This window comes from Panicum virgatum, chromosome 5N (genome assembly GCF_016808335.1).
Source record: "Panicum virgatum strain AP13 chromosome 5N, P.virgatum_v5, whole genome shotgun sequence".
Lineage (NCBI taxonomy): Eukaryota > Viridiplantae > Streptophyta > Magnoliopsida > Poales > Poaceae > Panicum > Panicum virgatum.
In genome coordinates this window covers 60,253,712-60,371,569 of record NC_053149.1, presented here as the reverse complement: position 1 = coordinate 60,371,569, position 117,858 = coordinate 60,253,712, and the positions used below count along the sequence as shown (strand labels likewise).

At 48.2% G+C, this 117,858-nt stretch overlaps 7 protein-coding genes, 1 non-coding gene and 3 pseudogenes across 8 annotated transcripts; 5 read left to right on the top strand and 6 right to left on the bottom strand.

Annotated features, from left to right (window-relative positions):
* Positions 1–1,464: 1,464 nt before the first annotated feature.
* On the bottom strand, positions 1,465–4,165 carry LOC120675154. Its single transcript, XM_039956236.1, has 5 exons — positions 3,429–4,165; positions 3,279–3,336; positions 3,099–3,182; positions 2,854–2,989; positions 1,465–2,012 (listed from the first exon to the last, which is right to left on the bottom strand). Exons 1-5 carry the CDS (start codon positions 4,006–4,008, stop codon positions 1,740–1,742), a joined length of 1,131 nt encoding a protein of 376 aa, XP_039812170.1. The 5' UTR covers positions 4,009–4,165; the 3' UTR covers positions 1,465–1,739.
* An 8,674-nt stretch (positions 4,166–12,839) lies between these two features.
* On the bottom strand, positions 12,840–16,826 carry LOC120673544 (disease resistance protein SUMM2-like). Its single transcript, XM_039954425.1, has 3 exons — positions 15,820–16,826; positions 15,440–15,495; positions 12,840–14,639 (listed from the first exon to the last, which is right to left on the bottom strand). The coding sequence occupies exons 1-3, from the start codon at positions 16,053–16,055 to the stop codon at positions 13,237–13,239; spliced, it is 1,695 nt and encodes a 564-aa protein (XP_039810359.1). The 5' UTR covers positions 16,056–16,826; the 3' UTR covers positions 12,840–13,236.
* A 37,293-nt stretch (positions 16,827–54,119) lies between these two features.
* LOC120673105 lies at positions 54,120–57,168 on the top strand (annotated as a pseudogene).
* LOC120673106 lies at positions 56,916–58,505 on the bottom strand (annotated as a pseudogene).
* Positions 58,506–58,683: 178 nt separating this feature from the next.
* LOC120673107 lies at positions 58,684–66,830 on the top strand. Its single transcript, XM_039953796.1, has 5 exons — positions 58,684–59,195; positions 59,286–59,339; position 62,798; positions 64,714–65,715; positions 65,939–66,830. The coding sequence occupies exons 1-5, from the start codon at positions 58,827–58,829 to the stop codon at positions 66,580–66,582; spliced, it is 2,070 nt and encodes a 689-aa protein (XP_039809730.1). The 5' UTR covers positions 58,684–58,826; the 3' UTR covers positions 66,583–66,830.
* On the bottom strand, positions 63,783–63,921 carry LOC120677088. Its single transcript, XR_005676153.1, has one exon. It is a non-coding gene; the product is annotated as a small nucleolar RNA Z247 (small nucleolar RNA).
* Positions 66,831–68,326: 1,496 nt separating the features above from the next.
* LOC120675016 lies at positions 68,327–68,970 on the top strand (annotated as a pseudogene).
* A 2,796-nt stretch (positions 68,971–71,766) lies between these two features.
* Positions 71,767–73,065, bottom strand: LOC120675533. The gene has a single exon (XM_039956731.1). It carries the CDS (start codon positions 72,657–72,659, stop codon positions 72,021–72,023), a length of 639 nt encoding a protein of 212 aa, XP_039812665.1. The 5' UTR covers positions 72,660–73,065; the 3' UTR covers positions 71,767–72,020.
* A 133-nt stretch (positions 73,066–73,198) lies between these two features.
* LOC120675532 (protein CHLOROPLAST ENHANCING STRESS TOLERANCE, chloroplastic-like) lies at positions 73,199–75,653 on the bottom strand. Its single transcript, XM_039956730.1, has 6 exons — positions 75,211–75,653; positions 75,071–75,115; positions 74,753–74,866; positions 74,049–74,129; positions 73,623–73,796; positions 73,199–73,468 (listed from the first exon to the last, which is right to left on the bottom strand). Exons 1-6 carry the CDS (start codon positions 75,571–75,573, stop codon positions 73,379–73,381), a joined length of 867 nt encoding a protein of 288 aa, XP_039812664.1. The 5' UTR covers positions 75,574–75,653; the 3' UTR covers positions 73,199–73,378.
* Positions 75,654–93,089: 17,436 nt separating this feature from the next.
* LOC120676873 lies at positions 93,090–95,140 on the top strand. The gene is made up of 2 exons (XM_039958206.1): positions 93,090–94,729; positions 94,809–95,140. Exons 1-2 carry the CDS (start codon positions 93,162–93,164, stop codon positions 94,996–94,998), a joined length of 1,758 nt encoding a protein of 585 aa, XP_039814140.1. The 5' UTR covers positions 93,090–93,161; the 3' UTR covers positions 94,999–95,140.
* Positions 95,141–97,543: 2,403 nt separating this feature from the next.
* LOC120676874 (subtilisin-like protease SBT3.7) lies at positions 97,544–101,170 on the top strand. Its single transcript, XM_039958207.1, has 9 exons — positions 97,544–97,640; positions 97,760–97,851; positions 98,013–98,110; positions 98,244–99,016; positions 99,102–99,172; positions 99,281–99,535; positions 99,657–99,774; positions 99,868–100,039; positions 100,472–101,170. Exons 1-9 carry the CDS (start codon positions 97,545–97,547, stop codon positions 101,014–101,016), a joined length of 2,220 nt encoding a protein of 739 aa, XP_039814141.1. The 5' UTR covers position 97,544; the 3' UTR covers positions 101,017–101,170.
* Positions 101,171–117,858: the final 16,688 nt, after the last annotated feature.

Below are 117,858 nucleotides of genomic sequence, written 5' to 3'. Positions count from 1 at the left end.
AAGCCGAAAAGCGCTGGAGAAGAAGCGCACAAACTTAACAAAGCCACAACTGGATATGGATGAGGGCGGCAGGCACGCGAGAAAGAACCAAGGCAGCGAGCGATCGAGGGAGAGGGAAAGACGCCGCGGCGCCCGCGCACATGCGAAGATTCCCGCGGAGATGTGGAGCGCGGAACCAAACGGCTCCGAGTAAGATCGCTCGTCGACTCCACCACGAAGAAAAGAAGACGGCGGACCTTCCATCAACCGACCAAGCAGGAGGGAGGGGAGGGGAGACATGTCGCAACAGGAAGGAAGCATCGCACATTCGCACCAGACGAGAGAGAGCACGTACAGATACAGGCCCAGCCTTGTTTGTAGGATCGTAGCTAGCAGCACTGTGTTGTCTGCTTGTTCATCGCTGTCAGCCTGCCGATACAGTGGAGAGCAGGACGCGCCCACGAAAGTCGTCACACGCATCATGTGCTACGGATTTGGGTGCGAAATGGTAGGTGCATCATCATCAGGACGTCACCACTTTTCAAAGGACTGTTTAGTTACCGCCTCATAAATTCCATAAACACAAAAAAAATATCACATCGAATATTTTGATATATACATGGAGTACTAAATGAAGTCTATTTACAAAACTTTTTGCATTAATGGGCTGTAAATCGCGAGACGAATCTAATGAGCCTATTTAATCCTTGATTTGCAACAGTGATGCTGCAGTAACCATCCACTAATTATTAATTAATCATAAATTAATTAGCATCATTAGCTTCGTCTCGCGATTTACAATCCATCTGTGCAAAAAAATTTTATAAATAGACTTTTAGTACTTCAAATTAGGAAGATTCCACGGCCAAAGTGCCATTTCCTTCCGCCTGCGAGCGGCCGGTCATGGTCACGGTACACGCGACGATCTAGGCAGGAGCTAGTAACAGATGGACGGACGACGGCACGGCGAAGTGCAGTGGCAGCAGCACATCCGGGCGTCCTCCCATTTTGCGCGCAGCAGCACAGCAGACCACGAGGAGGATTGAAGAGTGCGCGAGGCGCAGCCGCGCAGGGTCCGACGGTCCGTCACATGCGCCGGCAAAGCGGGGCCTCCTCGTTCGTCCCCTCACCCCTCCTGGCCTCCTCTCCCTCCGTCTCTCACCTGCACATGCGCTTGCCTGCGCCACCACATGGGCTGCCGTGAGTGCGCTGTTAACTCGCTTTAATCAGGCCAGCCCACATGCCCAGTAGCCCACACGGCCGGGCTTCCCCCTCCCTAATCATCATCCATCCCTATCCGGCTAGCTCGTCGAGACCAGAGGCCGGCGTGCAGCTGCAAAGCGAGCTATAGCCTCTAGTTAGCACGCCACATGCACATGCGAGGAGTACCTACCAATGACTCACCACTACTACAAGCTGCTGTAGCGGTGGTGCTCACGCCATCAGTAGCAGTATCACCAAGTGGTGGTAATTGAGGGGCAACAATTAGTAACAGCAAGCAAGCTCCTTCATTGGCTAATTAGGGTGGAGGCAGCGGTAATTACTAATCTACGCAAGCACACTCATCATCATACACACACTTGCAAACCAGCACACTCTTTTGTATATACTAGTCTCACTACTTGAAGCTATCTTCCTTTTATTTTCTGTTCCTCTCTCATCTCGTCCAGTCGTCCTTGCTCGGAGAAGTCTCGTCGTCCTCATGTCCTGCCGCCTGGCTGGCGGCGGCGGCCGTGGCCCGTGGTGGTCAGAAGTAGGAATCAGTAAGCGCGGCTGGCGGCGGCGGCGGAGCAGGCGCGGTGGCGCGGGCAGGAGACGAGGTGGTCGTTGGTGAGGCCGATGGCCTCCATGAAGGAGTGGATGACGGTGGGGCCGACGAAGCGGAAGCCCCGGCGGACCATGTCCTTGCTGATGGACTCCGACTTGGACGTCTTCACCGGGATCTTCCGGCTGTACTTGTAGCCCGGCGACAGCGGCTTGTTGTTCACGAACGCCCACACGTACCTGTCCAGCGACCCGAAGTCCCTCCGCACCTGCAACCCGGAAAACACCATCACCATCTGCCGTGTAAGCTACTACCATAGTATATGCTAGTATATCAGTATATGCAATTAAATACTGCTAAGTACTTGGCCGATAGATTAGTTGGTGGTAGTTGCTCGGTGGTTAGTGGGAGCCGGCTGACAGTCCCGTTTTGGGAAAATGGAACCTTGTCAGCCACAGATTAGCGTGCAAAGCAGTGTGGATAGTATTGTTTTGTGAGAATGTGAAGCGAGCTTAAACTAAAGGCGTGCCCAACAAGTGCTACGATTAGCATCTTTTCTTTCATTTTCCTGTCACCAGAACGCCCATTGGGAAGGGCGCCCACACTACTCTTTTTGGCTGTGTCCAGCTGCTTTGCGACGACGCACTTGCCCTCTGCATCGGCAAAGACGCAAAGTGGCCACCCCCAAAGAGCGGCGATAGCTAGCTGCTGCTTCACTGAGCTGTCTGCCAATCAGGAGTGCCAAGGATTCTGTTAGGCATCGCTTTCACACGCTAACAGGTTTCGTTTCGTAGGCCTCCTCCATTCATTTGACCGCCGCCTACCGTCTTTTGGTTAAGCTTCGAAAAAAAAAACTTCGGTTGTGAGATAGATGGCGCCGGAACCCGAACTACCACCTTGTCAGGAGGCCCAGCCGATCGAAACGCACTACCGATTAGTGCCAAAACCAACACAAGCTTTGGATTCTGATAGTGAAAAAGATCAGATTTGGGACATTCTAATCTCAAACTCTCTGTCTCGGCAACGTAGATTTCTGACGGCGATTACCGAACAAGAGCACTGGAAAGTGAGAACATGTCGATAAGTTGTGCTGAATTGACTGACGGTACCTCGAGGATCCGGCAGGCGTTGTTGACGGTCCCTCTGACGGTGCCCAGGTCCAGGCCGAAGTCGGCGCTCAGCGACGCCATCTGCTTCTCGGTGTACTTGGCGACGGCGTCCACGTCGAAGCCGGAGAACGCCTCCCTGTTTGCGACAAGGCATTCAGGCAAGCACAGAACGAGATCAGCTCAAATGTTCCAGGAATGTAGCAGCTGCTGCTGCTACTACTGTAGGTGCTGCGGCTGTTCCGAACCTGTAGACGTGTCTCTTCTTCAGGATGGAAGTCCAGTCTGCCCCGACTTGCACGCCGGACAGAGTCAGCATCTCGAACATCAACCTGCCAGACACACAGAATAGCGCCGCGAAAACATGAGGAGACTGTTGCAAAGAGCATGCGAGGAGCAATGCGGCGGAGGAATGGCAGGCAACTCACTCGTCGTCGTGCACGGGCACTCCCCACTCCTCGTCGTGGTACGCCACATACAGGGGGTCTGCACGCCACGGGCACAGAGCAGCCAATGTCAGCGGACGGTGTCGAGCAGGGTCGTGTGGCTTGCTGGGACGAGCTCGCGCAGCTTGTTACCTGAGTAGGGCGTGATGAAGCTGCAGCGCTTCTCGTCGAGCCCGGTGGGGGAGGCCGGGACGGCCGGCTCGGCGGCGGCCGTGGCGGTGGCGCCGACCCTCCCCTCGACACGGGAGAAGGACGCGGTGCGGCCGTAGTGCGCGATCCGCATCTTGCGCTGCGCCTGCGCCAGCGCGGCGTGCTCCCGATGCGCCGCCGCGATGCTCCCCGCGGGCTCGAACGCCTCCAGCGCCGCGAACGCCACCACCGGCAGCACCGCGCCGGGCTTCCTGCCCTTGGCCCTGCTCTTCTCCGCGGCCGCGGCCGCCGCCTTCGTCGCCCTCGCGGTGACCGAGGCCGGCGTCGCGGGAGGCAGCAGCGAAGCGGCGCGGGTCGTGTTCTCGGGCGCGGGGCGCGCGGCCGCGCAGGCGGCGGCGGCGGCATTGTTGTCGAAGGAGGCCGGCATGGAGAGCGACTTGTGCAGGGACTTCTTGAGCGGGCGCGCCCCCTCCGGCGGCGCCACGCGGTTGCCCGCCGGCTGCAGCACCGGGCGGCCGTCGATCTGGGCGACGCCCGCGGACTTGACGTTGGAGTTGCACATCCTGCCTGGACCTGGAGGCGGCGAGCGAGAGTCTTCCTTCCTTGCTTCTCGGCGCCCGGTTGGTTGGCTGGCCGGCCGGTTCTCAAGTGGCTGTCCTTGACAGGTGCGGTGAGCTGTGCGTCCTTCTGGTGAGTGAGGGGTGGGATGACGAAGCGTGGGAGGCGCCAAGCGGTATATATAAGCGAGGCGCCAGAGGCCGGGAGGCCGGGAAAGTGACACGAAGGTGGTGGGTCAGGTAGGCGGGGCCGACAGGTCACAGGTCGAGGAGGCTGGCTAGCTCTGCGCGCTCGCCATTGGAGGCAGTCTCGGAGGTCGGAGCCGAGCTCCTACAGCGAGTGTAACGCGGCGAGGCGGTTGCTCTCTCCCGTTCCCCGTCGGATCGATCGAACGGGCGGGCGGGCAGGCCAGCGAGGGTCGTCGGGTCGGTAGGGGACGGACGCTCGGCTGGGCTGTCAAGGCCATCGGATCGGCCGGGCACGTTAAATGGGGCGGTAGAAAACGCGGCACACGAAGTAACGGACGGACAGCGAGCGCCCGGGTGGAAATGCCGCTCGCTGGTCCCCTAAAAGTGAGCAGTGCGACAAGAAAAAAATGCCCGAGAGGCCGAGTTAGCGCCGTCATCCAAGGACAGCGACTTTCGCCGATGGCAAAGAGTTATCGCGAGGAACAGTGCAGTAGAACTCTGAAGCCACCGGGCGTCCGTGCGTTCTGTCAGTCGTGCGCGAGATGATAGGGGGTGCTTTTCGATCGGTGGTTAGCGCGGTGCTCGCAACTAACTCACCTCAGTCTGTGGGTGTGCATGTACCTGTACCTGTTTGATACTCTAAACAAGCAGCGAAGAGACAATAATCCCGTCATGGCCGGCCAAATTAAGCAGATGCGAGTCCCCTCCATTCAGGACCCAACCTCAGACCGCCGACCACCGGAGATACCTCGCTCGGTTGCTAACGAAATCGAGCCCAAACAATACGAGTTGACGCAACGATGCACCCACCCACGTCCGGCGCGCCCTGGCAAAAAATGCTCTCCCGGCCGGCGGATCCTGTAGCGGCCGGCCTCCGTACCCGGGCTTCTTCACATGGGGAGAGCGCGAACGCGTACGGTGCACCGCCGTGACGTGACAGGAGACGCCCTGCATCCACGCGCGCGCGGGGTCGCGTCGCGCACGGTTGGGCTCGAGGAAGGATCCTACTGGCAGCCAAGAGCCACGCCCCCACGGACACGCGCGTACGTACGCACGTACGTATGAATGTATGATTGCGGCGGCGGTCGGCCCGTGCCGGGTCCGACAAGGAAGCCGTCCACCGGCAGCCGTGGCGCGCGCCTGGCTGTCCAGTAGAGTGGGGGAGAAGGAAAGGACGGCGACCGGCGACGGCGAGGCTGGGCAGGCCAGGCCGGCCGGCCGGCTGCCCACGTTCTCGCGCGCCTCTTTCGAGCTGGCAGCGGCAGGGAATCTTGTGCTCATTCCCTCCCTGCTTTCCAGTCCGTTTCCGTCGAGCTGCTGCTGCCCATCACGCGGGGCCTGCTCGTTAACGCACGGCTCCCCCCTCGCATAATTGAAGCGAGCCCCGTTAATAATCTAATCTGATCTCCCCCGTGCCGTTGCAACTCCGATCACAGCGGTTGTGATGGGGACGGATCATTGAGCGCGAGAAGGTAACCGACGGGCGCATCGCCCGGAAGAATCCGCTCTGCTCTCCTCTCGCCCGTGTAGGGCAGGGCTGGGCGTGGGGGGATCGCCGTGCTTGTCATGACTTGACGCGCACATGCGCCGGATAAAGCCCGTGCCGTCGTCGTCATCGGCTACCTCCTCCTCCTCGTCGGCGCTCGTGTCGCGGCGAGGGAATGGGATGCGTACGGCCAGAATGCCGCGGCGGTTTCCGGATCCCGGGGCGAGCTGGCACGCGATGCGCCAAATCTGGTGGTTGGTTGGAAAACAAAAGCTCTTTTTCTGCACGCTGATGCTGCGCGCTATCCGATCTCGGGTTGCTGCCAATATGTTCGGTTCAGTTCTTCCAATTCCAATGGCCCGATGGCCAATGGCTGGGCATGTTCTAGGCAGGCGGCCAGTCAGGACAGGTGCTCCGGCACTGTTGCAGGACGTTAATGCGTGGCGTGTCAGCGTGCGCGGTGATCTGCAGCGGCAACGGCAGCGCCAGCGCCGTTGGTTTGGTCTTCGGGTGTCGGAGCTCTGCCTGGATCGACGACATGGGCATCCCATCCAACAGGGGGTGCATGCATGGAGCCATGGACATGGACCTTATGGCTCGGCAGGGACGGCATGCGCCGCCTTACCCCTACCGCAATAAGGGAAGGGAGGGCGGCCATCTGAATCTGATGGATGGATGCCGCTGGGTGCATCCGCATCCCTATCTATCTCCCCGGCGTCTGGTCATGGGTCTGCATTGCATTGCATGAACCTGATCCGACCTGGGCTGGGTGTGCAGTTTGGCAAGCATCGCGCCGACTAGTCCCTACAGAGATTCATGCCCTGGTTGTATGATTCAATCGAGCTTTAAAAGACACCCATGGTTCCTGCCTTGGCCACTTGCCAGGGATACGGAGGAGATCGTGCATGCATGCATGCAGCTCGTTCATGGCTGACTGCCCCCGGGGCCGGGGCACTATGCGCGCAGTTGCGAGCGGCCATGCAGTCATGCACCAGGCAGGCAGGCTTAGCAGCAGAAGCGTGCCGATATCGTCAGCGCACCGGTCGCATTCAGAGGCACTGTTCCATGTCCTCTTCGATGGGTTTGCGGTTTTATCATTTAACGCCGGCGGCAACCTGCAAGTGACGAACTGTACTGACAGATGAAAAAACTTGGGCCCTCGCTTTTTGTTTCTCACGCTGCTGTTCGATCCGTCTGTTCCATGTTACCCTGTCGTTTTGCGCGGTGGAACGGGCCTCTGTCTCGCGGCTGGATCGACTGCGTTCGGGCATGTCTGCAGTCAAGTGTTGTCAGAGTTACCACGCATGCAGGAATGGCTGCTGCTCAAACGGCTAGAGCGAGCAGGCCCGAGCAAATCGTACGCGAGCTTTGCGCAACCACCGAATCGCACGGGTCCATCCATCAGCCCATGAGCGGCGCGGGGGACACAGGAACACGAGGGACCGATTGGCCTTTACCAATCATTTTAGCCAGTACCACAAAGCTGAGCTCGGATGCAACGGAGCAGCAATCATGTCTGCCCGGCTGGCCGCACTGAAGTCTGAAGAACGGCCGTGAGCAAGAGCTTTGCCGTGGCTGGGGCCTGGGCTCGCTGGCGCATGCACCGGATCGGAGTAACCCACCGGAGATCGGACGGACCGTCGCCGCCCCGGCGCCCCGTCCTGCGCCGCACTAAAACCCCGCTTGGTTTCTCCACCCGTCCGATCATTATAGATGGCCAACTGGGTCAGGCCCGCCGGGCCGGCCCGAGCACGGCCCGAGAAAGCACGGCCCGGCCCATGGCCTTGCGGGCCGTGCCTGGGCTGCCAAACCGGCCCGTGGCACTAGCACGGGCACGGCCCGGTTAAATGGCCGGCCCGGCTGCGGCACGGGAGGCACGGCCGACCGTTGATCTCCCCCCTCCCGTCGACCGTTGGATCGAGCGGGGGGGGGGGGGGGGGGGGAGTTTAAGGCGCCGGTGCCTTAAACTCCCCCCCGCTCTCGCTTCTCCCGTTCTCCGCCTCCTCTCTCGGCTCTCTCAGTCTCACCTCTGACCTTTCCTCTCCTCGCTCACTCCTCTCGTCTTCTCGGGCTCCGGTGGCCGGCGGCGTCCTTGAGCACACCGGGCCGGCACTCGCGGACGGCACGACCATTTAGACCCATCTTCTCGATCTCGCACAGACGACGTAGCATCGTCGTGTCCGTTTCCTCTTCGTCCTCATCTCCGTCGCCATCCTCCCCGCCGGACTCTGGTGCTCCGGATCTAGCGTAAGTCACCTTTTCTTGCCTCGGTTCATCTCGATCTCTCTCTATCTCTCACTCTGTCACTACACTAACTGCCTCTTTTTCTGCAGATGTAGTCCAGATCCGTGGAGGAACCAGGGCTGGAGGGCTGGATTCGTGCTTCATCCACGTCGCCTGTGTTCCTGGTGCTCCAGCTACAGAGGTAAATCCCTAACCCTAACCCTAGATCTAGTTCTTTCTGATGTAACCCTAACCCTAGTTGTTTTTGTGTTGTATCTGTTGAGGAACCAGGTCACTGGCGAGTGACGATGGCCGGATCTGACGAGGAGACGGTGGAGGTGGGCATGAACGAGGAGCGGCGTCTGTGCGGGATGGCCGGAGATGACGAAGATGAGAACATGGCCGAGGACCTCGACGCTCTGTTTGGTGGCGGTGGCAGCGCTGGTGACGGCACCGCTGCTGATCCCATCGGTGTCGACGGTGACGGTGCTGGTGACGGCTCCGCACCTCTTCCTGATGGCAATAGCGCCAAGCGCCCTCGACCCACTACCTCTCCGGTATGTGCGGACTATGAGAAACTCTTCAAGACAATAAATGGTAAGACGGTCAGGTATGGTGCTAGGTGCCTTCACTGCTCTAAAGTGTACTCTGGCTTGTCTAGTGGTGGCACTGGTCATCTTTCTCGGCATATTCTTGTTTGCGTTAAGAAGTGTGAAAAGTCTAGGATGTCTCAGTCTCAAATCTCTTTTAATCCTGATGGTAGCATGCTCAATTGGGACTACTGTCCACAAGTTGCTCGCACTCAGCTTGTTCGATTGATTGCTAGACTTGATGTTCCTATCTCTCTTGGTGAATCTGAGGCCTTTGAAGAGTATATACCTTTGCTTTACTCTTTTGCATTCATTCTGGATCCTAGGGCTAAAATGAAAGGTTTTACTAGGGTGCTTAGAAGGTTAGGTAGTCTCACCACTACTGATTATTCTGCATATTTAGTTGACACTCGAGCTAGGCTTATTGATGTGTACAATAAGTATGATGAGAAATTTGGTGTTGTTAGGTTGAGGAGGACTGACCCTCCTGTCCTCTTTAGTAAGTCCAAATATGCTTGGGATGAAATATATGATGATGGTGGTGGTGCTGGTTTGGGTTGTGGTATTTTGGCTGGTCTTAACATGTCTAGAGATACATCTGCAACATCTCTGCTGAATGCAGTAAGGTCATCAGCTTCTAATGCTTCTGAACTTGTGTCTTACTTGGACTGTGACAGTCAACCATCTAACTGATGACTTTAATATCTTAGACTGGTGGCATCAGCACAAACTTACATATCCAGTACTCTCAATCATGGCTAAAGATATCTTAACTGTTCCTGTGTCTACCATATCTTCAGAATCCACTTTTATTATGACTGGCAGGATCATCGAGGAGCGGCGAAGGAATCTGAAGCCAGAAATGGTAGAGATGCTCACCAGCATCAAGGATTGGGAGGCTATAGAGTCAAGGCTGCAACAGATGGTGGAAGACAAGGAGCTTGAACAAGTCTTTGAAGAATTTTATCTTGATTCATGAACATTTATGTAATATGACTGTAATATTTTAAACTTTAAACTCTAGAACTTGGTACTGAACTGTGATGTAATGTAATGAATTTATTGGAGCTTGGCTGTACTCTCTTTCCCTCTCTAGGGTTTCTCACAAGGGTGAGTTTTACCTATAGAGGTTTTTAATGAGGCAGCCATTGCACAAACTCCTAATAAAATTCATTTTTTGCTATGTCTTACATGTTCATCTGGTTTTCATCTGTGCATCTTTGTTGGTCTGCTCATCTGGTTTTCATATGTTACTTGTCCTCTGTAGTTTGAAACTGTGAATGATCTAGTTGTAAAGTGTATGAAATTCTGAGTTGAAAGAAGCCCGTTTGGCACTATAGTGCTCGTGCCGGCACTGGCACTGCCGTGCTCCATGGCATGGCACGGCTCGGCTAAGTGCTAGCCATGTTGTGCTCATGCCTGGAGATCGGCACGCCGGCACTACTAGGCACGGCACGACTGGTTTGTCGTGCCGCTTAGTGCCGTGCCTGGCACACGCTTAGTGCCGTGCCCAGCCGTGCCGTGCCAAGTGCGGGCCGCGTCGTGTAGTGCCGTGCCGGCCTGTTTGGCCAACTATGACCCTGTTCTGCTGTTCTGCTCCAGCACCAGTCAACAGTGTTTTCCTCTCATACCACTCCAGCAGCAGCCTCCAGCCACCAACCAGCCAGCAGTGTTTTTCTCTCATACCACTCCAGCAACAGCCTCCAACAACAACATGGCCATACTGATCATTCAATCCATCCGCGACTAACCAACTCGATTCGGGCGGGCGCCGCGCCGGTGGGAGACATGGCATGTGCGGCGGCCGCCCATTATTCGGATGCCAATCTCGCAGGAAAGGAGAGGGAAGGAAGGAAAGCGCCGGGAGGAGCCCCACGGGGCGCGCGCGCCCACCCCAGCCCGTGCTAGGTGCCGCGGCCGCGCGAGAGAGGTCGCGGTCACGGCGGCCGGGCACATGAGGCGTCCAGCCCGGGGCGCATCGATGGCTGGCCCTGCTGGCCGGATGTTGGGTTGGAGAGGGTGCGGAGGTGATGCGGCGTCAATTCGCGCAGGGGTTGGGAAGGACGGGTGGCCCGTCCGGCGCGCCACGCGGGTGGGGGTGGAAATGGATGGACCCGGTGGGTCACGGGCGGGGGCGCCAGGTTGGTGGTGGCACAGCCCCCAGCCCCGAAGAGCGGCAGGTGCGGGGCGACGGCGAGGCAGCAGCGCGCTGTGGCTGTACTACCTAGCCTGGTCCATGTCTCACTCTCATGTCTGCGTTGCTGCTTCATGAAATCATGGTAGATCAGATCATCAGGGGCTCGGTTTTGCACTTTGGATTCACCGCAATGACGTCATTGCGAAGAGTAACTTTGGGAACTGGGGCACCAGGGCCTGGGACGAATGCCAGGTTGCATACTTGCATTGGTGGCTTGCACAACTCCCCGAATAGCCAATGCAGGAAGACGGGCGACCGCAAGGTATCAACATAGTACTGTGTTTATTAGGCTGATGCATGAGAGCAAGGCTAATGATTTAGTCTGCTGCTGGCTGTAAGAATCTTTACAGCTCATCTCTCAGCCTATTTGTATAATGATTTAACTCTCCACCATAAATACATGGTCCACTTGTTTATCTCACAAAATGTTTTGGTTCTTTTGTCGAAGCTAGCTGTAAGCTAACAGTCCACTTCTCCTCTTCTCTCTCCTCCACCTCAGTATTTAGCCTGCTTTTAGCCCACCATAATACTTGCTCTGAGCTTTGTGGCAGATGCGTACAGTTTCCTGCAAAACTGCAGCAGATCGGTTTTTAATTTCCTCAGTGTGTAGATCGAGTTCCCAGAGGTGATGAATTCAGCAAATAAGCTGTCCCTTTAGCATAGATCCACCAGTTCATATTTTCGTTTGTACTGAATGTTACTTTCATTAGCAATCAATAACAGCATCATGATTTTCCTACGAAAGGAACTTTTCAGCACTCGCCAATTCAAGCAGAAGGTGGGCACCAAAAACAACCTCGACAAGTGCTGAAGACCTAAATTCAGTTTCGATGCGCACAACGGAGTCCGACGTAACCTGAGAACCCCTGTCTGCCGCCGCGAAGACGCCGCGTGAACAGAGAGGGCGATGTGCTAGTCCACCACGCATTCAGATCTCAGTTAACTGCAAGACGAAACAAGTGAACAGCCTGATCATGAGGAGAAGTGCGAATCGCGGTGAGCAAAGTGTAGAAGCCGCAATCATTTGCAGAGACGATTCGCTTCCTGTATCTACGATATAAAGCATCCTTTAGGGTACGGAGCAAATACGTAGCAGAAAATTGCTAAACCTTGTTCAGTTACAAGCACGCCGAGCCAAACTCTGTTTGCTTCTTTACAGACTCAATTAAGGTACAACCAGACAGCAGGTTTTCGCAAAATTGCAGAGCCGTGTACCAACCATAACATATAGGAAGGTCAGACCAAAAAACATGCTGGTCTGAGAAACAGTAGATAGAATGACTGACAAATACTTCTGAAACTATTGTTAAAAAAAAGGGTTCATCTTCATCCTTCAGTTGCAAGATGAGGTAGCAAGGGCCCCCAATTTCTGAACAACAACCACCGCTTGATCGTTTCGTCATCCCATAATAAATTGTCCCACCACAGCTGCTCCCCGGTAGTAGTTACAAACGGGCTATTTTCATTCACACCAACAGGAATTTTCCTCAGTTTTGCGCAGCCTCTCACCTTGAGGTTCTTCAGAGATGGCAAGACTCCACCACACACAGAGGTTAGCTCAGGGAGCTCCCACAGTTGCAGCGACTGCAACCTTGGAAGAGTGTCCTCTCCCAAGACCGAGCGGTCAAACACCCTCTCCAAAACGTCGCAAAATCTTATATGCAATGTTTCAAGGTTTGGGAGGCGTAGCGCTGAAGGGAATAGGCATAGTAGTTTTGGACAGCAATCGAGGAGCAAGTGCTTCAGACAACTGAAACTAGTCACATCTTCCACCCCTTTGCATAAGGATGATAAATTGCCTACCGTAGACAATGCCTGCACTGACAGAAGACTCTCCAGGTGGTCACAATTTTCTAGCCGGAGTTCTCTTACTGCTTCCATACTTCTAACAATCAGATCAGAGAATCTGGTGGTCATAACTAATCTCTTTAACAGTATCAACTCAGCATGACACAGAATACCATCAAGATCAGATGGAACCCCAACAGTACCATTTATTTCCAAATATCTCGTGGGATCAGTGGAATGTGTGAAGTGCTTTGCCCTAAAGTACGAATTCTCAAAGATGGAATCTGTATTTCTTACTTGGCCATCAGTATCCATGGTTTCGCTATCCATCGAAGGGGAGATGACTATTTGGAACTTCTGAAAACAGTTATTCCACAGTGGAGAATCTTTTCCCAAGCATTTAAAAAAATAGGTGTTACTGGCATAAACATATGAATTACTATCCCTGTTGGCATCAAGTGATACTTTCATGCCAAACCGATCAGAGAGCTGGAAAGTCAGTCCACAAGGTAACCACAGCATGCCCATCCAAGCTGCCAGATCTTCAATAATGCCAAGCTGCAGGTTCTGTACAGCACCGCCTTTTGACACTCCATAAGGGGACTCAGACCCCAGAATTGGGCAACCCAGTAGATTGGTGTGGCGAAGCTCAATAGATACTGAAATTGAACTCAAGAAAGTGATGGAAGTGGCAGAGAGGTCAAGGACCTTGAGAAACACCATACGGTCAAATGACCCAGACTCCACACTCTTCAGAGAACTACAAACCTGAAGCATCCAGCACCTCCAGCCGTGCCAGTGAAGCTATGTATCGAATTTCTTGCAAATGATCACAACCAATCAGTAACAACATTCTCAGCCTAATCAAATAGGAGATGGAAGGCGGCAACACTTCAATTCGAGTAAATGACATGTCTAGTATCTGTAGTGTTCCTGCCATTTGGTTAAAGAATTCTTCTGACATAGCTTTCAAAAGATAGTTTCCTCTTAAAAGTAACGATGAAATAAGTAAGCAATTTGGACTTCCGCGGAGAAATTCCATTTCAGTGTCCATTAATGAAACTCTATTGCTATACTTTGAAAGATACTCTAATTTGATAATAGGATTGCCGAAACACCAATAATCTTGCTCTTTGTAACCCATATCCTTTCCAAATCTTGACAGAGTCTCCCTAATCACATTATGCATGTGTACGTGATCATTATCATCCAAATATACCATACCATGCTTTATGAGGACATCAAGAATTTCCTTACCAATATGGTTAGCCTCATCAAAACCAATAGCTTCTTGGAGTAGACCATCCATCATCCAGTACCAAATTAACTCTTTGACTGAAATTCCTTGATCATCTGGGAAGATTAAGCAGTAGAGCAAGCAGTGTCGCACATTATCACTAGGAAGCTGATGATACCCAAATTTCACCATCCGCTGCATCGTGTCGAAAACTGATATCTTGGTTGATAGAGTGGCATGCACATTTGCGACCAACTCACTAAATGTCTCTTCCGTAGGTGCATCATACAGTGCCCCAGCCAATAGGATGATTATGAGTGGGATGCCATAGCAATAGCTGATTAAGTCATGCGCGAAACTGATATCTTTTCCAATCTTCTCGCGCAGTAGGTCGTATGACCCCTTATAAGTGAGGGTTCGTGGCATCATCTTTACTATATTTGGCTGCATGACACTAAATAATGCATACAATGCTCTCGTAGTTCTTGTAGTCAGAATGATCTTTGAACCAAGCCTTTGTTGTCCTGGATCAGGAACTCCCAGGTACTCTAAGGTATTTTCTTCAGTGAAATAAGCATTATCAAGAACTAGTAGGAACTTCCGTGGCGTGAGATATTCCTTTATTATAGTCCTAGTGCTTTCTACGGACAAGCCGTCTCTGATCTTACATTTTAAAGATGCTGCAATCTTGTTGAAACACTTTCTCATGCTACAATTTATTGACAATGAAACCCAGATATATTCATCGAAGAGATTTAAGGTCTTTGCCGCTCGGTATAGAGCCTTTGCAGCCCATGTCTTTCCAGAACCACCTATACCTTGGATGGCAACTACTCCAACACCTGGACGACCAAGCAGCCCGAGGATATCTTGATACGAAATAAACTCTGCGTGATCAAATGGCAGCACTGGCAAGTCTGGCATATTTTTTTTTGAAGGGTCAACGGGGGGATCCCCACCTGAATTTCATTTTTGATGGCCCCAACCGGCCCGGGTAATGTGAAAACATTTTACAGCATTTTCGTTTCATCGTGGTTTACATTGAAATGGAAAAAACTTCACACCATCGAGTACCAATCAGGGTTTTAAAATCCGACCGCTAACCGGTAACCGCCGGCCTCCGGTTCCGGTATACCGGTCCGGTTTGGCCGGTTACCGGTCGGAACCGGACAAATTCAAATTTAAATTCAAACTTCCCAATTCAACCGGTTCGTACCAGTATACCGGCCGGTTTGGCCGGTAACCGGCCAAATTCAATTTTTTTCTTTTTTGGTTTAAATTCAAATGCCCGCAAAGTATACTAAATAAATGTTTGTATAACATATTTTAGTCTAAATGAACCCTCCAACCCTCTTTTGTACTACTTTTACATTGTATTTGTATACTTTTGTATGCACATTTTTTTTGTTTAACTTCAAATCCCCGCAAACTATACTAAATGAACGAATTTTTGAGAAAATTTGACACCATTAGATTCGTCGCACCTTGAAGTATTTTTAGGATTTTTTTTGGGAATTTTTCATTTTTTTGAATTTAAATTTAAATTTTGAATTTGGGCCGGTTTGGTACCGGCCCAAACCGGAACCGGACCGGTCCGGTTTGACCGGTAACCAGTCAAACCGGACCGGTTCCCACCGGTTAGGGAAACCCTGGTACCAATGCCCCGGCACTCTTTCGGAGCTCTTGCACCCCAAAGCGTCGCTTCTGTCTTGCAAGTCTGGCATATTCCCTGGTTGCCTTGGCTTTCGGAAGCAACAATAGGATGCCATTCTATCGTTTCTCCTGTATTGTCAACTATAGTTACTGAGTTAGTCTGGTCAAGTTTACCAAGTGCCAATTCATGCGCTTGGATGGAGGACAAAACATGTAACAGAACCGAAAACTATATCTTTAATGTTAATACAAGTTTTTTTTTATTATGGTGTCTCCTTGATTTGGTTAAGTATCTCTAATCGAAGGGTAGAAAACTCAGAAAAGTGATGCGGTAAATTTGAGGGGAAGAGGAAAATTGGTTCCTACAGTAAATGTTTGTGTTAAAAAAAGCACATCACAAATAGTATGGCAGAAATCAGGAACCAAAAACTACTAGAAAAGGGAAGCACTCACCTGCCGTCCTGTGCTGGAGACGGGCGATCCTGGGCCGCGAGCATCCTCTGCAGTATTGCCCTCTCAGTGAGGGGGCAGTCCTGCAGAGGAGTTGCTTCCATGCTGGGATGGATCGCTGGCTGCAGCGAGGCCGGTTTCAGCGCCCCTAGGGCGTGCCAGCAGCCGTGGTGTGTGAGAGACGCAGGAGGAAGGAAAACAATACCCGCTAAATATCTAGGCAAATATCTAAGCCTCATCCGCTGATGCACGGTCGCCGCGTCAACGTATATGCCCAAAAGCGGAAGACCCCTCCGGTCCAGTCGATTCGCATCGCACTGCGTCACCGTGTCATCCGAGTCCTTCAACTGCGCCGGGGTGGCAAAATCACTGAGCTTTGGATGAGATGGGAGTTTTTTTTAGGCCGCCGGCCGCCTAATCCGGCCCAACCCAAGTTACCGTGCTTGAGTCCGCCGCGTAGCTCTGGACATTCGGGTAATTCGGGTATTTCGGATTGGGTAATTCGAGTAATTGAAAGTTCGGGTAATAAAAAATACTACCCGAAATTCATCTCACAAAATGTACCCGAAAATTCGGGTTCAAGTACGGGGTAATCCCGATTACCCGATTTTCCATGAGTTGACAAGAACAACAATCCCAAACACTCGAACACCCGCACAACAGATTGAAGCATTTAACATCAATTTTCAACAATCAAGCAATCTTGTCACAAACTCACAGGGATGGTGCGGCATCTAGACTTTGGGTCATCAGGACCAGGCGGTTGGTGTCAGGCCTGGTAGGTGCTGTGGAGCGTGGGCTGTAGCTTTGGGGTGAGCGGGGCAGCGGGCGGCGAGCAGGCAGCAGGGCAGCGGGGCAGCGGGCGCTGGCGGTGTACTGGGGCAGGTGTGCAGTGCCGACGGGGCGTGCGACGGCGCAGTGCCGCATAGGCAAGTGAAGTCAGCCGCCATGGGGGATGTGGATGCTGGGAGGAGGGAGGGGATCGAATCAGCCATGGGAGAGGGATGGCTAGGTTTAGTTGCGTGGGCTATTGGGCTGCCTGGGCCTGCTGAGTTTTGGGTTTTTAATAGATTTCGGGTAGTTCTGGTAATTCGGGTACGGAGGTGTATACCCAAATTACCTGAAATAAATTCGGATTTCTCAAAGTCGTACCCGAAATAAGAATTGGATATTTCGGGTTCGGGTTTGGATTTCGGGTTCGGGAATTTGTGCCCAGGGCTATCGCCGCGGGCGGGTCTTTTACATTTTTACCATTATAACGAATTGCACTCATCAAATTGTCATCCTTAGAATGCCACCTACATCTATAGCAGCAGTGAGAAGTTTTACTTACATATTTGCCACTTTTGCGCATGTGGCAGCCACGGTGGCATGCCACGTGAGCGCCGAGTCAGCAGACCCCTACACCGTGCTCCCGCCGTTACTGCGCGCTGGGCCCAACCTACCGTGGGCCTACTCATGGCCGTCCGCGCCGCCGTCCACCTCGCGCTCTGGGTCTATGCCGGGTTCCTCCGCCCCGGCGGCGGCGAACTCCCCCTCCCTCTCCTACGGCATGGCCCCTGTCAGACCCGGGGCAGCAGGACTGCTTACAGGCATAGAATATTCTAAAGTAAGGGATAGCTCATGGATGTACATTACCTCTTTTGTAAACTATCCGAATAGGCGTAGAACTAGCTACAGTACAAAGGAAATTATCCGATTGTGTTGTAGTAGGACTCCAACTGTACTCGGCTAGGACTATCCGATTGGATATATAAGGGCGGGCAGGGACCCCCTCCAAACAATCATCAACACCTAAGGCAATACAAACCACACAGGACGTAGGGTATTACGCAAACTCGTGGCCCGAATATGTCTAAATCTTTGTGTTCCTTGTACCATCAAGTTCTAGAGCAGTCGATCCCTACCTACAAACCCTACTGCTAAGGGTATCCCTGAGCAGGCTTGGCGGTAAACACCGACAGCTGGCGCGCTAGGTAGGGGGTTCGGCGAGTTCACTAACGAATTCAATGGCCGGATCAAGCAACACCAACAACGTGCCGAAAGGCACAACCCTCTTTTTTGGTTCCTGGGCAATTGTCACGCCACGGGAGGCTTCTCCAGCCACCTTGTCACGCCCAATTCGCCTAAACCAAGAACCCGCTCCCAACTCGCTGGCATCCGCGAGTCTGCGGATCTCGACGAAAAAAGAGTTCCACCCGAACTCGACTCGGATAACCCAGAAAACGTGCCAACTCCGACCCAAACTCTCGGTTCAGTCAAGTTTGACACAAACTCTGACTCCAAAAAACCTCATCCTTCCAAAACTCTTGGAAAATACTTGACTCATCTCAAGACGATCAAACGCCCCAAGATCAAAAACTCAGAACTACTCGTCGGAGTAGATCAAATTTCACGGGCAATTGAGGGCTGCATAAAACTTGCAGAAACTGCTCTCGGCTCATCTGCGTCGCAGCAGATCCCTGAAGCGTTAAACCCACCACAGAAGAGGTCGGGTGATATGCTCTCAGGGATCGATCGGGTGAATTTGAAGCTTGCCAACTGCATTAAGGTGGCCGAAAGCACTCTGCAAAACAAAGAGCAGAAAGCGGGAGGAGGAATCTGCGGGGGGAGCTGGTGAGACAAACCCCCGGCTTGTTCGGATGGGACCGTCTATCTCCAGGATACCTCAGAGCCCTTCACCGAAACCTGCTCACACTCGGACTCCGAAACCAATCGAGTCAAAGTTCGATCAGGACTTCGATCGTTTCATGAACGGTCTCGAGAACTTTGAACCATTCGACGATCTCGAAGATTGGTCAGACAATGTCGAGCTGTTCATGGATGCTATGGCCAAACCAACCGAGCATGTTGATGCTCTTTGGGAACTGGCCAAGCTTAAAAAGGAAAAAAACCAAAGCTCCAGAACAATCCAGTGATTCAATCTATGACAAACCCTGGACCAAGGTGCATGAGGGGATGACTCCTACTCAATTATGGCTGCACTGGATGAACGAGAACGCATTCCGTGTAGAGATGGGCGTCCCGCTTCTCGCTCACCCAAAGCACACATACTCTAAAATCGGTGGTCTAACTGACTACGAATCTGAGTACTCTTCCGATTCGGAGGACCAGTTGGATGACCTAATCTAGTACAGTAAACAAGTCGAGTCCAACTCGACTAAGAATCTCAAGTCCGGTCAGGACTCCCTCCCTAACTTGGTTATATATGCAACGCCGCAAGGACGGACAGTGCATCTTAGGAAGGCAGAAGATCCCAACGCTTCCGCCTCACAGCCAGCGGATCTGCCCTACCAACAGAGCATTCCTTTAGACCCGTCCTCAGGCAAACAAAACCAAGAAGTTCAAGACCTCTGCCGTGAAATCCTCATGGTTCGTATCTCCGAAGAACCTGAGGGCGATTCCACGAAGCGTCTCAACCTCGACGACTATAATTCTGAGGACTTCGACGAGTACCTTTCCGACAACATGCAAACTACTCCTCCCATAATCATTGAAGCCCAAGCTACTACCAAGGAAGATCTACCCGCTCCTTCCTCTCCAGCGGTGACCATCACCGTCCAACTGGATGAGCAGTATCCAGCAGAAGATCTCTATGAACGTCGTCGCCAGCTCAACCAGAAGAGGGCGTTCAGGCGTCAGCGCCTCGCTAACACCCTACAAGAACAACAAGGCAACAACTACGACTACTCCAACTGTGACCTCCACATCGTGATCAATGTTGGGCACGATGCGCGCAACATCATCATCTCAAGGAGAAAGGAACGGGGAGAAGTCGAGGCGTACAACTTTTCTTCCAACTACCGCATCCCGCCAAAGGCTTCCGCATCGTTCAAGAAGCACAAGCCGGCAACCACCAGTACCCGTCCTCAGGGTAAACCATGCACCCCGCACCAGGGTGAATCGTCTCAGGGTGGCAACAGAATCAACAAAGTACTACTACACAAGTGTTTTATCCACCCAAAGAGCTCTCACACGATCTTCCAGTGTGACTCACTCCGCAAGGCCCTTGGGGCACCTCCCCTGAAGGATACCCTTCCACAAATCTAGTCGACCCCTATACCGACTAGTACCATCTTCGAATAAGTTTAATTCAGTCATATAAACCATTGCTCACGTCCAACGAGCAAGTGGTAGGTCTTAAGAGTCAGAGTCCGTCATTTTACAAATCCAAATAAAGTTGATTTTTCTATATCGACTACTTGGCTCTCGCTCACTCAAACCAATACCCCATCTCGAAAGGTACGCTCAGCATTGGAGCAGCTAGCGAGTAGTTTATGGTTTTTTTTCGAGTGCTTCTTCGACATTTACGTCTTGAGCAACCCGACGGGGTACGTCTTTAGCGAGGCGGAACCCCCGTAGGGGCGGCCCTTCGGGCCTAACTTTGCCTATCTTCTCTTTGTCATCACTTGAACCTAAAAGCCTGAGAATGATCATCTTAACAATCATATAAGTCCAAGTTTTATGTGTGTCATCAATCGCCAAAACAATATATTGAAATATGGCATGAGAGGCCATTTTCGCTACACCAGTCCTTGATTAAAGGGACACCTTACTCGCCTCGCTCGAGTGAGTTCTGGATATCCCTTCGACATTTACGTCTTGGGCAACCCGACGGGTGTAAGGATCGATGGACCAAGAGGGGGGGGGGGTGAATTGGGCCTTTTTCAAATTCTAAAACAAAGTAAAGCAACCTTAACCTATGCAATGCTAGTAGGGCACCAATTCACCAACCGGATAACTAAGCTTCTAACACAAGCTAAGAGAGCTAAAACAAAGTAAAGCCTAGCAAGGTAGAGCTAAGTTATGATCTCTAAGTCAAGCACATGAGTAAATTGCATGAAAGAAAATGCTTGAATAAAAGGAATGGACAAGAGACAACCGGATTTTTTTCCCGTGGTATCGATGTGTAGGCACACACCCCTAATCCACGTTGTGACACTCACAAAGAGTATTGTCACCTCCCAAGTCACCGAGACGAGGGCGCTCACTAAGAGTCTCCGTTCACCATCCCGGCGTGGTGGAGATCAAGCCACGTACAATCTTCTTCTCCGGGCTCCCACAATCCTTGGCAAGCTCCGCGAGAAACACCTCGATCACCAAGATCGCCTAGGTGATGCCAATCACCAAGAGTAACAAGCTAAGGCCTTCACTTGAGCAAGAACCGATCACCAAGAACGGATGCACACTAGCTTCTCTCTACTCAAGTCCTTAATCTTGCTTCTTGATTGATTGAATGCACAAGTATGTGAATGATGAAGCTCAAGGTGGCTCTTGACTATAGTATGAGTGTATGGATGTTGCCTGGTGTCAAGAGTGGGCGAAATGACCCATTGGAGGGGTATATATAGGCAGCTCACACAAATAGAGCCGTTGGAGAAAAGCTGCCAGAAATCTGCGTAGCGCCGGTTAATCCGACGTACCCCCCATTGTCATCGTCGGTTTAACCGGTGAATGTAAACTGCCTCTTCTGAAAACTAGCCGTTACAACTGGGGCAGATTAACCGACGTAGCATCGGTTTAACCGGTGAGTGTAGTTGTCCACTGAACCACTGAAAAATCAAGTCTCTGGACAACTGCACCGACGTTAACTCAAACCTATCGTCGGTTTAACCGGTGAGTACAACTTTTGAATTCCTCTGAAAAAACCATCTCACTGGTCAATTGCACCGACGTCTTGATTCAAACAGCGTCGGTTAATCCGGTGCATAGAACTTGAATTTCCCCGGAAAAACCAACTCTGGACCAATGCACCGACGTTAAATTCAAACACGTCGGTTTAACCGGTGTATTGAATTTGTCCAGACTCTGCTGACTTCGTTTAACCGACGTATGGAAAATTGAGAGCGTCGGTTAAACCGGTGTATAGACTTTTTCTGATTTTGTCTTTTCTGATTTGAGTCTTGAATGAAATCCAAATATTCTTGAGATATAGTTTGAGAACCACTTATTTGAACTTCTAGAAACCTGAGTGACCATAGTGTGCATCCATTTTCAAATGACCATGTCCATGCTCAAGTTACTAAGCCTTAACCCCTCTTAATAGTGCGATCACTACAAAACTATAAAACCTATACTAACCTAAGTGTCCTTCTCAACCTTGTGACACTTAGGACTAGAAAGATCCTTAGCCTTGACATAAAATTGAGTTGAATACCGAGATCGCCTTTTTGAATAATGAAATTTGAGGGGCCTCTTTTGACATATGACCAAATGAGCGATAATGATCTTTTAAACTGCACAAACTCATTAGTCACAATAATGGTTGTCATTAATCACCGAAACAAACCTTGAGGGCCTAGATGCTTACAATCTCCCCCTTTTTGGTGATTGATGACAACACAAACATAAATAACGAGAGAGCGAGAAAGATAAAACAGGATAAACACAAGCAAACTCGAAAGCAGGACCAAAGAGCTCAAAGGCTCAAACGAAATCCATAGATATGTCTCAAAGAACGGCATACTCAAGCGACAAATGTACATATCCATGAATTAACACCAAATGAGATACAAAGAAACAAAGTCCTGATAACTACGAGCTCTCTCTAGCTCTACCCTCCCCCTCACTCTGGTGCTCCCCCTAACACGTCTCCCCCTTTGGCATCAAAGCACCAAAAGGCGAGCTACGGGTCGTGCTGTCGTGGTACGGCGACGAAGCGGTCCGGGTCGTCGTCGTCGGACGGAGAACTCTCACCCTCGGTGACAGACGGAAGCTGCTGGTCTGGGTCTGAGCTCACTGGGGGAGTAACTGTCGTGGAGGCTCTCGTGCTGGCACTACCTGGTAGAGGATCCGTAGAAGTCGTAACCGGGTCAGCAGAAGAAGTATCAATCTCTGAAGAGGTGATTGCTGAGGCTGCCGGCTGCGTCGACTGTGGAAGCAGGGACTCCTCTACTGCTCCTCCCCCTGAAGGTGCTGCCTGAAGTGAGGAGGGGAGGGCGACCGACTGAACCGCTGGCGGTGAGTCCTGAAAGAGTGTGGTCGCCGGCAGTGGTGAAAAGAGCGGACGACGGGCAGACCCAAAGAGTGCTGACATCGAGAACGTGGTCTCCGGTGTCGCTGAGGTAGCTGGAGCTGCAGTAGGAGCTGGAGGAGGAGGAGCTGGTGTGACGGCAAGCTGAGGTGCTCCAACACCCTGAAGGCCTGACTGTCCTGGCTGCTGCGGGGCGAGTCCGGTGTGAGAGTAAAGCTGTGAGATCATCCCGAACATCGCCATCATCCCCTGCTGCATCTGCTGAAACTGAGCGTCTGTCCTCTGTGAAACTCTGTCGATAAGCCCGACAAAACGCTCCTCGGTCGCAGCCCGCTCTCGGGCGGCCTCTCTCTGTATAGCAGCAATCTGGGCCTCATGGGCTCTCCTGGCCTCCTCCTGAGCAAGCCTGTCCTCTCTCTGCTGGGTCACGAGCTGCTGTAGTAGTGAAGTGAGCTCGGACGGCTGAGTCACCTGAGACTCAGAGACTGTAGCAGCTGCTGAAGTCGGAGGTGCTGGCTGTCCTGAACCTCCTGCCTCGTGATCGTGACTGGCTGGGGCAGCTGAAGGAAAGTACTCAACGTCGTCGGAGGAGTCTGACTCAAGCTCAGACCAGTGAATCTCATCATCTCCCCCGGGAAGCTGTGCCTCTGCTGCTAGGAGTGCCTCATCCTCCTCTGCCACTCGTGCCTGAACCTCCGGTGACAGTCGAGCCATCGCTGCTCTATCTGCGTGTCTGCCCCTCCTCCTGTCCTGTGGAGCTGTGGGTCGGTAGACAGGGAACCTGGGAGCCTCGTCGTGACGGTAAGGAGCACTGATGGGTGACTCTGCTGGCACTATCATAGAGCATATGTAACTGATCCAGTGCGCATAGGGAAACTGTCGCACCACACCCATCCCGTCTGTGATCACATCCTCTATCTCAGCCAGAATAAAGTCAACTATGTCAAACGGCTCGTGAGTGAGGATGTGTAGAAGCAGGAGCTGCTGCAGTCCCGTAAACCCCTCTGGGTAGCCACTCCTCGGTAACAGAGTCCTCCGGAGTGCCATGTGAACAGCGTAAGCCTCTGGGGTCAGCAAGCTCGGCACTCTGGCGTAAGAGGCTGGGAACGGCTGGCGGAAACACTGAGTGATCGCCTCGTGAGAAGGAGCAATCCCGCCAACCATCGCCCTGCGGGGTGGATCTGAGTCCCCGTAAACCCTCTCGTGCAGCGAGACGTCGACCAGGTCAACTCCAAGAATACCAGCAATGGTCGCCCTCGACAAACCAAAGTCCTGCCCTCCAAACATGAAGTGTACAGCTCTGCGCTCGGGGGCTATCCAAGCTGTAGCGTAGAACACTCTGACCCAGTCCTCGATATAACGGTTCTGCTCCATCTCTAGCAGTCTAGGCAGACCTCTGAAGTGAGCAAAGTGTGCTCTCACATCTGCTCCCCCTGCGGCTGTCCTCAGTGAGACCCAGTCAAGAACCCTGTGCTGAAAGATCCGGTGGCCCCGCCTCTGGTAGGTCTCGTAGAAACTGGCCTGTAGCAAAGTCCAGAACCTCCTGTCGACTCTGCTGTCTCGGGTCACCGGGAACCAGACCTCCTCGTCAACACTCCACCTGAGTCTCTTGACCTTGGCCGCATTGGCTCGGGTCAAGTTCTGGAGCAGCACACCTGGCTCCAGACGCACAACAGTGTCCATACGGAACACTGCGCGCTCGGCCTCTAGGGCCTCGGCTCTACGAGCTGCTGCTGCTGCAGCTGTGGACCTGCGAGGCTCCTGTGGCTGGTGACCTCCTCGCGTCCTCGGTCCAGTGCGACGCTCGGTCGCTGGTGAAGTCTCTGCTGCTGGGGATGTCTGCCGAGTGCGGCCAGACCGTCGTAGAGTCGGTGACTCCTGTGTGCTCTGCCCCTGAGACTGCTCGGACTGCTCTGCCTCTGAATCTGAATCTGCAGCTGTATCTGACTGATCTGACTCTGCTGCTGCTGCTGTCGCGGCTCTGGTGGCCCTGGCACCTCTTACTCTGCCCATGCCCCTGCCTCTGCCTCTGCCTCTGGGGTCCTCCCTGATCTGGAACGGACGAGCGCGGCCTGATGCCTGCTCCTCGGCGGCCTTGGCCACCATCTCGGCCTTCTCGGCCTCCTTCTCTGCACGAGTCCGCTTGCGAGCGGGCTTCTCGACCACGACCTCCTTTCCCTTTCTCTTCTCGCGACCCATCTCGAACAAGCAAATTGTCGAGCACCTGGTGAGCGCTGATCGGGTGCTGCTGCGGCGTGGAACTGCGGCTGCGGCGTGGGGCTGCGGCTGCGGCGTGGTGCTCCGGCTGCGGCGTGGAAGGCGTGGAGCACGGCGACGCTTGGCGATGGAGGCACGAGCGGCGGTGAGGGCGTGGTGCGGCGGCGGTGGCGGCTACGCGCGCAGGCGGCGGCGCAGGGTGTTTGCGCGGGCGGCGCAGGCGCGCACGGGCGGCGCTGGGCGAGCGCGAGGGCGCGGCGGCGGCGACTCGACGTGCAGGCGAGCGACGGCGCGAGGTTGAGGGCAAGCGGCGGCGCGGAGGGAAGGCGGCGGCGCGAGGGGAACGAGTCGGGCGGCGGCGGCGTGAAGGAGTCGGGCGAAACAGAGGCCGGTCAGCGCGGGCAAGAGACATATATGACAGGTGGGCCTGCGATTTTTCTTAACGCCGGTCGATCCGACGCCTAGGGTTTGAGCGCCGGTTGATTGCGTCGGTGTAGTTCACCCGAGACTCTACCAGATCTGTTTTTGAACGCCGGTTGAACCGATGCTGTCAAAAGTGACCTCGTCGGTTGATTGATCAAAACACCGGTTGATTGCTAGGTCTGATTTGCATTTATGATCACCGGTTGATCCGATGATGTGACTTTTGTATACGCCGGTTGAACGCTTGAAACTTGACTGAGCTGAGACAAATTTTAGTAACGCCGGTTAAACCGATGATGATGCTCCATTGAACGTCGGTTTAACCGGTGAAGCCAAAAACCCCACACTCAGCTCACTCTTCTATGCTAAGTCCAATAAACTTATAAAATTCAAATAAACTCAAGTTAATGGACTTGCATAGGCGACTTTACCCCTCAAAATAAATAGGATAGCACACTTGCTTAAATAAATTACTTTTCAAACACAAGGAAAAACCGCAAGAGAGACAAAACGCCAAATAAAATGTATGAGCCATGTCATAGGAATATTGAAGATAGAAAGCTTCAAACTCATCATGACATTGCTCACTAGGCAATAACGCACCTAACACTTTGCTCTTTTCACTTTTCATGAATTAAGATCTTGTATATGAAAACAAGTCTCATTTTCATCAAGTGATCTCCTTTGTGACCCTTACGCATGCAATGATGATGCAAACTACAACCACATGCGAAAGTAAAGTAAACATGAAGTGCATATCTATATGACAAGAAATGCATAACAAGAATTTAAGATCTACTTGTCAAGTTTGAACCCACGGGAAGCTTCTTCATGATGAGCCTTTCTACAAGCCTAGAGGAAAACAAGTGGACCACCACCTCTAGCTAAACCCTTGCTCATCATTATCTTACCATGGTTAGACAAGTGTCCTATATGTATGCATTTTTCTATATGACATGACAACTTACATGACGTTTGCCGCATCTAACACATTAAGCTCATTCCTTAGCCTAACAAAGGTACTCTCGTCTAAAGGTTTTGTGAATATATCCGCCAATTGCTCCTCGGATCTCACACCTTGAAGGGAAATGTCCCCCTTGGCTTCGTGATCACGCAAGAAGTGATGGCGAATATCAATGTGCTTTGTGCGAGAGTGTTGAACCGGATTCTTGGCAATTTTTACGGCACTTTCATTGTCACAAAGGAGTGGGATCCTATCTAGTTTCACACCAAAGTCCAAAAGGGTTTGCTTCATATATAGGATTTGGGCACAACATGCACCGGCCGCTATATATTCCGCTTCCGCGGTGGACAAAGCCACGGAATTCTGCTTCTTACTCGACCAAGAAACTAGAGAACGCCCAAGCAAGTGGCAACCCCCGGAGGTACTCTTGCGATCCACACGGCTTCCGGCAAAATCCGAATCCGAGTATCCCAAGAGATCTAAACTAGCGCCTTTGGGGTACCACAAGCCTATGCTAGGAGTGTGCTTGAGATACCGAAGGATCCTATTCACAGCCGAAAGGTGTGACTCCTTTGGGTTAGCTTGAAAGCAGGCACACAAGCACACACTAAACATTATATCGGGCCTAGATGCGGTAAGGTAAAGCAAAGACCCTATCATAGAACGATAGAGGGATTGATCAACCGGTTTACCGTCCACATCCAAGTCGAGATGCCCATTGGTTGCCATGGGTGTCTTGATTGGCTTGCACTCATCCATCTTGAACTTCTTCAAGATATCTTTGGTATATTTTTCTTGATGGATGAATGTCCCTTCCTTCATTTGTTTGACTTGAAAACCAAGGAAGAAGGTCAATTCGCCAATCATGGACATCTCGAATTCCCTAGACATCATGGTAGCAAACTCATGGCTTAGTAAATCATTAGTTGAGCCAAAGATAATATCGTCAACATAAATTTGACAAATAAAAAGATCCCCGTTGACGTCTTTAGTGAACAAAGTGGTGTCCACCCTCCCGATCTTGAAGCCTTGCATGATTAGGAAGTCACGAAGCCTCTCATACCAAGCCCTTGGAGCTTGTTTGAGCCCATAGAGTGCCTTGTGCAACCTATAAACATGGTTAGGATTCCTCGGATCTTCAAACCCGGGAGGTTGCTCAACATAAACAAGTTCGTTAATAACGCCATTTAAGAAAGCACTTTTCACATCCATTTGATACAACTTAATGTTATGATGTGAAGAGTAAGCAAGAAGGATACGGATAGCTTCAAGTCTTGCGACCGGAGCAAAAGTTTCACCAAAATCCAAACCTTCGACTTGAGAGAACCCTTTTGCCACAAGTCTTGCTTTGTTGCGTATCACCACCCCATGTTCATCTTGCTTGTTTCGAAAGACCCACTTGGTGCCGATGATGTTCTTGTCTTTCGGTGGAGCTTCGAGGACCCAAACTTCATTGCGGGTGAAGTTGTTCAACTCATCTTGCATGGCCATCACCCAATCCGAGTCCTCAAGCGCTTCCTCTATGCTAGTGGGTTCAATACAAGAAACAAACGAGTGATATTCGCAAAATGAAGCATGTTTAGAGCGAGTTATTACTCCTTTTGATGGACTACCAATGATTTGACCAATTGGATGATCCTTGGAGATGCGACCATGCTTCACTAGCGGTACTTGCGTTGATGCTTGTTGGGGTGGATCATGAGTGACTTGTGCTTGTGGTGGAACACTTTGCTCTTCTTGTTCTTGAACTTGGGGTGTTGGTGTTGGCACATCTTCTTGAGGTTGTGTATCATCTTTTTCTTGATCTTCATCCACTTGGGGCGCCGTGGAGGTGCTTGGTGTAGATGAGGAAGGTCCTCCCCCTTGATCATTGTCTTCATGCACCTCTTCCGGCTTGATATCCCCAATGGACATATTCTTCAAAGCTTCATCAATCTCCTCATCACCTACATTCTCATAGCCAACAACCTCCTCTTGGGAGCCATTAGATTCATCAAACTCCACATCACATGTTTCTTCAACTAACCCGGAGGTTTGATTGAATACTCTATATGCTTTGGAGTTTGATGCATAACCAAGAAAGAAACCTTCATCACATCTACTTTCAAACTTACCGAGCCTTTTCTTCTTATAGATGAAGCATTTACAACCAAAGACTCGAAAGTATGATATATTTGGTTTCTTCCCGGTGATGAGCTCATATGGAGTTTTCTTGAGGAGTCGGTGAGGATATACTCGGTTGGATGCATGACACGCCGTGTTGATTGCTTCCGCCCAAAACTTCTCGGACGTGCCATAATCATCCAACATTGCTCTAGCTAGGGTGATGAGAGTCTTGTTCTTTCTTTCCACCACTCCATTTTGTTGAGGCGTGTAGGTGGCGGAAAACTCATGCTTGATGCCCTCTTCATCGCACCATTCTTCAATTTTCATGTTCTTGAACTCGGTGCCGTTGTCACTCCGGATCTTCACAATTGGGGAGTTGTACTCCCTTTGAGCTCTTCTTGCAAAGGTCTTGAAGATTTCCGGAGTTTCACCCATATCGCCTAGAAACATAACCCAAGTGTAACGTGAAAAATCATCAACAATTACTAGGCAATAGAGGTTACCACCAATGCTCTTGTATGTAGTTGGACCAAAGAGATCCATGTGAAGTAGCTCGAGCGGCTTGGAGGTAGACAACATCGTCTTGATGGGATGATGTGTTGCAACTTGCTTCCCGGCTTGACATGCTTTACATAGCTTGTTCTTGTCAAAGGTGACGTCCTTCAAGCCGGTGATCATCCCTCTCTTGTGGGCTTTCTTGAGGTTGCTCATGCCAATATGAGCAATTCTTCTATGCCAAAGCCACCCAAGAGAAGACTTGGTGAAGAGGCATGTCATGGTACTTGTTTGCTTTGAAGAGAAATCCACCAAGTAAATGTTGCCATGCCTAAACCCCGTGAATACCAATGACTTGTCTTTTTCATGAGTTACTACAACACCATTCTTGTCAAAGGCACACGTTAGTCCAAGATCACACAATTGAGCAATTGAAATAAGATTAAAACTAAGTGCTTCTACAAACAAGACATTAGAAATAGATAAATCTTTAGAGATTGCTATTCTACCCAAACCTAAAACCTTTCCCCTTGAGTTATCACCATAGGTGACATGTTCATGATCGCCGGGGTCTTCAAGGGAGGTGAACATGCTATCATTGCCGGTCATATGTTGAGAGCAACCGCTATCAAGTACCCAATGTTTTCCACCGGCTTTGTAGTTCACCTACACACATGAGAATTCACTTTTGAGTTTTAGGAACCCAAACAAGCTTTGGGCCTTGCACATGTGTGACAAGAGCTTTTTGGACCCAAAGTTGCTTGGGGAGCTTTTTCTTTGACTCCTTAGTGAGTTTGCCAATGAATTTGGCCTTCACCTTGCCCTTCACTTTACTCAAGAGAAAATGGTTATTTTCAAACATTGATGAGTAATTCTTAGGTAAAGTGGGAAGAGGACGTGATGGTAAGGTGCACTCCCTAGTGTGGTGCCCGGTGACTTGACAATGTTGGCAATATGATCCAAGTTCCTTGATGAAGCTAATCTTGATCTCCGGAGAAGGAGTAGTAGCTATGTTTGGCTCCGGAAATGAACCAAGACCTCTCTTGCCATAGTCACGGGCATTGTTGAAGAGAATCTCTTTGTGGATGTATTCTCCTCTTGAGAGCTTCTCCACACTACTCTTGAGGCTTGCAACTTGATCCATCAATTCCTTTTCCCTAGAAGGTGCAAGCTCGGGCAAAGCATTAGTAGCATTTGCATTAATGAGTAGGTCATCACATGAAGTAGAAGAATTGACCTTCTCAATAGTTTCATGAGCAAAGTTCTCAAGACTTGGGTCAATTGCTTCATAGGCAAATTCAAGTTCTTGATACTTGTGAGCCAACTCCCTATGCTCTTGTTTAAGCTTTTTGTGGCTCTCTTCAACTTGCTTAGCAAGTACAAGTGACTCATTGTGCTTTTTGAGCAAGTCATTGTACTTGCCAAGCAAATCGGAGTGGGCAAGCTCTAACTTTGTACGAGTGCTCTCAAGAATCTTGACTTTGCCCTTTTCCCTCTTGATGACGGATGTATACTCATTAATGAGGTTAGCAAACTCATTAGGGTCAAGCTCATCATCACTATCATCTTCACTCTCACATACCTTAGAGTTACCTTTGGCCATGAGGCACATTGGAGGTGGAGGTAGTGATGGTTCTTCATTTGTGAGGGCGATGGTGACTATGTCTTCTTCATCACTTGAATCTTCGCTTGATGAGACATCGGTCACCCATTCTTGTTTTTCCACCAAGAAGCTTCTCTTGGTGTGCCCTTTCTTCTTTGGGAAGAGCTTGGTCTTCTTGTCATGGCTCTTTTTCTTCCCAAGTCTCTTGTTTTTGTTCTTCCTTTCTTCTTCTTCATCATCGCTTGAATCATGGCGATGCTTGCTCTTGTGATCCTTGTTTCTTTTGTCCGGCTTGGGGCAATTTGGACGGATGTGACCTTTTTCTCCACAATTGTAGCAAATTTTGTTCTTGACATCCATTGGCCGGAACATTCCCTTCTTAGAGTCAAAGTTGAACCCCTTCTTGTTGATCTTGTCATTCAAGCGGGTGAACTTTCTCATCATAAGAGCAAGCTCTCCATCATCTTCAACATCGGATGAGCTTTCATGATGATCATCTTCTTCATTGCTTGAGCTTGAATCTTGCTTGATCATCTTGAGCTTGCGGGCTTTGTTTGCCTTGGTCTTTAGAGCAATTGATTTGCTTGAAGTTGGCTCTTCGGACATACCAAGGATACTCATCTCATGTGCGCGAATTTCGCCCACAAGTTCTCCTACTTCCATTGTGTCAAGATTCTCCTTTTGAAGCATAGCATTGATGATGTTATACTTGGGCTTCGGGAGGAGCATGAGAATCTTGCGATTGATGGAGGCACTGTCAATTTTGGATATTTCAAGTGCATTAATGTCCTTGACAATGACATTCAAGCGAGAGTACATATCATTGCAATTTTCATGAGCTAGTATTTTAAAAGAATCATACTTAGCTCTAAACAAGTGATATTTTTGTTCACGGACTTTTGTGGAGCCTTCATGAATTTCAATTAGTTCTTTCCATATATCACTTGCTAAGTCCATGCCATTAACTCTAGCAAAGACTTCCTCACTAATGGCTTCGAAAATTGCATTTCTAGCCTTAGCATTCCATTTTAATTGTTCGGTGGTGGGAGTTCCGGTGAACCCGGTCTTAGTCGCCAACCATACTTCGGGGGCAATCGCATCAAGGTATGCGGCCATGCGAACTTTCCAATAGGCAAAGTTCTTGCCCTCGAAGTGAGGCGGCGAACCACCCATCTTGGCCATAGCTCTAGGCGGTGAAGCCTAATGATCCAAATGAGCAACGAGGCTCTGATACCAATTGTAAGGATCGATGGACCAAGAGGGGGGGGGTGAATTGGGCCTTTTTCAAATTCTAAAACAAAGTAAAGCAACCTTAACCTATGCAATGCTAGTAGGGCACCAATTCACCAACCGGATAACTAAGCTTCTAACACAAGCTAAGAGAGCTAAAACAAAGTAAAGCCTAGCAAGGTAGAGCTAAGTTATGATCTCTAAGTCAAGCACATGAGTAAATTGCATGAAAGAAAATGCTTGAATAAAAGGAATGGACAAGAGACAACCGGATTTTTTTCCCGTGGTATCGATGTGTAGGCACACACCCCTAATCCACGTTGTGACACTCACAAAGAGTATTGTCACCTCCCAAGTCACCGAGACGAGGGCGCTCACTAAGAGTCTCCGTTCACCATCCCGGCGTGGTGGAGATCAAGCCACGTACAATCTTCTTCTCCGGGCTCCCACAATCCTTGGCAAGCTCCGCGAGAAACACCTCGATCACCAAGATCGCCTAGGTGATGCCAATCACCAAGAGTAACAAGCTAAGGCCTTCACTTGAGCAAGAACCGATCACCAAGAACGGATGCACACTAGCTTCTCTCTACTCAAGTCCTTAATCTTGCTTCTTGATTGATTGAATGCACAAGTATGTGAATGATGAAGCTCAAGGTGGCTCTTGACTATAGTATGAGTGTATGGATGTTGCCTGGTGTCAAGAGTGGGCGAAATGACCCATTGGAGGGGTATATATAGGCAGCTCACACAAATAGAGCCGTTGGAGAAAAGCTGCCAGAAATCTGCGTAGCGCCGGTTAATCCGACGTACCCCCCATTGTCATCGTCGGTTTAACCGGTGAATGTAAACTGCCTCTTCTGAAAACTAGCCGTTACAACTGGGGCAGATTAACCGACGTAGCATCGGTTTAACCGGTGAGTGTAGTTGTCCACTGAACCACTGAAAAATCAAGTCTCTGGACAACTGCACCGACGTTAACTCAAACCTATCGTCGGTTTAACCGGTGAGTACAACTTTTGAATTCCTCTGAAAAAACCATCTCACTGGTCAATTGCACCGACGTCTTGATTCAAACAGCGTCGGTTAATCCGGTGCATAGAACTTGAATTTCCCCGGAAAAACCAACTCTGGACCAATGCACCGACGTTAAATTCAAACACGTCGGTTTAACCGGTGTATTGAATTTGTCCAGACTCTGCTGACTTCGTTTAACCGACGTATGGAAAATTGAGAGCGTCGGTTAAACCGGTGTATAGACTTTTTCTGATTTTGTCTTTTCTGATTTGAGTCTTGAATGAAATCCAAATATTCTTGAGATATAGTTTGAGAACCACTTATTTGAACTTCTAGAAACCTGAGTGACCATAGTGTGCATCCATTTTCAAATGACCATGTCCATGCTCAAGTTACTAAGCCTTAACCCCTCTTAATAGTGCGATCACTACAAAACTATAAAACCTATACTAACCTAAGTGTCCTTCTCAACCTTGTGACACTTAGGACTAGAAAGATCCTTAGCCTTGACATAAAATTGAGTTGAATACCGAGATCGCCTTTTTGAATAATGAAATTTGAGGGGCCTCTTTTGACATATGACCAAATGAGCGATAATGATCTTTTAAGCTGCACAAACTCATTAGTCACAATAATGGTTGTCATTAATCACCGAAACAAACCTTGAGGGCCTAGATGCTTACAACGGGGTTCGTACCTAACAGTTCTGTCTTAAGGATTACTCCAGTCCTTGATTAAAGGGACACCTTACTCGCCTCGCTCGAGTAAGTTTTGGATATCTTTCTGACATTTACGTCTTGGGCAACCCGACGGGGTTCGTACCTAACAATTCTGTCTTAAGGATTACTCCATTCCTTGATTAAAGTTACATCTTACTCGCCTCGCTCGAGTGAGTTTTGGATATCCCTTTGACATTTACGTCTTGGGCAACCCGACGGGGTTCATACCTAACAGTTCTGTCTTAAGGATTACTCCAGTCCTTGATTAAAGGGACACCTTACTTGCCTCGCTCGAGTGAGTTTTGGATATCCCTTCGACATTTACGTTTTGGGCAACCCGACGGGGTTCGTACCTAACAGTTCTGTCTTAAGGATTACTCCAGTCCTTGGTTAAAGGACACCCTACTCGCTGGCTCGAGTAGGTCTTGGATACTCTTTCGGCACCTTCGTCTTGGGCAATCCGACGGGGTTAGTACCTAACAGACTTGTCCTAGAGTTACTCCAGTCCTCAGGTAGGATACCTTACTCGCCTTGCTCGAGTAAGTTTGGGATATTTCTAGAATATTCACGTCTTGGTTAACTCGATGGAGTTCAATCCTAACAGTCCTATTGTAGCGAAAATGGCCTCTCATGCCATATTTCAATATAATGTTTTGGCGATTGATGACACACGCAACACTTGAACTAATGTGTTTGCTTAGATGATATACTTAGGCTTTTAGGTTCAAGTGATGACAAAGAGAAGAGAGGCGAAGCTAGGCCCGAAGGGCCGCCCCTACGGGGGTTCCGCTACCCGGTTGAAATCAAGTCACCGGTTGAACCGACGCCAAGCAAATTACACACGTCGGTGCATTGACTTGAGCACGTCTGGGAGTTTTAGTATCACCGGTTAAACCGACGTAAGGCAAAATGTACTCATCGGTGCAATGACAGAGATGGCCTGCGGGCTAGGGTTTGGCACCGGATGAACCGACGATAGCAAGTTTGAATACGTCGGTGCAATGGCAGAAGCAGACCAAGAAAAATGCATACATCGGATGAACCGATGATGCACCGGTTAATGGCATCGGTGCAGTTGTCCAGAGAGTTTGTTTTTCAAGGATCAGAGGACAGTTGCACTCACCGGTTAAACCGACGCTAATATTACATACATCGGTCGATTGCGTCGGTTGATTGCCCGTACACGTAACGGCTAGTTTTTCAGTGGGCAGTTTAGTATCACCGGTTAAACCGACGATGGCAATTTGGGGAGCATCGGATTAACCGGTGTTAAGCACAATTCTGGCAGCTTTTCTCCAACGGCTATATTTGCTTGTGCTGCCTATATATACCCCCAAGGCCGGGTCATTTGAGTGGGCTGGAGTTCAAAGAAGTATACTAGAGCTAAAGATCATCTCCAACCACCATAGAGCTTCATTGTACATCATATAGGCTTAAGCACACTTGTGAGAGTGCTTAGTGCTTGTAATAGGGATTAGTTCTTGCGAGAGCTCCCTTGAGAGAAGTCTTGCTGCGGCAAGCAACTTGTGATCCGTCGTGTGACCCTCCGTCTTGGTGTGGAGTGGCAACGACACTTTGTGCGGGGGAAGAGGAGGCCCCCTCCTTGGTGGAGAAGCTCCGTAGTGGATTTCGGCCGGGTGACCGAGAGAGACGGTGGCGGTGCACGAGACTCGGTGTCTTGTGGGCACTTGCCTTTGCTTGCCGGCATCGCCATTGGTGGCGTAGTGCAAGACGGTGATCGGAAGAGCCTCGGTGTCCCGTGGACGTAGGCGTTTATGCCGAACCACGTTACATGACCGTGTCTACTCGGGAGTTTGCATCCCTCTTGCACTTATCTCTTTACTTACCGCATTACGTTTCCGCACTTACTCTACCTTGCATACCTTTACTTTCCTAGTTAGTTTGATTATGATTAGCTAGGTTGCAAGTCTTTTTAGGGGTTAGTAGAGAGTAGCATAGATAAACCTTAGTCATAACTAGCATGCGTAGGACGTGTTAGGTTTATCTTTTGCAAGTAGTTTGAGCCCTAGGTTAAAAAGCGATTAGCGACCCTATTCACCCCCTCCCCCTCTAGGGTCGGACACCCCGGTGATCCTTACACCTATTCTAGAAACCAATCCAGTCCATGTATATGACATACTACTTGATAAGATCGAGTAGTTTGGGATATTTTCACAACAGTTGTATACTATCTGGGTGACCAAGCAAGGTCCATCCTAACTGGTCAACTAAGGAAAATCCCTCAAGGAACATAAACAAGTTCTTGATACTCTAAAATAAGTTGACACAAGTTTCTCGCTTGCTCAGTCTACTATGGGAATCTTCGTTACGGAATCCTTTTTGCCTCAAGTACTTGACGGGTGTTACTTGCTTGCTTGAGATACAAAAGAAATTCCTTTTTCCCTTAGCATTCTGAGTAGTTGTCAAGAGCTTCTTGTCCTCCTATCTATCAAGGAATATCCTACAATACTCGATAAGAGTTCTCCCCCCGATCGGACAACAAAGTCCATATGAGCCTTGCTCAAATGAAGCATCTCCTTGAAAAAGGAAACCCACACTAAGCTACGGCTTTATATACTCCTTTAATGTTTTTCCCACTTGGTTAATCCTACGGGATTCAATCCTAACCAGTCAGCACTACGGTTTTGTCTCAGAACCACATAAACTCAATTTTATTCAGGAATACTTTGTCTCCCAAGGTACCCACGGATACAATCCATTGTATATACTATTATGACTAAGTGGGCCCGATGCTGCCTACACTCAGGACTTTCGAGTACAACTACTCGACATACCAAAGGATTCCACAATCCAAATACAAAACGTGTACTTAATATTTCACAAATATTTAGTATTTATTCAAAAGTACTCCTGGCCACACGCCAATTCAATTACAATAAAAAGTTCAAGGAGACTCTGCCTTGCTCAAGGACTCTACAATTTGATCGGCCACTCTGGAAGTCTCTGTCAAATACCGACGAAATTTGTCTTCCGTACAATCAGCTTTAGCTCCTTGTCCAAGGGCATCCAGACGAGTGGTTGTCCAATAGGACTTCACCAACCCCAGTACGTGACCCACGTACTGGCGGGTGATGGTGGAAACAAACCTCTCAAAGGCAACGGGAACTTTGCGAAGCCTCCCTGCCTGCGTGAGCGGTTCATCTCCATCCCTAACTGGGATATCCATGGCCTCAGCTACCTCCAGGGCGGCATCCTTGACTTCTCTCAGCTCCACAAGTTCTCGGTGCATCGAGTCTCGTGACTCCGACAAGGTCTTGAGCTGCTGGAGAGTCGACGCTACCTCCCGATCAAAGTCCTCCTTGATCTTCTTGAGCTTCTCTATTTCATCTGCGTTGCAGTACATAAGAATCTTTAGGTCCAGTACCAAGCTTTTCTGAATCTTTAATGATTTTGCACAAGCTGTGTACTCGAAAGAAAGAAAATCTTATAAACACTAAGCAGATCTACTAGTCGAATGCATATCAAATGCTAAAGACTAACCTTTCTTCGACTGGGAGAGCTTCTTCAGCTTTCCCTCAAGAGCAGTCTTCTCAGACGAGAGCGTCTTAACCCTCTCTTTCAGGGCATTCAGCTCTGCCTCGTCCTGGGACTGGCTACCCTTCCGTCCCAGTGCTTCTTGTAAAAACAAAAAGATATGTATACTACTCGATCTACTACAAAAAGTACTCGAAGTATTCGACTACTTACCTCCAGCAGCTTGACAGCAAGTTCCACTTTCTCTCGTGGCAAGACACTTCCCGATGTGACCTGGGAAGTACTCGCCAGCACCTCAGCTACGGCCCTTTTGGGCACATCTTCAGCTCTCCCTGCAGCCTTTCCTGTGGTTTGGGAGTCTAAAGGAAGAACATGCTACATAATCACATTAGGAGCAATAAACAGATGCCTTTCCTACAAGGTGTTACAAGCTTACCTGCATGGGTCTTCTCGGGCTGTTCATCAGTGCCTCCCTCAGATAGCTTTTTGCCTTCTCCCCCTTCTGGAAGTTTGTCGCTTCCGTCACCTTCCGGGATTTCCTCATTGCCCCTCTCCAAGTTCGGCAATGGAGAATTCTGAAGCATGGAGTTGGCCATCGTTTCCGCATCTTGGTCACTCATGTCTAGTGTCACAGAACAGTCCAAATAATATAGATCAAATGCAATAATTAACAACTTAAGCTTAAACCACAGCTTCTGCACTGAACCAGTACACTCAGACTGCCTGCTATAACCAGGATCGATTACACGGGAACTCTCGCCAAAAGACTAGCACAAGTGATTACAAGCAAAAGCAGAGTTCAAATTAATTTACAAATAGAGTTTAACACAAGCTTCAGAAATAAATTACAACAAAGTTTTACAATCCAGGGTATACAATCCAAATCTCAGAGTTCAACACAGCGGAAGTAAAACAGAGTTTAAAACAGAGACCCAAAATACATTACGATAACTGTCATCGACGACAAAAGACGAGCTTCACATCTTGCCCACTGATGTGAGGCCAATCTTCCCGTACTTCATGGAGAAGATGGAACCCACTGATAGTCCAACTCGGAGGAAGAGGCTGACCACTCCAAGACGCGCAGATCTCCTCAAAGTCTTTCGGAACACAGCCTGCTCAGAAGGGGGTACAACCAAACCCTGAGTACTCTAATACTCAGAAAGACTTATCCATCTATGGGTATATTTAACCCATTATCTTGACAAACCCAAAATTTTAGCAGGGCAAAAGTGACATTTCACAAGCATGAGTATTTTTCCTCGGAAGATCTTGATTTTATAAACCTAAAAAACTTAGTTTGAATTTTTCACATTTTTCTACAATTTACTACGCATTTTACAAGATCAGTACACAAAACTGAAACTGGAATTTAACTGGAAACCGGAACCTCCGGGTTCCAAAACCAGAAGTTCCGGTTTTGGGGCAAAAACAGGGGACAGCCATGCCAAGGCCATGGCCGGCGCGTGGCGCGCAAGGGCAGGGGCGGCAGCGCTCTGCGTTCCCCGCCGGCGGCGTGGCCGGCCAGCGGCGGGCGGGGCTGGCCCGCGACCAAGGGAGCCCTGTGGCCCTGGGGCTTGCGGCGTTGGCGGCCGGGCCTACGTAGGAGCAGCCCGCGGCGTGCGCCGGCGGCATAGCTCAGCGGCCATGGCGGCGTTCCAACGCCGACAGCGTTCGGATCGAAGGGGAAAAGGGTCGGGGAGGATGAGGGGCTCGCGGGAAAGCTCACCACGGGCTCGAATCTGTCCGAGGACGGCCGGAGAGGGGTTGTCAGCGTGAGGGGCGGAGCTTCGACGGGGACGGCAATGGTGGGTCTACGGAGGAGAGGCCGATTCGGCCGGGATAGGGCTCGGCCGAGCTCGGGATGGGGCGGTGGAGGTGCGGGGTGAGGTGGAGCGGCTCGGGGAGGGCTCGGGCTTGAAGAACGGCGGCGGGACGGCCGGCGCGACAAGCAGCGGCGAACTGCAGCGAGCGGCGGCTCTGCTCCTCCTACCGGCTTCGCGCGGGCACGGGAAGGGAGAAGAAGGAGAAGCCAAATGGGGTTTCACTCGTGCTGTGGTTGCGCCGCTTAAGCGGTGTTGGCTTCACCGGTGCGGCGACGCGTGGCGTTGCCGGCGGCACAGTCGCCGGTATTGGCGCAGGAGTAGGTGAAACAGAGCAAAACCGGAACTTCTGGTTTCCAAACCCGGAACCTCCGGTTTTTGGGGCAAAACATATTCAATTTTGGAGCACCCAAAACTAAAATTTTCACATAGCAACTTGAAATTTGGCCAAAATAAAAGTTGTAGAGGAAGAAAAGATCTACAACATTGGTATTGAATAAAAGTTGTTTTGATCAACGATTTGAGAGATAAAATTGGGTCAAAAGAAGATCAAAGCTGATTTTAGACTCAACGCAAAGAGGAGTTCAGACAGAGATTGGACTGGATTTTGACTGCTGGTTTGTAATTAGCAAAAATTGCGCAAACATAATTAAACTTGAATGCATGTGATGACATGAATTCAAAATATAATTATGCATGCACAATTACCACTAATGACAAAGCTTAAACTAATGATCATGATTAAGCGATGCTTAGCGGCTAATGTACAAGATTAACACCAGGGGTGTTACAGCCTTCCCCCCTAAAAAGAATCTCGTCCCAAGATTCAAGACGATAGAATTACGGTGGAAAGTTCAAGGGCAAATACCTTGATGCGTGCGCAGAAACTCTGGATACTTGGACTTTAGAAATTCTTCTTTTTCCCATGTAGCTTCCTCTTCGGAATGATGACTCCACTGAACCTTATAAAATTTGATGGTAGTACGACGAGTAATACGGTCTTTGCAATCAAGTATCTTGATTGGACGCTCAACATAAGTGAGATCAGATTCTAACTGAATTGTATCACTATCAATAGATTCAGTTGGAATTCTCAAACATTTCTTCAGTTGTGATACATGAAAAATGTTATGAATTGCCGAAAATTTTGTTGGAAGATTCAACCGGCAAGCCACAGGACCGCATATTTCCACAATTGGATATGGGCCAATATAGCGGGGAGCTAACTTTTCTCTTACCCCAAATCTTTGCACGCCTTTCCAAGGTGATACTTTTAAGTAAACATGGTCACCGACTTCAAAGATGAGTGGATCTCTCCTTCTGTCAGCGTAGCTCTTCTGCCGAGACTGTGAAATTTTCAAATTTTCTTGAATAAGGCAGACTTGTTCTTCAGCTTCTTGAACCATATCGGGTCCAAAGATAGTTCCTTCCCCCGCTTCAGACCAATTCAGAGGTGTACGGCATCGACGACCGTATAATGCTTCAAATGGTGCCATTTTGATGCTTTCTTGATAGCTATTGTTATAAGAAAATTCTGCTAATGGTAAACATTGATCCCATTTCTGTGGATAGGCTAATACACATGCGCGGAGCATATCTTCTAAAATCTGATTAATTCTCTTCGTTTGGCCATCTGTTTGAGGGTGATAGGCTGAGCTGCGGATCAATCGAGTTCCTAAACAAGTATGCAATTATTCCCAAAAGCGAGCAACAAACTGGGTCCCTCGATCTGATATGATAGTCTTTGGCACACCATGTAAACATAGGATGCGATCCATATACAACTTAGCATACTGTTTGGTCAAGTATTTTGTCTTAACTGGAAGGAAATGTGCAGATTTGGTAAGGCGGTCTACAATGACCCAGATCGAATCATAACCCTTCTGAGTTCGAGGTAAACCGACAATGAAATCCATGCTAATATCCTCCCATTTCCATTCAGGAATATTTAAGGGTTGAAGAGTTCCAGCTGGCCTGAGATGACTGGCTTTAACCCTTCGACAAATATCGCATTCGGACACATACTTAGCAATTTTTCTTTTCATCCGAGTCCACTAAAATTGTTGTTTCAGGTCTTAGTACATCTTGTTGCTACCCGGATGGATGGATAATCGAGAAGTATGAGCTTCATCAAGAATTTGCTTTCTAAACTCACAATCTTTAGGCACCACTAGTCGGTTTTTAAACCATAACACATTCTCACTATCTTGGTGGAACAACTTACTTTGGGATCTCCCTCTGATAATCTTCTCTGAATTTCCTTCACCCCTTTATCTTTCTTTTGTGCCGCGATGACGAGATCACGAAGAGTAGGGGTGAGTTCTAGACGGGCCAATGTGCCATGTGGTACAATGCTCAAGTTCAATTTTTCCATTTCAAAGCAAAGAGACTCACTTAAGGGTATAGCAGAGAGGCAATGACAGTGAGCTTTGCGACTTAACGCACTGCAACCACATTTGCTTTTCCTGGGTGGTAGTGTACTTCGAGTTCATAATCCTTAATCAACTCGAGCCATCGTCTTTGACGCATGTTCAGATCTGCTTGGGTGAAAAGATATTTGAGGCTCTTGTGATCTGTATAAATGTTACACTTCGTGCCCAGAAGATAATGTCGCCAAATCTTCAGAGCATGGACTACAGCTGCCAATTCTAGGTCATGTGTAGGATAATTTTCTTCATGACGCTTGAGTGATCGAGAAGCATAAGCAATCACCCGATTCTCTTGCATCAAAACACAGCCAATTCCGATGCCTGAAGCATCACAATAGACATCGAATGGTTTTGTAGTGTCTGGTTGAGCTAGGATTGGTGCTGAAGTAAGTAGAGTTCTTAACTTCCGGAAAGCTTCCTCACATTGGTCACTCCAATGAAATTTGGTACCTTTCTTGAGAAGTTCAGTCTTAAGTTTAGCAATCCGATAGAATTCTGGTATGAATCGACGATAATAACCCGCTAAACCTAAGAAACTTCGGATTTCAGCCACTGAGGTTGAAGCCTTCCAGTTCAGTACATCCTGTACTTTAATGGGATCAATAGAGATACCCTCAGTCGTGATAACATGACCTAGAAATGGAACTTCCTTTCAGCCAAAAGTCACATTTGCTGAATTTGGCATATAGTTGGTGTTCCCTAAGACGTTGGAGCACTGTATGGAGGTGCTGAGCATGTTCTTCCTCCGTCTTGGAATAGATTAGGATATCATCAATGAATACCACGACGAATTTATCCAACTCTGGCATGAATACTGAATTCATGAGGTACATGAAATAAGCTGGAGCATTGGTTAACCCAACGGACATAACCAAATACTCATAGAGACCATAACGAGTGGAAAAAGCTGTTTTTGGTATATCTAATGGCCTGATTTTGATCTGATGATAGCCAGATCGAAGATCTATCTTCGAGAATACCTTATCACCAGCTAATTGATCAAAGAGAATATCAATGCGAGGGAGAGGATATTTGTTTTTGATGGCGACCACATTCAAAGGTCGATAATCCACACACAATCTTAACCCATGATCTTTCTTTTTCATGAACAAGGCTGGACAACCCCATGGTGAAGTGCTTGGTCGAATGAAACCCTTATCTAGTAATTCTTGCAACTGGATTTTCAATTCAGCCAACTCACTAGGAGTCATTCTATATGGTCGTCGAGATATAGGTGCTGTACCAGGCTGTAGTTCAATCACGAACTCAACATCTCGATCGGGAGGCATACCTGGTAATTCTTCTGGAAACACATCATGATACTCACTAACCACAGGAATTTCGGCTAAGCCTTTCCCTTTAAGGTGATAGATTGCATTGATGGGGATATCATGCTTAGAAAGATGAATATCCAATGGACCATATGTGGAAGAATTGATTCAAATGATGCGAGATGAAGTATCAAGGATAACACGATGTTCTTCCATCCAATTCATTTCAAGAATAACGTCGATTCCTTGATTTGGAAGAATAATGAGATCGGTTTGGAAAACTTTCCCACCTAGGTCAAGGGATACACCCTGAACACATTGACTGGCGTGCAACTGTGCACCTGGTGCGTGAATAATATAGGGTCTTCTCATGTGTGTTACTTGTAAGTTGAGCCATGCTACGCAGGCTTCACTGATAAATGTATGAGATGCTCCAGAATTGAACAACACAACAATAGGGCACTGGTTAACGGAAAACGTACCATCATCACTTGAGTACCGTCAGTAACATCTTCCAGTGTGGTGTAGTTCACACGACCAGTTTTGATAGGTGCAGCTTTATTCTTGTGATACTATGTACTGGCAGTTGTAACTAGTGTGGAAGGCTTATAGTTAAACTGCTTGCGTGGTAGACGACAATCACGAGCCAAATGCCCAGGAAGTCCACAATTGAAACAAGGATAGTTACTAGTGCGTGTAACTTGCTGCATTGGAGGCCTCTGCCCTTGTTGTGGCACTGGGAGACGTGATACCCATGGTTGCTGCTGTGGTGGCCTTGCGACCCAACGACCCTGATGTGGAGGGTGGTTTGGAGCCCGCTGATTTCCTGTCTGTACTATCTTGTACCGCTAGGGTGCACTACTGGAAGATCCAACAGGTGCCTTCCTCTTTTTGTCGGCCTTGTGAGCTAAGGTAGCATCGTCTTGAGTAATGGCCTTATTAACCAGTTCTGTAAAGTTGGCACAAGTAGTTAGAGCTAGTTTGTCCTGCAGCTTGGTGTTCAATCCCCTCCGGAAGCAATCCTGCCTCTTCTCATCAGTGTCGACATGGAAACCACCATACTGGGATAACTGATTGAAGGTTTGAGCATACTGGAGCACAATGTTGTTCCCTTGCTTCAGGGCTAGGTCATCTTTCTCCTCATCAAACTCGTAGGAATGTGATGAGCTTTGAAAGCTGCCACGAATTCATTCCAAGTGAGACGTGTACCAGCGGGAAGTAAAGCCTTGTGATTAACCCACCATATCTTTGCAGGTCCTCTCAGCTGTTGCGCTGCAAAGGCAGCTTTGTCCATTTCCGTGCAATTGAGGATGCTAAACTTATCCTCGATGGTGCGAATCCAAGCATCTGCCTCAAGGGGATCATCTGCCTTGTGGAACAGAGGTGGTTGCGTGGCCAGGAAACCGACGTAGTCAGTTTCAGCTGGTGGTGCTTGTCGACCTCTGCCGACATTGTTTTGCACCAATTGCCTCATCAATTCGGTCTGCTCATTGCGGTCAGCGATAAGGGCCGCAATAGCCTGAGCCAAGGATGGAGGTGGCAGTGGTGGTGCTCTGTGATCTCCATTTCCATGGTTAGCAGTGTTGTTATCGCGCATCTGTAAAAGCACCATCCCTTGGTTAGCCATTTCGCTATTAGGAATAATCTATGCAAATAATGAATGTGCATAACTAATATGAACACACAGCATGATCTATTCCCCTCACGATATGGTTCACCAAGAGAGTAAAAAATACTTGTTTCCATTACAACCGCATATATCCAAATTTAAATAGCAGATTGAGTACTCGGCTGGCTACAATCTTGCAGTTAATTTTTTTTTTCAGATCCGGTCCGAAGTAGCTCTAAGGTAAGTGGTACTGAACATTGCTCAACCGAAATGCAGATTCACAGACATCCAAAGCCTCGCTCATAACCGAAATTTTCACACATTAACATGAAGATCATTACAGGAGAAATTTTACATTAAGCAGCCATGTTGCTTAAGCTGATGCAGTTCCTTACAATACCACACCTTACTACAAACACGCTACTAACATTAAGAAAAGGTTCATACACTATTTGAGCAACACACTAACATTAGCGAAGGGGTTATCCTACATGACTCAAAGTCACTGAGTCACAAAAGAATTCCTCTACCCAGGGTTAGCCTAATGCGTCACACTAGCCATCCTACCAAACTGCGCAAAAGTTAGGCTATCACAATGGGAGAAATTTTGTCTTCTGGCTAAGTCCTCACGGTGTCCCAGGTCCAGACTCGACTCCGGACACTCCCTCAATCTCCTCCGGGTCTTTTTCTTCTTCTGCATCCTCCTCCTCGTCTTCCTCGGCCTCCATCGCCTCCATATCTACCACTGCCTGCACATGAACCTGGACATCCTCAATCAACTCATGGGCCTGCTAAAGCTGCCCCTCCAGGTGCTGCACCATCTGAGTCCTGTTCTTCAGCTCCTCATGCAACTCCTGAATCCTTATCTTTCTAGCTCTGGACTTGGCCTTCAGGGTCTTGATCTTGTCCTGAGCACCAATCATGTTTTGCTCATGGATATGAGCCTCTCGAGCCTTGCTTCTCCATATCGCATTCTCCTCGCGAAGCTGCTCGTACATGCTGATCAACGCAGAGGAGTAGCTGAAAGAGAGTGCTGTCCTGACATTGTAGTCGGGCATCATGTAGTTCAGGTTGCGGTTCACTCGATATGCATAAGCCTGAGTGGTCTCATCCTTCAAAGGAATCACACTGTAGGGAGTATCCATAACCTCAGCATTATGCTTCTCAGAGAACTCCTCAATGGCCTTCCTAGCAGTGATCTCCCAGGAGTCTGCCAGCTTCCTATTGTAGACAGTGAGCTGCCACGAGTCCCATTCCAAGTGAGTGGGGCAAGCAGGAATCTTCACTATCATCTGACAGCGCTTGGTGCCCAGCAAGCTAGACTCATGTCCCGAATACTGTGGGGGCTCGGTGTAGTCAAATGCCCTGAGCATCTGCCACAGCAGGCAATGAAAATGGCTGGTGTGAAGGGCACTGGAGTGCGCCCAACCCTTAGTGTCCACGATCACGTGAGTGAAATTAGCCATCTGTAAGAAAACATAGCACCGACGTAATTCTCCAGTTTTGACTAGAAACAGAATATTATTTTAGCAACATAACACAAATAAATTTTTATGAAGCGCAACAATTAACAACAAGGCGATCAACCGACTCGAATATGCCAGATGCATGCACGTTCTATCGTTTCTCACCCAAGTAAGTACCAAATATGGTATACGAAAACGGCTAGTGGCACAATTACGTACTCTCCCTATATAAATACTAGTCGTTCCTATGTTCAAGGATTCATAACGCGCTTAACGTATTTAGTGTTCTTGCAGACAAACCAGGACAACAAGAGATATAAATATCCATTTATGTACCCTTCGTGACAGCACACACGAACGGCCCCATGTGTCCTACGCCACACGGGTAATGCATATGTAGTTTTTCATATATTCACCCATACATTACCGTCCATTATAGAGACGACACCCAAGCATTCGACGCTGAATAGGCAACGCTGCATACGTTACCGAAGCAACGTATTCACTTCCCGTACAAATCGTCTTACGGGACACCCAAGGGTACACGTGCCCCAAGGTACACGGTTATGACCAACTGCATAACGAGTCTTCACCTCATAACATTGCCTTACGAGATGGCCGTGATCACAATCACACGGTAAGAAATCCGCACTCCATATTAGGCGATAGATAGCGACATGCTCGTTTGAATTGAGCCTTATCACCTCCTCGTATGCTCAACATACGGGACCCGCGCACGTATGAAACATGTGAGCTATTCTAAGAACTATCAGAATACTCACCTTGCTTACCTCAGCGTAGGTGCGTCGTTATAGAATAAAAGTTGTGCACAAAAGTAAGGTTTAACGAGAAGTAAATGCTGAAAGTGCTGGAATGAAATAGATACTTAGATGCCTCCTAACTTATATCACATAATTAGGGCATACGAACTATCTATCCTATTCCTTAGCGCATCTAGCATCAACTTTTCGAAAAACCTAAAATTTTTGCAGTTAAGCACTCAAGTAATCACCCCAGTGCAATTAGCTCTGATACCAGCTGTCACAGAACAGTCCAAATAATACTGATCGAATGCAATAATTAACAACTTAAGCTTAAACCACAGCTTCTGCACTCAACCAGTACACTCAGACTACCTGCTATAACCAGGATCGATTACACGGGAACTCTCACCAAAAGACGAGCACATGTGATTACAAGCAAAAGCAGAGTTCAAATTAATTTACAAACAGAGTTTAACACAAGCTATAGAAATAAATTACAACAAAGTTTTATAATCCAGGGTTTACAATCCAAATCTCAGAGTTCAACACAACAGAAGTAAAATAGAGTTTAAAACATAGACCCAAAATACAATACGATAACTGTCATCGACGACAAAAGATGAGCTTCACATCTTGTCCACTGATGGGAGGCCAATCTGCCCATACTTCGTGGAGAAGACGGAACCCACTCGACAGTCCAACCCGGAGGAAGAGGCTAACCACTCCAAGACGCACAGATCTCCTCGAAGTCTTTCGGAACATAGCCTGCTCAGAAGGGGTTACAACCAAATCCTGAGTACTCTAATACTCAGCAAGACTTACCCGTCTATGGGTATACTTAGCCCATTATCTAGACATGCAAGTCTCTTTGGCTCTGGAGTTGTTTTGCGGAAAAGCTACTAATACTGGATCCTTACTTTCAATATTTTAGCTCCAATTGAGTTGGCAGCTATAAACTATGTTCGCCTATTTCTCTAGAGCATACATGGTTGATCATATTAATCTTTAGTAGCATACAACTCAACATTTCCACTCCAGTCTCATTCCACTTCTTTACTACGATGCGACGAAGTGACCAAGGTTCTCATAACCACGAGTCACGGCGAATCGATCCAATTTAACCTTGCAAGTTGGACCTAACTCACACGCCAAGCGCGACCCCGGCGAGTCACACCGAGCAACTGTTCTCATGATTACCTCGAAGCCTGAGTCAAGCCCACAAACACCCGGGTGATGAGCCCCGCATGTGCGAACACCCGGTGAACCCGTGGACGACTTCACCATCCGTCAACCCTTGCCCAGCACCACAGGTCGAGAATCAGATTCCGACGCAATTGAGGTAATTAGCTTACCGGTTTCGACTACCTCCTACTTCCGGCATGTGGTTAGTACTGTTCAATCTTGGTCAGCACGGCCAGCAATGGTACGGTCCTCAATCGACACAGGCGGAGACTCAACTTTCCTTTATTCCATGGTTATGTCCAACTTTTCCTCCGCCTGATCTCCATTTCCATTCTCATAGCATTATTTCTTACTTTCTTACAGAAGTACCAAACCTATATCTCGCGGGTGACAGGAAATCACCCGTCTTCTACCATATCCTACTTAAGCATGGCAGTGCTATCGACCTATGATGCTAGTAAAAGACCGGGGTCTCCTAAAGATAATGCATTTAAGGTTCCAAGTAACTCCTAGAACTTAATGCACAAGTACTTAAATAACACATTGCATAAGTACTACACATATAAATAGCAAGCTACTGAATAAATTTCACAATTTTTAGACAAACAGAACAACTGATACAAAATAAACTAGCTTAAGCACAACCCAAAATTTTAGCAGGGGCAAAAGTGTCATTTCACAAGCATGAGTATTTTTCCTCTGAAGATCTTGATTTTAGAAACCTAACAAAATTTAGATTGCATTTTTCACATTTTTCTACAATTTACTATGTATTTTACAAGATCAGTACACAAAACTGAAACTTGAATTTAACTGGAAACCGGAACCTCCGGGTTCCAAAACCAGAAGTTTTGGTTTTGGGGCAAAAACAGGGGACAGCCAGGCCAAGGCCATGGCCGGCGCGTGGCGCGCAAGGGCAGGGATGGTGGCGCTCTGCGTTCCCCGCCGGAGGCGTGGCCGGCCGGCGGCGGGCGGGGCTGGCCCGCGGCGAGGGGAGCCCTGCGGCCCCAGGGCTTGCGGCGGTGGCGGCCGGGCCTGCGCAGGAGCAGCCCGCTGCGTGCGCCGGCGGCACAGCTAGGCGGCCATGGCGCCGCGATGGCGTTCCTACGCCGACGGCATCTGGATTGAAGGGGAAAAGGGTCGGGGAGGATGAGGGGCTCGCGGGAAAGCTCACCACGGGCTCGAATCAGGCGGAGGACGGCCGGAGAGGGGTCGTCGGCGTGAGGAGCGGAGCTTCGACGGGGAGGGCAATGGCGGTTCGACGGAGGAGGGGCCGATTCGGCCGGATTGGGCTCGGCCGAGCTCGGGATGGGGCGGTGGAGGTGCGGGGTGAGGTGGAGCGGCTCGGGGAGGGCTCGGGCTCGAAGAACGGCGGCGGGACGGCCGGCGCGACGAGCGGCGGTGAACTGCAGCGAGCGGCGGCTCTACTCCGCCTACTGACTTCATGCGGGCACGGGAAGGGAGAAGAAGGAGAAGCGAAACGGGGTTTCACTCGTGACGTGGCTGCGCCCCTTAAGCGGTGAGGGCTTCACCGGCGCGGCGACGCGTGGCGTCGCCGGTATGGGCGCTGGAGTATGTGAAACAGAGCAAAACCGGAACTTCCGGTTTCCGAACCCGAAACCTCCGGTTTTTGGGGCAAAACAGATTCAATTTTGGAGCGCCCAAAACTAAAATTTTCGCACAGCAACTTGAAATTTGGCCAAAATAAAAGTTATAGAGGAAGAAAAGATCTACAACATTGGTATTGGATAAAAGTTGTTTTGATCAGCGATTTGAGAGATAAAATTGGGTCAAAAGAGGATCAAAGCTGATTTTAGACTAAGCGCAAAGAGGGGTTCAGACAGAGATTGGACTGGATTTTGACTGCTGGTTTGCAATTAGCAGAAATTGCGCAAACATAATTAAACTTGAATGCATGCGATGACATGAATTCAAAATATAATTATGCATGCACAATTACCACTAATGACAAAGCCTAAACTAATGATCTTGATTAAGCGATGCTTAGCGGCTAATATATAAGATTAACACCAGGGGTGTTACATCTGGAGTACTCGGGGGCTTCTCCAGCTCCGATTTGGAGGCCGAGCTATCCTCAGCCTCCAAGTTCCCCTCCAGGATTACATCTCTGCGAAGACAAAATAGTTAAAAATTACTAGACTCAAAATCAGATCCTATGGTTACAAGTTCTAAGGAACTTACGTAGGAGCTCTTGTCAGAGTAAGCCCCTTGATGCCAAACTTGCGGGTAGGCTTTACAACTAAGGTCTGCTTACCCGCATCATCGGCTTTATCTACATTGGAACTACTCGGCGGAAGAGTAGTTCCAGTCCCCTTTAACGGATCCACTGTGGTGGAAGGGACGGTTTGTCCCACCGCAGTATCATCCCCAGAAGCTGAGGTCTGTGGCATCTTAGCCGCCGGACTTGGAAAAGCAAAAACACAAATCAAAACTTGCAAATCGACAACTAGAAAGTACTCGATTGCAAAACAACTAGCTACTTACCTGTCGCTAGTAGTGTGGGAGGAGCTGCTACACTTCCTCGCCACTGACCGAGTACTCCTTAGGCACTCGGTCTGGGTATCAGCACTCGGAGTTAGGCTGTGCTCCCCATCACGCTTTTTCCCAGATGCTGCCTTATCTGCACAACCAAGACTAGACATTAGTATTATTTATAGGAAAACCTCATATGAGCATACTAAGATTTGATTAACAGATCGTGGAAATTGAAAGAACAAAAGGGCAAATAAATGCCTGGTAGAGAAGGACTACTCTTAAAGCGATCCACGTCCTCCTACAGAAAGCAAATCCTATCAGATTTACACTATAGTAAAGTACTCAATTTCTACGTATCGACTACTCTTATCAAGTACCTGCTTCGGCGGATTCGCAGTAGAAAAGGTATTAGAAACAATCGGAACCTTCTTTACGTTCCTCAGCAGTCGTTGTACTCGACTAAATGCTACATCATCCGTGATCTCTTCCTTCGAGTATCTTGACGAATCAGCTGTTCCCTGATACTGGAATCCAAGTGATCCCCTCGCCTGTAATGGCTGGATCATCCGCTTCATCCAGTCGAATACAACAGCTTCTCCAGTCAACATATTTTGCCTCAAATTGGCAATTCGTTCGAGTAGTTCAGAAACCTGACTCTCCTCGACTGGTTTTTTATCCCATTCAGGCCATTGGATTGGAGGGCCAGGAGTAATAGGTGGAAAGCATCCTGACTGGTTCTCGACATAGAACCACTTGGGTTTCCATTCGATCACCTTATTACTAAGACTATATGAGATATACTCTCTATGTTTCCCTTGCCTAAGTTGGAGACCCGCACCCCTACTATATCTAAGACGAAGGAGTCGGGTTGAGGCTTCAAATGGAAAAAGAATCGGAAAAGCTCAAAATGGAGCTCGATGCCCAGGAAAGCTTCGCACAAATGCACGAAGATAGAAATATGAACAAAGGAATTGGGGGCCAGATGATGCAGCTGGATCCTGTAGTAGCACAGGAGTCCCGAAAAGAAAGAAGAACAAAGAAACCCCAATCCACGTTCCAAGAATGAGGTAAAAACAACAACTTCCCCCGTATTTTCATACAGATGATCCTTCCCCAAGGCAGGACGGCATTGGACAGCAGATCTGGGAGACAAAAGGCCTTGCTTTACCAAAGACTCTAAGTCAGATTGGGAACACTTACTTGTGTTCCAGCCTTCCTCTTGAGTCGGCTCCGCAGCCACACCTTTCCCCTTGACTGTCTTCTTGGGTGCCATCCGAAAATCCATGTGTTGCTTCACGCGCATACAATGGCGGAAACCCTAGGATGAGGATGGGGAGCGCAAGGGAAGCAAGAACTCTAGATTTGAGGGCTCGAGAGCGAAAACAGATCTAAGGCAGTGAAAACAAATGGCGGCCGGTGGGGTGAAACCTAAGTTACCGTTTTGTTTTATAATAGCGGTGGCAGCATGGAAAAAACCTTCAGTAGGCCAACTATCCGTTGCAAATTGCGAAAACAACGGGATTTTAAAAGAGACATTCCTTTTTCTGAGATTATATTCTTGAAAAAGAAAACACTCACATCCCTAGTTGACTACTCGACTCTTCTTTCCTTAACTGGGATTACATTCCAGAACAAAGGAAAAATACTCGATACAGTACAACTACTCGATATTACAACTCAAGTACCTTTTATTGCATAACTTTACAAACGACTCGGGTCTGCACGCACACTTCTTGGCTTCCTGGGAAACCTGCTGCAGCTAGATTGGCCCGAGGCCGTGACAAAGTACAAACTTGTTATTCCCACTAAGGGAATAATGATACTTGTATTCTGGGAGAAAAGTTTCAAGAGTATGGAGGCAGATTACAGTAATCACCTCGCAAGTCCTCTTGTAACATCTTCTGGAGAAACTTCTCCTTCTCCCAGAATACGATTGTGACAAGATTAAGGCCCCATGCCAGAGATGCAGTTCTTGGGTGTTCACAACCTGGGAATCCCTAGGATGTGACACAACAAGACTCCACTCATCTCCCGAAACCCTGCCTCATTGGAATATGCAAGGACATGATGTCCAAAATGGATCCGATGAGTTTATTGGGGATGCAGGAGGAGGCAGCAGAGACTTCTCTTGTCACTCGCAAGTTTTCTTCTAGCATCTTTTGTTGGAAGGAACTACGTAAAATTCAGGAGGGCGAGAGCAAGAACACCAAGGATAAGCCATGGCTGCTACACTTTGATGCTTCTGGCAACTCCCACCTTTTATAGCCACAAAAGAGCTTACCGAAGGAAAGCCCATGAAACATGCACTGCCCGTGACTCAACAGTGCATGTTTCACGGGCGCATTCATGGCAGCATTCACGAACGCAGTCAAAGATGCAATAATGCAGATTTTCCAAACAGTAACGTCCCATGTGAGCACTAAATAAAGAGCCGTACATCCCGGGTTTTGTTCCTGAAGTTATTTCGGATGCAATCAGTGTGGCGTATCCAATTGCATCATTTCTCTGGGATATTACCCGAAAAAGAGGTCTTTTCGGATACCGGATCTGATGATTCCTGCAAGTAATCTGAAGGATAAAATCTGATGCCATGTCGTAAATTCTTAATTCCAAATCTACGCTCGGGGGTTACTCGCAGCAAAAGGGATTTTGATTTAAGGCTCGGGGGCAGCAGGATATGTGCATCAGAGATTTATTTTTCAATTTTTTGGAAAATAAAGAAGGAAAAAAGACTGAAGTGACCCTCAGCCTGATTCTGCGATTCAACCTAAGACTCGGGGGCTACTCCATATGGAGCGCGAGTACTTCGCGCACCATATGGGCGGGAAGGGACCCCCTCCAAACAACCATCAACACCTAAGGCAATACAAACCACACAGGACGTAGGGTATTACGCAAACTCGCGGCCCGAACCTGTCTAAATCTTTGTGTTCCTTGTACCATCGAGTTTTAGAGCAGTCGATCCCTACCTACAAACCCTACTGCTAAGGGTATCCCTGAGCAGACTTGGCGGTAAACACCGACAGCCCCCTCTTCCCTCGCCGGCGGTGTGCGCGAGGCACGGCAGTGGCGAGCTCGCGGCGCGGCGGCCCTCGAGCTTCGGCCACGGTGTGCTCGCACGGGGCCTTGCGGCAGCGGAGGAGCAGGGGCTAGCCCTTCCGCCGGCGCGCCACCCCTCCTGCTCCCTCCCTCTCCTGCGGCACGACCCCCTCTTCCCTCGTCGGCGGTGTGCGCGAGGCATGGCGGCGACGAGCTCTCGGCGCGGCGGCCCTCGAGCTTCGGCCACGGTGTGCCCGCGCGGGGCCTTATGGTGGCGGAGGAGCAGGGGCGAGCCCTCCCGCCGGCGCGCCGCCCCTTCTGCTCCCTCCCTCTCCTGCGACACGACCCCCTCTTCCCTCGCCGGCGGTGGGCGCGAGGCATGGCGGCGGCGAGCTCGCGGCGCGGCGGACCTCGAGTTTCGGCCACAGCGTGCCCGCGCGAGACCTTGCGGCGGCGGAGGAGTAGGGGCGAGCCCTCCCGCCGGCGCGCCGCCCCTCCTGCTCCCTCCCACTCGATCTCCACCCAGTGCAAACGGGATCCGGACCCTGGTTCCCGGCGTAGGTGGCCGTCGGCGGCCTCGACAGGGAGCTGGGCTCCGCCGGCCACGCAACGGCGGTGGGGCGCGCGTGAGGGGCGGCGCAGGGACGCTGCGGCGGGTGCGCGTGCGGCGCGTGGCCGCGGAGGCGACAGGCGTGGCGTCTGGACGGAGGTAGGAGATGAAGCTGACGAGTGGGCCCACATGGTAGTGAGAGAAAATTGCAGGACCCGGCAGGTTGGGCCCAGGCGCCCAGCACCCACTAACGGCGAGTACACGGCGTAGGGGCTCTGCTGACTCGGTGCTTGCATGGCATGCCACCGTGGCTGCCACATGCGTAAAAGTGGTAAATATATAAATTAAATTTCTCACTGCTGCTATAGATGCAGGTAGTATCTTAAAGATGACAATTTGATGAGTGTAATTTGTTATAATGGTAAAAATGTAAAAGGCCCGCTGCGGGCTGCTGCTATTGCTGGCGGCAAGCGGGTGCAGACTGCAGAGATCCGTCGTCTCGGCGCCTTCAGCGCCGGCGACGCACGGGCGACACCCTCCCCTTTCGGCCGAAACTCCAACCCAAAGCACCCTGATCTACCCCGAGCGCACCGAGTCTTACTGAGCTGTGCTCATCTCTCCATCAGCAACGACCTGTCGAAGCGCGAGGCCCGGCGCGGGGGAGGGAGTTGAGCAACGTGAAGAGGAGCAGATTGGCTGTGTAGGCCCTGCCGGCTGCCGCAGAGGAGGCAGTGGCCGGGGTAAACCGCGGTCGCGGATCTGCGGCAACCCTCCTGTGAAGTCCTTCGGTGAGTTCTTTCTTTCTTTCTTTCCTATCCTGGTGCCCTGATGCAGTGAAGCTCTTTTCCTTTCCTGACGGAACTCTTCATGACAGTAACTCAGTAAGTAGGAGTAGAAGCGTTCAGTAGTGGCGTAAAACAAGTTACCAACTAATATCAGAATTATCGAGGTATATCCTTAGTACTACTACAAGTCTTCGAGAATTCCAACTCCATTGTTTCCGATCACTGCTGACTCTCCCACATCAAATTTGGAGCTCCATAGTGATTTTTTTGGATAACAGCTCCATAGTGATGTTGTTAGGTGTATGTATGGATATCGTGAGTTTTATAAGGTGGGAGTTTGGTGGGAGTTTTCCCTCGCCAGATTGGCCAATTTCAAATCCAACCGTGAATCAATACTTTACTGTGCTAAACTTTAGGAAGGCTAGTGGAATTGCCTTGGCAATTGTGGGACTAGAATCAAAATACAATTATGCTCACTAGCCTTCCTGTGATAATAGAATTGGACAATGGATAACTTCTAACTTGATGTCCCTACACCCTACTCCTGAGTCCTGTCTATAAACTCCCTCTGTAACTTGGCCAATTGGATTTCAATAAAGCAGTGGTATCGCCTAATATAGTTTGTGAAAATAACACACTGATACACCATGAAATAGCTCAATTCAAGTTTATAGGCTAAGAACATTGCAGGGATAAAAAATAGAAGTGGCTGGATCCAGAACAATTTTTAAACCAGCACATCAATCTTTCATTTCCAGCTGGTTCCTTGCAGGTTATTGCTAAAACTAGCATGTCGCAGGAGCGGACATTGGAGGAAGTTGTTTCTCCATTTTTGATGCAATTGGAAAAGGCAAGAGCTGTTCCTTTTGTTCCCAATGAGGATAGTTCATATTCAGATATTACATTTCTGTTTGAAAATATCAAGAAAGAAGCCTGTGAGGTCAAGAATATACTACAGAGAGTATCTAAATGGGAAAATTGAGATTATAAATGACTTTGGAGGAATAGCTCGGCATTTGGATGAAATCATAGAAGAAGACAGCCAGCTCAATTCAATATGTTCCAAGCTCCAAATTGTCAACACTGAATTGTCCATGTTGAAAGATCGTATGCAAATTCCTCTCCATGTTCCTGTGATTGAGGCAGCAGCTCCCACAACCTTGCCTTCATCAGTACCATCTAAATGGGTTCATGCAAAAGTTTCGGAGCAGTGGAAAAGGCTTGAGATTGAGAGGAAAATCCTTGAGAGTTCAACCATGTCTAATTTGCAGCTTAGCTATGATAATCTTGATCTACAGCTGAAGCTGTGCTTGTTATGCTTCTCTATCTTCCCAGAAAATTCCATCATCAGCAAGAGGGCCATGATCCATTGGTGGATTGGTGAGGGTTTAGTAGCAGCCACAAGAAGTCAGACAGCCGAAGATGTCAGGAAGGAGTGCTTTGAGAAGCTGATTGCTCGAGAGATGATTGAACCAGTGTACCAGAAACGCAGATATGGTGTCAACCAATGCAAGTTGCACCCTTGGATCCGGCGTATGTTGATTACTGTTGCAAGCCAAGCACGGTTTTTCGAATTTGATTCAGATGGCAATGCAACATGGGACTTTTCAGCTACTTACCGTGCCTGTCTAGTTGAAGAGCACCAACTGGACATCTCTAGAATCATTGAACTTCCTGCTTCAATTGGTAGACTCTCAAATCTCAGGATCTTGGATCTTCATGCTTGTCATAACCTTGAGAGGCTGACTGAGAGCATTACGTCTCTTCAGATGCTCACTCACCTTGATGTGTCAGAGTGTTACTTGCTGGAAGGCATGCCAAAGGATATTAGCTTGCTTACAGAACTCCAAGTCCTGAAAGGGTTTGTCATTGGTGGTTCCTCTGGCAATTACAATTGTCGAGTAGCAGAGTTGGCCAGGCTCGACAAACTGAAGAAGCTGAGCATATATATTGGAAGCAAAGTTACAGTGACAGAAGACGAATTGAATGAGCTTCAGAATATCAAAGGCCTTCACATCTTGAAAATTACATGGGCTGTATCACTTTCAAAGAAGGAACGAGTCCATCAAACTTCTGATTCAACATCACTGATAGCTTCACTCTCACTACCTCTAAATCTCGAGAAGCTAGACCTGCGCTGCTTCCCTGGGGAGAAGATACCAGATTGGTTAAGTCCAAGTTGTTGAAACTGAAGAGACTCTACTTCACTGGAGGAATGCTAAATACTTTTGGCAACAAAAACGAGCCAGAGGTGTGGAACATTGAGGTATTGCGCCTGAAATTCTTGAATGATTTATCAGTGCAATGGACCCAGGTGCATGACATGTTTCCAAAACTGGCCTTTCTGGAGGTCTTCAGATGTATGAAGCTAAAATCTTTCCCTTGTGACAAGGATGGGGTATGGATGAACAATGAGACGCAACAAGTCAACAAGTAGGAGAGAGGGTTGAATCAATTGAGCTTTTATTATTACTCTTGCAGTCATACAGTATCACTATATTTGCATCTCATTATCAGGAACAGTTTTCCATGAGAAAGAATGTGGACCAAGCAATAATCCCAGTAATATTACAGTGTATCTAAGCACATTGGCGGAGCATATTGGCAAATTTGAGCAGCTCTTACTGTGCACATACACCCCCTTTTACCGCAAGAACAGCTATGAACATTCTTTCATCCTGAATGAACTCTTCAAGTCACTAGTAGTCTAGTACTAGACAAAGTACCATTGGATCTACTATACAGATGTGTTGCCTATTTCAGACTTCCATTGTTGCCAGTGATGATGTGGCCACTCTTACTAATTTCCTGGCTAGTAGATGTTGATGCTAGCGAGGGGATGCTGCTTCTTGCAAAAATGTCTCCCATTGTCTTGGCCGCCGATGGGAGCCCGCCGCAGGTCTCAAGGATCTCCCGTTTCATGCTGTCAACGGTGGCGAGATCGACCGTCCCTTTCGCCTGGGAGAGGGCGTCCATGAAAATTGCCCAGCAGCTCTCGCTGTTGCGCAATGGCTGCACATGGTGCAGACAGCTCTTCCCCACCATCGTCTCGGCAGCCTGCTTCAGTCGGCTGGTGACGACCACCAGGCTGCCTCTCTCCTTGGGCAGCCCGAACGCGAGGCGTTCTGACCAGTCGTCCGCTCTCCGCGGCGCGTTCCGGCCGCCAGCGCCAACAACGTCGGCGTACCAGTCGTCGACGTGCCACACGTCGTCGAACACCATGAGATACCTCTTCCCCTTGAGCTGCTCGTGGACGGCGATCACCAGCACCGCCAGGCTACCGCTGCCATCCATGGACAGGATGGCATCCTCCTGTGTCCAAGAGCCATGAGGATGCCCTGCAAAACTTCCCTGCGCCTGTCTGCTCCGGCACGGGCGGTGCGCGACATGCACATCCAGATCCTGGGGAAGAAGCGCCCTCTAGCGCTCGGGCTGCTGAACAGGAGCTGCGCGAGCGCGGTCTTCTCGATGCCGCCCATGCCGACGATGCCGACGCCGGCAAGCCTCCCTGCGCCGCAGTCCCTGAACGCCAGGGACTCGAGCTCCGTGAGCTGCTGGTCGAATCCGTGGATCCTGCTGCGGTCGAGCCAAGCCGTCGTCCAACACCGCGGCGGCGCCGGCGCCGTCCTCCTGCGACGCCGCAGCGCCGCCACCGGAGTCGTTCCCGACACACTGGAGGACTCTGCGGCTGACCGCGGCCACCCTCTTCTTGGTCTTGGAGAACCGCCATGCGTCGGGCTGCGTGAAGAATCGCCGCCGTCGGTGCGGGCGGTTCGTGAGCATGCGGCACTCGACGAGCAAGTCGTTGAGCTCGTAGAGGCACTCCCGGAGCTCATCGGCGTTATCGGGAGAAATAGCCGCCTTCTCCAGTTCGGCCCGCATGTAGTTCAACTGGGCGATGAAAGGGAGCTCCGTCGCCATCGCCGCCGCGGCCGCCTCCTCCTCCGCGAGGCTATCCACAAACTTCCTCACCAGGAACTGGACGACTTCCACAGCCATTGACGGCGTCGGCCTTGCACCGGAATATGTGGATTGCAGTGATGATTTCTCGGCTGTTTCTTGAGAGAAGCACCGAGAATAGCGATCTGGCGTATCAGCCCACTCAAGAGGAAGCCTGGAACTCAGTAGCGAGTAAACGGAGAATGACTCAGGACTCAGGAGTCAGGACAAGCGATGGCCCTTTCAAAAAAAAAAAGGACAAGCTTTCCTCAAAAAAAAAAAAGAAGAAGAAAAGGACAAGCAATCAGTCGCCACTCGCCAGTGGCCCCAAGTGAGTGTTGACCCCCAGAGAAGACTTGATCCCTTTGGACACGCACTCACGCAGGCCAAGGCAGGCAGGGTGGAAGGGGAGGCAGACATGGATAGCTTGCTGGCAGTGTGGAACGAATGGGAGATCCGCATGCTCGTGCTCACCAGCCTCGCCCTGCAGGTGTTCCTCCTCTTCTTCGCCGGCATCCGCAAGCGCAACGTCTCCGCCGCGCTGAGCCTGCTGCTGTGGCTCGCCTACCTGCTCGCCGACTCCATCGCCATCTACGCGCTCGGGTACCTCTCCCAGACGCGCGTGCCCAAGGGCGTCGACCCACAGACCTTCAAGCGCACCCACCGCATCCAGGCCTTGTGGGCGCCGTTCCTCCTCCTCCACCTCGGCGGCCAGGACACCATCACCGCCTTCTCCATCGAAGACAACGAGCTCTGGAAGCGCCACCTGCTCAGCCTGCTCAGCCAGGTACGCAGGCCGCCGCTCTCGGAAGAATCTTGTGCGCCGCCCGCTGCAGCAGTGCAGATTCGAGCTAACGACGCCTCCATTTCTCAACAGGTTGGCCTCGCCGTGTACGTCTTCACCAAGTCGCACCCCGGCGCCGACATGCTTGTAAAATCAGAGGCGCACTTGAAGCCTTGGGTGGAACACCGGCCTCTAAACTCAGAGGTCACGGTGGCTATTTGTTAATCAGATACATACATAACATGGTGCGGTTACAGATATATATGAAGGAGATATGACCGGCTAGAGATAAAATTAGGAAAGACTAAATTTAGTAACAAGAGTCCTAGACAATCTATAATCCTTAGCCGGTCATGACTCTTCCATATTTGGTTCGGTTAAATGTCTATATTTAGTTACAAGATGTTTAACATTCCCTCTCAATCTAAATCTTCTCTAGATTAAGATTGCCCTTGAAAATCTCCAATTGTCGCGCACCTAATGGTTTTGTAAATCCATCAGGCACTTGGTCCCTTGTCGACACATATTCAATATCAAGTAATCCTTTTGCAACTCTTTCACGAACAAAGTGATAGTCCACTTCAATATGCTTTGTTCTTGCATGAAAAACTGGATTTGCAGAGAGATATTTAGCTCCCATATTATCACACCATAGCTTTGCTTTTCTTGGTGCTGGAATTCCAATTTCCAACAACAAGATTTGAATCCACATAATTTCTGCAGTTGCATTGGCCAACGCTTTATATTCTGCTTCTGTACTTGATCTTGATACAGTCGCCTGCTTGCGTGCATTCCAGGAAACCAGATTTGAACCTAAGAAAATTGCAAAACCTCCTGTAGAGCGCCTATCATCAATACATCCAGCCCAATCTGCATCACTGAAGCCACTAACCAATAGAGATGACATCTTCCCAATTTTTAGGCCGAGCTTCATAGTGTGTTTAATATACCGTAAAATCCTTTTAACTGCTGACCAATGAACTGTAGTCGGAGCATGTAAATATTGACATACCTTGTTGACTGCAAAAGAAATATCTGGTCTTGTCAACGTCAAATATTGTAAAGCACCAACCATGCTTCTGTATTGTGTCGCATCACTAGGACCAAGCAAACCTCCTTCATGAACTGAAAGTTTTTCTGAGGTTGACATCGGTGTATTTACTGGTTTACAATCACTCATGCCAACTCTCTTTAAAATATCTGAAGCATATTTTTCTTGAGACAAAACTATACCATCAGAGGCTTTGTTCACTTCTATTCCAAGGAAATAATGTAGATCACCCAAATCTTTCAAAGCAAACTCCTTATTAAGATCACTGAGTAAAGCTGTAGTTGCACTAGGTACTGAGCTTGCCACAATAATATCATCAACATAAATAAGAACAAACATGCTGATATTTCCCTTGTTATAGAAGAATAAAGATGTATCCGCTCGTGATGGCTTAAAATCTAAACTCTGTAGTTTCATACTTAATCTAGAGTACCACGCTCTTGGCGCTTGCTTAAAACCATACAAAGCTTTATCAAGTTTGCAAACATAATTAGGCAAAGATTTATCCTCATATCCTAGTGGCTGTCTCATGTATACTTCTTCTTCCAAAACTCCATGTAAGAAGGCATTTTGTACATCTAACTGACGAAGACTCCATCCTATTGACACAGCCACAGATAAAATGACTCTGATTGTTGTTGCTTTTACTACAGGACTAAAAGTATCCTCATAATCTATACCATATCTTTGCTTAAAACCTTTTGCAACTAAACGAGCTTTGTATCTGTCAAGACTTCCATCAGCTTTTCTTTTTATCTTATAGACCCACTTTGAATCAATGATATTAATTCCTTTTCTTGGAGGTACTAAATGCCATGTCTTATTTTTCATCAAGGCAGAGTACTCTAAATCCATAGCTTCTTTCCAATGTTTATTTCCAAAAGCTTCATTTAAATTTTGTGGTTCTCCTGACGAGGTAAAGCAACTGTATTTAATTGTGCCATCAGTATATACCTTCGGCTTTCGTATCCCCGACTGTAGTCGTGTTCTTGGACGCGTTGTAATTTCCTCAGCAGGAGCCATACCAGCAGGTTCAGAACTAATTGGAGCAGATGATTCAGGGGCTGGTGAATGCGGCGCAGGCCGTGGGTCTGGTGGGCGCGGACAGCAGCAACAGCCGTGCTACAACCAGCAAAACCAGCCGCGCAGAAGCTTTCCCACTGGTCCTACTGCAACCCACGACAACAATGGGCGCCCCATATGCCAAGTCTGCTTCAAGACAGGACATACGTCGCTTGAATGCTGGCATCGCTTTGATGAGAACTACGTTCCAGAGGAACGACACGTTGCTGCTGCTATGAGTCTCTACTCCATGGATCAAAACTGGTACATGGACACTGGTGCTACAGACAATATAACCAGTAATCTTGAGAAGCTCGCCGTTCGTGACAAGTACAACGGAGGCGACCAAATTCACACCGCAAGCGGTGCAGGTATGGAAATTAAACATATTGGTCATTCAATAGTTCATACCCCAACTCGTAATTTACATCTAAATAATGTTCTCTGCGTTCCAGGAGATTCCGCCCTGGGATTTGTGCCGGTTGGAGTAGGCAAATTGTCGCCGGCTTCCTCCTCTCCTGTCGGCATCGTGGCGGCCTCTGGTTGGAGCGGACCAGCGCCAATGCCGCTTGATCCAGATGGCGACAGGATCGGTCCTGGAACCGAATTGGCATCGGCGCTAGTGCCAACGCCATTTGCTGGATTCACCCCGCGAGGCTCTTCAGAATTTGCTGTATCCACCCTATTTTCTGCACACACTTCATCACATGAGTTGTTAGAATTAAACATATGATCATTCGATAGTTCTCCCCCTTGATCAGATGTTGGTGGCCTAAGATCAGAAGGAAGGAGAGAGATCTCATGACGAAGACGTGCTCCTGCATTTGGATGAAGTTGGGCAAACGGAAAAATATTTTCGTCAAACGTGACATCCCGAGAGATATAAACTCGCCCTGTAGGAGGATCTAAGCACTTAAATCCTTTGTGCAAAGGACTATAGCCGAGGAAAACACATCTTGTGGATCGGAATTGAAATTTGTGGGCATTATAGGGACGAAGATTCGGCCAGCAAGCGCAGCCAAAAATTCTGAGAGAAGAATAATCTGGTTTTTGTTGAAACAATCGCTCAAGAGGGGTTTCAAAATTGATGACTCGACTGGGAGTGCGATTAATCAAATAAGTGGCGGCTATAAAAGCATCTTCCCAAAACTTAAGAGGCATAGATGCATGAGCTAATAAAGCTAGTCCAACTTCAACAATATGGCGATGCTTTCGTTCGGCGGCTCCGTTTTGCTGATGAGCATGAGGGCATAAAACAAGATGGGATATGCCAATGTGATCAAAAAAGGAATGCAATTTTTGATATTCGCCTCCCCAATCAGTCTGTATTGATATTATCTTTCGATTAAAGAGTCTTTCAACAAGATTTTGAAACTCATGGAATTTCTGGAAAACTTCAGATTTGTGCTTAAGGGGATAAAGCCACACAAATTTGCTATAGTCATCAATAAAACTAACATAGAATCTGTTTCTTCCAACACAAAAGGGCGAGGGTCCCCAAACATCAGAAAAGATAAGCCGTAAAGGTTGGCTAGAAATGCTATGCGATTTTGGATATGGAAGCTGATGACTTTTTGCCTTTTGACAAGCATCACACACAGACTCTTTATTTGATTCACCTAAACACGGAAGATTGTTCATACTAATAATGTTAGAAACAATGGGGGCAGAAGCATGGCCCAAACGACTGTGCCACCTTTCAAAGGATGGCTTGATGACTCCAAAAGCTTGCTTTATTGTGGATGAAGGAGGAAGAGGATATAGGCCCCTGCGGCATGACCCTCTAAGTATGGTGTTCTTCGTGACCTGATCCTTGATCAAAAAATAATCAGGATGAAATTCAAGGAAAGTTGAATTATCTTTAGTAAGACGATGAACAAAAACAAGATTTTTAGCAGCTTCTGGAACGTGGAGAACATTATTTAGATGTAAATTACGAGTTGGGGTATGAACTATTGAATGACCAATATGTTTAATTTCCATACCTGCACCGCTTGCGGTGTGAATTTGGTCGCCTCCGTTGTACTTGTCACGAACGGCGAGCTTCTCAAGATTACTGGTTATATTGTCTGTAGCACCAGTGTCCATGTACCAGTTTTGATCCATGGAGTAGAGACTCATAGCAGCAGCAATGTGTCGTTCCTCTGGAACGTAGTTCTCATCAAAGCGATGCCAGCATTCAAGCGCCGTATGTCCTGTCTTGAAGCAGACTTGGCATATGGGGCGCCCATTGTTGTCGTGGGTTGCAGTAGGACCAGTGGGAAAGCTTCTGCGCGGCTGGTTTTGCTGGTTGTAGCGCGGCTGTTGCTGCTGTCCGCGCCCACCAGACCCACGGCCACCAGCGCCCCGACCATAATTTGGACGCCCACGAGCACCGCGGCTAGAACCACGCGACTGCTGGTTCCCGCCACGGCCACCTCCTCTTCCTGCCGAATTGGCTGATGAAGATCCTGTGCCAAGCTGCAGTTCTAATCTAGTCTCAAAGCTTAGTAATTGTGAGTACAATTCAGTGGGGGTGACAGGTTCAACCCTAGTTATAAGAGCAGAGACTAAAGGATTAAACTCTGGATCTAGACCATTGCAGATATACATCACCAATTCTTCATCATCAAGGGGCTTTCCTGCTGCTGCCATCTCGTCTGCGAGCCCCTTCATCTTGCCGTAGTACTGGGCTACGGTCATGTTCTCCTTCTTCGTCGTGGTGAGGGCGAGACGTACGTTGGTAGTACGGGCACGCGTGTGTGATGCGAACATGTCGCTGATCGCCTTCCATGCTTCAGCGGCGGTCCTTGAGATGGCGACTTGTGCCAAGATGTCCCTAGATAGGGAACCGAGGAGAAAGCCGAGGATTTGCTGATCCGCGGCAAACCACTCCTCGTAGGCTGGATTGACGACCGTGACAACCTTGCCATCGGCTGTCTTCTCGTTCACTTCTTCAGAGGGAGCAACGGCTTTGCCGTTGACATAACGCTCCAGCCTCGCGCCTCGTAAGGTCGCGAGAACCTGCGCCGACCACATCGCATGGTTCTGGCGGGTGAGCTTCTCGGTGACTTGAACGCCAAGAAGAGGATTGGTCGTCAAGCTTGATGACGCCATGGAGATCTTGATTCTTGAATCGCCTATGCTCTGATACCATGTAAAATCAGAGGCGCACTTGAAGCCTTGGGTGGAACACCGGCCTCTAAACTCAGAGGTCACGGTGGCTACTTGTTAATCAGATACATACACAACATGGTGCGGTTACAGATATATATGAAGGAGATATGACCGGCTAGAGATAAAATTAGGAAAGACTAAATTTAGTAACAAGAGTCCTAGACAATCTATAATCCTTAGCCGGTCATGACTCTTCCATATTTGGTTCGGTTACATGTCTATATTTAGTTACAAGATGTTTAACAATCCTAGCCCCCGCCGTGTTCATGTTCGTGAGTGGTATCGTCAAGTACGGCGAGAGGACATGGGCGCTCAAGTGCGCGAGCATGGACAACCTGTGGAGCGGCATGGTCACGACGCCGGACCCGGGCCCCAACTACGCCAAGTTCATGGAGGAGTACCGGTTCACGCACGAGGCCGGGCTCCAGGTGGAGATCGTCATCGAGCAGGAGCGCCGTGCGGAGGCCACCGCCGCCACCGCCGCCACCGCTGTGGGCGTCGCCGAGGAGACCGTGCCGTACACGGATGTCATCGCCGACGCGAGCCGCTTCTTCGTCATCTTCAGGCGGCTCTTCGTCAACCTCATCCTCAGCTTCCAGGAGCGCACCCGGAGCCAGGCCACGTTCCTGCGGCTCACGCCGGAGCAGGCGTACAAGGTCATCGAGATCGAGCTGTCGCTCATGTACGACACCCTGCACTCCAAGGCGGCGGTGATCCACACCTGGTACGGCCGCCTCCTCCGCTGCCTGACGCTCCTCTCGACGTCGACAGCTTGCCTTCTCTTCAACGTGCTGCGCCACCACAAGGGTAAGCACCACTCATCATACAACCACGTCGATGTCTGCATCACTAACGTCTTGTTCGGAGGAGCTCTGTGCTTGGAGGTGTACGCCGTAGGAATGATGCTCGTATCCTACTGGACGTTCGCCGCTCTGCGAAGCTGTAATCTCAGCTTCCTGAGCGATCTGATCTTCCGGAGCATTCAGTATTTCCATCCGGAAAGACGGTCCAAGTGGTCCAATCTGATGGCTCAGCACAACATCATCAGCTTCTGCCTCCTGGACAAACCAACCGTGCTCACCAAGGTCCTGAGCGTCCTCGGGCTCAAAGGGCACTGGGACAGCTGGCTGCACATACGTCACATCGAGGTGTCGCACGAGCTGAAGATCGTGGTGTTCAGGGAGCTCAAGGATAAGACGGCGAGCATCGTGGATGCCGAGAGCTACCGCAAGTTCAGCAACCACCGGGGCCAGTGGGCTCCAGGGTTAACCATTTCGTTTTCGTTGCAAATCCCGGTGTTTAGCGGAAACGAAATTTCGTTCCGAAATTTCGGTGAATTTTGGCCGATTTTTTTTTGAATTTTGAATTTTCAAACGAAATTTTCCGAAAAATACCGAATTTTTTTTCCCGGTAACTAGCGAAAACGAAATTTTTCGCCGAATTTTGGCGAAATTTCGCCGAAATTTCAAACCCTGGCGGGCTCTCCAGTGCAAGGGCTACTACAAGGAGCTCGGCTGGAGCGTGGAGGTGGAGTTCGACGAGAGCATCATCCTCTGGCACATTGCCACGGACCTCTGCTTCCACTCCGACGATGACACCGGCGACGCGAAGGTCGCGCCGTACGTCGAGGTCAGCCGGGCGATGTCGAACTACATGCTCTTCCTCCTCGTCGCGCGGCCCTTCATGCTGACGGCGGGCATCGGGCAGATCCGGTTCGGGGACACCTGCGCGGAGGCCAGGAACTTCTTCGGGCGCGCTGGGACGGCGCCCCCGGACGCGGGGGCCTCGGCGGGGATGGTGCTCGGCGTGAGCGCCGAGATCGCGCCGAGGGACGTGAAGGGGGACCGGAGCAAGTCGGTGCTGTTTGACGCGTGCCGGCTGGCCAAGTCGCTGCTGGAGCTGCCGCCGCGCAGGCGGTGGCGCGTCATCCGCGTGGTGTGGGTGGAGATGCTCTGCTACGCAGCGAGCAAGTGCCGGAGCAACTTCCACGCCAAGCAGCTGAGCGGCGGCGGCGAGCTGCTCACGGTCGTCTGGTTCCTGATGGCGCACCTGGGGGTCGGCGAGCAGTATAGGATAGAGGCAGGGCATGCCAGGGCCAAACTGATCGTAGAAAAGAATTGAGATTACAAATTTGTGTAAAATGTGTGGCCTTGAAAATTCTTGCAAATTTATGCACATATACTATATCTTGGACCACTGTCCTCATTTGCGGAAGTGAACTTTTAATGAGAATGAAGGCCATGCATTTTTATTCTAGACCAATAATGCTAGCTTTGTTCGTAAGCCTGCCCATTTATTTTTGCCTCATTTCAGACTCGAATTGGTAACTGCTATCTAGTTATATAATCCAATCGTCCACATATTTTCTCATACTTGATACTCTTTACATCTATGGATCACTACTACACAAAACTTAATAGAGGTAGACAAAACCGATTAACAGAGGCGGTTTTTGCAATCACCTCAGAGCAAAGATCATAGAAAATAACCTATTTTCTGAGACAGTTGTGTGCTTGCCTCAGTTAATGAATTAAAAAATAACAAGAAAAGAAAACCCGTGACAAGCCCAGCAAAGCCCATCTGAGCCCCGGCTGCCGAGCCGCTGCCCCGCCGCACACTGCCCAGATCCATCGCCGCGTCCACTCGCCGCAGCTCGCATGTGCACGTGAGGGGAGGGAGAGGGAGAGAGATGGGCCTGAGGGAGGAGCGCCCATGAAGAAGTGAGGGGAGGAAGAGTGAGGGAGAACCAAAACTTTAGCTCAACCTTATATACTTCAGGGGACATATCGGGGTGAGATGGGCTATTTGGGCTCCGAGATGGGCTCGATCTATTAACCGAGGCGGGAAGTTGACAGCCTCTGAAAATAGTAGTATTAACAATGGCGGTCACATTTACGTTGACCGCCTCGGTCAGCTGGGCCGTCATGACAGCGCGATTGATGCTCATGCCAGATGTGCCTCTCCCATCACTTGGACATGCCTTGGTAGGTTGAGACGGAGCGCGGTGGACAAGGGGCTCCCCCCCAACCAACCTCCACGGAGGAAACCAACCACGCTGAAGAAGTGGGCGGCCCACCCCTGAAGATGGATAGAACTTGGCTCCAGCACATGAAGAAGCACAGCTGACCGGTGGACCCTAGCTTAGGGCATGTGTCAGAGCTTTCGACCGCCCCACCCTAACGATGATCCGGGGTAGGCACCCCTTCCTCTCGCAATGTAGCCCGGCCCATCAAGATATATAAAGTATAGCTGGACCTTCCCGCTCTATGTTTGGATGGTTGGAACATTCAGAGGCCTTCAATGGACGCCTTGACATCCGAGCGACCACAGACACTCGCCCACTTGCAAGCACCTCGTTGTCAATGTAAGCACCCATCACTTGAACGCAAGAACACGAAGTGCACCACTCGGAGATAGGGTAATTGCACAAACTACTTTAAACCCTTTGTGTTTGAGTGTTAACCATCGAGCTACGGAGAAGCGAAGTGTGGCGCATTTTACTAGCTGGTAAACGAAACACCAACAATATGTGTAAATTTTAGCATCCAACTTTAGCCCATCCAAACTTGCCCAAACTAGATGGGTTGACTCTTAGAATCGGCAAATCCAGAAGCAGCATGTAGATGGAAATCGAGTCAACGATCCAAATGCTCAAATCTAAGCTAGATGTGCTTATCTGGGTGGCAACTTCCACCCACGAACTTAAATCGGGACGACATGAAGCACACCATCCCCCCACCCACTGGCCACCAGCGGGCGGCGGTATGGTGCTCCACCACCACCGCGAGTCCGCGATCAATATAGGCGCACGTCCCCACTCCCCCGTGCCCATCTGGCGGGATCGAACCGGCGAGCACGCAGGGCCATGTCCGGGACGCCCGACGCCGGCTCCGACAGCCAGGGCTTCACATGCAGCGCGCTGCTCATGTGCCTCTACCTGCCAGGCCTCTCCAAGAAGAAGACGGAGGCGGAGAGCGGGCCAGCGGAGGCGGCGGCACCGAAGGAGCCGGCCGAGCAAGCAGTGCCCCCGGACGCCGCGCCGAGCCGGGCCGCGTCCCTGGAGAAGTCCGAGTGCGCGTCGCCCTACTCCGGCAACAACATCGTCTTCGACTTCGCGGTGGGGGACCAACGTCCGGAGGAGCAGGGTGGCGCGCGGGCGATCCACGGGTACTGCCCGTCGCCGTGTTTCGACCTGCCTGTGGAGCTGATCAGGGCCGGCGAGCGGTTCGCCGCCGACAGCGACGCCCCCGTCACGGCCGCGTTCGTGTTCGGCGACGGCGGCCAGCGAGGGGGCGCTCTGCAGAGGATGGCGTCGTGCCTGGCGCCCGGGGGCGTCGAGGTCTGCGGCGAGCCGCGGGCGCCGCACCTCGTGAGGTTCTTGTCGGCGTCAGGACGTTCCACCGTGGCGCGGCCTCCCGTGATGGTGATGCCTCCCCCGCGCCGCGCCGCAGGGTAAGGCGGTTGACGGGGACCGCGAGCTCGGCGATGGTGCCTGCGTGCAACGGCTGATCGCAGGCTGCCGGGAGAGCGTCGTGTGACGGCCGCTGCACGCATGATTAGTTCATCCTGTCCGTGTATTGCTTGCTGTATGAACCGAGAGGCCCGCCATTTCTCCTTCTCTAATGCTCGGTAATTTTCTCGTTACATGTAATCAGAGTCAGCACAATTACACTCACGCTTCGTAAAAAGGGAAAAGGAAAAGAAATCGCATTCATGGTAGACACTACTCTGCCTCATCTCAAGAACTGCAGATGGACGCGGATGAACAAACCACAACCTAGTCTGCGTTGGCGTTTCTGCTGAGGAGGAGCGAACCACGTCTCGGCCGTGCGCGTCCTCATGTCGAAGACCTCGCAAGTCGCAATGCTCTGATGAGGGCTGTGCCAAGCGTCCTTCACTCCTTCCAGTTCCAGCGAGGGCATCCGCCAACGATCACGAGCATCTCCTGGCTGAAATAGATGTCGGTCGCCGCGGTACCGGGACGACGGCGGCACGGATCACGGACCACGTGGCGGCAGAGGAAGAGCGTGCTAATGTGTGTGTCCAACCCCGGACCTGAGATGCCGGCGATGATGCAGGCCTGCAATGCAAAGGGCAAGGCTAGCTAGATCCGATTTGCTGGGGGGTTTAGTGGTTGGAGACTTCGCGTTTCTCTGCGGGACACGATCTGTAGTTGGAGTTGGTCTCGTGCGGAAACAGGAAACGGCAGGACAACAAGTGCTCCAGAAATCAAATGCGCAAAATCTACAGGCACCGGTGGATTTCATCGTCACGCTTAAACAGAAACAGAACAATTTACTACCCTGCATTCTGTGCTCAACGACAACGATCCTGCCCTGACTTCGCCGTGCTCACGAGCGAGGGTGAGGGCGAGGACCCGGACGCCGGCGACGACGGGAAGGAGAAGGACGACGAGGACGACGGCTCCCGCGGCGCCGCCAGCTGAGACCGGCCCCAGTGCTTGAACGAAGCCGACCCATCATCGTCGTGCGGCGTCAGCGTCCCGGCCGCGGCAGCATCGCCGCCGGAAGCCGCATGGTGAGACGGTGACCACGGCCACCACGAGGCGACGCGGCGAGCGCTCGCGGACCTCCTGGCAGGCCGTTTCTTCTTTGAGAGCCGCGGGAGGTAGAGGCACATGGCCGTGCAGGCGACCCCGTCGTCGGCCTCGACGCCGGTGCCCGCGCTCAGCCGTCGCGGCGGCGGAGGAGACGGTGGGCCGCCGGCGGTCTCGTGAGGGAGCGACATGGGAGCATCGATTGCAAGCGCCGCGTTGAGAGGTTGGGATTCGCGGTATGCGCACAACGGCGACACGAAAAGTCTGCGAAAACTGTTTCTTGTTGTGATAGTCTTTCCTATTTTTGGGGAGGAGAAAAGGCAAGGTGTGCATCTTGACAAGTCTTGCGAGTCACGAGTCATCTTGGTTATCATAAACCCATATCCATGTAGAGACTTGCTCAAGTGGAGGTGGAGGGTGATTAGATCAAAGTCTCCGTAGAATGAGAGATAAAAGTAAGGATGCAAGTGGATACTTAATGGTGTTTTTTGGATCAACTAATTAATTACGATGACATGCAACTCTAGTTTATTTCTTCTACCAAATTATTTACGCATAATGCCAATCCAGTTCATTTTATTATTTTTTTGGGTCGACCCAATGATCCAAAAATTAACTAACTTAGCGTCCCTAAAAAGGAACTAGTCCATGCCTTCATGGGCTAGCTGAATAAATCTCAAGGGAAATTGTTTTCTTCTTGACAGAAATAACAAATCGGTTATTAATTCAGCAAGCAATATGTAGTTGCAGGAGACTTGATGCATTTGATCTTATTTTCTCACTGGGGTATTAATTAGTTTTGCTGCAAATTTTATCAGGAGAAAAACAAAAAGAGTTCGCAACACTGGGGCATTTAACCCAGTAGATCTTAGTTTTTTTTCAACCATGGGGATCTACCCCGAATTTCGTTAATTAACGCAACGAAGTTATAAAGTTTTATTAGGCGGAGAATAAAAGTTTGCCTAGTTTTTGTAGGGAAAACTGGGACAAAAGCCGCTGTGATTGGTTATTAATTCAATTCAGGTTAATTCGGTTTGGCATAATTGGTTTCAAACGAGAAATGGCATATGTTGACTTTCGAAAAACCCTTAGGCATATGCAGTTCTAATTCTCTACGTAGGCAAATGAAACGTTTTCATAAGAATTCTCGTCCTCTTCTTTTTCGAAATGATGGCTTGGCTGTGGCTGATGGCTGGTGCTGATTTATTATGAGAGAACAGTACTGCTGACTGGCTGGTAGCTGGTGGCTGATGCTGATTTAATATGACAGAACAGTACTGTTAGCTGGTTAGCTGACAAGCCAAGCGAACACAGCCATGTAGCTGGCAACAGTTAATAGCTAAAAACAGCTCTATCTAACAATGAAGAAAAGTCTACTACATTAATTAAATAGAGTACACAGCGCAGCTCACATAACAAAACTAGACTTTGTCATTTTATCTTTCCTTCTGGTATTGAGGTGTTTGTGAAGGTATTTATTCATCTGAACTTTTGTTTAGTGAATGAAATACTGTTATTCTTTTATATAGTCTGGAGGTGTTATCTGCTGGACTCTGGATAAAAGTAAATTAATTGAAAGTGATTATTACATAACATGTTCTTTAACTATTTTGGTGGTCTTACACTTTGTGGCAATGAGCTAAAAATTGGTAAGACCTGGATAATAACGGTGGTGCAACCAACCAATCTGTTCAGGAAAAAAAGACTTAGAAATTTGCAATGTCTAGCAAATGCTACTGCACTCTGCAGACTCCAACTGAAACTGGTTTCTTTATATATGTTTCTCGTGCTTGAACTTTGATCATAGAATTACTGCATCAGTTGAGCTAATCACCATCACATATTATGGTCTATGTGCATCACCATCACAATTGCAACCTTGTTAGCCTATGTGCATCTCAGATGCATGCAGAGCAATATGGAAAAAAGATGAAATGTGTACGGGAACCAAATGCACAAGCACAACACATCATGGATATTGAGCACCTCCCCTCGCGTAGTTTCAGGATCTTGGCGACGAGGGATTCGAGAAATCCGGCGGCGTTGGGAAGCTGAAATCGAGGTCCTGCATCTCAGGGACGATCTTCTTGGCGCCCCGGCCGCGGTTGCCGTCGAAGACGAACGCCGCCGTGACCGGCGACTCCGTGTCGACGCTGCTGATCCTCAGCAGCTCCAGCGGCAGGTCGAAGTACGCCGACACCTCCTCCTCCTCCTCCTCCTGTTCGTCGTCCTCCTTGTCCGCGCGCTCGAACACGATGCCGGAGGAGGACGAGCTGTACTTGAACTTCTCCATGGACGCTGTGCTAGCCCGGGCCCCGCCGGGCCCGGCCGTGCTCGCCCGGGTGGTGTCCGGTTCGCTGAGGCTCATGGACTGCTGCTGCTGCATCGACCGCCTCCTGGACAGGCCCGGCAGATGCATGCACAGGACGCCGCACCAGAAGCCGTCGCCGCCGATCCTGTCCCGCCGCGCCTTCCGGTAGTTGATCGACGACGCGTTGGTCGAGAGGTCGGTGGCCGATGAACCGGAACGGAATGGCCGGCCGGCGGGGTCTCTCGCCGTCGTCGCATGCCCCTCCTCTCCATCGCCGGCTACTCGGGCTTCAGCATCTTTCTGGAATGACGTAGCTTCTTCTAGACTCATGGCACCGGGAAAAGTGGGCTTGCAGCTTGCCGGAGATCCCTAGTTGTGGCGTCCATGAGGAGAAAAACTCGCGGAATGGTCTTCACGAAATGGTGGAGAGCACATCAGAGATCGTGCCGTCGTGCACCCGTGCGTTGTCTCCAAGTCATGCTGTGTCGGTGGGCTGTTCGGTTGACCTCTCACTTCGTCATGTCCAAGCTTTGAGCCGCCTGCATTTCTCTCCAGTCTCTACACTGAAGTACCGAACTGTGGTCGGTCAGCTGTTGCCTTTGATGGGTAGGTGTATCCCAATCAGCTACCTGAAATCATTGATTCGTTGTTCGTGCCTCCTACTAAGTTACATGATTAAGTTCACTTATTCAGATTATCAGCAAAGAAAATAGCAAGTTATGTTTATCGTGAAAATACATTATTTGTCCATCTTATGTGTATGCTAACCAATGAAAAGATTAAAATGGTGAAGAAAAGAACAAAGGATGAAGTTTTTGTTTCCCCAAGGGGAAAAATTATATTTCAAGACTCATTTTTAAAATTTGCAATTTCATATCGTCACAGCTTGTCATATCTTCGCAGAATCGCAGTTACTATTGTATATCTTTCAACTGTGAGAGTACGCTGGGGGGAAAAATGAGACAAAAAAAACTTATTAACTAGCCTTGAAACTCAGATTTACAAAGAGCCTACATCTCGCTCAAGAACAGAAGGAGCGCAGAGGTTCACTACTGCAGAGAATTGTAGAAAAGAATTAGAACAACGGATATTCCAATAATAACGGGAAAGGCCGTTAGCAAATACAGAGCACCATATCCCTGCAGAACAAAAAAAAAATACATTGTTAAAATACGTGGTTGAAGACCATTAAAGTATGAGCACTTAGTTGGTAGTTGTTCAATTTTTTCGCTAGACCCATAAGTAATTAAGTATAACAAAATTTATTGGAGTATTTCAAAGACAATAACTTACCACTGCAGATGGCACTTCAGTTTCATCAGCCTCCTCTTCGTCGCCATCTATATCAGCAGCAGAATCCCAGTCAAGGTTAAGTCTTTTAGCAGCTGTCTCAGGATCGATGCCAGTGTCTGTGGCCTTTGCATAGACAGATTTCCCAGGTTTGCTCTTCCCTTTTGGAGCTTCTACCTGCACGATGGATTTCAAAATGGAATTCAAAGTAATATACAGTTCTGCATAAAATGTTCAGTAAAGAGAGAAATGATCCAGCAAATTAAGAAAATGTTGAAAGCTAGAAAAAATCCTACATAAAAGGAAGACAATAATCATGTGTTTGTGAAAAGGTGTGAAACTATCCTACACTCAGGTAAAACGACAGTAGTGGACTCGTAGTGGTAATTTATTGGATAGGAAGGAGAAGAATTGAGTTCCTGTTATTACCTCAAGGTCGGGCCATTCTGCCATCTCCTTGGCAAGCAACTGAAGTGCAACACGGTTCTCTGGAATCCGTCCTTCATTAACCTATATATGGAGGAAACGTATTAGTGGCTCAGTTTTTTGCAAGAAATTTACATCTTCATCATTATGTGATTTGATCAGTAAGCAGACAACAGACCAACACAACCGCAATTCATGTGGAGTGCCATATTGGTACTTGACACTTAGCAGTTTGAAGGTGAAGAGCTTGTCAAATATAAATTTGACATGATCAGCGGGTATTTAAGAAAAAAAACATAGGAAACTAAAATAGAAAGGGGATAGCCCATCCATAGTACATAATTACAAATATGGATACAGGATTTTATTGCAAATTAATTGATGATATAGTGCTTTAGACTATCAATTCAAAGTGATATGTGGAAAGGAAGACAACATGGCTTGCATAACACAGGAAAGGGCATGCTTAACCTTTCACTTCGCATGATCATTCAAAGATCAACTACACTAGATTATGCATGTACTTTCATTTTTGTTCAATTTCAATGGAGCATCATATGGAGAGTAGAATGCAAAAATATCTCATATATATGGATAAGGAGGCCAGTAACCAAACCACAATATTTGCGAACAGAAAGAACAATATTGTTCACTTTCAAGAGTCCACACAACTTGAAGTAGCGCATTGCAGGGAGACCATGATGTACCTCAACCAAAGCGTCAGCTAAATCATCCCTAGTAATTTCATCAGGATCCTCTATCCCGAGTGTCCTCTTCCTTTCTATATCTCTAGGGTCCTCAATCATGATGGTTAGCTTAACCTGTGATGCAGCAACAAAGGTAGCAAAACAGTGTCAACAACAAGGAAGATGCATTACTCTAAAGTTCTGAAAGTAAGTGTAACCGCAGCTTGTAGAGAAGATTGCAACACTTTTTTTTGCCTATATATAAGCCCAGTAGCTTCGTAATACAATTTAGTTCCAATGAGAGAGCACATAAACCAAATAATAGGGCAACCTGCTTACCTCGCCAAATGTCATGTCCCTGTTCTTCTTCAGCAGCTCCAGTACCTAGCAACGGTGCAGCACAGCCAAACCAAAACCAAATCAATAAGCACTAATTCCAGAGACCCAGAACGAGGCAAAGAAGGTTGCAAGCGACAGACCCTTTTGACTTCGCGGATATTCTCCAGGTCCTCCGGGGTGGCCTCCGCCTGCTCGGCGGAATCGGCGACGCCATACTCAGCAGCCGCATCGGAGGAAACCAATGGTCCTGGGTCTTCCTCCGCAGCGAAGGTGGTTTCAGAGCCTCCAGACTCCTCCTGGTCGAGGGAGGCAGCTACGCCCCTGCGGCGGCGGCGGCGGAGTGGCCGGCCGTCGGAGCTGAGTGCGTCGTGGTGGCGGTGACAGTGGGGGGAGAGAAAAATGAAAGGGAGAGGAGTTGTCGCGGCGGGCAGGAGCGGGGGAGACGCGGTGCGGTAGCGAGCCGGCGAGAGAAGGGGAGCGAGCGGTGGCGTGAGCAGCGCCATTCGGCTCCGGCCAACGGCGGTGGCAGCTTATCTTTTCGGGTCGCGGCATCCCTCCGGCGCTCACGGCCGCACGGTTGAGGGATGGCCTCATGGTGGGTCCCTGGCGACAGAGTCAGAACGGCACGGAAGCCGTTTTCTGTTTGACTAGCAAGGCGTCGGTGCTAACGCCACGAGTAAAATTTATATGTACACTAAACAACATATGATTCATAATCTAAATTGAGAAATATATGTTTCACACAAGGCACAGAGGTCCTATTTAGATCACACCCCATAAATCCCGTAAACACAAAAAACATCACATTAAATATTTCGACACATGCATGGAGTATTAAATGAAGTCTATTTACAAAACATTTTGTATGGATGTGCTGTAAATCGCGAGACGAATCTAATGAGCCTACTTAATCCATGATTTTGCAACAGTGATGTTACAGTAACCATCCGCTAATTATTAATTAATCATGGATTAATTAGCATCATTAGATTCGTCTCGTGATTTACAACCCATCTGTGCAAAAAGTTTTATAAATAGACTTTATTTAGTACTTCAAATTAATAAGATTCCAACACAAAATTTTTTGTGCGTGGAACTAAACACTGCCAGAGTTATTATGTTGATTACACCGACACATCCATAAAGTAAAATCACAACTTTATAAGATCATAAGACGATTGAGAATTTCTTGAATGTCTTGGAGAATATTATCTTTAGTTTCATTCCTTTTGAACTTCAGTAGATCAATTAAAAATCAATTCCTTAATTGTATCTCCATTCTGTACATCCATTATCAAGATAAATATTAGAAAGCACAGATAGAAGCTAAATGTAGCACAAAACTTTAGGGTAGATTAGAACATAATTACTGTGGAAATTAATGGCAGTATTTAAAAAAATAATACATGATCCATAGTCCAAAATAAGTGCGTCAAATAAATGATATTAGATTCAAGGATATAGTACACCAAATATAGTACACCAGACATGACTCAAAATATATGTTCTAACATCTAACACACTTCTTGTGAAAATTGAGCTTCAGTTTTTCTAAAGAATAAGACGATGTCAACCACCATATACCCATCTAGCTATTAGATTTCGCTATCCTTTGCCACAACCAACTTCAAGTTTCATAAGTGCATGCGCCAGCTTGTGGAGCCTTTAAGATAATTCAGTTCCTGTTGTAAGCAAAACGCTATTAATTATTTTAAAACATACCAAGCAGTGGCAAACTCGCCCATGATTGTGCACAATACAAACCTGGTTCACAGCAGTGAGCTACAAACCAATGGAAACATGCATTGTGTCACAGTAGTGAGCTACGAGAAGGCGCCTATAAATAATAAATACGCCATTCATTCATTTGCAAACAAGTAACACTTGGATAAATATCAGTAACATGCATGAACAAATCACTTGATTTCATTAGACAAATTTAAAAGACCTAGCTCTTACAACTAAAATCATCTAAGGCCAGTCTCAATGGGAGTTTCATGGAGGGTTTCATAGTATTAAATAACATCAATTTTGCTGACATGGCAAGGAGAGAGAATGCTGGAGTTTCATGAGATGTGAGGAGAGTTTCATCACCATGAAATCCATCTAGCACAGTTACCTAGTTTCCAGTGTTGGTAACTGTGCCCATAAAACTCCCACTGAGACTGACCTAATGAACCAGTTGTCGTATACTTTTTTTGAGCTTGCTCTCTAGCTTCTTACGGTCCTTGAGGCTCATAGTATTGATTGCATCTCCCACAAAGTCCTTCTAGAATATTGGATAAGTTAGAGTGTAATACCATATTCGTTTGTCAAAGACAAAATAAACAGGTTTGAAGATTTTGAATGAAGAACACATTCACAGATGGTGGCATTTTTATGGATCCTGACATTCAGTTAACAGTCCATCAGAAATGTCAGATGCCTACCAAGTTGGCTGAGTTTACCTTCATTGTTATTAGTCAATACAACTATTTATCCTACATCAAAAGTACCTTCCCCTGCAAAACATCCTAGATCCTATAATTTCTGCAGATACTCTTGGTTTACTTGTTGAATGATTGTGGCTCTCTTTTCCCAATGTTGGGGGAGCCACCTTCGGCGATCAGTGCGAAGGTGCTAGGACGCAAGGACGGAGGACAAGCCGATCGTACGTGCTCGGCCCGGCGAAGACTTCAAAGCGAAGTGACTTCGACGAAGGCCCCGAACCAACAACGCAACGATCAACCCTTGTCCGGCACGATGGCGAAGGGCAGACAGCGAAGACCCAAGGACGGAGGGTGACCAAGCGAAGGAGGAGTGACGGACTCGCACGACAAAGGCCAGGCCCGAAGTCCCGGCCGGAAATGCCTAGTGACAAAGGACCCGAGGCGAGACAAAGGCCCACATGTCGGTCCAGCTGTAATCCATTGAGTTGTCTGTAAAACTTGTTATTACCTTAACCAGAATAGATGCCTAAGAATAAGTGAAAGTCGATTCCCGGATCAATCCCTATTAAGATCAAGGCAAAGCATCTAATACGTCGCCAAATCGTCCAACCTGTTTGCAAGGCCTAACCTAGCAGATATTAAGCCGATTCTTAAGTATAAGAACAAACCATAATAGATTAGATCTACTAGATATAAAAGAAGCAGGGTGTTATCTCTACGCGACAAACTCTATGCAACGAGAATTAGCGTAAGATTAATAGATGATCACACAGAGATAACATGATATTCGTAGATGGTAAACAACAAGAGCATGATAAATCTACTAAAGGTCATGCTACGAACATCAGGATAACTAGCACTACTCGCCATAAAAAACGCTTCAGTACGAGTAATACCAAAGTAAAAGCAAGAACAATGCTGCCCTGATCACAAGAAGTGATCAGGGCAGCATGGCGCTTACTTGGATGAAACCCTAGGATTAGGGGTGGCGGTGCGCCGAGAATTGTTGTTACGAGACGTGATGACGTTCTCTTTTTTACGAATATCATAGGATACATATTTATAGTCCGGAGACTTGGAAAACAATCTAAACCAACATGTCCAAATCGGACTCTATCTCTAACCCAAACTGAACTAAATCTAAAGATACATGGCCCACATGGCCCAAACACTCACGCAGGAGCCGATTCGCAAGTCTTCTTTAATGCCTGCCTTAAGCCCAACTTGCTCGTGACCCATTAATTAATCCTGTTAATTTATGGTGATAACACATCCGCAGTCAAATGGGGCAGTCGAAAGAGCAAACGGCATCATCTTCTCCGGAATCAAGAAAAACATCACAGAATAGCTGAAGGGCAAGTGGGCTGATGAGCTACCAAAAATAATCTGGTCTCATAACACGACGGAGTCAAGTGCAACAAAATTCACTCCCTTCAAGCTCCTCTATGGAGAAGAGACAATGACACCAGAAGAACTTCGCCATGGATCCTACAGAACCGAAGCACCTGACGAGGACATCAAGCCAACAATCGACACTATCGAAGCCATCAAAACACAAGTGGCAATCAACATCGGCAGGTACCAGAATGAAACCCGAAGGTGGAGCAACAAGAAGGTGAGGCCTCGGGAAATCAAAGAGGGCGAATTCGTACTTCATCGCATCCCAAAGAGCAAGCAACAAGGAAAAATGCACAGCAAATGGGAAGGACCTTTCCTGGTCGCTTCAATGGCAAGACCCGAAGCCTGCAAGCTTCATACACTAGGAGTCAAAGAGCCTTACTCCTGGAACAAAGACATGCTCCAGCGATACTATGTTTAGCTTCCCTCAATTTTTTTGTAATAAAGTGTAATCTCATTCAGCATTAGCTTGAACAATGTATTTAAGGGCCCGTACTCTTTTCCTCACAGGGGAAGCCTTCGCGCAATCGCTGTGGTTGTCGAAGGTGTGAGGTTTTTAACGAGGCGAAAATCCTATGTAACCCCTTGTGAAATATAAGCAAGGTCCCTAGGAAGAACTAGCATATGAGAAGGCACCGAAGCATCTATCCCCTTCGTCACAGCGAAGGGGGGGAGTCATCGGTACGTTGTGCGTGATTAAAACTTTGAGAAATGAGCCCAGGGGTCGCGGGGCTGAACGGCCCGCAGCACCCTTGGGCTTCAGTTCTTATTTTGCCCAATCGAAAAAGACCTTCCGAGCAGAACACCGAAGGCACTGAAAGTCCCTCCGTGCCAAAGCGCCGAGGGTAAGAAAAGTCCTATCGATCGAAAGCCGAAGGCCCAGGGCTCGCCTAAGCGCGCTAAAGAGCCAAAGGTCCCCTTCAAAGAAAAGTCCCTCTGCGCCAAAGCGCCGAGGGCATGAAAAGTTCTATCGTGCGAAAGCCGAAGTCTAGGGCCCACCTAAGCGAGCAAAAGTGCCAAAGGTCCCCTATTCAAACGCCCTTCAGAACATGGTCCCGAAGGCACTTGCAATTTGATCAACAGATGCAGCGTGCCCCACTCCTCCAAGAATGCAAAAGGGGGGTGGCGCTTTGCGAACAAACATGTTGCGTACTTGCAGTCATGAGTCACCACAAGCAAAAAGGGGTGGCGCTTCGCAACTAATAGAAAATGTGTCGCATACTACACGATTCATTTTAATCAGAAGTGTCGCCCTCCAAGAACGCAAGGGGGGGTGGCGCTTTGCAGTAAAATCACAGTGCGTCCTCGAAGGGACAAGCTCTCACTTTAAGAATAGTAGCACTTCGCATACAATAAAGATGACAAGCATAATGAAAAGAGAGGGCTCGCACAAACTACTACTTACAATATTGTTTACACCATAATCACAAGTGGGGCTTCGCACAGACGAAGACCCTTGTACACAAAACAAGCACGCTGAAAGGAAGGGCGGCGCTTCATTAACAAGATCAACACCGTCCGCGAAGAGACAACTTTCGGTCAAAAAACAATCGGACATTTACAAGAACTTTAACAAAAACTTCTTCACCCATTGATTCATTTACACAGTTACATCTGATACTTCCTCTTCAAATACTATGCGGTCTACATCTTCGATGACCATACGGACTGCGCGATCTATAATCGCTTCGGCTGTCTTCCGCAAGAAGGCTTCAAAAGCCAGCCCTGAAAACAAACGAAGTCGGAAATCAGGCTCACTCGGATAGAACATCCCCCCGAAGACGAAATGCAAAGTGCTCGGCATCGGGGACTTCGTCAACGGGTTCTGGTTTCGGTTCAAGAAGCCCCCTCGCGGGCGCATAGGGACGATCGGTGTCTAAAATACGCTTTGTTTCACGATGAAGTGCACGATCTGCGAGAATCTTAGCCTGTTTTTCCGCATCACGCAAAAACTCAGCCCAAAACAACTTGGCCTTCGCGTTGTCAGCATCGTATCTTCGTTCTAACCGTGCCAACCATTCCTCATGAGAACCCCATGGATGATCATAAGAATATTTAGCCCAGGCACCGCCGGCAACACATAAAGAACCACAACGCATCCACAATGGTAGGACATCTTCAGTTATCCACGCAGGTTCCAATGCAGGGTCCTGCGCAGACACCGAAGGTGTTAGTTTCTTACAAAACAACCAGTCCCTTCGCAAAATAGTTACAGTAAAAGAGTTCATCACTCGGCGGCATTTACATCGTCATTAAGTGGGGGGCTTCGCGTCCATCCGCGCCAACTGCAACAGCCGCTGCTTCGTTCGTCGACACGAACTGAAGATTCCCTGCGTTGGCGGGGCCAAGGAAATTGCGTGCATAAGCCTCAGCATTGTCTTGAAGCTGCAGAAAAACCCGAAGTCAGCTTTGGAAACAAAGAAAAATTGCTGAACAATAACAGCTAAGCACCTGCTTCTGGAGTCGTTCCACCTCGGCATGAACGAGGTCCCTCCTGCTTGTCTTGAAAAAGTCGCCGTAAAACTTTTGGCAATATTTTTTGGAAGAGGGGACAGGGCTTCGGGGCGGACTCATTCGGCAAAGGCCATGCGAAAGACAGATCACGCATCGATCGAAGCTGAGCCTTTGTCACAGCGGCTTCGGCACCCCCTTCAGCGGGAATAAACTTGCAGATGGCGGCGCTAAGAGACCGTACCACCACCGCAGCACTTAAGTCTCCCATCGCACGGCTGCCAGAGGTAGCCATGGCGACGCACACCCGAAGCCAGCGAAACAATTCGGAAATCGAAATGGAATTAGCTGTAGGAGAGAGGTCAGGAGCGAAAAGACCCAAAGTTTGTAGAAAGTCAGCAACATCGAGCTGAAGGGGCTCAGCCCCAGCTTGGATGGCTTCGTGATAGGCATTGATAGCTTGGTTTGCAGCCAGGTGCTTACGTTCAGCCTCGGTCAGCTCTTCACTCTTCGCCACCAATTGTCGCCGAGCTTCAGCGGCGTAAACCTTCACGGTTTCAGATTCTTCGCGGGCCGCTCGCAGAGCGCACTCCGCATCAGCTTTCGCCATGGAGAGGGATGCCTCCAACTCATCTTTCTCAAGTTCCAATTGGGCGACTGTCCGCTCCAGTTTAGAAATCCTAGAAGGCTGGCCTCGCTCTACAACCATCTGACGGCGAGCACACCGAGCTGCAACATATGACTTCAAGGCAAGGTCCTCGGCGCAGCGAATAGCATGACCTACCCTAGTCCTCATTAGCCTTCGCTCCATGAGCGGAAAGCAAAATGAGTCCCCCGCTTCGTCCAGGAAGGTCCATTTATGTTGATCGCTCTTGAAACGAAGCTTTCCAACCACATGACCACCGATCAGCTTCGCGTTGGTCACACCGAGGGCCTCGGCGATGTCAGCCGGGCTCGACGTGCTCATGACATAACCGCTGCTCTCCGAGGAGCTCGAGCCGCTGCCGCTGCCTTCCTCAAAAACATTTTTACCCTTCGCAGCCACATCACCAGACGGAGGGACATTCTCCAGCTCCTCTTCATCTTCGTCCCCATCTGTCTCGCTGCCCTTTTTAGAGGATGATACAGTCATGGCAAGAGCCTTTTCTGCCGCAACCGATGCAGGCATAGTGTGAAGTCGCGTCTCCACCTCATCGTCACTTTCAGGCTCGATGTCGCTGAGCTGTAGCAAAAATACAGGCTTCGCAGCAACAACGTCCTCGGCAGCGCAGGCCACATCGAGGGCAGGACCCCTTGGATTCTCTCCCACATTGGCATAATGGTTACTCGATCCAGCGCCGCCTTCGGAATCCCCTTTGCTGTGAAGCAGGGACTGGGTGAGAACGGTATCAATGAGACGGGAATGTTTCTTCGGACGCTCTTTTCCCCCTTCGCTCCTGCATTTTTTCTTTTCCAAGGCCCTGGTGTTACCACCGCCCTTGGACGTCTTCTTGCGCTTACCCCCGGCCGCTCCCGAGGGCTCTCCCTTCATCTTCTTCCTCCCTTCGGCCTCAGCCAGCCGAGCGTCGGCGACGTGCCGAGGAGCCTCAATCTCAAAGAAGGCGAACACCAGGTTGTTCCGAGTGCCCCCAACTTGGACTCGAGCAGGGTTCGCTCCTTGGCAGCTTCAGCACCAATGACTTCATCCGCAAGATTTTCCACAGCGATGGGGTCTACCTCTGCGTAGAAGACGCGAAAAATTAAAAAAAAATTGAACGAAGGAAAAGCAAGGGGCTTACCATCCTTCGTGATCCCAAAAGATGTGGAGGAGTTGGGCATTAGAAGACCACCCACACATCTCTCCTTTCCCGCCCACGAAGTTATGGACCATCCTTTGCGAAAGGGAAAACATTTACAGGCGATGTACTCCTCAACAATATCTCATGTCCCGAAGACCTTGGACACCTCGCGGAGCATCGCAACGTGAGCCTTCGCTTCCTCCGTCCCTTTGTCCACTTCCATGGATGGAGGTTGCTCCCAGAGCGGATTGAACTCCTTCACCACTAGAGGGTGGGTTTGCGTGGCTTCATCAAGGGGAACCTTGTGGTAAAACCACATTGACGTCCAGTCTCCCCACTTGTTGCGATAAGCAATGATGGGGCTCGGAACGGTGCCATGGAAAGTGAAGGTATACACACCAAATTGAGGCTCCGCCTCTGAAGTACCATCGCCTATATTCACAAATACAGTCTTCGGCTGAAAGTGACATCTGAAGAGGCGAGCGAAGCCCGTAGCGGTAGGCTTCAACTTGTAGGTCTTCGTCAACCACATATACAAGTTGTGTCGGACGAAGGACGTCGGTGTCATCTGGTGAGTGTAGACGTCGAAGAGCTTGAAAATCTCCACCACCACCGGATCCATCGGGAAGCGAAGGCCGGCGATGAAGAAGTCACAGAAGACCACGACTTCGTCAAAACGAGGCATCGCCATAGTCTCCCCGGCCGGAGGAGCACGTGCGAGGCCAGCTTCGAGGACACCTCGCTTCTCCATATCTTCGATCAAGCTTCGTGTCATGTAGCTCTTCCCAAGGACGTTAGTTCGAGGGAATCGAACCCGTTCGCGAGGCGCCATTTCCTCGGTGGAAGCCATCGTGACCAACGTAAGAAACAGAGGCGAAGCAAGCAACCAGCAACGCGCGGGATGTCGGAAGAACGAAAGCAATCGAGAAACGCTTTGGGTTGGGGGGCTGAGGCGTCGAGAGCTTGATTTGTTGTCCCCCCCCGGGTCCGTTTATATAGTGCTGGCCTCCTGGCCCAGGGCGCCTGGGGACGCGTGCCAACGAGTTAAAACATCATTTTTGCCCTTGCCCCCCTCTCCCGCGAAGGAATCCGAAACGACGTGGGGGCAACAACGTCTTTTGTCTAAAACCTTTATCGTCTCACCTTTTAGATTTTATTGTCATAATCAATTTCCTGGAAATCACGAAAAGATTATCTAACTCCACCAGCAGAGAAGTCAACCAGTTTTTCTTTGTCTTGGTGACTCCACAGGTATTCAGGCCGTCCTCGCGCGCTCACACGCCCGAAGGGTGGCACTTGGGGCTGCGTTCTCACCCACCAGGTTGTTGAGCCTTCGGGTGCCCCGAGGAGCATCCGAAGCCTCGAGGGGTTACTGTTGGGGGAGCCACCTTCGGCGATCGGTGCGAAGGTGCTAGGACGCAAGGACGGAGGGCAAGTCGATAGTACGTGCTTGGCGTGGCGAAGACTTCAAAGCGAAGTGACTTCGACGAAGGCCCCGAACCAACAACGCAACGATCAACCCTTGTCCGGCACGATGGCGATGGGCAGACAGAGAAGACCCAAGGACGGAGGGTGACCAAGCGAAGGAGGAGTGACGGACTCGCATGGCGAAGGCCAGGCCCGAAGTCCCGGCCGGAAATGCCTAGTGACGAAGGACCCGAGGCGAGACAAAGGCCCACATGTCGGGCCATCTGTAATCCACTGAGTTGTCTGTAAAACTTATTATTACCTGGGAGCCGATGGGATATTCTGTATTTGTGGCAGTTAGAGGGCATTGTGGGGAATTTACACTCGTGGGTAGTTGAGCCGTTGGGCTATAAATACCCCCTGTAACTGTGTGTTGACGAGAAAAAAAAGAGGAGGCAAATACGCTGTTGCGTTGATTATCGTGCTGTCACTTTGGTCTTGGTCGTTCTTTCTAAGCTTCGCCCCTGACGAATCGAGCTGTTGTGATACACTTTCATTCCGAAGAGTGTCCTACACCAACACCCAATTCTGCATCTGCAGAGAATTTAATTACTGAGCAAAAATATCAAACAGACATCATTATTCATGATAACTTGATCATCGAGTCACTCACTTACTTGTATCTTGAACTGAATGAAATGCTTGAATCCATGAGGTGAGGAAGCAGACAAGGGCATACTGCCCCACATCGTGTAGCAATTTTGGAGCTAGCCAAATAGATAAATTTTCCCTCTTGATGGATACTGTATAGAAAAAAAATTATGAGAAGGCTTGCTCTCCACAGGATTGTATGCCAAAGCAGAGGTCTTAACAAGCAACAGTGCAACACGACGGAAAAAGATTAATATGCACAGCATGACACGTGCTCCCAAGCAAAATGTTCATGGTTTATATGAAAAGTAGTTGAGAAACTATCAGGATCAGAAAACATTTTCCTACTTTAGAATGAGCTTAGCCATTTCGTTGAATGGGACCATCTTTTCGTCTATTTTAATAATAGGCATATGCCAGTGCGTTGCTACAGGTTAACGTTATGTTCAAATAAAATAACACCAAATTAATATGTAAAAAATACAACTTGATCCTACCAAGAAGTAAAGTAATTAGCATATCTAGCCAATACCTAATTGCCTATTGTTGACGCTTGCTAACGACCAATCTCAAGCGTCAATTTGATCAGAAAATCTTTAGAGTTTAAATATTTCATATGCATCTTTATTCAAAATAAAGTAGAAATTCACTATGCTCTAAAAAATATGCAAAGATAGAAAAAACGAGACTAAAGTGCAGGTTCGGAGGACCTTATGATCCATGGAAAAAATCGCCGACCAATCAGAGCGCAGAATTTAGGCTCATATGGATCAAAGGGCCCACATGCAGCACCTAACCGACATATCAGAAGCTTGGACATGTGGGAAAGGAACAAGGAGAAACGTGGGAGGCCACCAGAGCATAGGGGGCCGGTGGGGCCCACCTGCCAGTCGCCGACCATGGTGGTCGGCCGAGTGGGCCCGGCCCCCACCGACCACCAGCTTCTACAGGAAGCTTCCTATTGGTTTCCTTAAGTTAGTTCTGGCTGCCACGCGTTGTCCCAGCAAGTGCACACATGCCATTGAGCTTCCCTATAAATATGAGAGGGGGGGGGTTGAAATGAGGTAGAGAAGGCAAGACAAGCAAGAGCACTCCTCTCATTTTCTCTTTTGAGTAGTTGTAAGGCTAGTGGAGTTTAGGTGAAGTAGTTGTCGAATCCGGACATTTGTCAGGGAACAGGTATGGGTTCGCTATTAGATCTCTTTTGTAATGTTCGGTCGTGTATACTTGACTTATCTTATAGTTATTTATATTTTCATGATATATGCCCTGTGGTTACAGACATAAATTTCATGATTAGTTTACTTTGCTATTTTGTGCTGCCTGGTTAGAGATTTAGTTCTTGTTAACTTCTACGTGCTCCAGAATTCGTATGTTTGCTCTAGTATGATGTCTATCCATCCAAAACGTGGGGCTTCGTGGGTATATTATATTATCGCTTACTAGTGTAGACATGGTGTCTGGATTAGTTAAGTGTTGCTGATGTCGCCCTTTGCCACGGTTTGTAGATGTAGCCTGTAGGTGGTGACAGTCCTGTTTAGTGCCATCGTAATCCTCCATGTTCGATTAGGGGGTAGGAGGGTATAAATGTCTGTGATGGCTTGACAGTCATATATGTCAGCCATTTGCACAGTGCTCCCGTGTTTTAGGCATAACTTGATAGTTCCTAACCAACCTATGCAAAGTATAAAATGCTAGTAAACGGTATAGATAATTAAAAGAACATTAGATAGACCTTGACTAACTAACTTCGGCCTAGCTCCCTGCCTTCTTTACCCTTTTGTTAGAATTAAGACTTGCTTGTTTTCTCTCACACTATCTCTATCCATAATTTATCTTACCCCTGTTTATGCATCTAAATATTCCATTGAGATAAGTTCATGTTGCCTACCTACACAACTTAGTCGCCGCATTTCCTGCGAAATTATAAATGACACCGCGGTATACTCACTGGGTAAAATGTTGCACCGATTATTCCGTCCGCTTGCGGAATGATTCATGGTTCATTAGTTTGGTTATCAGTAATTGCTATATGAAATGTCGAGGAATTTGTCGGCGTTGATGCCGGGTATTTCTGAAGCCTTTACGAAACCAGGCTGACCGACTCTGTTTCTGAAGTAGACGTTACGAAATACCAACACCTATGCTTTTCAATCATCAATTTCAGAGTGCTATTCCTTTAGCTGCAATAATATAAAATCTATATCATAATTTTTTATGTAATAGAGAAATACCAATGAGCTTTTAACGATTTGTAATCTTTGGAGATATATCAAAACATCAGTTTATATTAGACGGTTAGTCAGCAGGGAGTCACTCTTGCTATTAAGTACAACTACGGACCATTGCAGAGCATTGAGGGATACAAATGTATGTGCCTCTTCCCTTTAGTATTTGCCGAACTAAATAAGAGAATGCACGTAGCCTATTCGCCAAAGTATTCAAACATTTTCCAGTTAGAATTAGCTGCAAATAAAATTCAAAAACAGCTGCTTGAACAACATTGTTGTCAAGTGTTATTTGAGCAGTCTGCACAAAAAGTAGAAAAGAAGTTAGAGAAATTGACAAACCAAGTGTTATCCGCATGATGTGCAATAAGATAAGTAACTGAGAGTTCAAAAGGCAGATCTCTTTTACAGGCTAGAAACAACACAAGTACCTTTAGCATGAGGTTTGGTAGTTTTGACTTTATTCTCCTAAAGTTACTGACCTTATAGTCCTAAAGTTACCGAGGAGTCGAAGAGTGGAGGTCGCTCGGTAACTCGAGTCGATCAGTCCCATTCATTCTTGCCCGAAACAAGTGGGCTATTCATTCCCCAGCTCTAACATTGGAAAGCATAAACATCTCTTAAAACTTAAAATCATACAAACACCAGTTCAGAAAATCCAGCTGCTACGAAACCTGCTTCTCTAAAGTCAGGGGCGGACCCAAGGCTCCGGCTCCATTGCTGCAAGAGAAGCTAGGCATCGGCCGTGTTGGCGACCCTCTTCTTTCAGACATGGGAAGATAATTTTCTTTGATTTTCCCAGGATCCATTTGGTAACTGGTTCCGCCAATGTCCGAAGTAAATAAGTGTTCAAGAGACAGATCTATTTAACAACGACACGGTGAGTCACCGCTTTTAGCATGAGGTTTAGTAGTCTTGAATTCATTGTCCTAAAATTGACCGTGCCACCATAGTTGTGTTTCGAGATATTTTTATTGGCTTTCGCTAGTTCATGAGCCATCCTGCTTGTGGCATCATAGAAAAGGGAATGGACATTATCTATCTACCTATAGGTCATTGCATAGACTGATTGCAAAGTGTGTGCAATATCAGCAGAGGCAAACATAATGAAATTGCTTTGAAATATTCATGTTGTTCTCAACGATTAAACCATCTGTCTAATTAGAAGACAACTGTGCTAAATGAAAGCTATTATTAATATTGTCAATGCAGTGACATATGGAAAGTATACCATCTCTAACTTCAAATCTTCAGTGTATTTTATAGGTATACAATATCAGTCTATCGTGAAAAGGTAAAGTAATCACCTCTTGGCTTAGCCACATTTCAGCTAAATGGATATAACAACACGCAGAGTACAGTACTCATCTGTTGCAACAAATATGTTGTGATAAGAGTAGAATGGAAAGTAGAGAGAATGAATGTGAATGGTTGTTCTTGTTTCCATTAATTGATTGTGCTTATATACAAGACCAAGAGACATCATCCCAAGGGACATGTCCCTTCGGGGTGACCCTTTCGAGGTTCCCTTTGAGGGTGGTAGTTCTCCAAATGGGATTTATCCACTAATTATAGGATTAAATAAATAATTACATATTGATCACTAACTAATTTATTTTTCTTCTAACACTCCCCCTTGATCAATTTGATCTTCTTGTAGTCTTGTAATCAATCGAAAAACTCCTTGAAAATCCTATGGGAAAAATCTCACACCCATCAACCGTGGATCAAAATAGAGACCATAGTGAAGGTGGCCCAGTAAGGAAGATGTATTAAATCTGCGACTGCACGAGTAATTGTGCCATAAATATTCCTCTCTCAAAAAAAATTAAAATAAACTAAAATAAATAAATAAAAAGAATGAAACCTTAATCATCTTAATCCCCGGTCAATTGCCCTCCAGAGAGTAAGAATTAATACGATGGATCTTCGTATGACCGAATCAAATCTATTAGTTGGAAGGACTAATCAAGCCATGACATTTGCTAGAGAAGTACTTTTCAAAAAGTGCACTTTGTAGATATATCTATACTCCCTCTGTCCTGAAATATAAGCCAAATTTGTTCTAAATAAAAATGGTCTATGTTTAATCAAATTTATAAAGAATATTAACACATCAAATACTTTTCATAAAGGATCTAATTATTTTCATTTGATATTCAAAATATTATCACTTTTCTCTATAAGTTTGCTCAAACTTAATAAGAGTAGCTTAATTTAGGACATATCAAAATAGCTTACGTTTCAGAACGGACGTCTAGGACAGACGTAGTCAATGTCAACAAGCAGCGCGTGACTTTCGCAAGAAAATGATGCTATAGGATGATGAATTTCCACCCTTACTCAAATCTGTGACTTTCGCAAGAAAAGTATATTTACAGAAAGGTGACGCTAGCTTGCAGAGGTGCAGGTCAAGTTGTATGACGACGTATGTAAGCAGTGAAGTTTAGGAGTGAGTGTGAATGCATGTTTCTATCGGTTGAATTTGCATAGAAGAAGTTGGGAAACCTCAATTACGAAGATAAAACAGCTTAGAAGAAGTTGGGAAAATGCAGGCCTACCTACCCCTTGAAACATTCTCTTGTGGCACGCGCTCACACACATGACAAAACACACCAGAACACTTACTGCGACAAGCAAACTGGCGGCTCTTGAGATACTATCGGCTGAAAGTTCCTACGCCAGGCCACTTTGTTGCTTAAGAACTGGATATACCTACGTTTCCGTAACCCTGTATCATTCGGATCTTGGTGCTTCAATGGGGCATATGTTCGGTCAGAGGAATTAACTGGTGAATCGATCACACATCTAATCTTAACACAGAACATAGCACATATTGTTTGTGCCTAAGGTACCAAGTTTTAATCATTTTGAGTTATTGGGTCGCCAAAATATGATAAAATAAATTAGTTTGCATTCGGAGCATTTTCGCACCCACATGAAGAAGGAATTTGTCTTAGTTATCCTAAGAGCAAAATCGAGACACAAAGCAGGGATGTCTAAATGGCCACAAGCTTTACTGTAATTTTCCTTATTTTCTTTCTCTCTCTTTTTTTGTCTCTTGAAGACGTTAGACTCCACTTGTTTCATGTGTTTTGTTTTACCTTTTAATATCTTACTATTACTTGGGCTCATTTGGAGCCTCCACACGAGGCCACCTAGGATACTAGGTGGACACTCTAGAAAACAGAGAAATTTTATAAATTCTCACAAAAATCAGAAGCATTCGGCCATCAATCCAACAACTCTAATTACAATAACCATCGGATCTGTTATCTCTTCTAATAATTACCCATCTCTGTTATTATGAAAATACACTAAAGTAACCCCCTAAATATGTATCTAAATTACCCACCTTTGCCATTATGAAAAAATCTAAAGTAACCCCCCTAATCTTTATGTAAATTACCCACCTATGTCATTATTAAAATAATACAAATACCCCTCTAATTTTGCACATAAATTATCCAATTATGTCATTATTATTACAAGTTAAATTACTCCTAAATCTGAATATAAATTATAAATTATATCATTATAGGTGCACCAATATAAAATTCTAAAATTACTATTTCTATCATTATTGATTTATTAGTTATATAATTATTCATATAAAAATACTACCCACGATATATGTCACCATATATTCATGTATGATGGAAGAGATAAGAATACCAATTCACAAACAAATAGTTTAACTAAATATATATTGAATACATATGGAGGTGTGATGCAACATAAAATCAATTGTAATTAGATAATGATAAATATATATTTTAGAGTATGTGTTAGAATATTTAATAGATGAAAAAGGGCGTGAGATAGATAACTATAATTATTGATCTCATTCTTATATTAATTCTAATTAACCCATGCGGGAGCACGGGTTGATAGACTAGTATATAATAATCAGTAGGGTCACCCCTCCTGTTTCATAGAAAAATAGTTCGACATTTCACGTAATTAAGATAATTAAGATAGGAGGATAAAAAATTAAGAATGATATTATATCATCTTATTTTACTATTACTAATTGGAGGCTCATTTGGAGTCTCCACATGAAGCCACCTAGGACTGTAGGTGGACACTATAAAAAATAGAGAAATTCTATAAATTCTCTCAAAAATCACAAACATCCGGCCATCAATCCAGCAACTCCAATTATAATAGGGTTAATTGGTTCTGTGCCATTACAATTTGGCAAGTTCGGAGATCTGCCATTACAATTCGCATAATCGGGTACGTGCCATTACAATTCTCACTCTACCGGGCTGACGCCATTTTGTACGCCTGGCGCGACGTCGGGCCCATCTGCAGGGTACCGTATACCCCCCTCTCTTCCGTATGTCCCATTTTGCCCCCGCCTGAAGCGATAAGGCCGGCTCCCGTCTTCCTCCTCCGTTAGCGCCATCCATTGACTTCCTCTTCCTCACTCGGTCCCCTTGCTCCCTCCCGACGAACCCTAACCCTAGAAGCAACTGCGACTGCGGTAGATCGAGGGCGAGTCAAGCCGAAGGGAGTGCGATGCTGGTCAGGTGAAGAAGATGGCGAGTCCCCCCTCCGCCGGAGCTCCCCCAACAGGGGCGGCGGCGATGGAGGTCGATGGCGTGGAGTGCAGGTAAGTGTAGTTCTCTCTCTCTCTAATCTGACTTGAGGACGGCGAAATTGTAGGTTTTTGCTTAGACCATGTCAATTTCTTCTCTTATTTATAGGCTTGATTTATTCGCACTAGAGATTATGGTGGAAGGGTTCCTCACTGTGGATTCGATGGGTAGGAAAGTGTACTCTAAGGGCCGAGTGATTAAGTGTGATGTGGAGTTTGGCTCATACACGGTTGAATTGCTGATGAAATGTCTGCAAACTGAGGTGAATTGGGCACCAAACCAGTCGGCCACAGTCTGGTTTTTTCACAAGAGATTGGATGAGGATATTAGATTAACAGAAGAGTTTCAAATGCGTGATTTGTTTGAAATGTATAAGTCGGAGATGCGTTGCCATTTGGTTGTAGCCATCCTTGACAACTCTAAAATTGCAGAAGTTGTCCTAACAGATGAATTAGAGCCTTTATGTGTTATCCCACCTGATGAGTTTGAACTTGCTAACCAAACTGGAGCGTCTGCATCCAAAGTGGCAAATTCACAAGGGACTGCAGCTAAGGAGGCAGATGCAGTAGAGCCAGACCTATTTGATAATGAGGAGGAATATGTTGGTGTAGATGATGAGCACATATACATGCCTGTGCCACCATCTTCAGCAGCAGGCACTGACAATGGTGCTGCTGAGCCAACAGAAACAAATGCACATCCACCTGAATCTCATGCACATACCACTTCTGCATGGCATGAATCTAATGAAAATGGGCCTGCTGCTGAAGGAGGTGTGCCTCTTGAGGCAGAGGTCACTGATGCAGATCCACAAGAGTTCAATGTGATTCATGATCCTGAACATCCAAATATTGAGAAGGGTGCCTTGTTCCCTGATATTGTGACCTTCAGAAAAGCAATTAGACATTATGTTGTTAGAAGGGGTTTTGAGTTCAGAGACCTGAAGACAGATCCTACCAGATTCATTGCCAAGTGTGCTCATCAGGGATGCCCATGGCGTATACATGCTTCTACTGTTTGGGATAAAAACATAGTTGAGGTAAATGTTTCATTTTTTGTTTGTCATTACATGATTCTGTTGGTTAGGCTTCCATAATTACATGTTTGTTGTTCTGATTACATTATTTCTTATTTAATATTTCTTAATGCAGATTAATGTCCTACCTGCTGAGCACAATTGTCCAACTACAAAGCTTAGGGAGAGCAAAATGGCTACTCAGAGCTGGGTTGTAGACAGGCTGTCTGAGTGGGTCAAGCATAACCCTAGCAAGGGTGCAAAGGATGCAAAAGAAAAGGTGGAGCAGGACTATGGCATCAAGCTGAAGTACTCCAAGGCATGGTCAGGTCTGAAACTTGCACTAGAGCAAGTTCATGGTAAATATGAGGAGAGTTTTCAATTATTGTTCAATTGGAAAGCACAGATGGAATTAAGTTCACCTGGTAGTATTATTGAAATTGATTTGGAAAGGAAGAATAAGAAGATGCACTTCAAGAGGATTTTTGTAGCATTGAAGTCGTGTGTAGATGGGTTCTTAGCTGGTTGTAGACCGTATATAGGGGTTGATGCCACCAAGTTGAATGGTAAATACACTGGTCAGTTGGCTTCTGCAACTGCTGTGGATGGGCACAACTGGTTGTATCACTTAGCATATGCTGTATTTGATTTAGAAACAGAGGAGAACTGGACTTGGTTCATGCTTCAGTTACAGAGGGCTGTTGGGACACCAGAAGGCCTTGTCATATGTACAGATGCTTGTAAAGGCCTTGAAACAATAGTAGGTGATGTGTTTCCAACAGCTGAGTACAGAGAGTGCATGAGGCATCTCTATGGCAACTTCATGAAGCATTATCAAGGTGATGTATTCACTGAGCACTTGTATCCAGCTGCAAGAAGCTACACTGAGTACATGTTCAAGTGGCACATGAAGAAAATAAATGATGTTGCTCCAGATGCTATAGAATACCTTGAGAGAGACCATAATAGGATTTGGTACAGAAGTGGATTCTCAGAAACTAGAAAATGTGATTACTTAACAAATAATGTTTCTGAGAGTTTCAATGCACAGATAAGGCATTTGAAAGGCCTGTTGCTGCATGAGTTGGTAGATGGTTTGAGAGAATTGTTCATGGAGAAGAGGTACCTTAGAAAACAAATTGGTAGACAGATGGAAGATGGCATATTGCCCAATGTCCTTAAGGAATTGAACACAATAAGCAAGAACTTGCAGGTTGTCAAGATTGTGAGGAGTGATGATGACATTGCAGAGGTGACACTAATTGACAGGTGGAACAACACAAGAAGGCATTCTGTAGATCTTAAAAACCAAAAATGTTCATGCAGAGAGTGGCAAATAACAGGCAAACCCTGCAGACATGCATTGGCTTGGATATTGTCCAACAGAGGTGTCAACATTGGGGATTATGTGCATGAGTATTATTCAGTTGCAAGGTTTAGGTCTGCTTATGAGGGTAGAGTTGAAGCATTGCCAGACAGGTCACAGTGGCCAGCTGTGGACCTTGGATTCAAAGTCTACGCTCCTTTGTTGGGAAGATCTGCAGGAAGGCCAAGGAAAGTGAGGATCAGGGGCTGCCTAGAGAAAAATGCTACAAAAAAGAAGGTGAAATGTAGCAGATGCAAAGAATTTGGTCACTTTGCTAAGACATGCCAGATGTCAGTAGTTGGAGAAGATGGGGAAACTGCAACACCAAAGAGGTAAACAAACTAACTTGGCCATTTTTTGCTTTACAAAATAGAAGTACCATAACCACAACTGTCAATTGGCAACTTGTAGGAAGAGGCCTGCTACTGATGACATGGCTGGGCCATCTCAGAAGAAAAAGAAGACCCCCAAGAAGAAAAGCCCCAAGAGGAAGAAGACCCCCAAGAAGAAGAAGACCCCAGCCAAGAAGAAACAGAAGCAAGCTGAAGCAGCTCCTGCTCCATGTGTTGTCAGGAGTCTAAAAGTTTGGCTCAACACTTGAAGCATTTGGTCAGAGTCGAAGCTTGAAGCTTGGCTGTTAGCAAGACTTTTGGAATGTAATTTGTCTGTTAGCAAGGCTGTGAACTTGTCTTTTGTGAAGTAATGCTGTGAACTTGTCTTTTGTCAAGTCATGCTTTGGTCAAGTCTGTGAACTTGTTAGCTGTGAACTTGAGAAGTTTGTTATGTCAAGTCATGCTGTGAACTTGAGAACTTGGAATGTAATGTTGCATCTGCTTATTTATGTTCCATTGTGTTACTTGCTGCCAAATTTTAGTGAAATTTAAGTGCATGTCAAGTCAGCAGATTTTTTCATAAAGTGGCAACATTCCAACATGAGCTGTACAGAAACATTGCTAACACATTTCATAAGCATTTCACATACTTAAACCATAGTCAGTGCATTCCATAGTCACTGCATTACATCAAGCCAGCCTTACACCAAGGGTAGTCACTGCATTGTAGCATTGTCACTGCAAAAGCATCCAACATGACCACATTGCCATCTATTTACACAACATTGTCACTACCAAAAGCATCCAACAACATACAACTTGTTGGCATCTAACCCATCAACACAACATTGTCACACAGTTCACTTCAACACCATTGTCACCAACATGCCAAACAGAGCAGCTACACACACAATAGAAACAAATGACCACCCCATTTCCCAGATCTTCTTCCCCTCATACAGCTGCAGCTACACCTCATTAATCTGCATCTTCAAGTCCCAAATGTCAGCTAAAGCCTGGTCAACTTGCTCCTTCAGTTCTTCCTGCTGGTTCTTTAACTGACCAAACTGCTCCTTCAACTCACAAACAAGGTCAGTGCTCCTGGCTTCTGCAAGATCCTCAATTTCACCATAATGCTACTTCAGTTTCTCCCTCTGCTCATCCATCATGCGCAAGTAAGCCTCGTATTGACGCTCAGACCTGATCCATCCACATGTTGGGGTCTCCCTATACAGTACCCAAACCCTAGCTCAGAGAAGAAATTGGGGGGGGGGGAGTTCAAGCAAAGGAGAGATGCAATGAAATCAAACGAACTCACCCGCACATTGTAGGGGCACTTGAAGAACAGCTGATTAAACATTTCCGGTTGCTTGCTCCGAATGAAGATCAAACGACACTTGCAGTTGGGGCAATCTACCAGGCGGAGCCATTTCCCGTCCATGCTAGGGGTTGACCCGGATGAGGCCAGGTGCGGACTGCCACCCTCGCTCACCCTCATTGAAGCTGTCGCCGGAGAGCGGGTAGGCAACGGCGACGGCGACGGAGAAGCAGGAGGGGGTACGGAGGAGAAAACGGAGGAGGAAGACGACGTACGGTGGGAGCCGGCCTTATCGCTTCAGGCGGGGGCAAAATGGGACATACGGAAGAGAGGGGGGTATACGATACCCTGCAGATGGGCCCAACGTCGCGCCAGACGTACAAAATGGTGTCAGCCCGGAAGAGTGAGAATTGTAATGGCACGTACCTGATTATGCGAATTGTAATGGCAGATCTCCGAACTTGCCAAATTGTAATGGCACAGAACCAATTAACCCATTATAATAACCATCAGATCTATTATCTTTCCTAATAAATTACCCACCTCTGCCATTATAAAAATAAATTAAAATAAACCCCTAAATATATATCTAAATTACTCGTCTCTGCCATTATAAGTATGGCATCAATCAACAACACACAGCACCCACATATGCCATATAATGTAAATACCCCCTAAATTTGCATATAAATTATCCAATTATGTCATTATTACTACAAATTAAATTATTCTTAAATATGAATCTAAATTATATAATTATAATAAAACATTAAAGTGCACTAATATAAAATTTTAAATTACTATTTCTATCATTATAATATATTATTTATATTATTGTTTATATAAAAATAATACCCATGATATATGTCACTATATATTCATATATGATGGAAGAGGTAAGAATACCAATTCGCAAACAAATAGTTCAACTAAATATATATCGAATACATACTTAGGTGTAATACAAAATGAAATCTATTGTAACTAGATAATGATAAATATATATTTTAGAGTATATGTTAAAAAATTAATAGATGAAAAATAGCAAGAGATAGATAATTATAATTATTGACCTTATTTTTATATTAATTCTAATTAGCCCGTGCTGTAGCACGGGTTGATAGACTAGTAATTAACAATTTGACCTAGCAAACAACGTTGGACACCCGCTTGCATTCTTATTTGAACCTGTGTTCCTTTCGGGTTGGGACTTGGGAATTACCGCTGGCTGATTCTTCGTTTTTGACTGTTTCTTCATTTGTTGGTGTATACTGTCAAGGATGAAAAGGAACCACTGAGTTAACGTGTTGTTCCCATAAAACAATGTGTATTTGTTGCAAGAAAGAGGAAAGGAAAGGGCGGCGTAACACCAGATTACAAGGTGTTAATAATTCTCTGACTATTTCTGTTGTTGACCAAGAGAATACACAACCTTCATACTTTGTGTATAAATACCTGCCCTAATGGCATCAATCAACAACACACAGCACGGAAAACATGGGACTCTATTCTTCATCACGTGGCCCTCTAGCCTCAGCACTACTGCTTTGCTTTTGCATGCTGTTTCTGGGAGTACATGGAGGATCTCGCAGAGTAAGCATGCCTGCTAACAACGCTTCTTTCATCACTAGCCAGAGATAGAGAGAGATGACATCAGTAGCTTGAAGAGATGTTTCTGTAATCCAAATCCTATTCTGCTCCGGCATTTGCAGCTTTATATCGTCTACCTAGGAGATGTGAAACATGGGCATCCGAATGATGTCATCGCTTCGCACCATGATCTACTCAGCAATGTTCTTGGAAGGTACGTAGCCTCGTTCCAGTTAGGCCGTGCTTGTTACTTGCTGATTTTTCTCAAGATTAACTTTGAGAAGAATGACATGCAAGCTGATAAGTGGAAATTTTAGCCACATGCCCACACAAGAGATTAATTGTGTTTTCGTGTGTACACTCGTCAACTTTCAGCATGGAGGATTCTTTGGCTTCGATGATTCACAACTACAAGCATGGCTTCTCAGGCTTCGCAGCCATGCTTACTGAAGACCAAGCTAAGCAGCTTGCAGGTCAGGCCTCTCAACCTTCCTGCTCAAACAACGAGGACCATGTCACGTCACGTGCTCCTCAGTTCCGTGGTCGCTTTAATTTGTTCCGCGGCTAGCAACATCTGTGACGCCTTTGCGCCTTTGTTCTCTGCAGACTTCCCGGATGTCATCAGTGTCCATCCCAGCAGAAGATGCAGGGCGGCGACCACTCGAAGCTGGGACTTCCTCGACATGAACTACCAAATGCCCAATGACCTGCTCAATAAAGGAAGATATGGAGAAGACATAATCATCGGAGTTGTTGATACAGGTATCTGGCCGGAGTCGAGAAGCTTCAGCGACGAAGGGTACGGGCCCGTGCCGTCTCGGTGGAGAGGAAAGTGCCAAGTCGGCCAGGGCTGGGACCGCAACAACTGCAGCCGCAAGATCATCGGCGCACGGTTCTACAGCGCCGGGCTGGACGAGGAGGAGCTCAAGAAGGTCGACTACCTCTCACCGCGGGACAAGCATGGCCACGGCACGCACACGGCCTCCACCGCAGCAGGCTCTGTCGTGGAGGGCGCCAGCTTCCATGGCCTCGCCGCTGGCGTCGCGCGAGGCGGTGCGCCCCACGCTCGCATCGCCGTCTATAAAGCCCTCTGGCGGGGTGTCGATGGCCAAGACGCTGCGCTGCTCGCGGCCATCGATGATGCGATACACGACGGAGTGGACGTGCTCTCACTTTCAGTCAGTGGATTCAGTGACAACTCGTTCGGCGCCCTACACGCGGTTCAGAAGGGGATCACTGTCGTGTACGCGGCCGGGAACGACGGGCCTAGTCCGCAGACTGTTGAGAACACATCTCCTTGGGTCATCACCGTCGCGGCGAGCAAAATCGATCGGTCGTTTCCGACCGTGATCACGCTGGGAAACAAGCAGCAGATTGTGGTATGGGTCGTGATCACTACAAGCTCTGAAGAGCCGCAAACCTGCAATGGTTTCTTGCCTTGATCATATTCTATTCGTTTTGCAGGGACAATCTCTCTACTACCAAGGGAAGAACTCATCCAGGAGCATTTTCAGAAGTCTCGCATACGGAGGCCTGTATGTAAAATCATTAATTTTAGTTGATTTTCTGTAGATGTGCCATAAAAGATTCAGAAGCTGACCTGCAATTGAACTTTGTTTTTTTTTTTTGCCTTGTGTGGTCAGATGCACGGAGGATGCTCTGAACGGTACAGATGTGAAAGGGAAAATTGTGCTTTGTGCAACACCAAATTCACCAAGGGTGAAAGGACCGTCTGCAATAATCGGACAAGTATTTCAAAACGTCCGAAATGGTGGGGGCTCTGGTCTTATTTTCGTTCAATATACGACTGACCTTCTGCAAGAATTTGTAGGCATGCCATGTGTCCTTGTGGACATTGAAACCGGTAAAAAAATCACAAAATACATCAAGGCGGGCAGGTATATCACTTTCAGAATCCTGATCAGGCCTTATACTGCACATTAGAAGCTCTCGATCATGCTCTGTAACGAGCTGAACGTTTTCTCGGATGAATTTATGGTTTTTTCAACTTTCAAGCAGCTCTCCCATGGCAAAGATTGAACCGGCCCGAAGCATTACAGGTAAAGACATCCTGGCACCAAAAGTGGCGTCATTCTCGTCGAGAGGCCCATCACCCGACTACGCTGATATCATTAAGGTACCTAGAGTTGAATGTAACGCTGGGCACTGTGCACTCGTAAGCCATGAGCCCATGACCTGCCATCTCACTCCGCTCTTGGTTCCTCAACAGCCTGACATAGCGGCACCTGGAGCCAGCATCTTAGCAGCAGTGCGAGACTCCTATGAAATTATGTCAGGGACATCAATGGCTACCCCTCACGTCAGTGGCATCATCGCCCTGCTGAAAGCTCTGCATCCAAATTGGTCTCCTGCTGCACTGAAATCCGCCATCGTCACCACAGGTAATTAGACCAACCACAGCTTTTGAAGAGTTTAAGGGCAATTCTCGGCAGGTGCACTAGCTTTTCATATCAGCTAGACAGGGAATTTGTCATTGTCAGTGTTATACTCCCTCCATTCTGAAATGTAAGATACTTTGATTTGTCCTATATTAACTGTTCTAAATTTGACCAAGTTTATAGAAAAGAGTAATAATATTTTGAATACCAAATAAGAACAAATAGATCCATTATTCATAGTCTATCTATTTGATGTGTTAGATATTAATATTCTTTTCTATTAATTTAGTTAAACTTAGACTATTTTGACTAAAAACAAAGCAAAATGCCTTATATTTTAAGATGAAGAGAGTGACTTCTAAAATCATGGCTAATTGAGTCGTCAGTGTTACATGTGTCTAGTGTCTTACCTCTGTTTCTTTTTGCATTGCAAAGCGTTTGTAACTGATGAACGCGGAATGCCGATACTAGCGGAAGGATTGCCTCGAAAGGTCGCTGACCCATTTGACTATGGAGGTGGGCACATCAACCCTAACAGAGCAGCCGATCCTGGCCTGATTTATGACATCGATCCGAATGATTACAACCACTTCTTTGGTTGCACCATCACGAAGATATCTGCAAGCTGCAATGTAACATATGTACCAGGGTATTTCCTAAACCTGCCATCTATCTCGGTTCCAAACCTGAGGTATCCAGTCAGCATACCGAGAACGGTCACAAATGTAGGCGAGGTCGATGCAGTATACCACGCTGCAATAGAGAGCCCAGCTGGAGTCAAGATTGAAGTTGAGCCGTCTGTTCTTGTATTCAATGCTGCAAACAAAGTTCATACATTTCAAGTCAAGATATCACCTATGTGGAGGTTACAAGGGGATTACACATTTGGCAGCATTACTTGGTACAATGGTGAAAAGACAGTGCGAATTCCGGTTGCAGCCCGAATCACAATTCACGATTCCTTTGCGGATGTGGCATAACTAGGGTTAAACATGCAGATGGCAATATAGTATTCTTGTACTTTTTGAAGGAACTATCATAATATTTTGAATTTTGAGCACTGCACTTAGAACAAAAATAAGAGATACAAAGTTCCATTATGGCTATACTTGTGTAATTTTCCTTCTCGTTGGAATCATTATTGTGCAGGCTAAATTTGAATAAAATTATTTGTGCTATGGAGTCCTAATAAGTAATATATATGTCAAAATACAGTTGTTCCTAGACAAGTGGCTTTCATTTATGCTATAGTTGTATTTGTTATTCAGCTATGACTTCAATTTTTGAATAGGATCAGCCCTACATAAATACTTGGGAGCACCAGCATATTGTGCGCATGCCCGTTCTATGTAGAAAAATTATGACCTCTATATAAGATATGGTGTAGCTGATCTTTTGTTTGTATTCTGACCAAAATCAGACATGTTGCATTAATATCTTGAAGAGTATTTTCAAAAAATAGCCATAAGGAGATTATATATATTTTGTGAAAATAAGAAGTGTTTCTGTTTTGAAACGTTAATTGCATTTGAACATTTCACATTGCAGTGCCACAACTTTGACCTATCTATAAATAAGCTCAAACTTGTTGAGAGTGAAAGTGAAAGAGTAGAATGAGTGGAATGATTGATTATTTGACTGATGGTTTAGACCACTCCTTTTATATGTAAAGGGGGAAAAGATGTCTACTCCCGAAGGGACATGCCCCTTCGGGAGTGACCCTTTCATGTAACTAGTAACCACCTAATGACATCATAATTATGTCATCAATCTAATTAATAAAGTAATTATAGAATTGATCACTAATTATTTGCTTCATAACACTCCCCTTTGACCAATTTGTTATTCTTGTGATCTTGTAATCAATTTGATCTTCTTGTGGTCTTGTAATCAATCGAAAAACTTTTTGAAACCCCCTATGGGAAAAATCAGGAGATGTATGTATATGTCATGTGAAAAACTCCTTAAACCCTTTTGGGAAAATAGGAGAAAATGTTGATATGACACATATGTGTTGGTATTCCACTAAAACTCCTTTAAAACCTAGTGGGAAAATATAAGGAGAAAATGATATGGGATATCATTGATTGCAAACTATCTCGAAAGGAAAAACTCATAAACAAGTTTGAATGTATTATGATCTATGGATCATATTTGAACTAATTCTCCCCCAAAAACCTGATGGGAAAATATGAGGAGAAATAATATCTTGAATATCTTCTTAAAAACTCTAACGAGAAAACAGAAGATATGATATATCTAATATGTCTTGAATATCTCTTTAAAACTCCCGGTGGGGAAAACTAGAGATACGACATAAAATATTGACTCCTTAAACATATGTATATATATGTATGTATATATATGTATGTATATATATGTATGTATATATATGTATGTATATATATGTATGTATATATATATATGTATATATATGTATATATATATGAGAAAAACCTTGATAGGAAAACTCATTTAGGAAAAGAGTATAATTATATAATCTGATGATTATGGTTGGTTGAATTGGTTATGATTCAAAGAGAATCTCCCCCTGAGCTTTGCAAATATCATGTTTTAGTTTGCAAGCTTTCTATTTCCCCATAAAATAGTTAGGAGCAATGCATTTTGTGATATTGCCCTTTATATAGCTTGCATTCCTTTGTACAAATGCAAGGCGAATTATCTTCATAAATAATTATTGGTTTGTGATTGAGCCAATGCCACATGATTATTGTATGTGGTTGATCCTTCTGTGAAGCCATATGCATTCATGTGAAGCTTCATATAATATAATTATTTCAGAATAATTCTTGAATATAACTACAAGAGTCAGCTTTGATGACTTCCAAGATGTAGTTGTTCCACAATGTAAAATTGCAAAATCTGTTTAAGGTCTAGCATTATGGGGATTAGACATCTAGCCCGTGCCAGTGTGACCAACAATAGCTTTGTCTTGGCTAAAGCCAAGATCAATTGTGCCTTGAAAATATCTAAAGATATTCTTAATTCACGTCCAATGGCATCTTGTTCTAGCTATGCCATATGTCTTAGTTATCATTTATAGATAATGTTCAATCATAGGTGAATCATAATTTAATCATTCGTAGAAGTCATGTATTGAAGCGTCCCCTCATAAGAGGTGACTTAAATGTGATACAAATATCAGTCCCAGGAGGCTGATACACATTTATTATATCAGATGGTACATCACCGTACAATCCTCCGAGGAGGTGGACACTCGAGACAGACAATAACAAGAAGTAAAAAGACTACGATGATACACCAAAGCACGATCCACATGGGATCCAGCTCGGGCTCAGAGTATCACGCCAGCGAAAGCATCCTGAACAGGGCCAACACCGCAGGCAGAGTTGGGTGCAGAACGAAACCCCTACTCATCGTCCTCGGGAACAAAATCTGGATCTTCCTCTTTAAAAATTAAGCAAGGGTGAGTACCAACGTACTCAGCAAGTCCAACCACACCCACGGAGGGGGGTATAAATAAAATATATGCACAGGATGAATCAAGGATAAGCCTCGGGTTTAATTTGCGGAAAGCTGATTTTAACACGTGCAAGGGTTTATTTTGAAACAGAGTTTTTCTCAAAACAATTCTTTTATAGCCGGTGGGGTTGATCCACACAGGATCCAAGATTTTAAAAGTTGCTACCGGACTCCTCATCCGCCGTAGCACACGTCACAGCTGCCGGACACCTTACCAAAACAACTCACGCCATCCCATCCATCCCCAGAAGAAACACTAGCTATGTGACCAAACTGTAACTCGTCCAGTACCATGGGCACAGCTATTCGAATATGTTTTTAACTCTGCAGAGGTGTGCAACTTTACCCACAAGCGGGGTACCACAGCACGATCACCTTAGTGTTGGTGCAGATCCCAACAAAGCCATTACCCACCTTAGCTAGATCTGACTAGCCAACACTGGATCCACCAAGGGGTCTTGGACCTATCACCGAGGTTTAACCGGGGCATAAGTCACACAGGGCTTATCCCTTCACCTTGATCACCCGTTGCTCTCAGCTCTCCTGATGACTATCAGACTAACTAGTGGGGTTTATGCTAAGCCGTTGCCACACACAACGGTCGAGTGGTTTGCACGATAGTGGAGTCAGGCAAGATGACATATCAACTCGGTCCTTAATGGTGACAAGATGGATATCTCCCAACCTTGCTCAACCACACAGGTACGAGCACACCATTCGTCGTCCCACACAGGAATCACCATCCATCTCATCTAAACATGTCTCTCTTTTATTTTCCAACAATCCACCCTTTCCCTCCCCACACACTCACACATTTTCCTTTATAAACAATCATATTTGATGTGTAGTAGAACGAGTATAAGGTCCTAAGCAATTCTAACAATGATTAATATCCACATAGAACGAATCATATGTAGACATCAATCTAGGTGGTCAAGGAATGGTTATAACAAGTCAAGGGGTGGCTATCCAACCATGTTTCCAGCAGTAAAAGCATATGCAGTTTTGTAAAACAGACCAATAGGTTGAATTTATAAAACTGGGACAAAATATGCATCAAAGGATGGGATTGAACTTGTCGTTCACAAAGCCTTCCGGAAAGTACTGATCGAGGTACTGTCCTTCGGGTTCGGGATCATGGTACTAGTCCTCGCACACCTGCTCGCGGTACTGCTCGTCGACGGGTTCACCCTCGTTCACACCATGATCTACGGCACACAAAAACAAGCACACAATAAAGAAAAAGAAATAAAGGTTTTACCGTTGAGCTCGAATAGGGAAAAAATTAAGATATGGAGATAGGAGTAATATTTTTCGGTGGTTCTCTAATGGTACGGCCAAAATTATATTAGAAATGGCATGACAAAGTTTTGGGGCAAACGGAGGATTTTTGGCACATGAAATGATAGACCAAAGAGGGGTTTAGGGGCTAATTAGGGATCCGAGGGCCTATTTGTAAATAGTTTTGAGGGTGGAAGGACTTGATTATAATTTTGGAAAAAGGTTTGGGCTACTCTAGAATTTAGGTAGGGACCTACTCATAAATATTTGGGAAATTTGTGTGTGGGACACTGCCAAAAAGTGGATTTGTACCAAGCACACTACCAATGCCGATTTTGTTCCTCACACACCATGAAAAAGTGGCTTGGTGTGCAGCACACCGCACCGAATAATGTAAATGTTTGTAGCTCAGATAAAAGGCGAAAAGACCATATTGCCCTCAGCAGGCCCAAGCTGCGTGCCGGTCTGCTCGCCTGCCCATTCCGCCGTGGCTCGCCGCCGTCCCCTTGCCCGCCTGCACGGCCGCGGCTCGCCGTTGCTTGCCTGTGCCGCCGCGGCTCACAGGCCAGGCACAAGAAACACCTGCCACCGGCCGCTTCTGCTGCTGGCCGACGCCGGCCATGGACTTCGACGACCACGACGACGGCGACGAGATGGCGCCGATGCCCGTGAGCTCCAGCTACGAGACTCTTCGCGCGAGAGTGCTGAGCAGCGCCGGGGAGCACCGCCGCCGGGCGCGAGGGAGCTCAACCGCCGCCTTGGGTCACTGCACGTGGAGAGCTCGGCGGCCGCGAATGAGCGCCGTCGCGGCTGCGCCTGGGGAGCTTCGCCGCCGGGTACGTTCGCGGGCAGTGCTGGAGACGGATGCGAGCTCGACGCGGAGGTGTTGGGAGGCGGGTGGTGCTGGAGGTGGAGCCGAGCTCGGCGCGGAGGTGCTGGAGGCCGATTCGGCGGAGGAATCGTTCGATTCGCCGGCGAGCAGCGATTCAAGCTCCCTCCCCCTCCGTGCGGGGCCTCACTGCGCGTCCTCGCCGCGCTCCCCTGGCGGAATTGAGTCCGCGCCCGCGCGCGCTCGAGCTCGGCGGCGGCGGCGGCCGGGCCAGCAGAGCGCGCGCGGGGGCCCTGCCTCGAGCTCGGCCGGCGGATGGCCGAGCGCGCGCGGATGGCCGGCGGCGCCTCGCTCCCCTCCTCTCCATCCTCAACGGGCGCGGGGGGGCCGAGCGCGAGCTGCGCGGTGGAGCAGGGGAGCTCCAGCTCGCGGCTGCCGGTCCCTCGCGGCGGGGTCTCGTAGCTGGAGCCCCCGTGCCCCGGCCTCCGCGCGCGCCGGGTCAAGGGGCGGCAGCAGCGCGGGCTAGCGGCGGCGCGGACTGGTGTCGAGGGGCGGCGGCGCAGGCTAGCGGCGGCGGTCGATGTGCTGGAGCGGGCGCGGGGGAGTGCCGGCGGTGGCCTGTCAGAGGGGGAAGAAGATGACATGTGGGCCCGAGGGTAAAATGGTCTTTTTACACCTTCACTCAGCTAAAAATGATTAATATACTTGGCGTGGTGTGTTGGAGACAAAATTGCAATTTCACGATGTGTTGGAGACAAATTCAGTTTTCAGGATGTGCCTCACACAAAACCACTCTTTCAGAGTGTCCTACACACAAATTTCCCCAAATATTTTATATAGTGGAGGGGCTTATTCATTAAAAGGAATAAGAGAGGGGCTTCTTTGTAAATATTCTCAAGTGTGAAAGGATTTGGTTCGAATTTCTAAAAATATCCAAAGTATTCTGGAAAGTAGCAGGGACCTATTTGAGATTATGTTTATATAGGGGAGGGGTTATTTCTTAAATAGGGGAAACATGGAGGGTTTATTTGGAAAAGGACTTAAGAGGGGAGGGTTTTTAAAAGAATAGGAAGGGAGGGGCCTTTGGGCAAAATAGCCCTTCTTCAACCTCCCTCCCGTTCCTCTCCCATGAAACAGAGTAGGGGAGGGGCAGGGCGCCGGCGGCGCTCGGCGGCGGCCCTCCAGGGCATGGCGGCGGCCAGGAGGAGGGGTAAAAGGGGGAGGGCGACGAGGGGAAGTGATTCCCCCTCTCACCTCGGGCGGGGGCGGTGCGAGGAGGCGGGGCAACGGCGGCCGGCGGAGGTGGGCGGAGCTGCGCGTGGCGGTGGCACTGCAGGGCCGGGGAGGGGGCTAGGGGCGGCGGCGGTGGTCGTGGAGATTGAGGGCGAGGTGGAGGGCCTATTTATAGGCGAGGAGAGGCAGGGGAGGGGCGGGGAGCGGTGGCGGTGGCCGGCGGGCTCAAGGACGGCAATTAATGGCGGCGGGACCGGCGGTGGAGCAGAGGCAATGTTTGGGCGGTGGCGCGTAGTGGTGGCGAGGACGGGCGGTGCAGAGGGTGGTCGGGCAAGTGGAGAGGGGGCTGTGGCCGGTGGTGCTCTGCTCGGCGTGGAGCGGCCGGCGGCACTGTGCTGCGCGGGCGTCGAAGCGGCAAGGGGGTACGGCGGTGCAGGTGATGGACGGTGAGCAGGCAGGGCAAATGGGGGGCTGGAGGTGGCCGGCCGGTGGGGCTCGACGCTGCCGAGCTCCGCTCGGCGTGCAGCGTGTGCGCGGCAGGGAGAGAATGAGGAGGGAGAAGGAAGATAGGGAAGGAGGGGGGAAAGAAAAGGAAAAAATAAGAAGAGAAAAAAAGGAAAAAGGGAAAAGGGAAAAAGAAAAATGGAGAGAGAGCGGTCGGCGCGATTCTCGGCGGCGGTCGGCCACGCGCACGTTGCGACGCTCGGCCGGTCGACGAAGTGCAGGCGGATTAAGAGGAGGTGGAAACAAGGAGGGGACGCTGATTGATTCGGGCGTCATGATGTGCGGGGAATGGGGAAAAAGAGAGACGGGACAGGGATTGTTACTGGTGTCGGGACGGCTGATTGTCGGGACATGATTTCGGGAGCTCGGGCGGAAAAAGAATTTTGGAGTGATTTGAGCTCAGTGTTGAAAAAGGTTTTGAAAATGATTTTTAGCGAGTGATTTGTCTCGGTAAATTTTTGGGATGCTACAAACCTACCCCACTTAAAATGAATCTCGTCCTCGATGTCAAGTAGCTTCTTCAACTCCATGTCTACTCCATGTCCTCTGAACAGATGGGGAAATTCCTTCTTTAACGCATCTTCGCGTTCCCAAGTAACTTCTTCTACTCCATTGGACTCTGCAAATCCGTACCTCGGAGTTCCTTGTCCTTTTGGTAATGGTATCCAGAATTTTAACTGGCACTTCTTGGTACCGAAGGTCCGTTTGCAGATCAATGGTTTCTACTGGCACTATTTCCTCTTCAGGCACTCTTAAACATTTTCTTAACTGAGAGACATGAAACACTTGGTGTATATCTGACATTTTTCTGGTAGTTGAATATGGTATGCTACCGTTCCAACTCTTTTTACCACTCGGTATGGTCCAATATACCGGGGAGCTAATTTTCCTTGAACTTGAAATCTCCGAGTCCCTCGAATCGGAGAGACCTTATGGTATACAAAATCTCCAACCTCAAAACATAATTCTCTTCTTCGCTTGTCTGCATAACTTTTCTACCGTGATTGGGCTGCCTTTAGCTTCTCTCTGATCTCAACCACATGTTCTTCTGCCTCTTTTACGAGAGCTGGTCCGGTTAGTGTACGCTCTCCTACTTCTGACCACATCAAAGGGGTCCTGCACTTTCTTCCATAGAAAGCCTCAAATGGCGACATGCCTGGGCTTGCCTGATAACTGTTGTTGTATGAGAACTCCGCATATGGTAAACTTTGTTCCCAATCTTTACCATAGGTAAGGACACATGCCCTTAACATATCTTCTATAATTTGGTTTACCCTTTCAGTCTGTCCATCAGTCTGCGGGTGATAGGCCGAACTAAAATCCAATTTGGTCCCCATGGCCTTATGCAGAATTTTCCAAAACTTGGAGGTGAACTGGGTCCCTCGATCTGAAATGATTCTACTAGGCACACCATGCAGCTTTACTATATTATCCACGTAGAGCTGGGCTAGCTTTTCTCCACCATAGTTGGTCCGTACGGGTAGGAAGTGAGCGACTTTGGTGAGCCGGTCCACTATTACCCAAATGGAATCGTAACCTTTCTGGGTCTTGGGCAATCCTACCACAAAATCCATTCCTATCTCATCATATTTCCAAACTGGGATAGCTAGCGTTTGTAGTAATCCTGCTGGCTTCTGATGCTCAGCCTTAATCCTCTGACATGTGTCACAATGGGCAACGAACTGGGCAATGTCTGACTTCATTCCATTCCACCAATACTTTTGTTTTAAATCCAAATACATTTTCGTAGCTCCGTGGTGGATGGAGTATGCCGAGTTATGGGCTTCGTCCATGATAATGTCCCGGAATTTTCCTTTCTTAGGCATGCAAATCCTGTTCTTATACCATAAGGTTTCTTTGTCATCCACTCTAAAATCCGGGGACTTATTTTCTCCCGTGTGCTTACGGATTTTTATTAAATCCTGGTGTGAACCTTGGGCCTTTCTAATTTCTTCTTCCAAGGTAGGCTGAACACTTAACTTGCTGTGAGATCCTTGAGGAATGATGTGCACATTTAGCTGTGCCATTTCTTCCTGTAAATGGACATTCTTGGGCCTAAGTTGATTGTGAGGTTTCCGGCTTAAGGCATCAGCTACCACGTTAGCTTTGCCAGGGTGGTAGTGAATTTCCACATTATAATCCTTGACCAGTTCTAACCATCTTCTCTGCCTGAGGTTTAGATCTGGTTAAGTGAAGATATATTTCAGGCTCTTATGATCCGTGTATGTTTCACACTTGTTCCCAATCAGGTAGTGCCTCCAAATTTTGAGGGCATGAACTACGGCTGCCAACTCCAAATCATGTGTCGGGTAATTCTACTCATGAGGCCTGAGCTGACAGGAAGCATATGCAACCACTTTCCCATCTTGCATAAGGACACACCCTAAACCTTGTCGGGATGCATCACAGTAAATGACAAAATCCCGATGAATGTCCGGTAGAGTTAGTACTGGGGCGGTCGTCAATCTTTTCTTCAATTCTTGGAAACTTCTTTCACATGACTCCGTCCAGGTGAATTTCTTATCCTTCTTGAGCAGTTCCGTCATGGGCCGGGCTATCTTGGAAAATCCTTCAATGAACCTCTGGTAATATCCAGCTAGTCCAAGGAAGCTTCTGATTTCACTAACATTGGTCGGTTGCTGCCAGTTGGAAACTGCCTCAATTTTCTCGGGGTCCAATGCTACTCCTTCTGCGGTCAAAATATGGCCAAGGAAGGCTACTTTCTCAAGCCAAAATTCACACTTGCTGAATTTGGCATAAACCTTATGTGCTCTTAGCTTTTCCAGAACCACTCTGAGGTGTTGTTCATGTTCATGAGCACTTTTGGAGTAAATAAGTATGTCGTCGATAAAAACTACGACAAACTTATCTAACTCATCCATAAACACCTTATTCATGAGGTTCATAAAATAAGCAGGTGCATTAGTGAGTCCAAAAGACATCACAGTAAACTCAAACTGCCCATAACGGGTGACAAAAGCTGTCTTTGGAATGTCACTTTCCTTAATCTTAAGCTGATAATATACTGACCTCAGATCGATCTTGGAGAAGTACTTGGCTCCTTTTAGCTGATCAAAAAGATCATCAATCTTGGGGAGGGGGTACTTATTCTTGATGGTAACCTCATTCAGTGCACGGTAATCTACACACAACCTCATACTCCCATCCTTCTTCTTGACAAATAGGACTGGGGCTCCCCATGGGGATGAACTAGGCCTGATAAAACCACTTCGTTGTAACTCTTCTAGTTGTTTATTTAGCTCCGCTAGTTCTGAGGCTGCCATCCTATAGGGTCTCTTGGCAATAGGAGAGGTTCCGGGGATAAGTTCTATGACAAACTCTATATCTCTATCGGGTGGCATTCCGGGGAGTTCTTCCGGGAAAACATCAGGGTATTCATTCACAACTGGAACTCCTTCTAGGGATTTCCCATCCATACTGAAAACCATTGGGTCTGGTCCACTTCCCCGAGTATGGCAGGTCACTTGCGTTCCATCCGAGTTTGTTAAGTGTACTACCTTGTCAGCACAACCTATGAGGCCATTGTGTAGGTTTAACCAGTCCATTCCAAGTATCACATCTATTCCCTTAGACTTAAGTACTACTAGGTCTGCTAGAAATTCTACCCCCACTTAAATTTATCCTTACCCGTAAACAACCTAGTTGACACTTGATGTCACCTCCAGGCGTTAGGGTTAATAGGGGTGCTTATCCACAAAGCTTGACGATATGAATGAGTGTGATGCTCCAGAATCAAATAACACTGTTGCCAGAGTTGAGCTGACTAGAAACTCACCAAGTACCACTCCTTGTGCACCCTGAGCCTCCTGTGTGTTGATGTGGTTGACGCGGGCTCATCCATAAGGTTGTTGGCTGTTGTTATTGCCCTTGTTGTTGCTGCCGACAGGGACACGGTTGGCTCCGAACACCGGTGGCCTAGGTCCATTCACCGAGTTGGAGAAGGCTGATGCAGCAGGCTTGTTTTTGGCATAGGGGCAGTTGGCAATGTAATGCCCTGTTTCACGGCAGTTGAAGCAGGCCCTAGCATTGTTGTTGTTGGTGGTGACTTGACTAGCAATGTTCTGCGGGGCTTTAATGGTGTTCTGGTTCCTGAACTGTGTGTTGGGGGCCTGGGAGCCTGTCAGTTGGGACTGGGTCCTATACTGCATTGGGGCCTGAGATCCTGGTGCAGTATAGCTGGAGCTTCTTGGTCTCTGGAAGCGGTTCTGCTGGCGGGCCTTGCTTTCCAGGAACTTACGCTTGTTCTCTTTCCTTTCTTCAGCTTTGGCCCTTTCTGTGAGAATGGCCATGTTCATCATAGTATTGAAGTCCGGGTATATCTGAGGGGTAAGCAAGGTCCGGAGTTCTGGGCTTAATCCCTTCTTGAACATGTCTTGCTTCTTTTCATCCTTATCCACTTCCTTTGGTGCATAGCGGGCAAGTTCCCTGAACTGGTAGGTGTATTCTTCCACAGACATGCTCCCTTGTTGTGGTGCACGGAACTCATCCGCCTTGCGCTTCATGGTGGCTGCGGGGATATGGTAGCGGCGGAATTCTTTCACAAATTTGTTCCAAGTGATGGTGGTGGCATCTTCGGCAGCGGCACAGTAATTCTCCCACCAAACTAAGGCAGTTCCGGTGAGTTGGTGAGCAGCCAGAAGAACTTTGTCTCGGTCTTGGCATTCGAATGGCTCAAGCTTCCTTTTGATCACACGCAGCCAGTCATCTGCCTCCAAGGGGTTGCTGGATCCGGCAAAGGTGGGTGGCTTGGTTCTCAGGAAGGCTGTCAACTTGTCATTCATGGTCTGCTTTTGTGGCCGCTTATTGATGAGGGCATTGGCCAGGGCTTCCAGTATGAGGGTCTGATTGTTTACCGCCTGTGCCAGGTATCTAACAGGTGGAGGTGGTGGCAGTGGAACTTCTCCTTGGTTTCCTCCTTCGTTCTGGTTCACTTCCTGTTCTCTGAGAGGGTCCTGTCCGTGCCCATTTTGCGGTCCTTCTGCGCCAGGGGCTGCAGAGTTCCGACTGCGGGAGGCTCTTGAACCGTGTCGGGAAGCCATTTGTAGATTGGATAGAGTCTTTGTGAGACTGGGATTAGGATTAAGTGATGTTTTAGTTATTTAGTTCGTATTTTTAAAAAGGCGGAATCCACCTCCTGCCAAACACACAGACTAGCAAGCAACAAGCACAAACAACTTCATTACTACAAGGGGGGTACAATGCTGGGGCAAGGCCAAAATGCGTACTACATGTCCGAGTACACAACTCCAAAAGAAGGGGGGCACAACTCTAACTTCGGACCACGCGGCTTCATCCCTTGACGGTCACTAGCACTTAGGCAGACTCAATGGTTTGAGTAGGTTCTCTCTAGGGTGGCTTCGGGACATGCTACTCGCGTGGCGAGCCTTCTTCGGAGTGTGCCTCCAGGGGAATGAGCAGTCATTGCTCGCCGTTCTCTGGGTTTCTGTGTTCCAGGGGTTGCCCAACAGTTTCTCCTTCAACTGCGGCAGTAGGCCCTTCAGGGTTCTCGGGTGGGGCTTGTGGGGTCCCCAAAAGTGGTCCCCATCCTATGATGGGCGTCCCAAGTAGGACATGGGTTTCTCCAATTGCCGGGACTGGAGTTCCACTTCTGGTCCATTCCTATATACGCAGATCCCGGGCCTGCCTGAGGCTCTCCTGGGCAACCGCTTCACTACTGACCGCGGCTGTGGCTCTTGCCTCGGCTTGAGCCACCCGAATTTGATGCATTCTAATCGCGAGCTCTGCTTGCTCGGCCCGATGGGTCTGCTCCCTCAGGATGCTAGCTTGCTCGTCAAAGAGCTGATCCAAGGAGGCTAGGTAAGTAGCCACTTGGTACAGGGGGTCCTCTTCAGGGCGGCGCCATTCCAGGCTTCTCATGCGAGCCTCCCAAACTGGGGTTCTGATGGCCGGAGGAAACAACCTCATCGGTGTGGGGGTGAGGTGTCCCTCAAAAATCCGGCATAGGTAACGGAGCACCTTTCTTACGGCCAAGGGATAGGTGTCTTGGTACCTAAACCCGGTGGTGGTCACTCGCCATGGCTGGATGTCGGGGTAGCGGTCACTTTTGGTGATGACCAGGATTACCCTGCACCAGAGGGTACCATGATGCTCGTACTCCCCGCTGTAGTACCTTGGGCGTTCCGAAACACCAAGGCTTTCCAGGGCATTGATCAAAAGGCTGGGGAGGCCAGGTGCAGCTTGACAAACACCCTGGGTCCATCCTTCCTCAACCATCTGAAAACAAAGATAGGGTGAACAAGCTTTGCATAAATACTTGGGTACAAGGGAATAGATGATTCTCATTATTACAACAGGGTGGGGTACATTTTCCATGGATACACGATTATTAGGATAGCGGCTCTAGCTTAGGTGTACTACTCTCCTATCATGGGGACTCTTCCTCGATCTGGATAGGGTGCTTTTTTGGTGGAAGACACTGCTCCAACACCTCATCTTCGGTCTGAGTACCCTTATCCCAATGGATTTCTTCGGGTTCTTCTAACCATCCACCTACTCCTCTGCGAGCCTTGTGGTTTTGCCAATGGGCTTGGAGAGTGGCTAGGGAATTCTCGGTTTGTACGGCTCTTATCCATTGTGACTCCATCTCTTGGATTGCCTTTTCTGCCCTGCAGATTTGGTATTTCAGTTGTGTCGCCTGTTCGCAGTAGAGTTGGTCCAAGACGGTGAGGTAGATGGATAGGTGGGAGACCGTATCCTCTAGTTCTTCTTCTTCTCTCCCAAGTCCTCTCATCTGGGCAATCCATGAGCGTCCTCTTCCTCCAGTAGGTGGAAAATATCCCATAGGAGTCCGCTGAAGATGATGTTTGTACACTACACGCAGACGTCGCAGGGCTTTTTGGGAGGCCTTTCGGTAGGTGTCAGGGAAGCGAAAGCCAGTGGTGGAGATGATCCAGGGTTCCACGTCAGGGTAGCGAGTGCTCTTTTCCACGAAGATCATCATGTCACACCGAAGGGTGCCCCTGGAGTCGTACTCCCGATAGATGTACTCCGGTGTGTCCACAACTCCGATGCGTTCCAGACTGAGTAGCAATAAATTAGGGAGGCCAGGCTCTGGGAAGCAGATTTCGTTACTCCATCTGTTGTCAGCCATCTGGAACAGGCAAGAGTCAGTGGTGAGTGTTTGTGTGGAAAAAGGGTTAAGCAAGGGAAGTTCTAATGTGGAAAGGCTTAGAAAAAGAGTCTCGATCCTAGGGGTCACGTCCTACGGCCAACTTACAGCTCTTATACCACCTGAAGCGTCCCCTCATAAGAGGTGACTTAAATGTGATACAAATATCAGTCCCAGGAGGCTGATACACATTTATTACATCTGATGGTACATCACCGTACAATCCTCAGAGGAGATGGACACTAAAGACAGACAATAACAAGAATTAAAAAGGCTACGGTGATACACCAAAGCACGATCCACATGGGATCCAGCTCCGGCTCAGAGTATCGCGCCAGCGAAAGCATCCTGAACAGAGCCAACACTGCAAGCAGAGTTGGGTGCAGAACGAAACCCCTACTCAACGTCCTCGGGAACAAAATCTGGATCTTCCTCTGTAAAAATTAAGCAAGGGTGAGTACCAACATACTCAGCAAGTCCAACCACACCCACGGAGGGGGTGTATAAATAGAATATATGCACAGGATGAATCAAGGATAAGGCTCAGGTTTAATTTGCGGAAAGCTGATTTTAACACGTGCAAGGGTTTATTTTGAAACAGAGTTTTTCTCAAAACAATTCTTTTATAGCCGGTGGGGTTGATCCACACAGGATCCAAGATTTTAAAAGTTGCTACCGGACTCCTCATCCGCCGTAGCACACGTCTTAGCTGCCGGACACCTTACCAAAACAACTCACGCCATCCCAACCATCCCAAGAAGAAACACTAGTTATGTGACCAAACTGTAACTCGCCCAGTACCGTGGGCACGGCTATTCGAATAGGTTTTTAACTCTGCAGAGATGTGCAACTTTACCCACAAGCGGGGTACCACAGCACGATCACCTTAGTGTCGGTGCAGATCCCAACAAAGCCATTACCCACCTTAGCTAGATCTGACTAGCCAACACGGGAGACGGTGGCCGGCGGAGGCGGGCGGAGCTGCGCGTGGCGGTGGCACTGCAAGGTCGAGGAGGGGGCTAGGGGTGGCGGTGGTGGTCATGGAGCTTGAGGGCGAGGTGGAGGGCCTATTTATAGGCGAGGAGAGGCAGGAGAGGGGCGGGGAGCGGTGGCGGTGGCCGGTGGGCTCAAGGACGGGGATTAATGGCGGCGGGACCGGCGGTGGCGCAGAGGCGACGTTTGGGCGGTGGCGCGTAGTGGTGGCGAGGACGGGCGGCGCAGAGGGTGGTCAGGCAAGTGGAGATGGGGCGGTGGCCGATGGTGCTCTGCTCGGCGTGCCGAGCTCGGCGTGGAGCGGCCGGCGGCGCTGTTCTGCGCGGGCGTCGAGACGGCAAGGGGGTACGGCGGTGCAGGTGATGGACGGTGAGCAGGCAGCGCAAGTGGGGGGCTGGAGGTGGCCGGCCGGTGGGGCTCGGCGTTGCCGAGCTCTGCTCGGCTTGCAGCGTGTGCGCGGTAGGGGAAGAAGAAGGAGGGAGAAGGAAGAAAGGGAATGAGGGGGGAAAGAAAAGGAAAAAAGAAGAGAAAAAAAAGAACAAAGGAAAAAGGGAAAAAGAAAAATGGAGAGAGAGAGAGCGGTCGGCGTGATTCGCGGCGGCGGTCGGCCACGCGCGCGCTGCGACGCTTGGCCGGTCGATGATGTGCACGTGGATCGAGAGGAGGCGGAAACAACGAGGGGATGCTGATTGATTCGGGCGTCGTGGTGTGCGTTGAACGGGGAAAAAGAGAGACGGGACAGGGATTGGCACCGGTGTCGGGACGGCTGATTACCGGGACATGATTTCGGAGCTCGGGCGGAAAAAGAATTTTGGAGTGATTTGAGCTCAGCGTTGAAAAAGGTTTTGAAAACGATTTTTAGCGAGTGATTTGTCTCGTTAAATTTTTGAGATGTTACATGTATTGATGCGATGCTTCAGAATGATTGACCAAAGTTTTTCATTAGAATCTATTTTGATGATTCATATGAAACTTTAGTATTTAGGTATCAGTTTATATTCTGGCAAAATAGTGATTAGTTAGCCAGTATTTCGTTATCTCACTTTTGTCGTGTTTTGATTTGATAATAACAAATCAAGATCCTTTGTGGCATTTAGATATATGTGGATATCTGATTTGACTCCGACCTGTGTGGGCCCTTTGATCCATGTGAGTCTGAATTATGTACTCTGATTAGTCGACGATTTTTCCCGTGATCATAAGGTCCTCATAACCTGCACTTTAGCCCATTTTCTATGTTTGCATATTTTCTAGAGTCATAGTGGATTTCTACTTTATTTTAGATAAAAATGTATATAAAATATTTAAACTCTAAAAATTTTCTACTTAAATTGACGCTTGAAATTGATCGTCAGTAAGCATCAACAATGTTGCAGTCGATGGGCGTGCAGATGGCCCCCAGGTTTATCGTCTTGAGATTGAAAGAGCAGCAGTCTGCAGAAGTGGAATAGGGGAGGGAATCGTCAACAGGGAATTCAGTAAAAAAAATCTACAAGCAGCCGCAGATCAGGCAGCCATCCAACCAGATCGCCATCTTGATGAGTCCCTCGAACCTGGAGTCGTTCTTGATATTCACCATGTTCGCTGTGCTGGTGCAGGAGGCTGCTGCTGGAGTGGTGTGAGAGAAAAACACTACTGGCTAGTTGGTGGCTGGAGACTGCTGCTGGAGTGGTGTGAGAGAAAAACACTGTTGGCTAGTGCTGGAGCAGAACAGCAAAACAGGGTGGTTGAGTCGCCCTGCCCCACTGCCTTGGCCTGCTCACCTGCTATGGCCACCGCAGGCCGACGCCGCCGCGCCTGCCGTTGCCGACCCCGCCTACCCACCCGTACTCGTATGTGCCCACCACGGTGCCAGATGTGGCGATAGAGGTCGGGGGTCGGGAGAGGAGGAGCGCGGGGAGGAGGTCGCGCTGTGCTAGGGAGGGCTGGAGCTCAGAGGGGAGGACGTCACCGAGGAGGAGGAGGTCACGCAAGGAGGGCCAGCCGTGAGGGGAGCACCACCGCCGGGAGAGGAGCTCGGGCCACCGCGCAGGAGGCGCCGTGGATAGGGGCGGGGCTGTCGAGGGAAGGGCCACCTGAGGTGGCGGCGGCGGCGCGCAGGCGCGCGGCCGCGGCAGGGAGAAAGAAAGGAGAGAGGAAAAAAAGAAAATATTGGAGGATAGCGTTGTTGGGATTCGAACCGCGACGAACCTGGGATGGTTCATGCGTGTGGGGTGGGCGAGCGGATGGGGAGGAGGGTACGCGTTGAAGCCAGGGATGATCCAAAAAAGATTGGCCGTTGGATCGAGTTAAGCACATCACACAAAAAGGATTGAGAACCATTGATTT

Coding starts and splice junctions, on each gene's coding strand:
- LOC120673544 (XM_039954425.1), bottom strand. CDS start 16,055: ATGAGGCTTAGATATTTGCCTAGATATTTAGCGGGTATTGTTTTCCTT. Junction 15,496..15,819: donor TCTCCAGCACAGGACGGCAG/GTGAGTGCTTCC, acceptor TTGACAATACAG/GAGAAACGATAGAATGGCAT. Junction 14,640..15,439: donor AAAGCCAAGGCAACCAGGGA/ATATGCCAGACT, acceptor CTTCAAAAAAAA/ATATGCCAGACTTGCCAGTG.
- LOC120675154 (XM_039956236.1), bottom strand. CDS start 4,008: ATGTGCAACTCCAACGTCAAGTCCGCGGGCGTCGCCCAGATCGACGGC. Junction 3,183..3,278: donor GTGCCCGTGCACGACGACGA/GTGAGTTGCCTG, acceptor TGTGTCTGGCAG/GTTGATGTTCGAGATGCTGA. Junction 2,990..3,098: donor AAGAAGAGACACGTCTACAG/GTTCGGAACAGC, acceptor TGTCGCAAACAG/GGAGGCGTTCTCCGGCTTCG.
- LOC120673107 (XM_039953796.1), top strand. CDS start 58,827: ATGGATAGCTTGCTGGCAGTGTGGAACGAATGGGAGATCCGCATGCTC. Junction 59,196..59,285: donor TGCTCAGCCTGCTCAGCCAG/GTACGCAGGCCG, acceptor ATTTCTCAACAG/GTTGGCCTCGCCGTGTACGT. Junction 65,716..65,938: donor CAGCAACCACCGGGGCCAGT/GGGCTCCAGGGT, acceptor TCAAACCCTGGC/GGGCTCTCCAGTGCAAGGGC.
- LOC120675532 (XM_039956730.1), bottom strand. CDS start 75,573: ATGGCGCTGCTCACGCCACCGCTCGCTCCCCTTCTCTCGCCGGCTCGC. Junction 74,867..75,070: donor GGGACATGACATTTGGCGAG/GTAAGCAGGTTG, acceptor GCTGCATCACAG/GTTAAGCTAACCATCATGAT. Junction 73,469..73,622: donor CTGAAGTGCCATCTGCAGTG/GTAAGTTATTGT, acceptor TTTGTTCTGCAG/GGATATGGTGCTCTGTATTT.
- LOC120675533 (XM_039956731.1), bottom strand. CDS start 72,659: ATGAGTCTAGAAGAAGCTACGTCATTCCAGAAAGATGCTGAAGCCCGA.
- LOC120676873 (XM_039958206.1), top strand. CDS start 93,162: ATGCAGATTAATGTCCTACCTGCTGAGCACAATTGTCCAACTACAAAG. Junction 94,730..94,808: donor GAAACTGCAACACCAAAGAG/GTAAACAAACTA, acceptor GGCAACTTGTAG/GAAGAGGCCTGCTACTGATG.
- LOC120676874 (XM_039958207.1), top strand. CDS start 97,545: ATGGGACTCTATTCTTCATCACGTGGCCCTCTAGCCTCAGCACTACTG. Junction 98,111..98,243: donor CCAAGCTAAGCAGCTTGCAG/GTCAGGCCTCTC, acceptor TGTTCTCTGCAG/ACTTCCCGGATGTCATCAGT. Junction 99,536..99,656: donor AAATACATCAAGGCGGGCAG/GTATATCACTTT, acceptor ACTTTCAAGCAG/CTCTCCCATGGCAAAGATTG.